Consider the following 144,179-nt stretch of genomic DNA (forward strand, 5'->3'; position numbering starts at 1 on the left):
CTTTCAAATGAGTTTATATGGCATCTCTGCCATGGCTGTCATGTGACACAGGGAGAGATCAGATTACAATTTCTGATTAGACACAAATGAGGCAGAATTAGACAGGCTAAACTCTCTAAATACATACAGGGTGCATTTATCTTTGTCTTCCTTTTGTCCTGTACAAGAGTTCAGGTCCACTTTAAGAGTATGACATAATCAGAACTGAAAATAAATCATAAGAGCACCTCCATGGAACAAACTGTAAGTAACAGGGCCACCGCCCAAGGCCCACTACCATCAGCTGCCCCTAGACCGACAGTATCCAAACCTCCCCTGCCCTCCCCCCCCCCCAAAAAAAAATGGCAAGGATTCGATTGTAGGCTCCTCTGAGGACAGTTAGTGACATGATGGCAGGGATTAGATTGTAAGCATTTTAGTGAGTGGCACATTCAGTGAGTGACAGGCAGCTTATTGATCACTGTAAGTGCCATTGGCTGCCTCTTCATCCAGATCCGTCTGTCGGTAGCCACCCACCGCTATGTGCAAAACTGTGTAGCTGGACAAATTTGGCAGGCTAACTGCTACTGCCACCCTTCTGCCCACAGCCCGCCCCTCACTTTCCTGGAGTCCTAGGCCATGGCCTTTGGGGTCTTGCCTGATTCTGTTTTTATCTAGGTATATATGTAGTGGCAGGTCATCCCACTGCTTCATATCACAACTAAATGTAATACATCTGCCTGGAATATAGTCAAGTCACAGAAGTGAAAACATTCCAAGTCTCTCAATTAAAGATTATACAAAATTGTAAACTATGTCTCTAGAACTAGTAAAGGACCACTGTCGCGAAAATCATAAAATTTAAAATATATGTAAACGCATATAAATAAGAAGTACAATTCTTCCAGAGTAAAATGAGGCATGAACTACTTTTCTCCTCTGTTGCTGTCACTTACAGTAAGTAGTAGAAATCTGACAGAAATTTTACTCTGGAAGAAACAGACTTCTTATTTGTATATGTTTACATATATTTTAAATGTTAAGATTTTTGTGGTCCTTTAAGGCATAGGCATTCTTGATAATGCATTTTCAATAATAATGTTTTAAAGGGAACCTAAACTGAGAGGGATATGGATATTTCCTTTTAAATAATACCAGTTGCCTGGCAGCCCTGCTTATTTCTTTGGCTGCTGTAGTGGCTGAATCACAGACCTGATATAAGCAATGCAACTAATCCAGTCTGACTTCAGTCAGAGCACCTGATCTGCATGCTTGTTCAGGGGCTGTGGATGAAAGTAGTCTAAGGAAATTTTGGGGAAGCTGTGTTGGGGACACAGGTAGTCCATACAGACTCCATGCAGATAGTATTCTGGCCCAAATTTGAACCAGAGACTCAGTGCTGGAATGCAAAGAGTACTAGGCAATTATTCATTTCACAAAGGAACATGTGCCTCCTATAGCGTAATATGTTTATTGAAGAAGCAATCACACATAAAATATGTACTCAGTTCCAGCAGAAGTATTTGAGCAGTGTGTGCTTGGCGGAAGCAGTCTGGACAAACAGCTGTGGCCAGTGGCTTAGTTGCATCAGAACTCTAGAGGGGTCTGTACCCTCCCCTTTCACAGAATGCCACAACTACTACGCGTTTCGTATTTGGTTTCCTGCAAGCGTGGTGGACTTTGCAAGAGTTTGCATGGGACTGTCATCTGTAAAAAACACGATTTGGACTCACTAATCTATAGCACTTTTTGCACTACAGAGTTTGTATCCTTTTACCAGCGCTGGGATTATTTGGACTATTGGTTTATTTGTCTAATTATTTAATTTACCCTTTCTCCTCATTCAATTCAAGTTTTCTCCTAGAAGATCATTTTTCAGCTTCTATTTATAATAACTTTTCAGCACGTTGCAATAAAAAACAAGGCCAGTATTGTCTTGCTTGTTGGTGACTTAAAAGGCATAGGCCCATTTGTAATGAACCTTTTCTCCTGAGTTTTCTCCTAGGTGTTATACCTTTTCAATATAATGCCTAAATGTCTTTAAAGGACAACTGAAGTGAGAGGGATATGGAGGATGCCATATTTTTTTCCCTTTTAAGCAATACCAGTTGCCTGGCTGTTTCTGACATTATTGTTAGTTCTAGCATGATTAGCTGCATACTTTTTTTCTAGTGTTATTTAAACACTATTGCAGCCAAATAGATCAGTGGGGCTGCCAGGGAACTGGTATTGTTTAAAAGGAAATAAATATGGCGGCCTCCATGTAACTCTCACTTCACTTGTCCAAGCAAGAAAATACTCAAAATAATTTTGATAATACTTTTCCACTTACTTTTTGATATGTTTTCAATTACAAAGTGCTAAAAAGGTAAAGAGAATATGAACAATTATCTCCTAGGAGAAAACTCAGGAGAAAAAGTTAATTGCATCTGGGCCATTATATTTATAGGGTGTAAAAATATCAACTAGAAGAAAATGTAGTAGAAAAAGTGGGCCTAGGGCCGTTATTCATTTTCTAGGAATTATATCCTAGGAGAGATCATTTTAATTTTCTCTTTAAAAAAACTTTTTACAATTAAAAAAAGTACACAAAAGTTGGTTAAAAAGTACCGTCAAAATTATAAAATTATTTTGAGTACTTTCATGCTTGCTGGTGGTTTAAAAAGCATTTTATGACAAGATGTGGAAATATTACTTAGGAGAAAACTTGAATACTTAGGAGAAAAAGTGAATTGCACACGGATATATATATATATATATATATATATATATAGTGTGTATATCTATCTATCTATCTATCTATCTATCTATAATTTTTTTACTTTTTTCTACTTTTTGAAACTCTGCCCCTTGTCATCAAACAACTCCAATTCATCCACCAATTTATAATGTTAGATTAGAACTTATTCTAACTTTTAATTAGCAGTCATGTAAAAATTATGAGACAAATCTTAGAACGTGAAAAAGGCTAACTTATCAAATACCCCATTTTTACATTTATATGGTTGTTTTTTTGAGAAGTATTTCCATATTTCTTACATAGCACTTAATTTAATCTGAGCCCCATTTCTTTCAATAAAGCATTGTTGGGTCTCTTAAGCAGCACAGCTTCCTCTTCTAAGTCATCTCCCGTGAAATTGGTTTAATGAAGCAGAAAGGTATGAAGCATTAGCAACCCTGGAATTTATGCAGTAGCACTTCATTTTTCAGGCTCATTCGCATTTTAAATTCAATTGAAAAAAATCAGCACACAATGATTTTATCATAGTCATTACATCAGTATATATTACCCGCTATTCTATATCAGGCCGTTTAGTCAAGCTGTTGAAACGATATCTATTAGCAAGGAAAGAAAAATGGCAAAGAGTTAGTGAAAAATGAGCACAGAGGAGAATGACTGCTCTGATATCAGAATAGATGTCGTACCAGAGCACAAACATGATAGAGGATGTGTCACCTGCGTAGTGATTAGTCCTGACAAGAAAAAAAAACAATGCAATTAATGTTCTAAAACGAGATTATAGAAAGTTTAAATGAGAATTAAAGTTAAAAAAAATATGTCTTGGAAAAATCCCAGCGTGAAAAGTTTACAATAAATGCATGTCAAAAAGTTTGAGCCTACTTTCACACTGGTGCGTTGCGGTGCATTGTGTTAGATAATGTGCCTTATATTTCGGCATATAAAATGCACCTAGGTTAACGCTAGTGGGACTAGTTTTAAAAAAAAAAGAAACCAGATACTTACCTAAGGAGAGGGAAGGCTCTGGGTCCTAAAGAGTCTTCCCTCTCCTCTCCCGGTGTCCGCGGTGCAGCGCTGGCTCCACCGTTTAAATCCCCCGCTGCGGGGGACTTGGGATGTCTTTGGGAGCCGAGTCCTCCCGAAGACAGACGGCTCCATACTGTGCACGCGCAAGAGAGGGCACTTGCGCATGCGCAGTATGGAGTGGCCCGTCTTTGGGAGCACTCGGGCTCCCAAAAGACTTTCCGAAGTCACCTTCGCCAGCGGAGTGAGTAATATTTGACCAAATTAATTAAATACTGCTCCTGGGGACAGCGCTGCACTGAGGGCACTGGAAATAGAGAGGGAAGGCTCATTAGGACTCAGAGCCTTCCCTCTCCTTAGGTAAGTATCTGGTTTATTTTTCAAAGAAGCGGTTCCCATTTACTTTAAGAGGGACAGAATCAGGGAATAAATACTCCGGCATGTCGGAGGGGGATCCATGAAAAAAGTCCCACCAAACATTAAGGAGTTGACGCAAAGTCTGGTTTTAATCCCTAGAGGGCAGAAATCACAGAACATTCCTGTCTGGCAGTGCCACTAGCTCCTTTTTACGAGCTCCCCCTACTACGGTAGTTACAACAACTCATCTCCTCCTCCTCTCTGTCTCCCCATCTGAACTGTCCCCCTGTTCTTCATCTCTTCTTGCGGGCACCCACGTGACATCCATGGACACATCATCATCATCAACTGCTTCACTTGTATCAGACACCTCCAAAAAGGCACCAACAATGGGTACTACATCATCATCCTCCTCACACCTTACGTCCATGTGTGTACTGACGCCTGACTGAGACATATCAGGTGGTGTAACATCCTTTTCACCTTCATCTTCTGCCAATAATGGTTGTGCATCACTAAATTCATCACAGGAATGCGTGAATAACTCCTCTGACAAATCAAGTGGAGCAGCTGTGGTGCTAGTGATGGTTTTGGCTGCTGGGCGATTGGTAAGTTGTTGTGGGGTGCCTGAATCAGAGCAGGAGAAGGATGGTGCGTCAAGGTTCTGTGCGGAAGCTGTAGAAGATGGGGTCCTCTGAATTTTGGGTGTTGATGGTGCCCTTCCAGGGCCGCTGGAAATCACTGCAGCTCGACCCCAAGGACGTCTGTTTGTCATTTTTTTATTTGGGGTACAATGGCTGTGACAAGTGAAAAATAATGCACTGGAGTGGTACTGTGTTTGACCTTAGTCATGACTTTAGTCATGTTTATTTTACTGTTTGGATCCTACTTAAAAAGGCTATACAGCCTGAAATAACACATTCATTTTATGTTGCTATCCTCTTGTTACATAAGGCTCCGTATCTCTCAAAAACCACCCAAAACCACATAGCCATTGTGTTCCATTGTGTAGCCCTGCCCCCTGCTGGAAAGATGACATTTTGTTCCCTATCTCGAGTAGAGAAAACAGAATGGTGTTTCTTCAGCAGGGGTGGGGCTCTGCAGCGGAAACCATCAGCCACACGGCTTTGTGAGTTTTTTGGAAGGAATGGGACCGGCAGGCAACTATAACTTTTATGTGCCGAGAGGATAGCAACATATAATGAAAGTGTAATTTCTATTTCCATTAAGGTATTACATTTCGCATACATTTTCCCCGTATTTTCGTATGCATCTAACAATCATTACATGAGAAACGGAAGCGGGGTACAGATATCTGCAGCATGCCATCCATATTTTTTCTTCATCGTACCGCATGCAAAAATTTGCGTCCAATGGAAAAGACTCCATTGACATTCATTGGTTATATTTTCAATGAAAAAAATTAATGTTGTAAATTTACACTTAGTGCAAACAGGCCCAAAGGAATCTTGGAAAAAAATGTATTGGTCCATTCTCACCAACCCCCTGATTATTCTGGCATGAAAGGTGGAAGGTTATAAGATAAAGATAAAACAAAATAACATGAAAAAATCTGTAAGACATATATACAGTACATATACATCTATAGAATGTTATAGATCTGCATATAAGGTGAACTAAGGCTATAAGATTAAAAAAACAAAAAAAATCTACAAGACATCTATAGAATGTTATAGATTTGTATGTCTTTCCACAATCAGGTGCTCCATGTGCAGAAGAAATCCAAGCAGTAGAGTGTATTGTATTGTATCCAGGATAATGAGCAAAGCACTAAAGCACAATGACTGCAGCCAGCAGTACAAGATGTAGGCCTGAGACAAGGGTAATTGCCCCACCACCACAATACTTTCTCTGTAGTAAAAGCTCCTACTGTCCTCAGGAGTGCTGTAATCTGTGCAGAGACACTGGGCATGTCTGCATTCTGCCCGAGCTAATGTACAGAAAAGGTACTGTGAGTAAAAATAATATTTCCATATTAACTACAGGCCGACCGTTCCACGCCGATTGGCATGAACACGGCGGCAGACCCAGGACCACTGCACGCCAATTGGAGTGAATGGCTTTCAATAGGGCTAGCAGGAGATAGCGTGTGCTAATGCGCGTACATCTCCACTTGGAAAGCGGAGCGAAGCTCCTCCTTTAGTCTCCCAGCGGTGATCGCCGCTCGGAGACTGTTAGACGGCAAAACCACCGTCTAATAAGTTAGCACAGTACTGCGATCTAAGGCAGCGCTGTACTGGGGACAGCTGTGTGGCACGGCTGTCCCCCTGGGGGAGACAGGAGCCGATCGCTGTCATATGCTGCTGCTGGGAGGGACCTGGGCAAAATTAACATCCTGGGAGCGATCAGATCCCACCAACAGAAAGCTCTTTTGGTGGAGAGAAAAGGGGGGGGGGATCACTTGTGTGCTGAGTTGTACGGCCCTGCAGTGAGGCCTTAAAGCTGCAGTGGCCCAATAAGGGAAAAATGATCTGGCCACTAGGGGGGTTTAATACTGTGGTGGTTAAATAGGGGGGATGTCTATTTGCAGTGCTATTTATATACAATAGCATTTTATTAAATTCTACTTGGTGGGCACACAATGGCAACAGAATGCACTCTTCTACCAGGACTGTCTGGTAGCTTGGCATGCTGGGCCATGCCCAGGGCTGGATTCATAGGAAGGCCACAAAAGCCCGTGTCTTCAGCAGCTGCAGCCTAAGGGGGCACCTGGACATGAAATATCAGTTGCTACATAATGAAAGGGGGGAGCAACAAATGAAAATGGAAGTAGCTACCCAAGGGAGTTGTAAATGAAAGAAAGAGGCCGCAGTATATGGATGTTACAAATGGGAGAGGGGTTTGTACATGGGATGAGAGAGGCACTGCTGCACTTGGAAGGGGAGCCCCAAAATACTTGGCCTAGGAGCAAAAAAATTATAAATCTGACCATAACCATGGACTCTGTTTAGGGCTTCTTATTCTAACTTCAAATTAGCAAATTATCTGCCTCCATAATCTACAACTAAAAATCATCTCACAAGTCCATTCCTTTGTAAGGCTGATTGCAACTAAAATGTTACTGTCCACTATTTTCATTTCCACACTATTGTAATGCCCAACTCTGTTTCTTTCAATAAATCGCCTGGAACCTCTGCAGTTCCTCCTGAAGTTTGCTACTTGATCCATCAATCTTCTTGTTCCTCAGATGCTGCTTCTCTGTTGGTCCCTTCCACTGTTGCTTGTGAATTTTCGGCAAAGTCATTTGTGCATCGAAAATGCTATTTTCGATTTTGAGAAAATTTTCACTATGGTGAAAATTCGAAAACATTGGTATTCTTACTGCAAAAATCTGCAAAAAGCACAAAAATTTAGCGAAAAACGGAAAAAAAAATCACAAAACTATTACAAGATGATTTTCGATGGCATTTTTGGTCGAAAGTCAAATTTTAACATTATTTTCCCGAAAGTTAATGAGAAAAGAATATGGGCATTTTCATACATAGCGGGTCCCTTCACTAATTTTTACATCAAGGAAGGAATTCGATTCAATGTTTTAACTCTTACCTACAAAGTTTTGTCTTCACCCCATAGAAGTACACACATTTGCATATACCATCCTAAATGCAGCCTGAGGTGCGCCAGCAATCTTTTCCTTTCAACCACCTTAATCTTAAACCTCTTAACCGTCACCTTAATCTTAAACCTCTTCTTACTCCAATCCAGCATACAGAATGTCTCACGTGCTTCTTTAGTCCTCTGGAACTCCTTTCCTAAATCTGTGTAACACTCATCAACCCTTGAAATTTTTAAATGCAGTTTAAAAAACCTTTCTTCAGGCAAGCTATTTTAGCCTGTTAATGGACCTAGGCTTTTCTGTGTATGTAGGTCCCAGATATGTAAATCAGTTCCAGCAGCTAGCTTTTTTTCCCCCTGATAATTACTACTTTTAATAATCATCTTATGCAAAGCACCATATACGTTACAGCTTATGGGCCCTTTTGAACATATGGCTGGCATGCAGGCTGACACTATTACACATATGTCAAGCGGGCATCTTATTACAGCCCATTACTATAATATATACATTCTTTGTTTTTGCAGTGTCTGTAGTATTGCAGTGTCTGTAGAATTCTGCATGCTACATTCAAACTCCATACAGGCAGCAAGGATGCTTGGAAAGGAGGATGCTGGTCACTGAGAAAAGAGAAAATACTGAAACTGTGGCATGAAGATACCAAAGGACTTAGGATAAACTACAGATCATTGAGTATAAGAAAGCTGTCCACAGACATTCAGTTGTGTTTTCAGTCAGATTAGTTGACAACTTATTGTCTATAGGCAGGGCCAGATCACTAGAGACAAGCCTAGAGATGCCAGTTTGCTGAGAAAAGACAAGACAAGACAAGTCTGCGCTTTACTCCTGGAAGACTCAAAGCACCAGAGCTGCAGCCACTAGGGCGCACTCTAAGCAGTAGCAGTGTTAAGGAGTCTTGCCCAAGATCTCCTTACTAAATAGGTGCAGGCTTACTTAACAGGAAGAGCCAAGATTTGAACCCTGGTCTCATGTATCAGAGGCAGAGCCCTTAACCACTGTCTTGGGTTTGCGAACCCGCGCTCACCATCCTAGAGCCTTGCTGTAGTCACCATCCGCGGAACACAGAGAGCTGGATGGGGCTGCTCATCCAGCCTTCCCATCTAATTCTCTATCTATATGCACAGATCTGGGTTGGGTTACAAATTGTGACCTAGAGGTGACCAAAATAAGTGTAACAGCCTAACACATAGTCTGTAAGGAATGATTATATTCCATGATGGTTTAGGGCGCTGACAGGAGATTAAGCTGGCCTGAGGGGCACAAAGCTGCTTCTGGGATTTCCTGTATACAGGGCCGAATTTACCATAAGGCACTATAGGCGCGTGCCTACAAGCGCCTGATGATAGAAAGGTGGCTCACTCCCCTCCCCGAGCGCCTGCCTCCCTCCTTCCCTATGCAGAGTCCTGAAAGTATAAATGAGTGGTTACTTACCCGGGTCTCTACATTCCACTGACCAGATCTTTCTTTAGTCGGGGGCACCTCTAGCTACCCAATACTTGGGGACAGACACGTCTAGCTTATAGCTTAATACTAATACCAAGGATAGCTCTGGTTACCTAATACTAAGGGGCACCTGTAGCTACCTGTGACGGGCAAAGGAAGTAAGAGAGGAGTGATAGCGGGGCCAGCCAGAACACTTGCGGCGCGGTTCGGTGGGTGTTTGTAGGTTTATGGAGGGCAACGTCTAGTGTGCAAGGACATCTGTGCCTATAGGCTCCTGTGATCCTGCCTGTATATACACAAATGTCATGAAGCACCTTATAAACTGGTCTGACGCCACACATCTATTCTAAACTGCTTTATTCACCAATCTGCTCTTACCACTGGGAAACTGATTTGTATTGTCAAGTCTGGTTTGCACTGCATTGCACCGCATAAATCAGCCTACATATGACCCTGCCCCTCGGTGTGGCGACAGCAGACAAGGTCCTCCAGAACCCAAGAGACACCAAAGTGCGCCCCTCCATCCCTCCCACCCTAGCCGTCACACACTGATTGCTATTAGAGCTCCCCCAGGGCCCCCAACAGCTTAATCTCTAGTTATCTGGCTTGCAGTCACTGCCATGTATCCCCTTTTCTTATTTCTCTCTGCTTTAAACAAACACAATAGGGGAATGATAGCTGAGTGAGTTGTGCGCCCCTTCCTACACTGCGCCCTGAGGCTGGAGCCTCTCTCACCTCTGCCTCTGCCAGACCCTGGGCAACAGGGTCATATTCATAGTGCCACACCTCGGCTAGTGACATACTCCCTGCTGAACAGGAAGTACGTCACTGGGATTCTCGTAGGTCCGTGCATGTGCTCGGTGTCGCACCATGCTCCCATTGTGCAGGGCCGGTGCTACTATAGAGGAAAAGGGGGCAATTGCTCCAGGGCCCCAGAGTCTGTAGGGACCTTAAGCTGTCTCCCCCATCTTAACTGTTGCTCCCCGAGGCTCCTGCAAAGTCTTTGGCAGAGCAGCGTCTCCCCTGTGCTGGTAGGCAAATGAGACGCTACACTGTCAAAGACTCTGCAGAGGCCCCAGGGAGCACAGTTTAGTTGGGATGGAGTGCAAGCAGCCAGCTCAGGGGCCCAGGACTGGAGGGAAATTTGGTTGCAACAAAGGGCCCCTAATGCTATTTTTTGGTTGTGGGGGTGTCTGTTGGGGGGTCCCCGGGGTAATTTTGCCCTGAAACCCCCTTGTTAATAGAACCAGCCCTGCCGTTGTGCATACTTACTGCGTCGCCCATTGACATTACTGCATAATCCATGCTGTAGGCACAGATCCTGTGGTAATGTGCTGCAGACTTTGCATCGGGAATGTGGCGACTTTGATACTTCTGGCGCACTACGTTGCATCACTTAAAGTATGCAAATCTCCATAGATTTACTTGGCCCTTGCAGCGGGGAAGCGTAATGCGGGGCGACGCACGCAGGTGTGAAAGGGGCCAGCCACAGACGGCATCGCAGCTCACTAACTTTCCACGTTCAGAAATACCCAATACTATGTAAGACTGCAGCAGCAGGTTCCCTTGACAAAAATGTCTGAATATCCCGATGCAGAGTAAAAGCACAGCGCAATGCACTCCTCACCCCCCAGATGTCACTGATGGAGTTTGTCCCTGTGCAAAGCATCACAATAAGCACAGTCCAGACAGAGAGTGAGATGTGTGAACAAGAAACCAACACACTAATTGTGGAACATGAAACAAATCCTGTTACTGTAAATCAATCAGGTATCACCTGATCAGGAACTTGACAGTTAAGTGATTATTATGCCATAAAATAATATGTTAGGGTCAGGGATTATCAAGATGCAGTAAAGGTCACTTAACCCCATCTGTTGATAACGGACACCAAAGTCTGCTGCCATCAGATTAGTTTTAATGACTTACTAGCAGAACAAGTGGTCCTATGAGATTCATGAAATCATTAGCAAAGCTGGGGATAATGTGCCATAACCTCCAATTACAAAAAGGAAAAAGCTCAAGCAAGTGTGGTCCTTCCCATCTGCTTTGGAAATAAAATGTTACATGTATACATGATGCTTGGTGACATTTGCCTTCTTAAAACAGAAGGAAATTTGCAATAATGCAGCTATAAGTTAACATTTGTGGTTACCCACCATGCACCACTACTGACTATGCAAATTATCTCTTTTCGCCCCTGTAAGCCAGGCAAGCATCCAGAAACGCTGGTGTATAGCAAGCCTATAGCTTTATATCTTACACAGCCACACCAACCCCACATGTAGACAACCTGTTTCGGGCTTTTGACCCTATACATTATTATTATTTAGTATTTATATAGCGCCAACATCTTCCGCAGCACTGTACAGAGTATATTGTCTTGTCACTTAACTGTCCCTCTGAGGGGCTCACAATCTAATCCCTCCCATAGTCATATGTCTATATTGTGTAGTGTATATATCGTAGTCTAGGGCCAATTTAGGGGGAAGCCAATTAACTTATCTGTGTGTTTTTGGAATGTGGGAGGAAACCAGAGTATCCGGAGGAAACCCACACAGACACGGGGAGAACATACAAACTCCTTGCAGATATTGACCTGGCTGGGATTCGAAACGGGAACCCAGCATTGCAAGGCAAGAGCGCTAACCACTAGGCCACCGTGCTACCCACATGATACACGATATTATACATGATAAACTATTAACTGTAATCAATTATTATTATTATTATTACTATTGGTTTATAAAGCACCAACATATTCCAGGGCGCTGTACAAAGTAAGAAACAAACATGGAGCACATAATAATACAGACAATGGTGTGTATCTTTAAACGCTCTCTAAAACTCATTTGTTCCAACAAGCATATGCGCCACTTTAGGCCACTTCCCTTTGTCCTAAGACCAAATTGCACTCCTACTCCTACTACGTATCCTAAAACACACTGCCTCTATATATTTGTTGCATACTACCCCTCCTCTTGTTCCCCCCCTCTCCCTTTAGATTGTAAGCTCGCAAGGGCAGGGCTCTCTCCCCCTTTTGTGTCTAGGAAATCATTATACATTTTATTTATCATGTTACTGTATTTTGCATAATTTTTGTATTTTGTCACTAATTATGTATTTTGTATATTGGTGTACACCATTGTCTGTATTATGTACCCCATGTTTGTTTCTTACTTTGTATAGCGCCACGGAATATGTTGGCGCTCTATAAATCAATAATAATAAAATAGACATTGGTACAGAATACAGAATAGGTAGACATAGTAATTTCAGTGACAAATGTAACACGATGACCAAAATGTATAGCAAATTGCAAGACACAGAAAGGTGAGAGTGCCCTGCCCTTGCGAGCTAATGCCGGCTGCCGGGTACGCACAATGCAATATTTACTTCTCAGAATTGTTTATTGGTCGAAAATTGACCGTAAGGAAATACACACAGAATGATAGCCAGTATTTCAATTAATATCTTGCAGCATGTCCGGTCAGCTTCTCTTTGAAAACAAGATTGATTTCTACCTGGAATTGGTCGATAGCAATCGGAAGGCTGTACAATTTTTTTTGCCCGATCCAATCTGTTTCTCAACCAGAAATGTTGTGAAAAGGAGGTGGGGTAGTATACAGTATGTATTATACAATATGTACCTTATATACACGTGTATAAGCCTAATTTTCAACACAAAACATGTACTGAAAAGTCACCCCCTTGGCTTATACACGAGTCACTAACTTGCTGTGTCTGTGTTCAGTCCCACCTGTTCCTTTGCCCCGGAGTGACGAGAAGATCAGAGAGGAGTGTAGCAGTGATCCTCAGCCTGTGACTGCATGTAGGATCGGGACTGATGCAGTTGGCTGAAGGATCGGCTTCTTGCCCGGTTACAATATGCCTCTCTGCATGGCTGGAGTGCATGGAAGATCAGGCTGGAGGAGAGAGAGCACAGCAGGAGCTCTTGTCCATCTACATCACTACATGCTTCCCGCTGTATGGCTTCGCTGCATGTGGGTGGCTGGAGGGCATAGAGGATCAGGCCAGGGCAGAGAGAGAACAGCAGGAGCATGCCTCCATTCCATCAATGTGTGCTTCGTGCTGTATAGAAAGACCTACCTAGTAGTCGGCTGTGTGAACACCCACTGCCTGGGTGAAGCAAGTAGGCAGGACAGCTGTCCTGCTTGCATGTCACATAGGGGTAGTTGTTGCATTTCTTATAAGGGTGGTTGTTGCATTTCGTAAGGGGTTTATCGCTGTTGGGAGGGGGAACTCTGATTATTGAAACTCAGGAGCTGCTGCATTTCCTACCCTCGGTTTATACACAAGTCAATCACTTTTTCCTGATTTTTGATGTAAAAGTTGGGGTGGTTGGCTTATACGTGGGTCGGCTTATACACGCGTATATAAGGTATACCTAGAGGCAGTGTTTCAATTCAGTTTCAATTAGATCGGTAAGCTACTGAGAACATTTGGCTCAACTGCTCGTCTCAATCAATATGTTCTAGACTTGTGTTTTGTGTTCTAGATCATAGCTTAGCTGCATAACTTAATTGTGCTTCAGCTTCAGCTCAGATAGTGTGTTGTTTGGGTATTCATTGCAAACTTTGCAGTGCAGGCAAACGGGATAACAAGTGGTGGACTTTGAAAACCATCTTCCTAGACACCTGTAACTAGCTGGTCTATGTCTACAAACAAGTCCTAATACATTTCATATCCAGCAGCCCCTGCAAAGGGTACAGTATGTGCACAAAATGCATGCTGCTGCTCGTTGCATTGCTGCATGTAAACACACAACATATGTACAACTGTATGGGCATGTTAATATATCTGCATTCTAATGGACCATGTTATCTAAACACACTTTCTACAGTGCATTTCTGGATTAAGTGTGCATTAATGAGCACATTACCATGGCTATCCTCCTGCTATGGAAAGTAATGTGAATGCTATACTGTGCAGAGCTGCATTATGCCCTTGTCATAGCATAGGTGTTATGCAACAGTCACATACTGTGAACTTAACCTTATGCCGATGGTCTAGGTAGATTGATCAGTGCTGCTGAGAAGATAGAACGGACATGTTTTGGGAGAGGGGCAAGAGTGGTAGGGGTAGTAATTTCTACTGCTGTGTGTGTGGTTTACTGTACAACATTTAGAACCTAGTACAAACAGGGATTAGTACTATATCTCTGTCTTTTAAACCTGGTGCTTGGCTTACTTCTGTGCAGATTGATCTATGACATTTGCAACTGCAGCATATTAAACCAGACATTGAGTAGCAGTGCTGCTTGTCTGTCTGCATAGCCCCAAACTGCATTTTTTCATTCATCATAATTGTTATTACTGCTTTGTGCTTTGTACTGTGGGGATTATTGAATTACATTAGCAATTTCAGCAATTAGAAGACCAAGTGCTACTGCTTCTTGTCTATATCATACAGCTACAAGATATAATCTGCTCATCATACTCATTCGTTTGTGCTGTGTGGTTTATTATACTATTTGCATTTCAAATTTGTGTTAGCATTGTTAAATAAAAATATACAGCTTAATGTTTACTCACTGGTAGTCAAACAGCTGATCCACTTATAAAGGAATGTTTTAATTCTTGTGTGGCTAAACCTATTTAGCACTTCTCCCTTCTTTGATCCTGTTTAATAACCCTATGAAGGAGAGAAGCCTAGATCTCTACATCTATCCATACACACAGAGCAGGATATGTGCTGTTGAAGCAGCAAATTTGTGCACATGTGGCAAGTGGACTAATTGGGCGCCGGCGCCACCATAGTCACTAATGTGAAATTTCTGTAACTGGGCTGAGCGGAAATTTGGGCACCCAGTAAATAGCTTTTTTATTTCAGAAGTGTGTGGGTAGGATTGGGAGTTAGGTAAAGTGCTCCTTTCCAATAGTCACGGATACACTGCACTGCACCATCGCTAGTGGGAATGGACCTTTAGGTAGCTAGTGTGCGGGGGGTTTAGACATAAGGCAGGTAGTGTGTGTTTGTGTGTGTGTCCCCACACGTTAGGCGTTAGGTAGTATCGATATTTTACTATTGGCATTACCAGGTGCCCACATTTCCAGGTGCTTTTATTGGATGTACGCATGTGCTGTGTAAAGATTGAGGTAATCAGTGGATGCTCACAAAGACAGATCCTAGAGGAAAGCTGTATTACAGAATTTCTCTTGTATACTCCAATTGAGGCATGGAGCTTAAAGCCTACAGGAAGTGACATCACTGGTTAAATGACCCTGCTTGAGAGCTACTTTATTTCTGATTTCTGATAGTTTTGCATCTGTGTGGGACAACCACCTTTGCTGCGCGCAACATGATTTATGCACATGATGTATGCACTGTGTGTTGTATGTGTCCATTCATATCTACTGAAAAGAGTGCTATTGCTCAAGTGTGCACAGGGCTGGGGTCCTATCAGAATGATATCTTACGGGCTCTACAATCTGTAGGTAACCTCTGTACACAACTAATGGTGGACAGAACAGATCACAATATTTTTTTCCCTGTTGTCGTCATTGGTGTTCGGATTCGGGATCAAACGCTGAATATTTTGCTTTGTTTGAACAGCCTTTGAACCAATCAGAAGCATATTTGAGCAACATTACTTGAAACAAACAGAGAAAGAGGACAAAGACTAGCTATGCAGTGATGTCCAACCATTACTTTCCTAAGAATGGAACAGCAGGATGTCTGGCCAATAGAGAAAGAGCAGAGGGAGTCTGAGGTCAGCCTTCCACAGGCCTTGTCTGAAAAGGGGGAACACAGGCCTGCATAAAGAAAGGTGACAACTTCTTCTTAGCACTTGCCTTACATTGCTAATGTCTCGTGTGGGCCAGGGCACTATCTGCATGGAGTTTGTATTTTTAGACCACAATAGGAACATAAGACAATGACTATGGTAGGGATTAGATTTTGGGCTACTCTATGGGACATTTAGTAACATGACTATATATACTGTATATATGTAAAATCAACAACAACAACAATGAAAAAAAATTAAAAATTGTAAAGCACTTTTCCCAGACTCAAACTGCATAAGCATGGCTCGGACCAGTATTTGGTTGATTGGTAAATTTTAGTACAGAGGAAGAACTCTACAAGTCTGCAAATGCCAGGCTAAACAGGTGGCTTTTCAGACTGGATTTGAATAACTCCAAGGATGGGGCTGTCTTTACTAGGTGTGGTAGGGAATTCCAAAGGGTAGGGGCAGCATGACAGAAAGCTCTGTGGAATATGTTAGTGCTATATAACTACTTAATAATAATAGTATCATATGACACATGTGAGCCTGTGAGATTTAGACAATACAGAGTGTATATTACGGTGGAGGAGGTCAGTCCAAAAATCAGAGAAATTAACAGCTCCTAAGTCAGAATCACAGGTCATGTGAGTAACTTGACCACATCCAAATAGGGAATCGAGCACAAATGCTATGGGGAAGATCATTGTGAATTAGTCAGACGCTACAAGTAGGACAGCAGCGATGGGTAGGGCAATCGCAGACTGGGCCCTGGTACGATCTGTAACACAAAGGCAGGATAGTACCAGTAGCCAGCACTGCCAGGGCACTAACAATAGCACTAAATTGTGCTAGGCTAGGACCCTATGTAAGTAGCTAATACCAGGAGATACCAGCTCTAGACCAACAAAACCAACATCCATCCAGAACAGCAAATTAGGCAGCCAGAAAAAAAAAGTCTGCTAGCAAGTCCACACTACTAATCCATTCCACCATAGCCAGACAGCTTTATTACAATGGAAACATGCTGCTTAATATTATTATATAATAGATAAAATCACAGACTTTAGAAATATCTTTGGAACCATTTACTGTACATATCAATATATTCCAGCATTTTAAAATTTTCTTTTGAAACTTCAACTGATTGTGACATTGTGGTCCTCCTGATTTACTAAGGCATCTTCAAGCTTCTCTTCTCAAGATCTATTTTTACTCACATTTTTGTTCATGATGTCACTCATGATACTGCAAACCTGGACTGAATATAAAAACTCTGCTGCTAGGTGTTAAAATATTGCAGCCACCACCTGGTGTCTTGAGGTTCTGCCCCTGTATGTTTTGAATGGCATGCTGTGTCTACTTCCTTGTTTATATCATATTACTCCCGATGAAACCCAACTCCTAGAAAATATAACAGACCCAGTCTGTCTGCTGGACATGGAAACTCCACCTGACACCTTGCTGGAGCACTCCCTCTGCTGGCTGACTGTGACTGGTATCTACCTACTCTACATATGAAAGCAAAAGGAAGTTGCCCAAACACCAGGTGTATTCCTGTCTAAACTTAATTGATTCCCATGATTTATTTGAATTATTGACCTAGGCCTGATAATGTATCTCACTGATTTCTGTCTACTTTAGTCTGTTTACAAGATTCTACTGTGTGCTGTTTCGGGATCACTCACCTTGTCCTGCCTTTTTCAGAAATTGCCAGGCTAGGGAAGGGATATTCAGGGAGAGCAAAATGGCGCATAGTGCCGATTTTTAAAAATGGCGCCACATTGAAAACATAGTCTTAACGTTATTTAGCAATATGCGTCTTTAATTATGGCGCACAGACGAAAAACTAATTGAAAGGCTAAATTGTTAAGCGGCATATCGCTAATTATCATTTTAACATTTTTAATGTCTTTAACGTTAATTAATCCACGGTGAGGAGGGTTTCTTTGGCTGATGGCTCATTCACTGGCACAATTTCCTCGTATGGGGTGGCTTCTCAAGTTTCAAAATAAGCAGCAGGAGGGAAGAGAGAGGAGTGGACGGGTGGAGAGCGGACATGTTAGCCCTGCCACATCTGCCGTCTAGGAAAAGCAGATCATGGGATGAGGATGGTTGGCACAGTGCGGGGATGATGCTGGCAGGAGGAGAGTGCAGCAGCAGGAGGGAAGAGAGAGGAGTGGACGGGTGGAGAGCGGACATGTTAGCCCTGCCACATCTGCCGTCTAGGAAAAGCAGATCCTGGGATGAGGATGGTTGGCACAGTGCGGGGATGATGCTGGCAAGAGGAGAGTGCAGCAGCAGGAGGGAAGAGAGAGGAGTGGACGGGTGGAGAGCGGACATGTTAGCCCTGCCACATCTGCCGTCTAGGAAAAGCAGATACTGGGATGAGGATGGTTGGCACGGAAACAGTAAATTCGGGCGCCTGAGGCTAGTGGACAAATCGGGCGCCGCCATTCACTCCTATAATAAATATCGTTTAATGGGCGCCCGATAGGAAAAAAGGGCGCCGGTGAAAAATAACGTTTTAAAAGCGGCGCCCGGAGACTTAATGTTTTATTACTGCTTCTCATGATTACACATTATTTAATTATTTATACATTTTTAAATATTATTTTTAAACGAAAAACAGTACAATATTTTTTTCCCAAACATTATTTTTAAACGAAAAACAGTACTTTTACTTTTTTTTTTTTTTTTTTTTACATTATTTTTAAACGAAAAAAAACAACAGGGGGGTCTTAGGTTTAGGCACCAACAGGGGGGTCTTAGGTTTAGGCACCAACAGGGGGGGTCTTAGGTTTAGGCACCAACAGGGGGGTCTTAGGTTTAGGCACCAACAGGGGGGTCTTAGGTTTAGGCACCAACAGGGGGGTCTTAGGTTTAGGCACCAACAGGGGGGTCTTAGGTTTAGGCACCAACAGGGGGGTCTTAGGTTTAGGCACCAACAGGGGGGTCTTAGGTTTAGGCACCAACAGGGGGGTCTTAGGTTTAGGCACCAACAGGGGGGTCTTAGGTTTAGGCACCAACAGGGGGGTCTTAGGTTTAGGCACTAACAGGGGGGTCTAGGGGTTAGGGGTAGGTACAGGGAGGGTTACTTAGGCACCAACAGGGGGGGTCTTAGGTTTAGGCATCAACAGGGGGGTCTAGGGGTTAGGGGTAGGTACAGGGAGGGTTACTTAGTAATTTTTTTTTTTAACGTTATTATACGTTTCAGTATTTTAACGAAAGATTAACGTTTTTACAATTGCCGATTTAATGCACATTATTTAATGATTTATAACTTTAAAAAACATTAATTTTAAACGAAATACCGTACAATACATTTTTAAACGTTATCCATGCTTATCGTTAAAAACCCGGCGCCCTTTTTTCCCAGCGCCCCTTTTTAACGTACGCGGTTGGCACAGTGCGGGGATGATGCTGGCAGTAGGAGAGTGCAGCAGCAGGATCCCGGAATGCCACGCAGGTAGCAGTGTGCTCGGTCATCCACACGAGATCGGCTTCCTGACCACTTCCAGCACCACTAGACAGCGGGCACTGCCAGCCAGCCACCAGCCTGGAGCATCATGCACAAGGTAAGAAAGTACTTTCAGTGGCAATGGCAGAGCCTTGGCATTTATATTTTTAGCTGTCATCTGGCTGATAACATTTATAGCTAAATGTTAAATAATGTTTAATAACATTTATAGCTTATTGTTAAATAACTATAAGCGGCAAAAAAACAGCGGCATCACCATGCGCCATTTTTCATATGCGCCATTTTTGATTGACCCATTCAGGGAAACCTGGGTATCTCCTGCACTCAAAGTCCACTATCCCATGCAGCATGTACTGGTGAAGGTGGGGTTGGTGCTTCAGACTCTTTGCCTTGTGAATGCCCAAGCTAAGGAGGCTACTGATAAGGAAGGTTCGCTTTTCCACTTGCAATGGGTTATTTGGTTCTGTAATTGGCCCTAGACTGCAGCACTAGCAATACATTGTGAGACACATCTGAGGTACAATAAGCAATGTAATTGGTGCATTGTTCTGTAAAGTGCACTGAAGAAAATGCATCAGCACTTTATAAATGCATAATAATCATCATCATCATCAAAATAATAATAATAACAACAACAAACAGCGGGGGCCTAGATGCTTTCCTTGCATTGAAAGATATCCCTGGCTATAATTACTAGGTAATTCCCAGTTGTGTTGATCAAGTGATTTTATCTGATTGCCATTTGGAGTTGGGAATGAGTTTTTTCCCCCTTTTGGGGCTTATTGGACCAGGGTTTTCGCCTTCCCCTGGATCAACAGGGATATGTGAGGGTGCAGGCTGGTGTTGTATAGTGTTGGGCGAACAGTGTTCGCCACTGTTCGGGTTCTGCAGAACATCACCCTGTTCGGGTGATGTTCGAGTTTGGCCGAACACCTGATGGTGTTCGGCCTTTTAAGTTCGGGTTCGCCCCGAACTACTAATTGGCCGCCGAACAGGGCCGAACAGGCCCCTGTTCGGCCGAACAGGGCCCTGTTCGGCCGAATACCGCCCCCCTATGGGGTCGCAGGCATAAGGGGGGAGCATGCCCCGATTTCGGGGGGGGGTCGGAAATTCCCCCCACCCCCTCCGCTAGCGCTCCCCCCTCTGCCCGCTTCCCCATACAAAAGTTTCAGGAAGTACCGGTCCGGTGGTAGTGGGTGGCTGGCAGTGGGCGGCACTGTGAAGTGAGTGACTGAGGAGGAGGAGTCCGGAGAGTGACGCGTTGAGGGAGGCCGGGCAGCGGGCGGTTCAGCAGTAGTACGGTACTACTGCTGAACCGCCCGCTGCCCGGCCTCCCTCAACGCGTCACTCTCCGGACTCCTCCTCCTCAGTCACTCACTTCACAGTGCCGTCCACTGCCAGCCACCCACTACCACCGGACCGGTACTTCCTGAAACTTTTGTATGGGGAAGCGGGCAGAGGGGGGAGCGCTAGCGGAGGGGGTGGGGGGAATTTCCGACCCCCCCCCCCCCCGCGATCAGGGCATGCTCCCCCCTTATGCCTGCGACCCCATAGGGCCCCCAAAAGTGGGATGTTCGGGGAGTTCGGGGTTCGGCCCGAACATGCCGAACATTGCGGCCATGTTCGGCGAACTTTCCCGAACCCGAACATCCAGGTGTTTGCCCAACACTAGTGTTGTACTTTATTTTCTGGTTGAACTCCATGGACGTATCTTTTTTCAAGTAACTAAATAATAACAACAATAATAATAGTAGTAGTAGCAGCAGTTAGTGTTGTTGCTATTATTATAGTTAACTTTATCAGATACATCAACAATTTAAAATGCAGTTTACATGTTAATTTAGGTTTGTCATTGCTTGTCTAATATTACATTTTGCTCCAGGATCCTAAATTATGATGTATGATATATGTCATTGATGGGGAATCTGGAAGGGAGAAAATACATCTTTTCCTCAATGTGAATGTACTGTAAAGAGCAAAGCACTATCCATGTCTGCATTCCTCTTCACGTCAGCCTTAAGTCACCCTTGTAGGTGCCAGCCAAGATTTCTTGGGGGTAACAACTGGTCAGACTGGTTAGAGATCTTTCTGATTACTGTTGCTTCCTCCACCCCCTGTGTTAAGTGGCACCAGCAACGTCTTTTATCTCTTACGGGAATACAGTGTAAAAGATTTGGCATGGATTCAAAGTATCTTTTCACACACAGATATCAGATCCATTAAAAACCTTGAAAGCACCTGCGGAAATGGCGTGCATGAAAACTTCAACATTTCCTGCCTCATGTAGCCACCACTGACCACCTGCAGACTCTGCAGAGCATCTTCAGGAGGGCTTCCAGCACACTGTGGAGGACTCACTCTTTGTAAATTGACCAATTTTGAGCTAGTTATAGCCATAGTTGTCCAGGTCTATGGTCTGCATACAATAATTAATAGTGCTGAAGACTACCTACATCCACTTTTTACTATATACAAATAAACACCTATTAATGTACAGCCCAACCTACTTTATTTATTTTTTAACGGCGGTTGAATTAACTTTTATTCACTTGCAAAATTAGAAAAACAGTACCTCATGGATGCCACAGCTCATGACTGGGAACCCCCTAGTAGTCCTTTATTGCTGACCACTAGCAGTATGCAAATCACACTTTAAGGACCTCTGAGTTATGCTGGGAATACACAATGAGTTTTTTCGGCAGATTTACTGGTCAATCGATTTTCCAAAGGTTTTTCCAATTATTTTTCCGATCACTTCTATGAGAAAATCAATCATAAAAATTATCAAAATCAGATCGGACCTATCGGAAATTATCTATCAAGCCATCTATCTGCCAAAAAAACTAATTGTGCATTAGAAGTTCTTACTTTAAAGTGAACCAGAAACCTGGGCCCTGCAGCTCAGAGAGCAGGGCAGTGGGTTGTTTATAGATATAATCTAAATAGTAATCCGAATATTTATATAGTGCTTTTGTCCTGTTGGACTCAAAGCACTCAAGAGCTGCAGCCACTGGGACACCCTCAAGAGGTCCCCCTGCAGTGTTAGGGAGTCTTACCTTGAACTCCCTACTGAATAGGTACTGACCCTAGCCATCATTCGAACCCTGGTCTCCCCTATCAAAGGCGGTGCCCTTAACCAGTACACCATCATTGAGACATTCTTTTCTATTTTTGCAGATTATTTATGCTGGTTCCTGGGTCACCTATCTAACTGTACTCCTGTGCCTAGAACCTGATCAGAAAGTCAGTAATGTTATCAGGCATTGTACTGACCAGTTTATAGCCATATATATTGACATATCCCATGCCAGTACATTTTTGCAAAAATTACAAGTATATCACCTGTAAGCTAAACCAGAAAAATGTGAAATCAAGAGGAATGTTGGTCAACTCTTGGGTCTAATAATTTAAAGAGACACTGAAGCGAAAAAAAAATTATGATATTATGATTTGTATGTGTAGTACAGCTAAGAAATAAAACATTAAGATCAGATACATCAGTCTAATTGTTTCCAGTACAGGAAGAGTTGAGAAACTCCAGTTGTTATCTCTATGCAAACAAGCCATTAAGCTCTCCAACTAAGTTAGTCGTGGAGAGGGCTGTTATCTGACTTTTATTATCTCAACTGTAAGTGAACTGTTTACTTTTTCTCTGCTAGAGGAGAGGTCATTACTTCACAGACTGCTCTGAAAGAATTAATTTGAATGCTGAGTGTTGTGCAATCTGCACATATTATAGAATAATGCAATGTTAGAAAAAACACTATATACCTGAAAATAAAAGTATGAGAATATTTTCTTTGCTGCTAATCTTCTAGAAATTATTCATAGTACACAACCAATTCATTATATCATATATTTTTTTTCGCTTAAGTGTCTCTTTAAGTCAGTGGCATCTGCTCTGGACTTCTGCCACTGACCCTAAAGAGGTCCAGCTACTTACTGGGTTTGCCAATTCATGCCTCAGGTGTATCAAACCCTTAATCATGGTATTACCCTGATTACTTAGTTAACTAAATATGTCTACCTTTTCACTGGCCTGACAAAGTGCAAGCTGTTTTTGAAAAACTTAAGACTGTTTCCACAATTGCCCCAGTCCTAAAGCAGAATTTTTTTTCTTGCATTTTAGCTATTGCAATTTACTGACCCCTTTTTTTCGTTCATATTCCTTTTTGTAAAATTAAAACTCTTTTCTTTTGCAGTATAAGTAATTCGTTTTTCCAGGAGATCCACGGCACCTCTGGGCAGCAGTGGTGGAGCAGTTGTGCCATGGCAAAAAGTTGATGTGCAGAGTGGGTAACACAATGCAATGAAACCAGCGTAGTGTTAAAGGGGCCTGATTACTGGTTTGAAATAAAGTTAGTCAGATCCTACCTACTACCTCTGTGTGCTGCCTCTCCTTTGTAATCCCCTCTGAGGCCATATTACAGTTATCTTTATCCTTATATTCCTTTTAAGACATGTACCATTACTTCTTATTATCAAAATGCTCCAACAACAATGCCATCTTTTATGAAAAAAACAAACAGATATTTGTATTGTTTGTTCTCTTTTCCACACTCAGATGGGAACAGGACATGTATATTTCCCTGTGATTGAGGCCTTGTAATGAGCTCCGTCCATCTCTCCATCCTGCTCACTTCCACTTCACAGGGTCTTCTTTATCTCTGAACCTTGGGAGAAAGGGCAGCGTTGCTGGAGACATTCAGTTATTTCAGGGATTAAAGGTGAAATCAGTTTCAGTGCTGAAGGCCGCCGCTGTGCCACCAGTGTGACGGCTCTAATCTCCCCCCAAGACACCGAGATCATAACTGATTTTCTGCTCTTCCCTGGGGAACAATTTGTTGTTGCCTGGAGCAATCAGGAAACAAGGCTGAATTAGCTTTAATATGCACCTGCCCCAAGGGAAGAGCTGCTGTGCAAACCAAAGGGAGGACTTCAGCGCCTTCATTTGTGTAATTAAACAACCTGTGAAAAATGTGACAATGTGATTTTCCCAAGAGCTTGTAAACCTGTTTGCCGTCTGCAGTGTGCGGCGATGGGGCAGTGTTTTGTAGGAATCAGACTCCGCATTGTATTACAAGGCAAACATTAGTTCAGCATTGGGGAGTTAAATACACGGTAGCAATGAAGAGCGCACGTTAATTTGGAGATGCCAGCTTTTCTCCTGATTTATTCATTTGTCTAAATACAATCATTACTTTTTTGGGCTGCATAAACACTGCTGATTCAAAACGTTTATTGTTTCTAGATTAATAAGCATTTCATTTCTGGTGTTATAAGGACAAGATCTCAGTCACTGGCTCCTCTGATTGCAGTCATTTGAATTTCCTGTTTTGACGCCCCAGTCATTCAACATCTTTTTTAACCCCAGGCCTCCCATGCTGAGAGAGAAACCAATGGAATGGCCCATTAGCTTAAAGCAGGTATCCTGTGGACTTCAATCGCCCTTATATGCCTGTTCTGAAGCTTCATCTCTGTATGGCCCAGCTTGATGGTAGCTCTGCCTGTAAGTGATTAGCCATCTTTAGAGTCCACTCCATGGAGGCTGAGCAGATTACTCTAATAAGTTGTCATTTCCCACTTGAGGAGCCTATTAAAAAGTTGACTGTGCAAGCGGAGTACACAGCCATTCTGTGCCTTTAAAAAGAACATATGCACCACTAAAGCATGGCTAATATTTGCCCTGAATGTACAGTTCACAGCTCCTGACTTTGATTTACTATTTACTTATTTTTTCACCTAAATACACACAGATGTTTAAACATATAATGTGGGAGAATACACGTAGCTTGACGCCTTTTAAACAGATCTAAACTGTTGATAAAAGGTTGCACAGAATCAGAGTCAATTTTATTCACCAAGGTCCGCACCCACTATGCAATTTTTCCGATGACCATCGATTTTTTTGAGCAATGAGCGATTGATTCTAATGCTTGGGTACAAGCGCACCATAGCACAAAAGACATTTGGCGATGCACGGCAACAACGACTATTACAGCGGATTGGATCTTTAAGATCACTGATGACTACCGTGAAAAGTACAGCGATTGCTTGAACTCTTGCTCGTGCCCATTGTGTGTCTACATGTGATGTCACGTATAACCAGCGGCAGAAAGATGGATCAGGAAACTCTTGCCATCGTGGGACGACGCTGGGATCCATCTTCCTGCCTCATGAGGTGAGTATTCAGCATAATAGATGTCGCACCTGGAATAGTTTATGGTACACAGTAAGCATAGTGCAAAACAACAACATAGCAAAAAAAAAAAAAAGGCAAATGCGTTAAATTGCTAAGAGTTGATAAGAGTTTATTAAAGGTAGCTTCTTTCTGGCTGATGTTTTTTTAAAGTCTGCTTGTTCCTTGCAACCATGGTAATGGTACACCACTGATAGGCTATTCACACTCAAGGCATTACAAATATTAGATAAACAACAACAAAAAAGTCTGTGTTGTGAAGAATTTGAAGCATTTCACAACACTGGGAAGGTCCATGGGAGTAAATGTAAGCAAGAAAAAAATCTTCAACCACTGGACAGTTCAGAGGCTTTCCTGATCTTCGTACACCCCTCTGCTCCGCTCTGATGCTAAACATATTTGACAAAATGTTTTTTTTCCTTTTTACTGTATCCCTTTACTCCTCTGGATCTTGACATAGTTTTGAATGGTCCATAATGCTTTTCAGGTCAGAGTTTTGGGTCCATGCTCTCCGCTCAGCACCTCCTTTTTCCTGCCACTACCTGGGCTCTGTATTCAAAGACACGGAAACATCCACACTTCGGAGTATGATGTGGTTCCATGCATTTAAGCAGAGGAGAAAGACAGTCTTATTCAGTTGCAGTATTCTTCTGTAGCAAATAGATGATTCTTTTTATGAAGTAATGTTGGATAATGTTGGATCTAAAGTGACGATGTAGAGAAACAGTTGGTTTTTGACCTTTCATTTCAAGTCAGTTCAATGGAAAATGCTATGTTTTCCAGTTGTATCTGCACTGCAGAAATGGGACAACAAGCATCAGGGTCAGGGGAGTAACTAGAAATCACTGGACCCCCCTGCAAAACTTTGGATGCCCTCCCCTCCCCTCGCTTTCTGCACAGGTAAACTGAGAACCAATGTTATTCAATTGGCTATTGCACAGCACACTCGAATGTGTTTTCCCCATGCAGATAAAAGCAGACAGCAGTGAAGCACTGCAGGCAGTTTCTCTATCAATTACATTAGCTTCTTTAACCAGTTCACCCCCAAGGGTTTTTACTCTAACGGACCAGAGCAATTTTCACTTGTCAGTGCTTCTCCCTTTTATTCCCTAATAACTTTATTACTACTTATCACAAGAAAATGATCTATACCTCGTTTTTTTCACCACCAATTAGGCTTTCTGTGGGTAGTACATTTTGCTAAGATTTTTTTTATTCTAAATGCATTTTAATGAGAAAAAAACAAAAAAACAGAAAAAAAATCATTATTTCTCAGTTTTCAGCCATTATAGTTTTAAAATTAAACATTCTCCTGTGGATAAAACAAACACATTGTATTTGCCCAGTTGTCCCGATTATTAAACCATTTAAATTATGTCCCTATCACAAAGTATGGCGACAGTATATTATTTTGAAATATAGGTGTTATTTTTCGGTTCTGTTTTTTTTGTTCTGGCCATAATTACAAGCCCCAATGTAATAAATTAAAATTAATTTTCCCCCATAAAATATAGATTAAAAAAAGCTGAGTCCCTAAGGCAAGTATTTATTTATTTATTTTAAGCTGATTTTTTTTTTTACAAGTGTTTTCTTTTGGAGGGGGAGTGTTGGAAGTGGAATTTTATTAATTTTATTACTCATGTGTATGTACTTGTAAATGTATGTATTTTGTACGTGTCATATACTTTTTGGTCACAAGATGGCGCTAGTGAACACTTGTTATAGTAAGTGTTCACTTTTTTTTTTTTTTTTTACACTTTATTTAATTGTTACATTTCCTGTTTTTGTGAATGGACGTAGCCGCTGTTCGCGGTCACGTCCATTCCCTCTAGGCACTGCGATTGGGTAGAGGACCGTTTGGTCCTCTTCCCCAATCCCTCAGCACGGGATCCTGACGGAAACGGCGGCCGTAGCGGCGCGCACACGGCGGTAGCAGCGGCGGGAACGCGTGACTTATTAATACGTCATGTTGCCGTTAATAGGGTAAAGCATGACGTATTAATGCGTTAGGATGCCACTAAATGGTTAATAAAATGTGCATGTTTTCTCACATACAGACACACATGGTGTGCAAAAAACACATACAGAAAAACGCACACAGAAAACCGACGACAAACGAGCATGCTCCCAGCCTCACCCTTTTACACTCACTCTGTCCATCTCTGATGGAGCAGAACTGGCTCTGCAGACTTCTCCAGCATTACTACAGTACACAGCACATGGGGAGGGGGGGGGGGGGGGAGAGGCTGTGGCAGGGCGCTGTACACAAGAGCCCGCTGCACACTGAATAGGGACTGTCTACAAATCTTTGTCTACAAACCTTTGTTTAGTTCGTTATCAGTGGCTGAGCAGATGCAGTCATTAGAACAATTATGCAAAGAGCAGAATGTTTTTTTCTCTCTGTGCTCTTAGTTGCCAGAGCATCGAGACAGGGAAAAGAAACTTCTCCCCCCACGGGGCCCCCTGCAGCTTCTGGGCCCCCCTGCAGCTGCATCCCTTTGAAGGGTCTATTATTATGCCCCTGATTAGGGTTGGTTTTAGGTAAGAGGTTGTCCTGAGCAAAAATGAACGTGCGGCCCCCTACATTATGCATAATACTGAACTGACAGTAAACTTGCAACATCTACAGTCCCTGACTTGTGGGGCCCTTAACCAATTAACCTTCCTGGACCTAAAACTTACGTCCAGGAGGCCATGTGCGCTCCCGCGGCCGATCGCGCGCGTGCACGCGCGCTCGCGGCCCGCGGTTCATTAGCCAGGCAATCAGTGAATCGGGCTATGGTGCCCGATCACTGATTCCTCTCCCCCGCAGAAAAAACAACAGCTTCTCTCGGAAGCTTCGCTTTTTCTGGCTTTAGCTTCCCCATGCGTCTCTCTAAGCGTACATGTTACGCTTAGAATGACGTCACGTAAACAAACTCATGGCTGCCATCTTGTGGCCAAAATGTAAAACTACACCTAAATGTAAAAAAATAATAAATTACACATATATTTACATTTAAAAATTACAATTTACATCCCACCCTCCCAAAAATACCCACATAAAATGTTTAATAAAAAAAAACAAAAAATATTACAATAAAAAAAAAACCTACATTTTTACCTAAGGGTCTAAACTTTTTAAATATCAATGTAAAGATGAATTTTTTTTTTTTTTTAAATTATAAGCTTGTAAGTAGTGATGGATGCAAAACGGAAAAAATGCACATTTATTTCCAAATAAAATATTGTCGCCATACATTGTGATAGGGACATAATTTAAACAGTGAAATAACCGTGACAAATGGGTAAATACAATACATCGGTTTTAATTATGGAGGCATGTATTATTTTAAAACTATAATGGCCGAAAACTGAGAAATAATGAATTTTTTCTGTTTTTTTCTTATTCTTCCTGTTAAAATGCATTTACAGTAAAGTGGCTCTTAGCAAAATGTACCCCCCAAAGAAAGGCTAATTGGTGGCGGAAAAAACAAGATATAGATCAGTTCATTGTGATAAGTAGTGATAAAGTTATAGGCTAATCAATGGGAGGTGAACATTGCTCGGATGCATAAAGTGAAAACGACTGAATGCGAAGTGGTTAAGGGACTTTGGGTCCTGGGTAAATGCCTAGATTGACCCCATGGAAGCACCGGCCCTAGCAAGCATCTAGCATGTTAAACCACAGATAGAGAATTCCTCTGTATTTGGAGTGCACCGATTGTAGAGGAGGAAGCAGAATATGAGGAGAGTTGCCTCTGTTACAGCTGCTGAAGTTGTGAAGTGAATGAATAATAGTAAACAGAGGAACAAGTGTTTTCTACTGGTGGAAACAGATAAGAAACCAGGTAATGTGTCAGGAAACTTAGCAGCTCATTGGGGTAATTAGCTTCCCTAGTGAGAATCTTTCATCACTGCAAGTGTATGTTTTCTTATAGGTACCCTGAGAAAAACCAACATGTTTTACACCATTCCCATTTCTCACTCCCAGGAGCAGAGTTGTTCAGTCAATTGTGGTTTCACAACTACTAAACAAGAACACCCACTCTAATAACTGAAAACATTCTCCATGAGTCTACATGAGTCTACAGGCATGAGTCTGACTTAAAGACTTCCAACATAAAAGTCCCAATTTTGAAGAAGTTTAGAAATGTGTAATGTTTGAATGAGAAAAAAAAAATGATTTCAGCTTTATTTTGCCATAAGTGACTAATCTCCATTTATTTTTCATCAGCCACAGATTGCATGATTCATGCTAAGCCATCAAAGAAAGACTTGAATATTAGAATATGGAAACAATTAGCAAATTGCATCATTAAAGCAAGTAAAAAGGGGGCATAAGGTAAGCGGTTACATAGGGTGCTGCATAGAGCACAATGCTATAAGCAGATTCTGCGGCACCCACATTATAATCAGGGTGCACAATACTTTTAAACGGCAATAGGAATTCTTATTACGAAAATCACATAGTGAAAGAAAGCCTCCGAATGCCCACATTTCCCTGTAATGCTGCTTATCACGGCTTTGTGCTTAGGGGAAGAGGGTTTAAGGGTTAGGCAGCACCGGGAGCAGGTTAAGGGTTAGGCAGCAGTAGAGGGAGGGTTAAAGGACACCCGAAGTAAAAATAAACTAATTAAATAAATAATTGTATTTATCTTTCTTCTCCTAAAAATGACTTTTTAAGATATTCCACAGTTTTATTTTATGTTCAAATCTACTTTTTAAGTTTTAACTGTTTTATTGTTTTTGCTCAATGACACATTCATTGAAGTATGCGAGAGCTAAAATCTATGAACTATTGAACCTTTTATCCCTTTCCTGCTCTTAAAAGCCATTTTCTGCTAGGAAAGTGTTTTATAGTTGGAATTTCTTATCAGTAAGGGTCACACTGTAGTCACTTCCGTTCTGAGTCAGGACTGAGTCAGCCACTTACAGACCTGATATTTAACTCTTTCAGGCAGAGAAAAAAAAAAGGAAAACACTATAGTTATTAGTGTGCTTGGCACTGTACATACCTATGTCTATCTCATCATGTCACACGTCACTTCGGGTATCCTTTAAGGGTTAGACATCAGTAGAGGGTGGGTTAAGGTTTAGGCAGTGGTAGAGGGAGTGTTAAGGGTTAGGCAACACGGGGGGAGGGTTAGGGTTTCGGCACCATCGGTAAAGGGAGTGTTAAGGGTTTGGAACTACAGGGGGAGGGTTAAGGTTTTGGCGCCATAGGTAGAGGGAGTGTTAAAGGACTACTGTAGGGGGGTCGGGGGAAAATGAGTTGAACTTACCCGGGGCTTCTAATGGTCCCCCGCAGACATCCTGTGCCCATGCAGCCACTCGCCGATGCTCCGGCCCATGCCTCTGGTTCACTTCTGGAATTTCAGACTTTAAAGTCTGAAAACCACTGTGCCTGCATTGCCGTGTCCTCGCTTCCGCTGATGTCACCAGGAGCATACTGTGCAGGCACAGACCATACTGGGCCTGCGCAGTACGTTCCTGGTGACATCAGCGGGAGCGAGGACACGGCAACGCAGGTGCACTGATTTTCAGACTTTAAAGTCTGAAATTCCAGAAGTGAACCGGAGGTGGGGCAAGAGCATCGGTGAGTGGCTGCACGGGCACAGGATGTCTGCGGGGGACTATTAGACTCATTTTTCCCCAACCCCCCTACAGTATTCCTTTAAGGGTTAGGCACCATCGGTAGAGGGAGTGTTAAAGCAGATCCGAGATGAAAAGCTAACTATAACAAGTAACTTGTCTATATATCGTATCTAAAGTTTAGACAGCAATTCTGGCTGCATGCATTTTCAATAGTTTATGATGATGCATGTCAAATGTGAAGCCATTGTCTTGCATTAGACTGAATTCCCACTGCACGCTTGTGTTTTATGTGTGAGAATTGGCATGCACATTTTCACACAAAACAAAGAAAAATGTGCTAATTTTAAGCAAATGTTTATTGAAATGTTCATAGCATATTACATAATTTCTCTTAGAATTGCTTTCTATGTAAAAATGTATACACATTTTTGCACTCCATGTGCAGACCAATGCACAATTTGGATGCATAATATGAAAAATTCAGCAGGCCAATTTTTCTCATGCAGCACATCGCAGGCGAAAATTTGAATTACACGGAAACTAGCCCATTGACTATATTTAACATGTTCTCTATCCAAATTTTCATTGCAAAAAAATTAGGGGATAAAAAGCAGAAATGGAAACTTAGATTTAGATTTGCGGCAAACACGAATTTGTAAAAATGCAAATCGCACTCAAAAACTGTTATGAGTGAAAGGAGCCTTATTTAGGACTGAGATGTGCATCAGGCATATTTAAATGGCTAACAGAGGTCCAACTCTCAACCAGGAGCAAAGCCGAGTAGCTCTAAACAGAGGCATAGCTATGGGGGGTGGGAGCACGAAATATGGTCCTGGGTGTAGCACTGTGAGGGTACTCAGCACGGCCTCTGCACCCCCACGTGCGTGAGAGGCGGCTCGCTGGTTGCCCCGAAGTGCCCCTGCTTCTCTCCCTCCCTTTGCAGAGGAGTGCAGAAGCATTAACAGCAGCAGAATAAGGGGGGTACATATGGTTATTTAACCACTTGAGGACCATGGTGTTAAACCCCCCTAGTGACCAGGCTATTTTTTCCTAATCAGGCCACTGTAGCTTTAAGGGTTTGCTGCAGGGCCGCACAACTCTGCATACGAGTGATTCTCCCCCCCCCCCCCTTTCTCCCCACCAACAGAGCTTTCTGAAAACCCAGCCCCAGGACTTAATGCCAATCGGCGTTAGGCGGCCCTGGGGCTGCCGCCGCAGTCACGCCAGTTGGCATGACACGGTCGTTATGTAGTTAAAGCGGGGGCACATCTGGCTATCTAAAGGGGGGCACATTTGGCTATTTAAGGGGAGGGGGCACATCTGGCTATCTGAACAGGGGAAGGGGGCACATTTGCTATCTAAACGGGGGCTCATCTGGCTATCTATTGGGGGAAAGGGGCACATCTGGCTAGCTAAACAGCATTTGTCGTCCACCCATGACCACGACAACATTCTGATGCAAGACCCTAGCTACACCTCTGGCTCTGAAAATAAGGATTTTATACAATTAGTACACTGTATTAGAAGACTTGGTCAGTCCCTTACACTTGCCTCAAAATGATGATGAATGAGACATCCAAAAAACTGGCAAATCCTCTTTCTTGACAACTTTGTGAGCTGACAAATTGCAGGAATCACCTCAACATCTGCTTCTTACATGCAGCACTAAGCTAAATGATTGTGACAAGAAGTCCTTCTGCAGCAAGCCATACAATGGCATGTTTCTCAAGGAAGTGTGACACTGGAGACTTCAAGGATGAGAAGAAATGATGTGGGTCAGCATTAAAACAAAGACCTGGAAAGCAGTATCCAAATAGCGATAAAAGCCTGCAAAGTATCAGCAGCCAACTGCACAGGAACAAAAGTAATTGAATCAAACGCTGCATGCACTTTTCTGCTATAGGCTACAGTTGGGGGTCGGATGCAAGCAAAGAATGAACTTAACAAGTCAGCTTCAGTGGCAGACCTAAACCTTACAAATGCCCAGAGTGATTTATTGGTCAGTATGGTAGAGGCTGCTCTGTCCATTGGTGCTCTCCGAAAATGGCTAAATCTTTTGCCAGCAGGTTCCAGTGATGAGATTCTCCTTTGGTGTTTTGAGATTATTTCTAATAATAATAAAATAATGTAGGAGATGCACTACAGACATGGGCGTAGCAATCACCCCTGCGACCCCTGCCATTGCAGGGGAACCCAGAGGTTTTAGGGGCCCCTCCACTCCCTTTCTCTGACCAAAAGTGCGGCCAAGTAGCAAATAAACCTCCCAATTCATTCACGAAAACCACGTGCAGGAGCGTGTGTAATTTTTTCCTGCTTCCAGAGGCTGCTTCACAGCAGAACACTCTCTGCTGCCATTCGCCGGCTCCCAATCCCATGGGGTTCAGGGACAAAGGGGGCCCCATGCTATCATTTTTGCAGGGGGGGCTCTATCAATTCTATTTACGCCCCTGAAGTGTACAGAGTACAAGTTATGGTGAACCAGAATTATTAGGATTTAGTATTTATATATATTTAGTGTTTTGTTATAGCAAAGTAGTGCAATGGTATTTCAAGGCTTCTTTCCAAACAGGCATTAGACTGGTCAGACACGCTAAAATTATGGCAACTGCCAAAAAGCAATCCCTCAAGAAGTCATCAAATGATCTAAAGTAACACTGAAGTGACTTAGAAAAAAGTCAGAGGGAAGGCTCCAGATCTCACAGAGCCCTCCCGGTCCTCTCTGTCTTCGTTCCAGTGCTGTCATCATGCCCGTTAAAGCTATTTGACCAAAAATAATAATTCTGCATTAGGGGTTACATGATTGTTTCCTATACCGGCTCTGACATTTAACCTTCATTGACAAACCCCTGTAATAATGTATGTATATCTCTAAAAATTGAAGAAATATGATTACTAATTTAATTGTTACAGTCTGTATTGTTCAACATGTTTCTTCTCAATAAAAATGTATTGAAATTAAAAAGTTTTGTGACCAAATAGTCAAATACGCTTTCCAGGATCTTCCAAGGGCTTTTGAAGATGGACGGCTCCGTACTGTACATGTACAAACACACACTTGCACATGCGCAGGGCTGGATTTACTATAAGGCACTGTAGGCACGCACCTACAGGCGCCTGATGATGGAGGGGCGGTTCACTCCCCTCCCCTAGCGCCTCCCTTCTTCTCTATGCAGAGTCCTGAGCAGAGCATAAATGAGAGTTTAGTCACCTGGCTCTTGGCATTCCACTGACAAGATCTCCCTTCAGTCGGGGGTACCACTAGCTGGCTAACTAATGCTAAGGGACACCTGTAGCTACCTATGACGAATAAGGTAGAAGTAACAGCTGGGCCAGCCAGCACACTTGCGGTGCGGTTCAGCGAGGGTTTGTAGGTTTCTGGAGGGTGAAGTTTAGCGTGCCAGGACATCTGTGCCTATAGGCTCCTGTGATGTAAAGCCGGGCCTGCACATGCGCATTATGGAGCTGCCTATCTTTGGAAGCACTCAATTGCTACCAAAGTCTTCGAAGTTCTCCCGGAGGTGGCAAAATTGAATGGGGGACAGCGCTGGAATGAGGACACCAATAGAAGACCGGTAAGACTCTATGAAATACAAAGCCCTTCCTCTCCATAGCTGAGTATCTGACTATTTTTTAAGGAATTGCCTTAACATAGGAATGCTGAGTAAGACTGAGTCCTATGCTGCAATGTAAACAAATAACTATCTTGTCGTTTTTCAGTTGCCTGAGGGTTATGATAAAGCTACTTCAGCCTTCATTTAAGACTGGTAGCAACAGAGGATGCAACCACACCAAGGCTTCTGGACCTGAGGGACACACATGGGACTTTCCTCCAGTCACTGCAAAGTTCTTTGTTGATGCTGTAGTGGTAATGATCACCTCTGAGTATATGTGCTTTGATTAGAAGTAATCATTAACACACCATTCCATTTCCTCTGATTAAATCTCTCACACACAGTGGCTGCTCTTGGAGAGACAGATTTGGACATTTGTATCATGTGATTGATGCACATATAGTGCTGGAGGTCCAGTGTTTAATTTGCATAGGAGCCATGGCTCTGTAGCTGCGCCACTGCCCTACAGGGTACAATATCATCACTACTACTACACAGGTGTGTCTGCATAAGGACTTTACAGCTAGATTATTGAATCATCTGACTGGAGACCTGTTGCTAGCTACCAGCAGAAATATAACACAACTGCACCTGTTGTTAGTGTTGTGTGTTATTACTGCCTTTTGAAGAGGGAGAAATGCTCAGTGTATTGCTGTTTGCCCTACTTCTTTTCATCCTATTGAAATTGCACCTTTCACAGCTGGAACATGCAGGGAAGGTCTATGTGGGACTCAAGGGCCCAATATGTCACCAGGCCTGTCCCATTGCCCTGCCTATAATGGAATTTAGCAACGCTGTAGTAAGCGGTGTTACCTTGTTCATCATACATTACTTGTGTACAGCAGTTCACTCTATGCTTAATTCAGAAAACTATGTTTTACAAGTGTAACTCATATGTAAGCACCAACAGTCAAGAAAATATCTTTAGTCGTCCTTCACACAGGAAGATGCAGGGGGTACACTCACTACCTGTCAGATGCTGTTGTGCACCGCGCAGGCACTTGCAAGCTCTCACCACAGGAATTGCAGAGGCATCCGCCGCATGGAGGCAAATCTGAGCATGGTCGCAGCTACACTCAAATGTTACGTAATTCGTTTTTTCAGTTGCCTGGTGATGGCACCACATGAGGGGTTACGAATGCTGGCATGCAGCTGGTTTATATTTTAGCCAGAAGGCACTCTGTGGCTGGCAGATCAGAGGCTGTACTGCCCAACAAGCCTGCAGTGTAAGAGGCCTTACAGGGTCCCACAACAAACTGCATGGAATACAAAACATTCAGAGATGTTATTGTATATGTGTTTACAGTAAATTGCCGATTAGATTTGCCTTTTGCTCGAGTCTATCTGTCCATGTGTGTTGAAGAGGCACATTGCTTCTAGCACACTAAATAAAAGGTTATTAGAATCACTCCAGTTTTTCACATTCCCTTTTTCTTTGACCATGGAAGAAGTTAGCTACTTTAAAAAGGAACTGTAGTAAACATAATGTAATAAATCAAATTGCTTATTTTTATTTTAAATGTATTTATTATTATTATTTTACAATATCCATTTATAAATAATTTAGTCAGTGTATGCCCACTGTAAAATCTTTCCTCACCCTGATTTACATTCTGAATTAATTTATAAAATTCAGTATGCTACAAAGTAAAAATAACAACAACAACAACTTTATGTATAACACTAACCTTAATTAATAAAGGAAATAAGAAATAAAATGCATGTCAAGAAATGATATACAATGATATATTCCTTTTATGTAGAACTTATTTTCAGCAAAGTGCTTCATGTTCACAAACATATATTTACAAGGAATGTAAAAGCAGCAATTTGCATGAACTATTTTACATTCCTAGTTAAAAAGACCGATGGCAATTCCCAATACTAATGTGTTGCCTATGCAGATTCCTCAATGGTTGAGCTCCATTCTTTGCAACTTGCTGCCTTTATCATGCAAAAATGGCCAGTAGCTTAGTGAGACTCAAGGTTAATTTATTCATGAAGACTTACTCTCTATTTACATTTATGCAGCATTGTTATGCAAGAGCCATGTACTGAAGAACTGGTCTGTTGCCCATACCTATGGCTTTGAAAGTTAACCCTGTAATTAGAGCATTGCAGGTGTAAAATGTAATGCTGAACATTGCTAGGCTGTGCAGATGTCTTTCTGTAAAGCTGCACTTAAACCTAAACGCAGCCAGATTTATGAGCAATGGTAATGTTTTGCAGTGTATGAGACTCATGGCATGTCACTAGAGACGTATGCCAAGCCATCGGGACTTCTAAAGAGATTGCTACCAGATTACTGCAGTGTGCTGCAGAGCTTGCTGCCAAGTTAGCGGAGATTGCTGACAAGTTATAGGAAAGTTTTGCCAATTTACAGCAGGAGGTTTCTGCCAAGTTACAGGAGAGTACAAAAGACTGCTGCCAATTTTCAGGAAACTGCTAGAGAGTGCTGTCAAGATACAAGGCACTGAGAGGCTGCCTCCATGTTATTCCCTATTTAGCATGGGCACAAGTCAAGCTTAGCTACATGATCTGCAAATTAAATAAATAAAAGCCAAACCCATATTATGCACCTTGTCCCATTTAATATCCCACTTCAGATTATGGTGACCTGCGGGTACCTGGCCTTCAACAGGATCTGACTGTGCAGCTATTAAAAGGAAATAACCAAGAGTCAGCTTTGGCTAAGCCACCTACATTAAGCTGCTGAAAAGTCAATATCCGATTTATTGCAATGGTTTAATTTGAGGATAATACTAGGCGACCATAGATAAGTGTGTCATGAAATATTAACTTCCTTTTCAACCCCCCCTCCCAGAGACGGGACAAGGTCCTACAGCACCCAAGGCTGAGACACCAAAGTGCGCCCCTCTATCCCTGCCACCCCAGCTGTCACACACTGATTGCTATTAGACTAAGAGGCGCCACAGGGCCCACAACCTCCCCAACACCTTAATATCTAGTTATTTGGCTTGCAGTCACTGCCATGTATCCTCTTTTCTTATTTCTCTCTGCTTCAAACACAATTAGGAATGACAGCTGAATGAATTCTGTGCCCCCTGCTACACTGCGCCCTGAGGCTGGAGCCTCTCCAGCCTATGCCTCGGCCCGGCCCCCTCCCCTTTTCCCCCAGGTAAAACAGAAAAGCAGAAAACCACTGAAACCAATTTTCGCATAAAAAGAATACAAAAAAAACTCAACCATTTTCCTCCTCTCCAACATGGATCAGGCCTCCCTGCTGGTAGACACATTGGGCCTGATTCACAAAGCGGTGCAAAGTGGTGTTTGCATGCCTGTGAAAAGCCCTTTATCACACCTAAACTCAGTTTAGGCGTGATAAAATGAAACTCGCACAAAATTTCCACGCGCAAAGTTTTGCGCGCGCAATCGCGCGGCGCGCGGTGCAGTGCATGCGATGCGCCCATTAAACCCTATGGGCGATGCGCGCGGAATTGCGCGATTGCACGATCAGAACTTTGTGCGCGGGACTTTGCGCGCGATAACCAGCACAAAGCAGTGCTAACTCAGCGGTGCAAAGGTTATCACGCCTAAAGTCTTTTAGGCGTGATAACTGAGTTATCACCGCTTTGTGAATCAGGCCCATTGGATTCAACTACCTTTTTCTCTTGACTTTTCTTCCAGATCTTACCTACAAAATAACTTTCCAATACCTAACAATTGACATAGAACCTAGGTTCTCAACATGTGGTATGCGCACCATAGGGGGTACTTCTGATGGTTCCAGAGGGTACTCGGGCTTGATATAATTATCCAAGAATAACAAATGTATAGTTTTAGAAAATAAAAATCTTATTTAAACAACACCAAATTAGTATTTTAGCTAATTAAAAGCCATAGTAAATGCTTGGAAATTGTTTAGAACCAATTATCATGTACTATGATTAAATGTATACACTGTCAAGGGGTACTTGCTAGGGGGTACTTAGTGAGTACAGGGGTTTAAAAGGGGTACATACCAATACAATTTTGAGAAACACTGATATAGAAGATACTAATAAGTATGTTAAAAAAGGTATCAAACTTATTGTATTTTGTTGCTTGTTGGGGGTTGAAATTTATTTTATTGATAAAGGTGACAATGTTCCTTGTGAGAAAATTCAGGAAAAAGGTTAATTGAATAAGGACCCATAAGTCCACAAAAAAGAAAGATTCAGAAAATGCTGTAGCCAGCCAGCCAGCCAACTGAGCTGCCAGATGATATAAAGAAGGTATATGTAATGAAAATGTTTACTCTGCAAAGAAGTTGGCAACATGTAAGGCATCCACAAGTTTATGTGTTAGTAGTAGAAGTGATAGAAGTAGTAGCAGCAGTGATATTAGTGGTAATAGGCGTAGTAGCAGCAGTAATATAATTAGTAGTAGTAGCAGCAGGGCCGGTTCTAGCAACAATGGGGCCCTGGGGCAAAAGTAACTTGGGGGCCCTGTCGACCCTCCATTCGAGTCACTGTCATGGGTTACCATAGCTGGAGGGGCACCTTGGGGGCCCCCACAGGGTCTGGGGCCCTGGGGAAATTGCCCCCTTTACCTCTATGGAAGCACCGGCCCTGAGTAGCAGCAACAGAAATAGTAGTAGTACCAGCAGCAGCAGTAATAGCTGTAATAATAGCAGCAGCAGCAGTAATAGCAATAGTAGTAGAAGCAGTAGTAGCAGCAGTAATAGTAGTAGCAGTAATAGTAGTAGTAGTCATAGTAGTAGTAGCAGCAGAAGTAGTAGCAGCAATAGCAGCAGCAGTAATAGTAGTAGTAGTAGCAATAGTCAGGGCCGGATTTATATTTTTCACCACCCAATGTCCACCTCTCTCTCTGGACCAACAGCATTCTGACCAAACCTTCCAACGACCCTAGTGGCCTCTTTTTTTGGTGTGTCCTGGCTAGCCCTGGAGTGCCTTTCCCCTTCACTTGCCATTAGGTTGGAACTGGAGAGGAGGGTTGCTGCCTTTAAATGACTTCCCTTGAGTTTGTGTCCGACCCACATACCGGTAGCTGCTCGCCATTGTGTCTGGATCCACCAGACAAGCTGCCACCCACCAGAGCCAATCAAGGTCACTGGGTCAGGAGAGGAGATCAGCCTGTCCGATCCATAACTGCTTGCAGGCTGCAGCAGCACACAAATGCAGGCTACAGCCAGGGGTGCAGCTAAGGTTTTGGTGGCCCCAAACAGTCCATAACTTGTGGCCCCCATCCACAAAAGAATCTGCCCGCGAAGCGTGCTGCTTCTAAAAATTGAATAGCGTGCGTCGAAAAGTGGGCATAGCCAAAACATGATGTGGGTGGAGCCAAATACTAGCAGTTTCTAGGCTAAATTGCACCCAGGGCGAGGGCGTAAAATGCGTTCCCAACGTGGAGACAGGTATAGGTGCCTGCAGTATAGGTAGCCAGCTATAGGTCCCCCCCCATATAGGTAGCCCATATAGTTGCCCCCAGTATAGGTTAGATAGGTATATGCCCCCAGTATAGGGTTGATAGGTATATGTTCCCCAGTATAGGTGAGATAGGTATATGCCCCCAGTATAGATTAGATAGGTATATACCCCCAGTATAGATTAGATAGGTATATGCCCCCAGTATAAGTTAGATAGGTATATGCCCCAGTATAGATTAGATAGGTATATGCCCCAGTATAGATTTAGATAGGTATATGCCCCAGTATAGATTAGATAGGTATATGTCCCCCAGTATAATTAGATAGGTATATGCCCCAGTATAGATTAGATAGGTATATGTCCCCCAGTATAATTAGATAGGTATATGCCCCAGTATAGATTAGATAGGTATATGTCCCCAGTATAAGTTAGATAGGTATATGCCCCCAGTATAGATTAGATAGGTATATGTCCCCCCAGTATAGGTTAGATAGGTATATGCCCCAGTATAGATTAGATAGGTAGAGATGTACCGAACGGTTCGCCGACAAACGGTTCCAGGCGAACTTTGGGGGTTCGCGTTCGCCTGCACCAGGCGAACTTTTGCGGAAGTTCGATTCGCCCCATAATGCACTATGAGGGTCAACTTTGACCCTCTGCATCACAGTCAGCAGGCACATTGTAGCCATTCAGGCTACACTAAGCCCTGGAGCCCCACCCTCCTTATATAAGGCAGGCTGCGGCGGCCATTAGCCTCACTCGTGTGCCTGCTAGAGACAGACTATCGACAGCTGCTGCAGACTTGTTCTTCTAGGGACAGATTAGTTAGGTTCTTGGCTGCTTAGCTTGCTCCTGGCTGATTGTTATTGCTTTTATAGCACCCCTCAATAGCTCTTTTCGGAGCTCATCCTGTACTTTTTTTTTTCTGTCTGTCAAACTGACACTTTTTTTGCATGCACAGCCTTGCTAATTCATAGTGTGTGTGCCACTGCCAGCAGCCCAGCACATTCAGTGACTACCTGTGTGTGTGACAGGGAGCTGCACATTGTACTGCCCAGTACTGCATATACCCAGTACCCAGTGGCGTAGCTAAGGAGCTGTGGGCCCCGATGCAAGTTTTACATGGGGCCCCCCAAGCACTCTATAAATAACAATTGATACGGCATGCCAAAACCTGCCAATAGCAACTACAGTGTCAGAGGTGCAAGAAGAGGCTGGGAAAAAGTTTGTTAGTGATTACTACTATTCACAGCATCTATAGAAATGATTATTATGAGCACAGGACCAATAGAGAGGTAATAAGGTAGATGAGGGAGAGCCCTTCGGGGCCCCTCTGGCCCAAGGGCCCCGATGCGGTCGCTACCTCTGCACCCCCTATTGCTACGCCCCTGCCAGTACCTGTTGTGTTTACTTAACCCACCTCATCACTGCATATACCTAGCTTTGTATTGAGTGAATCCAGCTCACTGCATCTAACTACCTGTTGTGTTCAGTGAACCCACCTCACTGCATCTAAGTACCTTTACTGTTCAGTGAACCCGGCTCACTGCATCTAACTACCTGTTGTGTTGAGTGAACCCACCTCACTGCATCTAAGTACCTTTACTGTTCAGTGAACCCAGCTCACTGCATCTTACTACCTGTTGTGTTCAGTGAACCCAGCTCACTGCATCTAAGTACCTTTATTGTTCAGTGAACCCAGCTCACTGCATCCAACTACCTGTTGTGTTCAGTGAACCCAGCTCACTGCATCTAAGTACCTTTATTGTTCAGTGAACCCACCTCACTGCATCTAAGTACCTTTATTGTTCAGTGAACCCACCTCACTGCATCTAAGTACCTTTACTGTTCAGTGAACCCAGCTCACTGCATCTAACTACCTGTTGTGTTGAGTGAACCCAGCTCACTGCATATACCTAGCATCCCCCCGAGATGGACAAAATGGACAAACCAGGTAGAGGAAGAGGTAGAGGCAGACCCAGAGGAAGGCCACCAGGCACCGGCAGGTCTGTGCAAGGTGGTGTTGCTGTGATTTCGTGCGGACCTGGCCCAAAATACAGTGCTCAGAAGAAGGCACGTGCCATCACTTCCCAAGATCAGGACGTGCTTGACTATTTAACACAGAACACCCCATCTCCCGCAGCAACCAGCGCTACAACAAGCACCACATCTGCTGCATTTGACACTTCGCAGGAGTTATTTGGTGGTGGTGGTGAAATCACTGATTCACACCCACTACTGCAACAACAAGAAGAAGGCGCAGGTACACCACCTCATACGTCTGAGTTAGGTGGCGATAGTATGGACGTAATGTGTGAGGAGGGGGATGATGAACCACCTGAAGTTGGTGCAGTTGAGGAGGTGTCTGAGAAAAGCAAAGCTGTCCAGGAGGATTATGATGACGATTATAGGGATACCACATATGTTCCCGGTAGAGGAGATGACCATGGGGACAGTTCAGAGGAGGAGTCAGAGAGGAGTAGGAGGAGACGACTCCATGATAGAAGCAGAGGGAGCTCGTCCTCAGAAACAGCTGGGGGCAGTGTCCGGCGCCATGTATCGCCAGCTATGGCCAGCCAGCACACATGCCCTTCAACGTCAGCTGCTGATGCCACCGTAGCGCCATCACCCCAGGGGGGCTCAGCGGTTTGGAAATTTTTTCACGTGTGTGTCTCAGATCGAAGCAAATCCATCTGTTGTCTCTGCCAGCAAAAATTGAGCCGTAGAAAGGCCAACTCTCACGTAGGGACAAGTGCCTTACGAAGGCACCTGGAGAGAAGGCACAAACAGCTATGGCAAGAACACCTGAGGAAAAGCAGCATCTCTCAAAAGACAAGCCACCCTCCTTCTCCTCTTCCTCCTTCAGGTGCATCGTCTTCATCCACTTTCTCCCTTGCACCTTCACAGCCACCCTCCTCCACACCGCCTCTTCCCTTCAGCGGTTCCTTCTCCTCTGCCCACAGCAGTACCCAGCTGTCCGTGAAGGAAGTATTTGAGCGTAAGAAGCAAATGTCTGCCAGTCACCCTCTTGCCCGGCGTCTGACAGCTGGCGTGGCGGAACTATTAGCTTGCCAGCTATTACCATACAAGCTGGTGGAGTCGGAGGCTTTCCGTAAGTTTGTGGCCATTGGTACACCGCAGTGGAAGATACCAGGCCGCAATTATTTTTCACAAAAGGCCATACCTAAACTGTACCATGCAGTTGAGAGGCAAGTGGTGTCATCTCTGGCACACAGCGTTGGGTCAAGGGTCTACCACACCACGGATGCCTGGTCTGCCAAGCACGGGCAGGGCCACTACATTACATACACAACCCATTGGGTCAACCTGGTGACCGATGGCAGCAAGCAGGGAGTGCGTGGCTACGCAGCAGACCGACTTGTCACACCTCCACGGCTTGCAGGCAGGCCTCCAGCCACCTCCTCTCCACCTGCTACCACCGCTTCGCTGTCGTCATCCTCCTCCTCCTCCTTGGCTGGTGCCGCGATCTCCTCTCCAGCTACACAGCCCCAGCACCCCAAGGCCTATGCTGCATGCCAGGTACGACGGTGTCACGCAGTGTTAGACATGTCTTGCCTGAAAGCGGAGAGTCACACTGGAGCAGCTCTCCTGGCTGCTCTTAGCAAACAGGTGGAGCAATGGTTGACCCCGCACAAGCTTGAGATCGGCAACGTGGTGTGTGACAACGGCAGCAATCTCATTGCTGCGTTGAATTTGGGAAAGCTGACACACATACCCTGCATGGCACATATGTTGAATCTGGTCGTGCAAAGATTTGTGTCCAAGTACCCAGGCTTAGAGGACGTCCTGAAGCAGGCCAGGAAGTTGTGTGGGCATTTCAGGTGCTCTTACAAGGCCATGGCACGCTTTGCGGACATTCAGCATAGAAACAACTTACTCGTGAGACGCCTGATTTGTGATAGCCCGACTCGCAGGCATTCCACCCTGCTGATGTTCTCTCGCCTGCTAGACCAGGAGGAAGCCATCACCCAGTACCTGTATCCTTACAGTACAAGGACACAATCTGGGAGGATGGGGATGTTGTGGCCCAACAACTGGACACTGATGCGAAATGCATGCAGGGTCATGGAGCCCTTTGAGGAGGTGACCAAACTGGTGAGTCGCGATGAGGGCACCATCAGCGACTTGATCCCCTATGCTTACTTCCTGGAGCGTGCCGTGCGTTGAGTGGTGGATACAGCTGTGGAGGAGCGTGAACGAGTAGAGTTACGGCAGCAGGAGTCGTGGGAGCCATTTACACCCGAACCCGATGTTCCCACAACACCTGCGGCAACACAGAGGGGGGAGGAGGAGGAGGAGGAGGAAGAAGAGGAGTCGTGTGGGGAAGGAGAGGAGTCAGACTCTGATGATGGTGATGATGAGGAAGGTGTTTCTGTGGAGAAGGAAGCGGCGGCGGAAGAAGAACAACCGCGGCAGTCGTCACAGGGGGCTTCTGCTGCTCCACCTTCCCGTGGTATTGTTCGTGGCTGGGGGGAGGAAGAGGAGTTGCATCCCATCACTGAGGAAGAGCAATAGGAGATGGAGAGTGCGTCTGCATCCAGCTTTGTGCAGATGTCCTCTTTCATGTTGTCCAGCCTGTTGAGGGACCCCCGTATCAAAAAACTCAAAGCGAATGACCTGTACTGGGTGGCCACGCTACTAGACCCTCGGTACAGGCACAAAGTGGCGGACCTGTTACCAACTCAACACAAGGCAGAAAGTATGCAGCACTTGCAGAACAAGCTGTTGATGATGCTTTACAATGCGTTTAAGGGTGATGTGGCTGCACAACGCAATCAAGGTACCACTGGCAGTAACCCTCCTCCTCCCAAGTCCACGCAGGCAAGGACAGGACGCTCCAGCGATCTCAGTGTGATGTCGGACATGCGGACATTCTTTAGTCCAACTCCTCGCCATAGTCCTTCCGGATCCACCCTCCACCAACGCCTGGACCGGCATGTAGCCGACTACCTGGCCTTGAGTGTGGATGTAGACACTGCGAAAAGCGACGATGAACCCTTGGACTACTGGTTGCGCAGGCTTGACCTGTGGCCAGAGCTGTCCCAATTTGCCATACAACTTCTCTCTTGCCCTGCCGCAAGCGTCCTGTCAGAAAGGACCTTCAGTGCAGCTCCAGGCATAGTTACTGAGAAGAGACGTCGCCTAAGTCACAACAGTGTTCAGTACCTGACCTTTATCAAAATGAATGAGAAATGGATCACGGAGGGCTACTGCACGACTGAAGACTAACTCAGTCCCCACACACAGCATCTCTGCCTGCAGGCCGCTTGCCTTCTCCACCACCACCAACAGGGTCCAGGACTCTAGGCGGATTCCTGAATTTTTAAGGCCGCTGCTAGCAGCGGCCGCTACACTAATTTTTCTGGTGCGCGTACATGCCTGGCTAATTTTTCTGGCTGCACTGCGGGCGGCTGCAACAAAAAAACAAAAAGCATGTACATGTGCCCATCCCTCTTCGTGATCATTACCTTGCCGCGGTGAAGGGGCTTGCGTATCACAATGAAGCAATGACCGCCGGCTATTTGAGTGTCTCGGGTGGGGGTGGCACACAAAAGATAATAAGGTCATTGCTTCATTGTGGTCAGACCAAATTTGATCAGCTGGACAGTCACTGTTGTTCTATCATTGAGCTACCACAGCCTGGCAACCATATGGGCTTGAAAAAAGCCACGGCCTACACTCTGGCCATGTTGCGCACCAGTCCAGCACGGCCGTCACTACGCAAACAGCTGTTTGCGGTGCGTTACACAGTGAGTTTGGTGTGTCAGTGTGAAGCAGAACTCTAATTACACTCCCTGATTGATGTATGGCCCTGCAAGATGTTTGAAAGCACTTTAGGCCTGCAATTTAGCATTCAATGTGATTTTTGCCCTTAAAACGCTGCTTTGCGTCAAATCCAGATTTTTCCCCGGGACTTTGGGCATGTATCCCACTCCGCCATGCCCCCCTCCAGGTGTTAGACCCCTTGAAACATCTTTTCCATCACTTTTGTGGCCAGCATAATTTTTTATATTTTTCAAAGTTCGCCTCCCCATTGAAGTCTATTGCGGTTCGCGAACTTTTACGCGAACCGTACCTTCCGCAAAGGTTCGCGAACCGAAAATCGGAGGTTCGCGACATCTCTATAGATAGGTATATGCCCCCAGTATAAGTTAGATAGGTATATACCCCAGTATAGATTAGATAGGTATATACCCCAGTATAGATTAGATAGGTATATACCCCCAGTATGGATTAGATAGGTATATGTCCCCCAGTATAGGTTAGATAGGTATATGCCCCAGTATAGATTAGATAGGTATATGCCCCCGGTATAAGTTAGATAGGTATATGTTCCCAGTATTGATTAGATAGGTATATGCCCCAGAATAGATTAAATAGGTATATGTCCCCCAGTATAATTAGATAGGTATATGCCCCAGTATTGATTAGATAGGTATATGCCCCAGTATATATTAGATAGGTATATGCCGCACTATAGATTAGATCGGTATATACCCCAGTATAGGTTAGATAGGTAGGCGGGGGAGCGGGGAAAGAGGAGTTTCCAATTGCCTGCCTTCATCCTGCATGCAGCTTGTATCTTCAGCCTCTCCCAGCGCACGTTGCATCGGTAAGAGCTCCCCCTGTGATGAAATGTGGTCACGTCATCACAGGGGGTGCTGTTACCATAGCGACAGACGCCGGACAGGAAGTACATAGAAGCTGCGCAGGATCCAGGCAGGTAAGTGGAAAGTAACTTCTCTCTCCCTGACGCTCTGCCCGGTGCCTGTACGCCGCCAGCAGCAAGCAAGGCCCCCCGCAGTGTGAGGTCCCTAGCGGGGGCTTGGCTTGCTTGTATGCTGGCGGCGCCTCTGACTACAGCCTGCAGACAGTTAGCCAGTGTGCAGAGTAAAGCGGGGGAGGCTGCAGAATGGGAGAGATTATTTCTTTTGAAAGCATTACTTTTTTCTTTCTGCTGCTTTTTACTTCTAGGCCGCTATGGCCCTTCCCATAATTTCGGCCCTGTAAGCAGTAATGGTAGTAATAGCAGTAATAGTAGTAGTAGTAGCAGTAATAGTAGTAGTAGTAGCAGTAGCAACAGCAGTAGTGGTAGCAATAGTAGTAGTAGTAGTAGTAGTAGTAGTAGTAGTAGTAGTAGTAGTAACAGCAGTAGTGGTAGCAGCAGTATTAGTAGTAGTAGCAGCAACAGCAGTAGTGGAAGCAGCAGGGATAGTAGTAGTAGTAGTAGTTGTAGTAGCAACAGCAGCAGCAGTAGTGGTAGCAGCAGGAATAGTAGCAGTAATAACAACAGCAGTAGTGGTAGCAGCAGTAATAGTAGTAGTAGCAGCAACAGCAGTAGTGGTAGCAGCAGGAATAGTAGTAGTAGCAGTCAGTGCTGGGCCAAAATTACGCATGAGAGTAATTACGCATCGTAATTCAATGCAAAATTACGTGTAAGCGCTACACAGAACTTACGGTCTTACGCGTAATTATTTACGCGTAAGCCATAAAGCGGTATCGTAATTACGCTGTCTACCGTAATTGCTAGGTATGCGTAATTTTGTGATGACTTACGCGTAATTTTACGCGTAATTACTAACGTACAACTCCCCTTTTCTAAGAGTAGCCAATCAGTCAACATCCTAAGCAACCAATAGTATCTTCTCCCGCCCTTCAGTATATAAGCGTACATTTTGACGCATACGAATGATGTGTACGCAATGACTGTCACATTGACGGCTATTGGATACACATCGTCGGTATGCGTCAAAAAGTACGCATTAATGGGTATTACGACACTACGCGTAACATTGTAGCGTAAGCGCCTACATTACGGTATCCTTCCGCGTAACTGCGTAAATTAACGCGTAATTACAGTGATGAACCGTAGATAATTTCCTACGCCATAACCGTAATTGCGTAATGCGTAATATCGTAAAATTACGCGTAATGATCCATAAGCGTAGATTTTTCCATTACGACCAGCACTGGTAGCAGTAGTAATAGTAGTAGTAGCAACAGCAGTAGTGGTAGCAGCAGTAATAGTTGTAGTAGCAGCAGCAGCAGTAGTGGTAGCAGTAGGAGTAGTAGCAGTAGGAGTAGTAGTAGCAACAGCAGTAGTGGTATCAGCAGTAATAGTAGTATTAGCAGGAACATCAGTAGTGGTAGCAACAGTAATAGTAGTAATAGTAGCAACAGCAGTAGTAGTAGTAACAGCAGTAGTGGTAGCAGCAGTAATAGTTGTAGTAGCAGCAGCATCAGTAGTGGTAGCAGTAGGAGTAGTAGTAGCAACAGCAGTAGTGGTATTAGCAGAAATAGTAGTATTAGCAGGAACATCAGTAGTGGTAGCAGCAGTAATAGTAGTAATAGTAGCAACAGCAGTAGTGGTAGCAGCTGTTATAGCAGTAGTAGTAGCAACAGCAGTAGTGGTAGCAGCAGTAATAGTAGCAGAAGTTAATTCAGTCTCTCAGTGAGATGTAAGCTTATTATTATAAAAGATACATGCATACAACTGTCAGGTACAGTATGAATATATGGTATACTAGAGAGGAAAATTTGCTTTGCCAGATCAACAGTCATTTCATTTGTAATTTTAGCTTTTTGTTGAGCATAATGAATAAAAGGAATTTAGGGTTATAATTGCCTTTATGTGTACCACTACCAAGTACCACTAGTAACAAAGAATAGCATGAAATTTTTCTAATAATCATAAATTTGGCAGTGGAATAAAAAACATGAAACATACAGAGCCCAATCAAAAGTTTCTGAAAACAGCACACAAAAAAAAAACACAAACTGATAAATGTTTCAAATAAAGTATCAAATTTTATTAGAAAAGATTAAACTATCATATAAAGTTTACCATTAAAAAAAGCACATGGGATGGCCACCCCGTCACGACTCATCCATCCCAACACACACACCACAATCGGCAAACATCCGCCGGCATCTAGCATTGAACTGTGATCACATGAAATTGTTCTATATGTCTGTGACTGTTCAGTTCAAAGTTGGTTTCAATGGTCTCCATGTAAAAAATCAGGGAAAAATAAATCATTTAGGAGTGATGCAATCAGAGGCTAGACTGGGAAGATAGCAGGAACTTCTACTGAGAGTCAATTAACTGTCCATCCTGTCAGGCAGCCCTAGTAAAAACCAGTTGGGTATGTTTTCCTTTCAGTTTGTGAATGTGGGAATGAGGGTGACTTTGCACTTCAATGATGGACAGTGGAGTGGAATAGTCATTTTTGACACATACTGCTAAAGCATTAGACTCCAATCTTCCTGGACAGCGAGTCACACAGTCCTGGTGCCACAACATCCTGCAGGCAAATACTTCCCAATGCAGATCACATCCTGATCAAGATGCAAGGAGAAGTGCCTACTGCCTACGTGTTATTTTCATGGACCCCAGCCAGCTTGCCAGTTTCTTTGTCATCCAAAACTATAGGCAGCCTCGTGAATTCATATTTATATACAGGCAGTCTCCCTACTTACAAATCGCTTAAGTTACAATTTTTCATACATACAAACAAAGCTGTTCCCAAGTACAAAATATACAGTACTGTTTTATTATTACTTATTTTTGTTTTTACATGTTACAGTTTTGTATAAACTGTTGTCAGTTGTTTAACCTCCCTGACAGTATGAATATTTCTGGATTTTAGGGTCAATGGTGAAAAATGTCCACATGCTTTTAGACCCTAAAACCAAGTAAAAATCATACCACAGAAAGATCTGCACCAGTCCCAGCACTTACCTCGATGGGATCCAGTGCTGCAATTCTCCCTCCGTCCTCCAGGTGGCGCTGTACCTCTATAGTGAGATCGCTGTCTGTCATCATGACGGCAAATGGCAATCTCACCTGAGGGATCCACAGGCTCTGATGACCGATAGAAGGATGGCTGCCGGCGTCTGGATCCCGGGCGAAGGTGAGTTGAGACACCTGCTGTGCTACACTTTCTCCCTATACCAGCTACTGTTCTCTAATATTACAATATTCAACACAGAAATATGTTAGAGAAGGGAAACTCTGTGGCTTTCATAAGGATTGCTTACATACTGTATATCACTTTGTATGAGGATCGCAGACAGTAGCATAACTACAAACTATGGGTTCATCCAGCAAAATGTTGATGGGGCCCCCTCCAATTGTTCACATGCATTTCCCTGTCTCCACTTTGTGACATCTACAGTCTGGGGGTCCATTTGCCAGAGGTCATATAACAAGTGTGGCCATCATGATCTTCCCACTCATAATAAATATGGTCACCATAACACTTGATCTGGAGGCTGGACCTCTGTATTTGGGAATATGACAGTGGGTAGTTGGGCCACCCACAACTCATGGTCCCCTTAGTTACACCCTTGATCACAGAAGCCCATTTTCTAAAGCAAGGCATTTGGCAATTAGTTTTTACAGCAAATAGGAGGAGGATGAAAAATATAGCATTGCTGCATTAACTACTTACTGCAGTATATCTACGATCTGGGAAATTTCATCTGAAGTCCCAGGGATGTAGATATTTGTGCCAGGGACGTACATATTTGTCTATTGCCGCCACTCACTCCCGCTTGCTCCCGAGCATGTTCTTGCCGCTAATCGTTAGTCGTTAATGAGTCCCCATTCATTGATCTAAGCCCAAGTGTCAATGATTGCCAGCATCAATGAGATTCCTACGGTCAGTGTAATAACGGAAGTAACATGTCCGCGCATTACTTCCTGTTAGCGTACTAATATTACGTACAGGAAAGTACTGTGTGATAGTAAAATTACACCTACATACATTTTTTTTTATAAAAAGATATATATTTAACATTTAAAACTAACACCTTACCTCCCACACTCCTATAGTTCCCGAAAAAACCAAAAAACTTTTGCATAAAAAAAGACAATTCAAAAAAATACATAAATAGCTTAGGGACTGAATTTTTTTTAATATGTATGTCAAGAGGGCATACTCCTGTTAACTTTGAAAATATGGGCTTTTAATTAGTGATGGATGCAAAACTGAAAAAATGCACCTTAAATTCCAAATAAAATATAGGCACCATATATTTTACTAGGGAAACATTTTAAACATTGCAATAACCGGGCCAAATGGGCAAATAAAATGTGTGAGTTTTATCCACAGCAGAACATTTTTTTTTCAAACTATAATGGCCAAAAACTGGGAAATAATGATTTTTTTCCATTTGTTTTTTATTGTTCCCATTAAAATGCATTTAGAATAAAATAAGTCTAAGCATGATGTACCACCCAAAGAAAGCATAATTGGAGGTGAAAAATACAAGGTATAGATCATTTTGTTGTGATAAGTAGTGATAAAATTATTGGCAAATAAATGGAAGCAGCACTGAAAGGTGAAAATTGCTCTGGTCCTTAAGGGGAAAACCCCTCAGTGGTCAACTAGTTAAAGGACCACTATCATAAAAAATTGTAAAAAGTAAAATACATACACTTAAAGGATACCAAGGTGACATGTGACATGATGAGCTAGACATGTGTATGTACAGTGCCTAGCAGACAAATGTACAGTGCCTAGCACACAACTATGCTGTGTTCCTTTTTTTCCTTCTCTGCCTGAAAGAGTTAAACATCAGGTATGTAAGTGGCAGTTCCTGTCAGGACTGGGTCAGACTACAGTGTGACCCTCACTGATAAGATATAAGGCTTCTGAGAGCAGGAAAGAGATAAAAAGGGTCAATAGTTCATAGATTCTAGCTCTGGCATACTTCAATAAATGTATAGTTGAACAAAAACAATAAAACAGTAAAAGCTTAAAAAGTAGAATTAAATAAAAAATAAAACTGTGGAATACCTTAAAAAGTCATTTTAGGAGAAGGAGGATAGATACAATTGTTTATTTCATTAGTTTATTTTCACCTTGGGTGTCCATTAAGGTGCACATTTGTCCCAGAGTAAAATGCACTATAAATGACTTTCCTATATTGCTGTCACTTACAGTAGGTAGTAAAATGTGACAGATCAGACAGGTTTTGAACCAGTTCATTTCCACATGGGGGTTTCTCAGTATCTCCTTTTTACTGTACAAAACAGAGGAAAGGATCTATACAAAGATGTCAGCCATCCTGCCTATTCATTTACACACTATTTTTAAAGGGATACTGTAGGGGGGTCGGGGGAAAATGAGCTGAACTTACCCGGGGCTTCTAATGGTCCCCCGCAGACATCCTGTGTTGGCGCAGCCACTCACCGATGCGCCGGCCCCGCCTCCAGTTCACTTCTGTAATTTCTGACTTTAAAGTCAGAAAACCACTGCGCCTGCACGCCCGTGTCCTCGCTCCCGCAGATGTCACCAGGAGTGTACTGCGCAGACACAGACCATACTGGGCCTGCGCTGTGCGCTCTTGATGACATCAGCGGGATCGAGGACACGGCAACGCAGGCGCAGTGGTTTTCAGACTTTAAAGTCTGAAATTCCAGAAGTGAACCGGAGGCGGGGCCGGAGCATTGGTGAGTGGCTGCGCCAACACAGGATGTCTGCGGGGGACCGTTAGAAGCCCCGGGTAAGTTCAACTCATTTTCCCCTGACCCCCCTACAGTATCCCTTTAAGCTGGGCTGAGCAACTGGCCTTTGGTAAGAGTTTTTGGAAATAAAGAAAACCCTGAGAATCCCCCATTAAGGGGGTTGAACTAGTTCAAAACCTGTCAGATCTGTCAGATGTTTACTACTTTACAAATGTTATTGTATTATTGTATTATTGTATTATTGTATTATTGTATTACTGTAAGCAATATAAACATAGGAGAAAAGTATTTTATACTACATTATAATCTTGGAGAAAAGTACTTCTTGTACACATGTATTTTACGTTTTACAATTTTTAACAATACTGGTCCATTAAATATTTTCTACGCTCAAAGAATTTTATAACCTCACAGTTTGGAACGCTGTTGACTATCTATGGAATTATCCACAACTTTCTACGTGCTTAACTGAAAACTTAAGGTAATGTTATGTAAAACTCTGGTGACCGATCCCCTTTAAGATTAACAAATGACTTGGTAAATTTTGCTTTGTGACTCGCAGAATGACTCATAGAGATTGATGACTTCTTGATAGTGCCCAATTATCAGATTATCAGCATCACGCCTCTAGGTTAGGAAGAGAACACAGCGTTTGAGAAGAGGGAGTGAGTAATTGCAGTACAATGTGTTACCATAGATGCAAAAAGAGCAGCTTTCTTTAATCTCCTCTAGGTTGTTTTGGAAACGATAATACATATTTTTTTCTAGCTAGGATTAAAGGGTATTTCAATTGAATTCTGAAGTCACTTATGCTTAGAAATACCTGAAATATTTCTTAATAGCAAAAAGAATTTTTGTCTTTGGAAAAAACAGGTCAGTTGCTTGAGTAGAGACTTTATAGGCAGTGTAGTTTTAAAGTACTCCCGACCCGAGGCAAAGCTACCTAAGGTAGTCACAGCGGTACAGTATGGTCGTGCTGGAATTCCACACATCTGTGCATTGTCCATTTCTCATTTCATTCCGCTGGTCTTTGTACTCCGTTCTTGAAAATCTGACTTTTGGCTAAAGTCAAATTTTCCAGATAGGAAGGGCAGGCTAGCTGCAATGTTCCCTCCCATCACCCTTGCATTCCATTCTCTTAAAGGAAACCAGAGCTGAAAAATCCTAAAGATTTTATACTTCCCCAGAGCTTTCACCAGCTCCATAAGCATGTCTGAGTTCCTTGCCGTAATTGGCTCAGTCGCTTTAGTATGGGCTACTGATCCCAACTGAGCCTATTACCGGGGCTGATAGCAGCTGAACGGCAGACCACGGGAGGACAGTGAGGGACTCACACATGCTTATGGAGCTGGCAAAATCTCTGGGGAGTATAAAATCTTCAGGGTCCCTCAGCTCTGGTACACTTTAAGGGGAGTGAATGGGGCAGGGAAGACTAAGAAATGGGATGAAAAATATTCTGAGTATTTTCTTGCTGCTGGGGGCCTAAAAGGCATTTTATTTATAAGATGTGAAAATATCACTTAGAAGAAAATGTAGGAGAAAAAGTGAATTGGATTGAGCCCACTGTGGTGATATTTTCAAACTTGTCAATATATTATACTTTTATACGACCAACAAGTAAGAAAATACTCAAAATAATTTTGATAGCACCTTTTCACCTACTTTTAGTAATTTTATAGTTGACGCTGCTACCATCATTAGCTTCTGACCCCGTGATCACTGTGAGCCAATCATATGGGCTCACAGTAATCTAAAGGTCAGGGACCAATGAAATCAGCTCCTGATCGGCTCACGGAGCTCTGCTGTCATAGTAACAGTAGAGCAAGTGGACTTTAGCAATAAGAGATCGTCACAATCGGTGGTAGCTGCGGGTCTGTGCAGCGTAATGTCAGTGAGCCCCGTTTTCGGGCCAAAAAGTCTCTGGTCCTTAAGGGGCCAGAGACTTTTGGTCCAGAATCGGTACATATGTATGATGGGTATCATACAAGAAATGCATACATTGTGTTTAATGCAAGTTACGTAAGCTACATAACAAGAGTTGCATAGTTTACGTAACTCCTGGTAAAATTTATGTCCACTGCCTGCCTGGGTACCATTGAGTACACCTCTATATGTGGAAGGTAAAATAAATGCAAACTAATCTTTACATGTTGTGTGAAATCTTTTCTGTTCTTTATCTGAAGCATAAAATGTTACAAAGAAAATATCAAATGCTTTGCAGGCACTTATTAAAAGGAGTCTTAAAAGTAGGCATGTTGGTCAAATGTCATCACCTCGAAGACCCTACAACATCACAGAGGTGGAGCCAGCAGCAATGAAAAGGAGAAGAAGGAAGTGGAGATGACCAGGTCTGTCACTGTGAAAAGAGAATTCCACAAAAGAGAGGTAACCTTTGAGATGCAGTCCACAGGGGCAGCAATAGAGGAGCAGGCTGAGGATAACCTGCAGAACTGCTGAAAAAGAAGTCGGCAGGAAATGGGGTGTGATGGACATGTTCTGTGAAAGCCATATGCTCCACAAGGGAGTGGAAGGCAATAAGCCAAGTCAAGTGCATGCTTTATTCAAGTAGCCTACAGCAACCAATTATCTTACATTGTTCTGACTGCTGTGCTGCACTGTGCAGATCATCGCTGCACTTCAGACTGTCTTTTAGGAAACTTCTTAGACTAAAATCGCTATTCATGCGAACCAGGAGGAGTCAATATGCCACAGAATTATCAAATAACATTATAATATTGAGTAAAAGCATACATCTAACATACAACTAACTAAAATGAACAAATCTGAATGGACATGGAGGAACTCTGGTAAGTGTTTGACAGCTGTAGAGACTGCAGGCAGGACAAAACACTTTATTGCTTTCCATCAGAAAGATGATGTTTGTTGCAATAATAATGGAATAAGAAAAATGGGCAATAAGGCTCATAAATTGAATGTAATACGAATGATCTGAAATGCTAATCAATGGGTTGTATCGCTCTTCCTCCAGTTTTATACATTTACCAGTTCCTTACCTGTTATACTGTAAATCAACATTCTGCTTTGAGATATATATATATATATATATATATATATGTATACATGTATGTATGTATGTATATATATATATATATATATATATATATATATATATATATAGTATTTATCAATAATTATTTTTAACAGTACTGAATGACACATTTTTTTGGAGCACCAATATGTTTGTAGCTAATTTCAGTGTAAGCAGAGTTTCCTTTTTAAATCTGCTTGCAGACCAAGTTAAGCTATAACATCAACAACATTAATATTAAAAACACCATTTAGTGGTCCATATCCATTAGCTTTTTCTGAGCCAAGACTGTTTAAGAACATGATAACAATGACTGCAAACATATTATTGTATTGTGTTTTGTTTTTTGTTTAGTTTTTTCTCTTTTTATTTGTGTTTTGCCTTGACACAAGATAAATACAGGGAGTGCAGAATTATTAGGCAAGTTGTATTTTTGAGGAGTAATTTTATTATTGAACAACAACCATGTTCTCAATGAACCCAAAAAACTCATTAATATCAAAGCTGAATATTTTTGAAAGTAGTTTTTAGTTTTAGCTATTTTAGGGGGATATCTGTGTGCAGGTGACTATTACTGTGCATAATTATTAGGCAACTTAACAAAAAACAAATATATACCCATTTCAATTATTTATTTTTACCAGTGAAACCAATATAACATCTCAACATTCACAAATATACATTTCTGACATTCAAAAACAAAACAAAAATAAATCAGTGACCAATATAGCCACCTTTCTTTGCAAGGACACTCAAAAGCCTGCCATCCATGGATTCTGTCAGTGTTTTGATCTGTTCACCATCAACATTGCGTGCAGCAGCAACCACAGCCTCCCAGACACTGTTCAGAGAGGTGTACTGTTTTCCCTCCTTGTAAATCTAACATTTTATGATGGACCAATGACCAATTTTATGATTCTCAATGGGGTTCAGATCTGGTGAACAAGGAGGCCATGTCATTAGTTTTTCTTCTTTTATACCCTTTCTTGCCAGCCACGCTGTGGAGTACTTGGACGCGTGTGATGTAGCATTGTCCTGCATGAAAATCATGTTTTTCTTGAAGGATGCAGACTTCTTCCTGTACCACTGCTTGAAGAAGGTGTCTTCCAGAAACTGGCAGTAGGACTGGGAGTTGAGCTTGACTCCATCCTCAACCCGAAAAGGCCCCACAAGCTCATCTTTGATGATAGCAGCCCAAACCAGTACTCCACCTCCACCTTGTTGGCGTCTGAGTCGGACTGGAGCTCTCTGCCCTTTACCAATCCAGCCACGGGCCTATCCATCTGGCCCATCAAGACTCACTCTCATTTCATCAGTCCATAAAACCTTAGAAAAATCAGTCTTGAGATATTTCTTGGTCCAGTCTTGACGTTTTAGCTTGTGTGTCTTGTTCAGTGGTGGTCGTCTTTCAGCCTTTCTTACCTTGGCCATGTCTCTGAGTATTGCACACCTTGTGCTTTTGGGCACTCCAGTGATGTTGCAGCTCTGAAATATGGCCAAACTGGTGGCATCTTGGCAGCTGCACGCTTGACTTTTCTCAGTTCATGGGCAGTTATTTTGCGCCTTGGTTTTTCCACACGCTTCTTGCGACCCTGTTGACTATTTTGAATGAAACACTTGATTGTTCGATGATCACGCTTCAGAAGCTTTGCAATTTTAAGAGTGCTGCATCCCTCTGCAAGATATCTCACTATTTTTGACTTTTCTGAGCCTGTCAAGTCCTTCTTTTGACCCATTTTTGCCAAAGGAAAGGAAGTTGCCTAATAATTATGCACACCTGATATAGGGTGTTGATGTGATTAGACCACACCCCTTCTCATTACAGAGATGCACATCACCTAATATGCTTAATTGGTAGTAGGCTTTCGAGCCTATACAGCTTGGAGTAAGACAACATGCATAAAGAGGATGATGTGGTCAAAATACTCATTTGCCTAATAATTCTGCACTCCCTGTATAGTGCAATCTCCATACATTAATGTAGATAAGATGTGCTGTGAAGGACAGTGAAATAAACTTGTTATTTCTTTAAACATCCAATTATGAGAGAATGGAAGGAATGCAGTTGCACATATGCCTGAAGTGCACATAGGAGTGCTGTGAACCTAAATAGTTAGATAGTCTTGTGCTGTTTTTTGATGGTTCCTGTGTTATAAATGAGTTTGAAGATACTTCTCATCTTCCAGAAGATGCTGTTGTCAGTAGATACTGCACGAGGAGTGTAAGGATCAGTGTCAGCAAACAGAGAGAATCTGATTATTGGTGATCTGCAGTATCGCCAATAATACAGATGTCATCCGATTATTGATGATTTGCAGAATCACCAATAATACAAGTGTAACTAACCTCCGGACACCTAACACAGTAAATAACAATAACGACAGCAATAATTCACAAGATCGTGGAAATATCCACCACACGGCAATTCCTCAGAGGTGTGGTTACCTCTGAATGGGAATCCCGGGTGTGAGATCCTCAAACCAGGCAAAGAGAGAAATCTCGGCCCCTGGCAGTAATCGTCTGCTAGGGCAGGCGTCTCGGAGAGGCAAGCCTCAGAGATAACCCTTCAGTGGGAGACATTCCACTGAAGGGAGAAAGGTTAGACAAACAGAGGTTCGGCAACAGAGAGGGCGGCAGCAGTACGGAAACAGAAGGCAGATTCAGAGTCGGTAAACAGGCAGGGTCGGCAACTTGAATCAGATAGGCAGAAGTACAAGAGCGATTTGAGTAAAGAGTAGTCAGGGATAGCCAGAGTCAAAACACAGGTAAATATACAAATACAATCCTAATCTAAGGTGTGACGTCCTTGGTATCAACACCTAGGAAACTGGACTAAGGTTTGAGCGCTAACACAAAATGTGTTCACGACAGCAGACAAGGAGCAACTGACATCCAGCTCCTTATATGCTGAGAGTCACTCAGCCAGCCCGCCCAGAAGCCCAGCCAATCTGGAGACCTCCTGAGGTCAGCTGACTGGAGAGTCAGCTGACCTTCCTACGTAGAAGGTAAAAGTCCTGCCACCTCGCGTGTGCGTGCGTGACCCTCTGCCTCTGAGAACCAGAGAGGCCAGGCCCCAGGTCAGCGCACGAACGCGCACTGAAGTCCGCCGTCTGGGCTGTGGGACCCGCCGCCATGTCGCCAGCTGCGGCGGCAGTGTCCCCCCTGATCTGTGCCACCGGTTCCGCATGTGTGGCGGAAACCGCCGGCTGGGAAGCGGAGACCACCGCCATTCTGCCCAGCGCGGCGGCGGTGCCTCCACTAAGCCTCACAGTACCCCCCACTTGAGGAGTGGACTCCGGACACTTCCTACATGGCTTCTCAGGATGTAACTGATGAAACCTCTTCTTTAATTTCTCAGCATGCATGCGATCCTCTGGTACCCAAGATCTGTCTTCCACACCATACCCCTTCCAGTGGACAAGATACTGCACAGACTTCTGTACCAGACGAGAATACAAAATTTTTTCAACCTCATATTCCGTCTGGCCCTCCACTACCACCGGGGGGGGGGGGGGGAGAGGAATCCACATACGCTGCCGGCTTTACCAGAGAGACATGGAATGACCTCCCACTTCTCATGCTGGCTGGGAGATCAATCACGTAAGAGACATCATTGATCTTCCTGGCCACCGGATAAGGCCTTATGAACCTGGGACCCAACTTGGTGGATGGTTGTCTGAGAGCCAGATGTCTAGTTGACACCCAAACCATGTCTCCTGGGGCGAAGTGCCACTCAACAGACCGTCTCTTGTCGGCCTGTTTCTTCTGATTCCGAAAAGCTACTCCCAAATTTCTCTTCACTTGACCCCAAAGCTCCTTCAAAGCCTTCTGCCAATCCTCCAGGGCAGGGAAGGGAGAAGAACACACCGGTAATGGGGAAAATTTAGGAGACCTTCCCGATACAACCTGAAAAGGGGACAACCCTGTAGAAGAGCTTTTCAGGTTGTTGTGCGCAAATTCTGCAAAGGGCAAAAATCTAACCCATTCAGTTTGCGCATCTGCCACATAGCATCTAAGGAATTGTTCCAGTGCCTGATTAACCCTTTCGATCTGCCCGTTGGTCTGTGGGTGATACCCAGAAGAAAAGGACAGGTTCATCTCCAACGTATGGCAAAAGGCCCTCCAAAACTTCGATACAAATTGGACTCCTCTATCAGAAACCACATCATCTGGGATTCCGTGTAACCGGAAGATGTGTTGTACAAAGAGATCAACTAACTCTTGAGCTGAGGGAAATCTTTTAAGAGGAACAAAATGGGCCATTTTGCTGAACCTGTCCACGATCACCCATATGACAGTCATGCCTTCGGACCTGGGGAGTTCGCAGATGAAGTCCATGGACAGATAGGTCCACGGTTTATTTGGCACTGGCAAGGATTGTAAGGTACCCACCGGAGCCAGGCGAGAGGGTTTGCTCCTGGTGCACACAACACACTCTCTGACAAATTCCTTACAATCCAAGGCCAATGAAGGCCACCAAACACACCTCGTGAGCAGATCCAGAGTGCGAGTGACCGCAGGGTGACCTGCGTTCTTATGGGCATGGAACAACTGCATGATCTGTAATCGGAAGGGAAGTGGTACAAACAGAACCCCTTCCGGTTTCCCTTCCGGGGTGTCTAACTGGTAGGTAGCTAATGTGGTTGCCCAATCCTCCCAGGTCTCGGTGGCAGCTAGCACCACCTTGCGGGATAGAATGCCCTCGGGAAGTGTAGACTGTGCTGTCTCAGGCTCGAAACATCTGGAGAGAGCATCTGCTTTGATGTTTTTAGAACCTGGAGTGTACGTGATGACAAATCTGAAGCGTGAAAAAATAAAGACCAGTGGGCCTGTCTGGGATTAAGACCTTTTGGCCCCCTCAATGTACTCCAAGTTCTTATGGTCAGTATAAACAACTATAGTGTGTTCTGCCCCCTCAAGCCAATGACGCCATTCTTGGAAAGCTAGCTTGATGGCAAGGAGTTCCCAGTTGCTCACATCGTAGTTTATTTCAGCAGGGGAGAACCTACGTGAGAAATAGGCACAAGGATGAGTCTTGCCCTGCAGACCCGAGCATTGAGACAGGACCGCCCCCACTCTCCGAGGCATCCACCTCCACCATGAAGGGAAGAGTGACATCCACATGTCTCAGTATGGGTGCAGAGCAAAACTATTTCTTCAGGGTTTAGAAGGCTGACTGAGCCTCCGATGACCAATGGTATGGGTCAGCCCCCTTCTTGGTAAGACTAGTCAGAGTGTACTACCGAAGAAAATCCCTTGATGAATCTCCGGTAGTAGTTAGCAAAACCAAGGAATCTCTGAAGTGCCTTCAAGCCCACTGGTTGTGGCCACTCTAAGACAGCAGAGACCTTTTCTGGAACCATGGAGAGACCTGAAGTCTAAATAATATAACCCAGAAAAGGAATTTGAGTGACCTCAAAGAGACACTTCTCTAATTTTGCGTACAGAGAATTCTGTCTCAATTTCTTCAATACGAATTTGACATGTTTACGATGTTCAACAAGGTTTGGAGAAAAAATCAATATGTCATCAAGGTAAACCAACACAAACTTCCCCAAAACCTCCCTGAAGACCTCGTTTATTAACTCTTGGAAGACGGCCGGGGCGTTACACAACCCGAAGGGCATAACTAGGTACTCGTAATGTCCGTCGGGTGTATTGAAGGCCGTCTTCCACTCGTCACCATCCCTGATGCGCACCAGGTTGTATGCCCCACGTAAGTCCAGTTTTGAGAAAATACTGGCATTGGTTATCTGAGCAAAAAGATTATCTATCAGAGGCAAAGGGTAACGATTCTTTACGGTGATCTTGTTTAGACCTCGGTAATCAATACAAGGTCTAAGACCACTGTCTTTTTTTTTAACTAAAAAGAACCCTGCCCCGGCCGGTGACCGGGAAGGGCGGATGAAACCCTTTGCCAGATTTTCCTTAATGTACTCCCACATTGCCAGCTTCTCCGGCCCTGACAAATTATAGAGATGTCCTCTAGGGGGCATACAACCAGATCTTAAGTCTATGGGACAGTCAAAACTCCGATGAGGTGGAAGTTTATCTGCGGACCTAGGACAGAACACATCAGTAAACTCAGCGTATTGTATCGGGACTCCCTTTACCTCTAACTTGGTGGTACAAATAGCAATTTTCTCCAGACAATAGCTATGACAATGAGGTGACCAACTGAGCAACTGACCTGAGGCCCAGTCTATCTGCGGGGAATGGAGTTGTAACCATGGCATACCAAGGACAATATTAGAGGTTGCCATGCGCAGTACAAGAAAATGTAAATTTTCCTTGTGTAGAACGCCTATAGTGCATGACAACAATGGAGTTTGAGAGAGAGGCCGTCTGTACTGTAATGGGGAGTCATCAATTGCCGTAACTACTACCTGTCACAAAGTCGTAGTCTATAAAATTGGCCGCGGACCCTGAGTCTATGAAGGCCTCGGTGCCAGTAGTCAAATTCCCCCAAGAAATGGAACAAGGGAGGAGTAAACGATTATTCTTATTTAGAGGTAGACTCTGCTCGCCTAGGGTATTACCTCTGACTACACCTAGACGGCAGCGTTTCCCGACTTCAATTTTGATCAATGTGACCCTCCTCAGCACAATACAAACAAATCCTCTCAGCCCTTCTGCGTTCTTTCTCTGCCCATGTCAATCGGGAATGTCTGATTTGCATCGGTTCATCAGTAGGCGGGGTAGGTGAGGAGGACGCATAGGAGAGTGCCCTTACTGCATTCCTTCCTCTGGATTGACGCTGATAACGTAACCAGGGGTCCGCTCGCACCACCAATGAAATAGCGTCATCAATTGACTTAGGTTCAGGATGACCTAACATTAATTCAGAAACTGCGTCTGATAGGCCTGAAAGAAAGCAGTCTAACAAGGCGTAGGACCCCCACCTAGATGACACAGCCCACCTTCTAAATTCTGCCGCATAAACCTCAACCATATCTCGACCCTGCTTGAGAGTTTTGAGCTTCCTCTCAGCAGTGATCGAAGCATCCAGATCATCATAAATAATGGCCATTGATTTAAAAAATTCCTGGACTGAAGTTAATGCCACATCTTCAGGCGGGAGACCGTATGCCCAGGTTTGTGAGTCCCCGTTCAATAAGGTCTTTATAAACGTCACCCTCTGAGACTCGGTACCCGACAAGTTGGGTCTCAACTCAAAATAAGACAACACTCGTGTGAGAAAACACGGACAAGCTGCCGCGTGTGCTCGGAACAAGGCGGCTGATTCCGCGTCCTACGCGGCGGTCTGCACGCATAGGCCTACATCCAGTAGTATGGCCGAACGCGGAGAAACCGCCGCATGCCTTGATAGCGGTGCGGTGGATTCCGCATCCAGTGCGGCGAGTGCTTTGCAACACATGTCTGGTGTGGCTGGGACTGATAGTCCACACAGGTTCAGAAGGACGCGCGCATGCGCTGAGAGGCAGAGCTTTTATGACAGCCAGAAGGGAGTCAGCTGACCAAGCCGGTCAGCTGGCAATTCCACCATTTCCCATTGGTCCAGCACTTAGGGGAGGCGCTGGAGAGCGCCTTGCTATATATACTGGGTGCTGGTCATTCTCTGGTTGTCTGCCGTTGCAATCACTACGTGGTAGCACTCAGACCTGTTTGTCAGAATCTGTGTTATTCTCTAGACTAGTTCCAGGGTGTTGATGATTACGGAGCTCACACCCAAGACTAGGAATACTGTGTATTATCTGTGTTATTCTCTAGACTAGTTCCAGGGTGTTGATGACTACGGAGCTCACACCCAAGAATAGGAATACTGTGTATTATCTGTGTTATTATTCAGGCTAGTTCCAGGGTGTTGATGACTACGGAGCTCACACCCAAGACTAGGAATACTGTGTATTATCTGTGTTATTATTCAGGCTAGTTCCAGGGTGTTGATGACTACGGAGCTCACACCCAAGACTAGGAAATAGCTTTTACCATCCAGCTACATTCAGACTAGTTCCAGGGTGTTGATGTACGGAGCTCACACCTAAGACTAGGCATTGTTGACTATTTGTTATGACCTTCTGCTTCCCTGACCTTTCTCCTGATCTCTGATTTTGTACTTCGCTATATCTGACACTCTGTTGCCAAACCCTGCTTGCCTTAGGATTCCATGTCTGTCTCCTGTCTCTGTATCTGATCTGTCCGTGTGTTGCCGACCTGGCCTGTCCGACCTCGAGAGCTATCTCTCCCGTTAAGAGATAGTTCACAGTCTGTTAGTGTCATCCCTCTATTGGTGTCACTCACACTTTAGTCCTTCCTACTCTCAGCCTGACTCCTCCCCTTGGGGAGCCTCAGGCCAGTGGTAGGAACCTGTTCTTTGGGCAGTACCCTTACTGCCTTGCACCCTCAATTCGGGTGCTCTCCTCAAAGTATTACTGTTGCACCAAACACTCTTGTTACTCAGGTGTCCAGAAGTTAGAGATATATCTGATTATCGGTGATACTGCAGATCATCAATAATCGGGTATATATCTGTATTCTCGGTGATACTGCAGATCACCGATAATCAGATCCTCTCTGTTTTACACCGATCGTTACAACTCGGTTGCGAAGGTTCTGGAAGTCAGACCTGTGTCCTGAAAATTTCTCAGGTACTGACAAACGCAGATCTGTGACAGGAGGGGATTGCATAGTAGCAACAGCCGTCTGGAGGACCTGCACAGATCCAGACAGTTGAGTGATCTGGGTCTGTTGCGTATTAACCACCTCAATGAGGTTATTTAGTGAGGTGGTTAAAGCCTCAAGCTGGCTGCGTAATGCATCCATTATATCTGGTCTGCTGTTCTGTAAGGATCGGTGTCAGCAAACAGAGAGAATCTGATTATTGGTGATCTGTAGTATCGCCAATAATACAGATGTCACCCGATTATTAATGATCTGCAGAATCACCAATAATACAAGCTTAACTAACCTCCGGACACCTAACACAGTAAATAACAATAACGACAGCAATAATTCACAAGATCGTGGAAATATCTACCACACGGCAATTCCTCAGAGGTGTGGTTACCTCTGAATGGGAATCCCAGGAGAAGCTATTGTAGTAGCTGAGAAGTAGAAGTTACCTATGATTGGGTAATCCAATTTTCCCACCATAAATGCTCTTCCAATCACACTTATGGTGGCCATACATGGTACAATAAAAACGTTCAATTATCCCGTTTATTCGATCTAAATGATCAAATCGAATGAAAGTTGAAAATATTTTTTTCAATCAAGAAATTCAAACGATTATCCTGTTTTTTCGAGAAACATCTGATCGGACATGCTGGAAAAATCTTTATATTCGGTCTAACAGAATAATGGAACTAAATTATCTAATCAAATTTTTTTTTTAAATTGTACCATGTATGGCCACCTTTAGTTTAAGCTACCTGAGGCGTAGCTAGGGATTTCAACGCCCGGGGGCAAAGAGTTTTTGCGCCCCCTCTGGACAAAATGGGCGTTATCATGTATCAGAATATGGTTGTGGTCATGGGTGGAGTCACATGTAAAAATGCTGTTTAAATAGCCAGATGTATCCCCCTTACTCCCTATAGATAGCCATATGTTCCCCTCTACTCCTCGTTTAGATAGGCAAAAATGTGCAGTTTCCCCCACTCAGATAGCCTGATGTGACCCCCTTTAAATAGCCAAATGCAGATAGCCAGATGTGCCCCCTATAGATAGCCAGATGTCTCCCCCTTTAGAGAACCAGATGTGCCCCGCTTTTTTGCTGCTATTAATGCTTCTGCACTCCTCTGCAGAGGGAGGGAGGGAGAGAAGCAGGGGCACTTTGGGGAGCCAGGGAGCCACCTCTCATGAATGTGGGGGTGCAGCAACTGTGCTGAGCATCCTAACAGTGCTGCCCCCTGGGACATATGTACTCCCTTGCCCCCCTCCCCCCCCCCCCCCCCCCATAGCTGCACATCTGTAAGCTACCTCATATTACTCTCACATTCTGAAAAATCCAACCAGATAATTGGAATTTGGATGTAAGGGATCTACCAGTATTTCCACGAATTTACAATAAAGAATTTTTTGGAAACATTTTAGGAAATCAATTAGATTGATAGCAAACCAAAGTGTATTTTCTTAATTCATATACGTATGGAGAAAACAAAAACTCCAGGGTGTTTGCTGAAACTGACTGAACACAACCCTCTCGGGTGTTATTTGGTGGACAATAGTGTTTGGTGCTCAAAAAATATGCCTAAATATTCCCCTGCAAGTCACCATATTCGCTGTAGTAGATCTCAGATTTGAACAACTTTTAAACTTTTGACCTTTTTGAATGGAAGCATTTTCCAGAAATGTCCAGAGATTACAATCACTTCCAGCCAACTCCCTGGAAGAGATTTAAATTGCTACCTTGAAGGTCCCAGTCCTGTTCATCAGGTACTGTAGGTCTTATAATGTATGCTTGATAATACTGATAAAGATTGATTGCCTAGCTACTCTAAAGCTACATACACACACTAGATTTTGAACCTCGTAAATGATGGTTCTTGACTGTCTCAGCTGAAAACCCAGTACAGGTATCAATCAATGTCCTCCCCCCACAATCTACCAAGGGACAATAGTGTGGCTCATGATTGAACTGTTTCCGGTGGGTGGGGTAAGCAGGAGAACATTGTGCTCAGGGTTACTCTCATATAAACATCTCGTGCACCAGACCTTTAAACAAGCCTGGTGACCACTGACCACTGGCCACCTGTATACACATGCTGGATTCTCAGCCAAGCTTAGTACAGGTATTCCCCGACTTACGAACGCCCGACTTATGAATGACCCGCTGATACAAACGGCTTGGATTCTGTGTTTTCATGGGAACAAGTCAAAACATTTTTTTTTCAAATTGGACTTGTAGTTTTTGAGAAAATTGATTTTACAAAATTCAAAGAACAAATGGCTTTTAAACTTGTATAAGTAGGTACAGAGAGCAGAGGTGATGCAGAGGGGGACACAGGAGGCACAGGAGGGCACAGAGGAGGTACAGGGCACAGAGATGGCACAATGTTCCTACTTGAGAACAGATTCAGGTTAAGAACTAACCTACAGTCCCTATCTCGTTCATTAACCGGTGACTACATGTATAGCATGAGTGTCAGGATCTCTCCTGTAGCATGTTCCGTCGGTTGTAGGCAGTTCTGACTTATCTGGTTGCACTCGGTTGCGCATTCGCAATAAGTCTTATTGTCATTTGCAAACACTCTGCAGTTCAGAGCAGCTCAGGATGCTGGCATGATTCCTCCTATTGCTTGCTGCAGTCGAACTGCAGCCAGATAGCCCTGGTTTCCTACATGCATGTTGTTGCATAATATTGCATGTATTTGTTAGTCCGTTTTCACAGTCAGCTAGCAGCTTGTAATCAAGCTTGTTCAGGATTGAGTAATTACCATTCAGCTGTGTGGGAATTTGCATGCCTGCATCCATTGGCTGATGTCGACATAAAAGTCTGTCTCCCATTTCAGACTCCACCCGACATAACGTACAGCTCTCTGAGTTGTTGCTGGGTCCATGCTGTGAAAATATTGTGTATTGCCTTGCTTTGTATTTCCATGCCTGCTGGATGTTTGCTGAATGCACGGGGGTCAGTAAAGTCCACTATTCTGTTAATTGGAGACTGCCACCACCACGCTGGTGACTTGTAGTTATCCTTCTTGCCTTGTTCCTGAGGACGTAACTGAGGTAGCGGTTGCTTGATTCACAAACCCGTGCTAACTGTTAGCATGGGCGTGCTAAACAACACGCGAAGTGCCGCACATGGACTTTTTCACATGCAAAGTCCCGTGATCGCGCGATCGCAGACACATCGGGCGCGATCGCGCGCAAAAGCGCTATCGTGTGCAAATGGACTATGCACGTGAAAAAGTCTGTGTGCGGCACTTTGTGTGCTAACTGTTTAGCACACCTGTGCTAACAGTTAGCATGGGTTTGGGAATCAAGCCCTAGATTGGTAAAGCATTCCGCCTGTCTGTCTGTTGTTTGTCCTGTTACTCAGCCTGAGGATTAGTGCGGCGTCGTACTAAGCAGCCATTGTATCTTAATGTGACTTTCATTACTCAATTAATGTATTTCAATGCGACTGCCAGACTTACTTAGATACGACCTTAGCTGTACTGACCGCTCTCTCGCCTAGTCCTTTGTACCGCAGCCATCTGATCTAACGTGTATGATCCAAGCCTATTACCGACTAAGTCTGTTGTGTAGTATCACATAGCATCTAGCATGATAGGCGGTATTGGAAGCCCAGAGCTGCAGTTGCTCTGGGCAATCTTGCTCCCTTGTTCATTACTCCTGTGGCCACCTGTGTAGCCTCTTCCATTACCCAGCTTGAATAGTCTTGAGCATACGCGCTGACTCAGAAGGTATACCCCCCAAGCATTACAATTAGTACTTAGCTTAAAGTGACACTGAAGCGAAAATAGACTTATGATATTATGAATTGTATGTGTAGTATGGATAATTAATAGAACTATAGTAGTTTACAATCCACACTCTGCATTTTAAACTATTAAATAGAGCAGAGCTAATGAGTCTTTGAACTTTCCTGCAGTAACACCTTATGCAACCAAGAAACAGTTGGATCCAAGAGGTATTTTGCATAGATAACAACTGAAGTTTCTTAACTCTTCCTGTACTGGAAAACAATTTGAGACTTTTTTCTTTGCTACCAAGGTTCTATTTCTTAAGGTCCGTACACACGCCGGACTGCAGGCAACGACGGGTCCGTCTTCACCTCCCGCTGGGTGGGCTTTCCAGCGACAGTCCGGTGTGTGTACAGTCTGTTGGCGGACTGATACGGCTGTTTCTGAGAGATCTGATGGGCGGATCGCTCAGAAACAGCCGTATCAGTCTTAAAACAGCAGAAGCCATTATTGGCACTGAACTACCATCACTGGAACTTTTGTACAATACTCGCAGCATGAGAAGGGCCAAAAACATTATCAAGAACAACACCCACCCTGGAAATGCCTTGTTTGAGCTCCTTCCATCAGGTAAACATTTTAGTTCAATCCGCACACACACAAACAGACTGAAAAACAGCTTTTTCCCATCTGCCATAAACTTGATGAACTCTGAATCCTCTCTGAAATAATTAACACTGTGTACAAATTGTTTAAACATCTGTAATACCTGGCATACTTGTATAATTTCTTCTTTTCCTTGTTACTATCACTATGTTCCCTATATGCACCCTGGGGTTGTCATGAAAAGTAATTTCGTTGTGTTACACAATGACAATAAAGTTAATTGAATTGAATTGAATTACTACACATACAATGCATTATATCATAAGTTTATTTTCACTTTAGTGTCACTTTAAATGTAAGTGTTTGCTCTAATTTGTGTATACTCTGATGTTTCTTATTTGACTAATGTTTCTGTGTCTCCATTTCTTTTTTCTTTCTTTGTCTTTTCTCTATATAATTTGTCACTGTTCATAACGTTAATATAACCTTATAGGCAAAGGCTATATTTTTTAAAACTGTATGTAGTGGTGCTCCATGTCCAGTTCCGGAGGTGGATCGGATTGTTCAGCCGGATTGTTGTGGTGACAGACCAGCCATGACCTAACATACCGTATTTTTCTGTCACTTAAACCATATGAGATAGCCACTCGGGATGTGTTTTTAAATGTAAAATGATCGCCCGGCTCCAATTTGGTAATTCTTGTTCATCTATGTCTCTGTGCATCATCCTGTGAAAAGAACAAAATGAGAGTTAAAACAAGCACAAGATTGTGATGCATGTGCCTATGGACTTAACTCCACCATTGTGCCGTTTTTCTGCTTTGACTGTTTAATGTCAGAGGCACAGTCCTTTGGGCTTGACTGTAGATGGTCTTTTTTTGCCAGTGTGTACACCATTGTGTGTGGAAATGCTTTTTCTACCAGAAAAAAAATAAGTTGCAACCTCCAGCAACTTAACCTCCTGCACTAAAAAAAAACTTGACCAGCTAGGTAAAAAATTTAAATGACCCTGAGAATATCAGAAAATATATTGGATGGACATGGGAATGTTCACCGACGAATGACCAGTGAAACCAGAAGAGAAAAAGCTGAGAAAGAGCAAAATACTATATATACTTGCGTATAAGCCGACCTGCATAGAAGCCGGTACAAACTTTCCATTTAGAAACCAGGAAAAATGTATTGACTTGCATATAAGTCTGCTTTACAGTTTAGCCACCAACAGTATAAATAGCCAGATGTGCCCCTAGTATGAGGCATCCTCCTTCCCAGAATAAATAGCCAGATGTGCCCCCAGTATGAGACAACCCCTCTCCCCATAGCCAGATATGCCCCCCATATATGACAGACCTTCTCGTCATTGGCAGATGTTCCCCCAGTATTAGGCAGCCTACCTGCCCATAGCCAAATATGCCTCCACTATGAGACAGCCCCCTTCCCATTGCCAGATGTGACCCAAGTATGATGCAGCCCTCCTTTCGATAGCCAGATGTGCTGCCTATATTTAGCAGCCCCTCTCCCCATTGGCAGATGTGCCCTCAATATTGGGCATCCCCCCTTCCCACAGCCAGATGTGCCCACAGTATTAGGCAGCCACCACCCATAGCCATATTTGGCCACTAGTATTAGGTAGCCTCCCACCTCATGGTGAGCAGAGCGTACAGTAGGAGAGTAGTCAGTTGTGTGCAAGCACTCAACACGCATTCGAAAGCAGAAGACATACTCACAAACACCCATTTTATGTGCGCATGTGCATAGTGCTACAACAAAGTTACAGCGACAAGGCTTATACCACAATGCGAAAGGTGTGGGCACAGATTGCTAAGCCCCTACGCCCAATCAACCGGCAAACTGCACCAGGACGCCTGCAGACATCAATTTGCGCCAATCGTCTTGCCTGAACAGGTAACTGACTATGACAGGGGGTTGGCAAAGGTCACTCTTCTACAGTCTGCTTTGCTCACTGTGCGGTGAGGGGGGCACTCAATGGGAATGGACTTGCGTATAAGCCGGCGGGAAAACTTTTTAGCACAATTTGGGTGTCGAAAAATGTGGCTTTTACGCCTATATACGCGAGTCTACTTCAAACTGCATTCACAAATTGTACAATGTACTTCATCTAGGTTTTATTTAGCGTTTTTTTTTAAATGGCGCTGTCAGATTTATCAGATATTTGCACACATACGTGACCTCGCATATTTTGTACCAGACCACTTGCCTAGAAAATTGCGTTAAAAAAATCTGTGTGACATAACAGTGCCAAAGTACACTACAACAACAATCAGACTTACAACTAAGCGCTCTTTACGTCAATCTTCCTCCCTCTCAAATGTCTGCTCTCTGGGATTACTGACACAGCCCAGCTCTCAGTTTGCTTAGCTGTGTGAGATAATACCTGAGATATTGATAATAGCCACTAAGAATTCTGACGCTTTTCACTACGCTTTTGCTATTTTAATGTTGTTTTACATGGCCTGTTTTGTTTGCACAGGTGAGCTACAGGCAGTCGCCCTTTTCTTGGGAGACTGGAAATGCTGGTTTACCTGGAGGGGTTTTTGCAGACTGTTTTTCTGTTCGAAAGGAAGCAATTAAGACTGCGCTTGAACCTGTCTAGTCATTTAACAGAGGAAGCTACCACAGATGTAATGAAACTAAACAAATACAAACAGAGGCTTTAGTTTAATTTTAGCAGGATAATACAAGAAGAAATAGACAGCACTGCTCAAAATCACCACTGCTTATAGCTACTGATTTACAATCATCAACAGCCAGAAAATGATGTTACAGTGAGTACGGAAATTATTAAAGTAAGTAAAACTTTAAGCAGCATGGTGGCGTGGTGGTTAACACTCTCACTTTGCAGTGCTGGGTCCCCAGTTTGAATCCCAGCCAGGGCACTATCTGCATGGAGTTTATATGTTCTCCCCATGTCTTCATGGGTTTCCTCCAGGCACTCAGGTTTCCTCCCACATCCCAAAACAATACAGATAAGTTAATTGGCTTCCCCCTAAATTGACCTTAGACTATGATACCTGCACTACACAACATATGGCTATGGTAGGGATTAGACTGTAAGCCCCTCTGAGGGACAGTTAAAGAGACACTGAAGTGAAAAAAAAAATATGATATACTGATTTGTATGTGTACTACAGCTAAGAAATAAAACATTACAGGAAGAGTTAAGAGACTCCAGTTGTTATCTATGCAAAAGATCCATTGAGCTCCACGACTTTCAAAGTCACAGAGAGCTCTGTCTTCTGAAGTTTGTTATCTCAACTGTCACTGTATTTTCTTTCTCTCCAGAGGACAGTTCAAAAGTTCACTGGCCTGCTCTGTAAAATCATTTAGAATACTGAGCAGTGTGTAAACTGCAAATATTAGATAATGATGCAATGTTATAAAAAACACTATATAACTGAAAATAAAAATATGAGAATATTTTCTTTGCTACTAATGCTCTAGTAATTATCTGTACTACACAACCAGTTCATTATATTATTAAAAAAATTCACTTCAGTGTCTCTTTAAGTGACAAGACAATATTTTGTGATGTCAGTGCTATATAAATAATAATAATAATGAGACTATTCTGTGGCTTGATAACAGTAGATGGCTACACACAAAGCAACATTGCTGAACAAAAGTTAAAGCACTACTCCAACGAAACAAGTAAGCAGTTAAAAGCTGACATAACTGACAGGTTTTCTACTAGTCCATCTTTTCATGGGGGATTCTCAGGGTTTTCTTTGTTTTCAAAAGCATTTCCTGAACAGCAGTTTAACTGACAAAATAGTAAGATACCAGCCAGCCTCCCTACTCACTTGAATACTATTTTGTCAGTTACACCTAGCAACTGCTGTTCAGGAAATGGTTTTGAAAACAAAGAAATCCCAGAGAATCCCTCATCAGGAGATGAACTAGTCCAAAACCTGTCTGTTCTGTCAGGTTTTAACTGCTTACTTTTTTTTGCTGGAGTGGTCCTTTAACATGTATAGGGATCTATTCATAAATGTTGCCATCTGCTGATCACCATTTTTTCATACAGGCCTATTTATAAAACTGGCAAGCATCTTAAACCAAACCTGAAGTGAAAATAAACTGATGGGATAACAATGGTATCTACAGTCCTACTCCAAAATATGGCTTTCCTGGAAAGTCCATAGTCTTATTTTGTATTAAAAGGTTAAAATCAACCTTTAAACTTTTGACTGTCTCAGGTACAGGACACCGTAGAGCGCGTTCTAGTGGCTGCAGCTCTGGCGCTTTGAGTCCACCAGGAGAAAAGCTTGTCCTGTCTTACAGATTTATATAGGGATTTTTTTCAGAGCGGTAATATGATAGATTGTCAACAATAAATCCACTGGGAATAAATTTGCTCCACTGATTGGCCAATTTATGATTGCTAGTGTTCTCTAATAGGATGAGCAGGGGTGTTACACAGGTCACTCTTGAGGGTGGGGGAGAAAAGCTATACTGGCCACCTTTGCTGCCAGGCCTGGCCGGAGTAGGTTGAGCTATACTGAGTGACCAAAGATTTATTTTTTTTCGAGAGGGGGGAAAAGAGGGGGCGGGGGGGGGGGGGGGGGTGGAAAGAGAGACTGGAGATTTTCTTGTTTGCCACACTTGTTGTTGAGGATCTCCATACTTGTTATTATGGGTAATGATCACTGTGTATGCAGGGTACCTGGTAGTCCTATAGATTCCCATGCAGCATGTCTTTCTAGTGTCTGAGTGGTAATGCGATAGTTAGTCCACAGGTAAACCACTGGGAATACATTTGCTCAACTAAGTTGCTCTTAGGGCTCGTTCACACCTTGGGGGCGTTTTCGCTATTTTTTTAAGTGCCAGCGATTTGTAAAATCGCCATGAAAGCGCTTGTCTAATGATTCCCTATGAGAGAGTTCACATCTGAGCAGTTCAACTTCGATCCGCTCAGCAAAGCGCCATTTCTAGGGCAATTTTGCTACAGTGGAAGGTAGGAAAAGCGCAAAACGTCCACAAAATCGCTTTGTGTGGCGATTGCGTTTGTGGTTTTATGAATAAATACATTGTATTTATTCATTTCCGGGTCAAAGAGTTCACTTCCTGACTTGCGTCAGGAAGTGAAAAAACAAATCCCTCTGCAAAAGCACTTTGAAAAGCGCTGTACACAAAATCAGGTAAGCGCTGGGAGGGAGAAAAAGAAAAACGCTCAAAAATTGCTAATTGCTAGCATCAGCAATTTTGGTTTTAGTTGTGAACAAAGCCTTACAGAGCCACTTATGATTGCCTGTGTTTTCTAATGTCCAATATTGTAAAACAGGCCCACTTCCTCAACATAAATTGAAAAATTGCTGGATTATCACTGCCAGAAACTGGGGTCTGCACTGTACACAACTGATTACAAATTGCAAACAAGTAACTACCTACAATTAATACAATTTTGTGATTTACTGATCAAATATTCTGATGAAGAAGCTTTCATTTCAAATAACCAATAATTTTCAAAGCAGATCATCACTAGAGGTGATAAAAAGATTCTACATAATTTCTTCTAAAGACAAAATTATGGAGAATCATGCGATCAGTCTGTCCATGTGATTCATTTGTAAGTTTCTGATTGGCTGACTGGGATCATGTAATCATTTATGCTTTCTGTGTGGGCTAAAACATGATGCTCCAATACAGATTCCAAGAATAATGAATGTAACCCCATTTAAGGACAGTGCAATATATATATATCACCTTCATATATTACCTTTTAGCCAAAGTAGGTTAAGCAACCTTACATTTTAATTGAATGTCAATAGCAAATCTTTACATATGATTTCACTGCCCTCTAACCCCTCTAATTATTAAATAGGAATTACTATAGCATAGAATATAGATGTACTATATATATGAACTAGATTCCTGTGGGCCACATGGTGGGCCATTGACATTTTTGGAATTACCCCTTATCTATATGACAATCTGATGAAAGTAAATCACATGTAAACGTCCAATTGCTGTTTAATAACCCTGACAGGATTTATTGCCTGATACGTTCTTAACCGTATCCCAGTGAATGTAATCTGTGCTGCAAACAGGGATACCTCAGGAAAAAGGGCATGTCACATTTGAATTAAACTAGAAAATAAAGGGTGAAGGAAACAGCTCTGTCTAGATAATGGAATATATGGAGGAGACCTGTCTACTGAAGATATTCTAGTTGGAAATGGGAGGTAGAATGTTGTCTTTGCCATAAATCTTTAGTGTGGCATACAGGCTGCTGAGAAAGCCAGACAAACAATGGTGATAGGGGAACAATACAATGAAGAGGTCAGCAGTCGGCATTATCAATCACCATGACCACTGCAAGTGACCGCTTCACCATCTGAGGTTACACACATTCTCCATGCTGTAACTCCAGATAAAAGACCTGCATGAAGGGGAACGGTATCTCAATATTCCTCTCAGAGCACCTGTGTGGAATGTCTTTAAAAAGCTAATTCCTGGATTTTTTTTAAGTTCAGTTTTCAATAGTGTGGAAAGGGGATAACAACTTTGGAGTTTTGTTTTATTTCTGTCTGTGTTCCTAATACAGAAGTTTTACATCATTCGTATCTCCTAGGATCTCCATGGAGCTCTGCGGCTTTAATATAAAAATCTGGTAGTCTTGGGGTCAAGAAGTAATGGATAGCAGTAAAAAATAGCTGGGAGTTGTAACTCTTCTCCAAAAAAAGGTTTTATTAGTTGTGGTCTCTTTCACCCTTGGAGGTATTTTTCAACTTCCTGTATAGATTAGACTAGCTGGTTGCCCGGCGTTGCCCGGGTATGTATTTGGCTAGTGTTGGCTCTGCCCACTTTTTCTAATCCTAACACACAATTACACAATTACTCAATGACCTAGTTTGTGAGCTTTGTGGTTTTGGCATCAATGATTTGCATTGAAATGACATAAATCTTATTGGCTGTGGCTCCACCCCCTTTTCTAAATTTGAACCCCAGTCACCCAATGACCAACTGTACCAGATCTGAGGCTTGTGCCATTAAAAGTGCAAGAATGGCAGCAATTAAATATTCCCCTTGAAAATCAATAGGTGAATTTTGATTGGCTTTTGTAGGCTCAACCCACTTGTCTGAATATTAATCCCAGTCACCCAGTGACCAACTGTGCAATACTTGAGAACCCTACCATTAAAAGTGTAAGAATGGCTTGAAAATCAATAGGTGAATTTTGATTGGCTTTTGTAGGCTCAACCCACTTGTCTGAATATTAATCCCAGTCACCCAGTGACCAACTGTGCAATACTTGAGAACCCTACCATTAAAAGTGTAAGAATGGCTGCAGTTTACGTTTTTCCAGTGAAATGTGTATTTGTCTCCGTCCACTGATGACCTGGCATTTCCTGGGAATGTACTTGGCTGGTGTTGGCTGTGCCCACTTTTTCTAACCCTAACACACAATTACTCAATGACCAAGTTTGTGAGATTAGTGGTCTTTGGCATGAATAATTTGCATTGAAATGAAACAAATCTGATTGGCTGTTTGTGGCTACACCCCTTTTCTGAATTTTTAACCCCAGTCACCCAATGACCAACTGTACCAGGTCTGAGGCTTGTGCTATTAACAGTGCAAGAATGGCAGTAATGAAATATTTTCCTTGAAAATCAATAGGTAAATTTTAATTGTTTTGTGTAGGCTCCACTCACTTTTCTGAATAATAATCCCCGTCTCCCAGTGACCAACTGTGCAAAGTTTGAGAACCCTACAATTAATAATGTTAGAATGGCTGCAGTTTACATTCTCCCAGTGAAATTTGTATTTGTCTCCGCCCACTGATGACACAGCATTGCCCGGTTATGTATTTAGCTGGTGTTCACCACGGCCCCTTTTTCTAACCCTAACACACAATTACTTAGGGCTTGATTCACTACACCGTGACAACTCAGTTATCAGATGTTAAGGCTTTGCACGTGCAAACGTGCATGCTAAGTAGTTTGCACATGCAAAGTTTATGCCGTTTGTGTGCTAAGTTTTAACACGCGAACGGCGTTACGCGTCACTCGCTAAGGTGGTATGCCATTGAAATCAATGGCACTTCGCCCGCTCAGTAGATAGAGTTTGGTAATGAAATTACATTAAGATGTGCGGTACTGTGCAGTACTGTAACGCGGCACGCGCAAAAGGCTTACGCGCGTGCATAATGAAATATATACAGTAATAATTCAAGATATACATTCCGCTCGCATGATCTGCAGTGACTTTGCGTGCTAAGTATCATCATCATGTGAAGTCACTGCAGATCACGATACTTTGTGCGCGAAGCATTTGCACGGAAATCTTTACGTGCATGTTAGCACGTGCAAAGCGGCTTTTCACTGCCGTGATAAGTGTTAGCACGGCTTTGTGAATCTAGCCCTTAATGACCAAGTTTGTAAGCTTTGCAGTTTTTGTCATCAATAATTTTCATTGAAATGAAACAAATTTGATTGGCTATTTGTGGCTCTACCCCCCTTTCTCAAATTGAACCCCAGTCACCAAATGATCAACTGTACCAGGTTTGAGGCTAGTGCCATTAACAGTGCAAGAATGACAGCAATGCAATATTTCCCTTAAAAATCAATAGGTGAATTTTGATTGGGTTATGGAGGCTCCACCCACTTTCAGAATATTAATCCCAGTGGCCCAGTGACCAACTGTGCAAAGTTTGAGAACCCTACCATTAACAGTGTAAGAATGGCTGCTGTTTACATTTCCCAGTGAAATTTGTATTTGTCTCCGCCCACTTTTTGAATATGGGAATAAAAAGTATCCTATGTGTTATTCCAGGTAATGTACTATGTGTGTGCCAAATTTCATTCAAATCCGTTCAGCCATTTTTGCGTGATCGAGTAACAAACATCCAAACATCCGAACTTTCCCATTTATAATATTAGTAGGATGTGATGATAACTCTCACATATGGCGACCCAAGAAAGCTTCAACAATTCAAGAAATACTCTTACCCCTATCCAAAAAATTAAAAGCCAAAATTTCCTGGAAATGTTTTTTAAAATGAATTAATAAATGTTATTATTTTTTATCTATATTGTGCCAACATCTTTTGTAGGGTATCAAGCAAATCTGGGGCATGTGGCATGAACAATTCAGGCGTGGGCATAGAATTTAATTAAAAATATTGGCAAGTTGCTGCCAAAAGAGAAATTTGGGCTCCAGACAATGCCTGATAATCATTGTTTTTTGCTATGTTCTTTCTCTGTTTTTAAGCCAGTCTGGTAATTATTGCTTTTTTTCTGTTTATTTTCAATTTTTTTGTGTGGCGGCATGGGTAGGCATCAGGAAAGGTGTTTGTGCGAGGGGGAGGTATGGTTAGAGTAAGGTGTTAGAAAGGGGATTTGTGCAGTGGGGAATGGTTAGGGTTAGGAGTCAGGAAGGGGGTTTGTGCAGGGGGTTGGATGGTAGGGGTAAAGGTGGCCACACACAATACAATATGTGTTCAATTCAAGAATTGCATTACATTTTCTGGCTGATTGTAACATTTCAAAAATATGACCAATGTACCACACACCTATGTTCAATTTTTCCCCAATTATGATAAAAATGATTGGTAACTCTGAGAAAATTGCTTGGGTGTATATATTAATAAATTGACAATCTAACACAGACCATAAAATCTTTAGAAAAATTGAAGAAAAATTTCCAGCACTCTGGATCGATATAAATCAGAAGAAACAGGAAATCCGATTGGATTTTTCAGTCGAATGCAAAAAAAAGTTCAATTTTTTCATGAGATCCGATCATATTTTTTGAATTGCCATAAAATTGGATCATCTTATTGTATCGCACGTGGCCACCTTTAGGTGTCAGGAAGGAGGTTTGTGCAGGGGGATCTTAGGGTTAGGTACCTCTGGGTGAAGGTGTTAGGGTCAGGCACGACCAGGGGGGGGGGTCAGGGTCACTTAGGGTCAGGCACCACTAGGGGGTCTTAGAGTTAGGCACCATGGGGAAGGGGGGGTCTTAGGTTTAGGGGGTTGGGTGTTGGTAGTGGAGGGTTCTGTGTGAGAGGAGGGTTAGGTTTAACTATAGTAAAATATCAGCAACAATTACCAATATTTTACTAACAAAAAGTAACATTTTAAGTAGTAGAGTGTCTGTAAATTTACCGATATTCTACTATCGGCACTGATTTTCCATGGTAGTAAGGAGCACAGACACATTAGCAGTTCAACACATTGTACAATCAGGACATCCAGTGACACAAGTACAAACACATACTATTGATCAGTATCATTTGAAAAAAATCACCAATACCAGTACATGATCATTTGATAAAATACACAGAAAAAAAGAAAACCTAGGTGGAAGACCCTGCCCTTGCAAGCTTTACAATCTAAATTTTAAATTAATTACAATGCACAGTAAAAATATTTATTTTCTTTCTTTTCCTTTTTTTTTACTTATCATTAATTAAATACATGTGAAATTGCCTATGAATACTTCATTCTTACTGGCAGCTAGCATGTGCGAATGCAGGTTTCTAGCATATTGCAGTGTTCTACTGCTTGCTGTCATTGGATCAAATTATGTTGGTTGTAGATTGAATTGTTTCAGAGGGACACATGGCTTCCTCTGAGTTTAACTAGGAAAAACGCCTCTCACTTTAAGGTGTATACACACCTTTGACGGATGTCGCCCGTCGGAGGTTAGGACCTGATCCTCTTCGGTAACCATTGCTGGGCTGCACACAAGCATGTCAGCTGTGTAGCTGACGATGCACTGTGTCGCCATGCAGGGTGGGGGGAGACGACAATGAGCGGTACGTGCGTGATGTCATGTGAGCAGCGCAAACAATGGGATTGGTGGGGAATCTGCATCAATGGGGTTGAGTAGATCCACTGGGCAGATCGTCCGCAGGTTGGAAGCTGCCATACGCATGCTTGATTATTGGCTGAGGCGGCCATTATCGGCTGTCCCAGCGTGTGTACCCTCCACGCAATTTTCCAGACGATTGTTCCGGCAACCGGCATTTTTTGGAGCGAGGAGCGGTCGCTTTTGCGATCTCACGATGTGGGTACAGGTACACAATTACGGCAACAAAGTTTAGCGCTGATAACGACTGTCACAACGGATCTTTAAGATCCCCGACAACTCCGTGCAAAATACCACGATCGCTTGACTTTCCGTTCATGCCCATCATGTGCCGTGGTGCACTGTAGTGTGAGGTTGCGAGCAGGAAGAGGAATCACTGAACACTCATTGTCAAGGGGTTTTCGCAGGCCCCTTCGGGTGGTGAGTATCAGAACGGCCAAGTGTCACGGTTTTGCCATGACATTAAGTATTTTCAACCTCTATCACGTCATCACGGGGCACTAGTGAAATGTCCCGACCTCTTCACAGAGCAGAAAAGTTTGCAGTTCACTGTTTCACTGCCCAGAGCCTTTGCAGCGACCACTAAGATACATGCAACACATCACACTCTGCAGCTTTGCCTCATGCTGAACTTCATCAGCAGCACAACAACATAAAACTCCAGGCTCTGCAAGGAATGTCTTTGAAGTTGAGTGAGACAGGGATCTCTACCCTGGCTATCTGGCTGCAGAGCATCTGAATAGTGAGGTGGATATCTTATCTTTCTATATGCTTGTGAAGTGCTAGAAATCCTGTATGTATCAATCATATTGGTTGCATTCCTCTGTGCTATTGCTCTTATTAATAACCCATATCGTTTCACAAGAGTGATTTTATGCATTTACAGTCCTGGGACTAGAGTTATGCACTGGTAGGCAGTGTGTTAACATTTCTTATATGTGAAGTTTTTTTTGCCAGAAATAAAGAATTTAATATTTTGCACATTTCAGTCTTTATTTTCTTATTTAATATATTCATAATGCTTCATGTAGAGCTGTTTACTCTAATTTATATCCTTTATCACATATGTGTGCTGTAATTATTCTTTAAATAACTTGCCTACCATCGTTCCATGCGCCAATCTCTGCATAGGATGGAGGGGGAAACTATAGGGGAGGGGCGTGGTTTTGAAAAATTGGGGCGTGGTTAAAGGTGTGGCAGGGGCATTTCTTAGTCTCCCATTTTCCTGGCTCCAAAAGTTGGGATGTATGGAGTATTCAGCTTTAGAAAAGATGCCCGCGAGTGAGAAATGTTGGGGTTTCTTATTCGAAAACCTAGCCAACTTTGCAATTCGAGAGCTATGACAACGCTCTCTACTTTTTCAAATGCAGTTTAATAAAAAAATGTAATTTGTAAAACTTTCATTTTGTGAATTTATCTGACCGAAATTAGCTGATAACATCATGGGTGGATAAACACATCATTCAACCCCAGGCAAATGCCAACTAGCACATTTCTATGGCTGCCATTAACGTATGATGTTGAAATGATTTGGTGATTCATGTGGTTGAGGTTATGCTGATGATTAGGCTGCTTTTCAGCACAATAGCAGACAAGTTTAAAAATATCTGTGACATTTGGTTAATAATTTTTCACATTTTAGCGCAGGAAGTTTTTCAGACTAGAAAACGTAAAACTTACAAGGCATGACGACTTGTCAGTAACTGTATTTTTTGCAGTAATCCCTGAAAAAACAAACTGTCAAATTTAATGTTCCATCTTTGCAACCATGTAAGTCTGCATACTAAATGTTGTATTGTTTTAGTGCTTCCTACACAAGTGAACCAAATGAATTATGAAATGACTGTAAAAAAGTAGTGTAAAGGTATGCACTGACAGTGAATGGTTGCACCTTTATTTGTGGTTGCATAATCCAATATTCCATTGCTAGTATCAGTCTCATTTTCCTTGTAGGACCAAGCTTTGGGAATTCATCAACTGGATTTCCTTGGTTAAGATGGAATTGTAGCCAACATGGGTGTACGTTACTAAGGGCCATATGTAGAGATGAGCCGAAATTTTCGAAATTTAGAACTGCTTTTATTACGAATGCGAAATTTAACATTACGACCCAAATTCGTAATTTCTTAATTAATTTTCAAATCGTAATTTACAATTTCGTAATCGAAAATTCACTTCCGTAATGACGAATTTCGTGTCTTCAACCGAAATTTTACTTTTTCAGGTTTGTAAGGGTTTCTATCCCTCTAGATGCCTAAAATGAATAGCACAGCCAGCCTCCTCCTCCTCCTCCTCCTCCTCCTCCTCCTCCTCCTCCTCCTCCTCCTCCTCTCTCTCTCTCTCTCTCCAGAGATCTGTAGTATTTCAAAACCATACTCACATTCATGACATGTCCAGGGATCAAACCCAGGCCAACCACATGGAAGACAGCTATGCTCACCACCATACCACCAAACACACACTAAATAGACTGCTAACCTAAATCTTACTTGTAGACAGTCATATGAGACACATGCTGGGTGCAGGGCTTTGTGATTGGACCATGCGATAGAGTGAGGTGCAAAAATGAAATCATGCCTAGCAGAGGATGGTTTCACAGTGCTAAATGCTAGGCTGGCTGTGGTGCAATTGGTTAGTGTGTCTGGCTGGTAACAGCAAGGTTACAGGTTCAATTCCATCCAGGCATGTCTTTTCCTTTTGCGTTCAACAGTTGTCCAAACAGAGCCAACAGAGCCCCAGATAGCCATGTAGAGTTAGGTCACAGCTAGCCTGGCTGTGGTGCAATTGGTTAGTGTGTCTGGCTGGTAACAGCAAGGTTACAGGTTCGATTCCATCCAGGCATGTCTTTTCCTTTTGAGTTCAACAGTTGTCCAAACACCGAGCACAAAGTTTTGCATGCGTAAAGTTTTACGCACGCAAAATACCCCATGGGGTTCAATGGCGCAGCGCGCGCACGCAAAAGGAAAAGACATGCCTGGATGGAATCAAACCTGTAACCTTGCTGTTACCAGCCAGACACACTAACCAATTGCACCACAGCCAAGCTAGCTGTGACCTAACTCTACATGGCTATCTGGGGCTCTGTTGGCTCTGTTTGGACAACTGTTGAACGCAAAAGGAAAAGACATGCCTGGATGGAATCGAACCTGTAACCTTGCTGTTACCAGCCAGACACACTAACCAATTGCACCACAGCCAGGCTAGCTGTGACCTAACTCTACATGGCTATCTGGGGCTCTGTTGGGACAACTGTTGAACGCAAAAGGAAAAGACATGCCTGGATGGAATCGAACCTGTAACCTTGCTGTTACCAGCCAGACACACTAACCAATTGCACCACAGCCAGGCTAGCTGTGACCTAACTCTACATGGCTATCTGGGGCTCTGTTGGGACAACTGTTGACCGCAAAAGGAAAAGACATGCCTGGATGGAATCGAACCTGTAACCTTGCTGTTACCAGCCAGACACACTAACCAATTGCACCACAGCCAGGCTAGCTGTGACCTAACTCTACATGGCTATCTGGGGCTCTGTTGGGACAACTGTTGAACGCAAAAGGAAAAGACATGCCTGGATGGAATCGAACCTGTAACCTTGCTGTTACCAGCCAGACACACTAACCAATTGCACCACAGCCAGGCTAGCTGTGACCTAACTCTACATGGCTATCTGGGGCTCTGTTGGCTCTGTTTGGACAACTGTTGAACGCAAAAGGAAAAGACATGCCTGGATGGAATCGAACCTGTAACCTTGCTGTTACCAGCCAGACACACTAACCAATTGCACCACAGCCAGCCTAGCATTTAGCACTGTGAAACCATCCTCTGCTAGGCATGATTTCATTTTTGCACCTCACTCTATCGCATGGTCCAATCACAAAGCCCTGCACCCAGCATGTGTCTCATATGACTGTCTACAAGTAAGATTTAGGTTAGCAGTCTATTTAGTGTGTGTTTGGTGGTATGGTGGTGAGCATAGCTGTCTTCCATGTGGTTGGCCTGGGTTTGATCCCTGGACATGTCATGAATGTGAGTATGGTTTTGAAATACTACAGATCTCTGGAGAGAGAGAGAGAGAGAGAGAGAGAGGGAGGAGGAGGAGGAGGAGGAGGAGGAGGAGGAGGAGGTTGGTTGGCTATTCATTTTAGGCATCTAGAGGGATAGAAACTTTTGCAAACTTTAAAATACTAAATTTCGTAATCGTAATTACGAAAATTTGCGTAATTTGCGAAAATTACGAAATTTCGATTACTACTAAAATCGTAATTGTAGTAATTTCGCGAAATTTCGGAAATTCGTAATTAGGTCATTACGCTCATCTCATTAAACATTGGCTAAGTTGCCAGGAGCAGAATGCGAGCCACAATTTTACCATTACTCATGCTAACTATGTAGCATGTGTTGTGCAATTAGCACAACCCATTGTTACAGTAATGTGCATTGCGCTAATTGCATAGTGACCCTTACCCTAAGAATGCAAGTGTAGCAGGTTGCATTAATTGCTCAACAAGGGCTTTGTAGTTGGCCTTATGCTGCGAACTCACCACCTGACGGCTCCTGCGACGTTCCCTTGACGAAGATCGTCAGCTACGCCTCTTCCTGTCGGCGGGTTAAGTGCGAGGTTACGCGACGTACACAGCGGCACGAGCGAGAACTCCAGTGATCATGATACTTTGTACGGTGTCAGTACGGATTTTCATCCAATTCGGTAATAATTATGGAATTGGAAGGTCAATCAGCTGAAAAAATCACCAAATGTATGGCCACCTTAAAAGCCACATAAAATCCACATTCTACTCAACAGGTCCAGAGTAGTGATGGGCGAACAGTGTTCGCCACTGTTCGGGTTCGCCCGGATTTTGGCCTGTTCGGGTTCGGTTCGGGCAGCGTGCCCGAACACCCTCCCGAACACCATGAGGTGTTCGGGGGTGCCGAACCCGAACAGGCCAAAATCCGGGCGAACCCGGCACCCCCCGAACACCTCATGGTACAGGCCTTCTTTGTTCGGCCGAACACAGCCGTGTCCGGCCGAACATAGCCCCCAATAGGGTCCCAGCAGAAAGGGAGAGCATGCCCCGAGCGCGGGGGGGGGTCGGAAATGCCCCCCACCCCTCCCCGCTAAGCTCTCCCTTTTGCCGTTCCCTATAATGTTAAATTTAAGCCCCCCAAAAGTACCTGAGGAGGAGGGCAGGAAGCGGGCAGCCGGAGATGCTAGGCGCTAGTACCATCTGGTACTTCCGCCCTCTCTTGACGCACTTCCTGTTTACATTTGAAGTCGCGTCAAGAGAGTGCAGAAGTACCGCGATGACGCGTACGAGGGTACGTGTCATCATGTAGATGACGCGTACCCTCATAGATAGGTAGGTGATAGCAGTATAGTTTAGATAGGTAGGTTCCCCCGAATATAGGTTAGATAGGTAAGTGCCCCCATATAGGTTAGATAGGTAGGTTCCTCCAGTATAGGTTAGATAGGTAGGTGCATCCAGTAAAGGTCCATGCCCAAGTGCCCTAATGGTCAGTCCACCCCTGGATCCAAGAACTGAACCCTGCGGTAATATAACAAAAAGTGTACTGCGTGCATCTGATCTAATGTGGGTCAAATGACACAACGGGAACTGTAGGGAGATGCAGCAGAGCAGCTGGCAACTGCAGAGAGTGAAGAGGACCAATGCCTAGAACTGTAAGTGGCTTCCTCTGTGAACTGCTCTACATAATAAGACAGGCACACCCTCATGGCTCTTCCATTAAAGTGGACTCAAACCTTTGCACAGGACAGAAGGAAAACATAGCAAAATGCACCTTGTATGTATTTAGAGAGTTTAGGTTGGCTAATTCCGCCTCATTTGTGTCTAATCACAAGTTGTAATTTGATCTCCCCCTGTGTCACATGACTGCCTATGGCGGATAAGCAGATAAGCCCATTTGAAAGCACAGGTTGTAAACAATATGTCTGCTTCAATGATTCAGTGCAGATGCAGATTTATTTTATGGTTTGGAATTTATCAGCTGTAACAAATACATATTTTTTTGTTTAAAGGTTATTATGCTGTTGTGTATTTTTTAGAGCAGAGAGGAGGTCTGAGTTCAGGTCCACTTTAACAGCTTGTTGGTAGAGTCCCAGATAAGCAGGACTCAACTTTTTCAATTGCTAAGTGGTGAACAGTTATTTTTAGATTAGAAGAAAAATGATCTCCTTGGAGAAAGCACACAAAGTTAATTGGATAGGTATCATTTTTTTTGTCATGGAGATAAAGCAAAATAAGGGCCGGTTTCCAATAGCCGGATACTTTCTGCATCCTGCTTTCCTATAGTAGACAGCCGTTGTTGCCTTCTCGTTGTCGTCCTAAGGTCTGGATTTGGCCATCACTCACTGGGCAGATCGAATGCGTTTTGCAGAAATCTGCAGCATGCAATCCATATTTTCCCCCGCAGTGCACCATATCGGACCGCATTCAATGGAAAATACCCCACTGACATTGGTTGAAGAGCTAGTGTGGAAAATCACCAGTGGCGTTACTAGCCCCAAAGATCAGTGGCATGTGCCCCGGATATATTCTGGGGTGCCCCAGATGTCCCCCAGGCAGAGTCAGCTGTGGTGCCTCAATGGCGGGCATGCTGGGAGCTGTGGTGCATCAATCGGGGGTATGCTGGGTGCTGTGGTGCCATGCTGGGCACTGTAATTCCTTTATGGGGGCATGCCGAGAGCTATGCATCTTCTATGGGGGCAAGCTGGGAATTGTGGTGCCTCAATGGGAGGCCCGTGGGAGCATGAGAGGGGGTTCACTAGAAGGTCAGGGAATGCTATGGGGGGAATGCCAGACAACCTGGTAGCAGGCCAGCCCGCCCAGAAGAAAGCCAAACTAACCAGCACAGAAGCCAGTTTACTCTACCTAGTTATCTTTAAGTGGCACTGCCTATTTATGTGATATTCTGCATATATTTTCCTTTCGTATTAAAGCAAGGTGGCTTCATCCAACATTTTGCTGGGCAGGCCTACTTAAACCGCTGTTAACTTCATGTAAATTTGGCTCCGCCCTTGACCACACCTACATTCCGGTGCATGGCCACACCCATTTTCCTGCTGGAGTCGACAAAAGTGCCCCAGATTTTTTAGGATTCTATCAACGCCCTTGAAAATCACAATACGAAATTCGCTATTGGTGGAAATGGGCCCTAACTGTTGGCACAGAAAAACAGCCAAGGGACCACTATAACATATGTCTTATAAATGCAAAGCAACCCTCCAACAACTTTCCCAGTCAAAGTAGTTTCACTGGACCATCCAGTAAGTCAGGAGTTAAAACTCGTGTTTACAGTTTGTCTGATCCCATCAAAGGAACATAGTTATCCCCATCAGAAAACTTTGCAAAAATGGAAATCCCTTTTAAAATAAGATTGTCTAGCCCATCGTGGTCTGACTAAAAGCAAATATTGATTTTGAAAAGGCATCTAAAGTTATCATACAACAAGCAACAACAGTCGTCTTTAATACTTTGAAAGCGCACTCAGGATACAACATGCTACTGTTTGTTCTCTCTAATACTTTTCAGATGAGTTCAAAGACAGAATCCTTACAGTTCCACCTGCAAGTCTTCTGCAAAACAAGACAGATTCCCCTGTTCGCAAATACTGAATAGTCTGGTAGGCAAATAGCCTTTAAAAAAAAAGCCTGATGTACAAAGAGAATTGCCGGCTCCATAAGTGTCTGATTTATGAGACAAACAGGATCAAAATCCATTTAATACAGTGGCTCTGGGGACATGTTTTTTCAAAGTTAAAGAAAAGCCTTGGTGCTAATTTATGAAAGGGAAAGCAATATAGTCAAGGATATAGCTTGCAGAAATGTTATGACGTTAAAAAAAAGAAAAAAAAAAGGGAAAGTTGAAGTGGGCAGGTGTTCACTGGCAATTTGTCAGGGTGCTAAGACTCCATTATGTTGATGTGAACCAGTGAAAATTAGTAGGGATCAGAGTGCACAGATATGAGCTGTCATGCACATAATCCAGGGAAGATAATGGGGACATTTAAATCTGCCATCATGAAGTGGAGAACTGGATTTTCTTTTCACTTAAAAGTCTGTTTTTGTCTTCCAGCTTTAATCTCATACGAACTGCAACACATTCTCTTTTGAAAACCTTTTTTCTTCTTCGTTAAATAGGCATACTTGAAAAGTATCTACACTTTCCAATGTCATCTTTTTTTACATCTGGTTTTCCACTATACTACTATAAATCTATTATCATAATACTTTTTTAGCCGGGCACTGTGTGTGTATGTTCTTCTGTCTAGCACACGCCCCTCTCCTGTCTCACCCTGCTCTGATTGGCCACGTTTCTGTGTCCGTCAACCCTGCAGACGGTCTCTCCTGCCCTGCCTGGCTGTGATTGGCCACAGCGCTGATTGTATGGTGTGCGTGTGTGGCGGGATGGCGCATTTGCAGCAAGATAACAAGTGTGTTGAGTTGGCGAGCGCAACATCCAGAAAAATGGCATGTGCACTTCTGCCCCCCGCAGTGTAGTATTCACCACCACCTAGTGGGCGGAGGATCAGCATGCACAAAGAAGTTAACCATTTCTCAGCCAAATTGATCCCCTGGGCAGATCGTTTACGAGGTTGGGGGCCTCTGTACTCACAGCTGATTATTGGCCGAGGCAGTCATTATTGGCACCTCATCTGACTTTAGTCTTGCATGTGTACAAGGCTTATGATCCCCAGAACTTATCTAACACACAATTTAGCCTAGCCATAAGCTTTAACTATGTACATATGCTAGATGACACTTGTCCAAGGCCACCATTCAGAACTGTCTTGGAAAAGTGGCCATACACTCAGCTGATTTTCGGGCGATCGATCGAAATCGATTGCCCGATCTATCGATTTGCGTCCGATTTCGATCGATTTCAATTGATCTGACATGATGGAAAATCTAGATCGATCTGAAGAGATTGCTTATCAATTTGCATGGGACCTAATGGAAATCTGATGGCAAAAAAATGCCATCAGATCGATTTTCAATGGATTTCATACTGAAATCTATTGGAAATCTGTTCCTAGTAAAAAATGTTCCTAAACACAACAGATAGATCAGAAAATCTATCTGATGATCCAGGGGCATAGCAATAGCCATAGCCGCCATAGCAACCGCAATGGGGCCCTGGTGCAGAGGGGGCCCAGGTTGTAGTTGATGTGTTCACTTTTAACTATCCTTAGTTTCTCCACCCACTGACCTTGTCTCTTAGCCCAAGGACTATACACAGTGTATATTGCATGGGAGTGTAAATTGGCCAATCAACTCATATCCATAGGGTAAGGGTAGGTGGTATTGCTCAAGAGTACCTAGTTCTGAGGGCCCCATTAACATTTTGCTATAGGGACCCAGAATTTCTGGCTACGCCACTGTGATGATCTACAGTATCTGCTGCTAATCTAACGAGTGTATGGCCACCTGAAGAGAATCTTCTGTGTACAGGCAGGATCTATAGAGGCAGCACCACCCCTCCCTATTGTTCCCCTCCTCACCCCACCCACAGTGAGCTGCTCTGTTATTTGCCATGCTATTTCTCCTCCTCCCCTTCATAGAAACAGATGCGTTGCTGGCCTGTAGATAATGAAAAACTGTTGTTACTCCTCCAATGCAAGCCTGTATTCCTAAATGCTCCTACTGCAGGTCAAGAGTTTATCAGCAGACTGAGTATTGTAGCCATGGTGGGAAAGTATTTGAATTCAAACTTATCATTACATTTGGAAATTCTTACTTGGCTGCAAGCTGTAATACATTTCATATCAAAAGAGGAATTTCCTTTAATCAGAATATGTCCATTTAAACAGGAGTATAGCAATAAGGGTTGCAGAGGGTGTGACTGTTACCAGGCTCATTCTCCAGAGTGCCTAGCCGGGTCCCATGGTAACCAATGCATTGGCTCTTGATTAGTAGATAAGTGCTGCAGTTATTATGTGTACTTAACATAGTGATAAGCGTTAGTGAAACCATTCCTCGCCTTGTCCTCAGGCGTAGCTCACCACTGGGAAGCTGGTTCAGGAAAGTGTTGAGGAATCTGTGTGTGTGTCTGGGGGGAGGGGGGATTAATGCAGGGACAGTAAAGGTGCGTACACACGCACTACATCCGGCAATGATGGGTTCGTCAGACCCTCCCGCTGGGCGGACGTTCAGCCGACAGTAGTGCGTGTGTACGCGCTGTCGGCGGACTGATAAGGCTGTTTCTGAACGATCCTCTCAGCGGGAGGGTCTGACGAACCCGTGGTTGCCGGATGTAGTGCGTGTGTACGCACCTTAACCTCTTGAGGACTGCAGGGCTAAACCCCCCTAGTGACCAGGCCATTTTTAGTAAAATTGGCCACTGCAGCTTTAAGGCCAAGCTACAGGGCCATACAACATAGCACACAAGTGATTCCCTGACCCCCTTTTCTCCACACCAACAAAGCTCTCTGTTGGTGGGGTCTGATCGCTCTCCCCATGTTTATTTTTTTTATAAATATTAGTGTTTTTATAGAAAAAAACCTGTTTCTTTAAATACTCTCCCTCCCTCCCTCCCTGAAGCCAGCCAGCCAGCCAGCCAGCCAGCCAATCATAGAGATCAGCTCTCATAGGCTTCACCCTATGAGAGCCGATCGCTCGCTTGTCCCCCAGGGGGACAGCCGTGTCACACGGCTGTCCCCAGTGCAGCGCTGCACCATGTAGATAGACGTCGATCACGCCGTCTAACAGTCTCCTGCGCAGCAATAGCTGCTTGGAGACTGAAGGCGGGACGGAGCTCTGCCCCCCAAGCAGGAGATGCACGCGCAGCCTGCGCGCGATCTCCTGCAAAACAGAGCCAATCGGCGTTAGGCGGTCCGGGGGCTGCCATCGCGGCCACGCCCATAGGCGTGACGCGGTCGGCAAGAGGTTAAAGTTTAAAAAGTTCCCAATGTAAATTCTGCAGGGTGCCCCCAGTGGAAAATGTGTCCTGTTACTTGCATGCCTGAAGGTTAACTCTTTCAGAACGAAAAATGGAAAAAAAAAAGGAGCACAGTCCCTAGTTGTCACAAAAAAAGTAGGCAGTTAAAATCTGACAGAACCGACAGATTTTGGGCCAGTCCATCGCCTCATGGGGGCTTCTCAGGGTTTTCATTAGTTTCAATAGCATTTCCTGAACAGCAGTTGCAAGATCTAACTGACAAAAAAGTGTGCAAGAGAGTAGGGAGGCTGGCTGGTATCTTACTATTTTGGCAGTTAAGCTGCTGTTCAGGAAATGCTGTTGAAAACAAAGAAAACCCTGAGAATCCCCCATGAGAAGATGGACTAGTCTAAAACCCATCGGTTATGTCAGATTCTAACTGCCTACTTTTTTTTTTTTGCAATAGTGGTCCTTTAATTATGTTAATATGTTTTAACTCATCAGGCCATATATCACCTTGGGTACCCTTTAATAAAAGTAATTTCATAAGAACTCTACTTGCTGTTTACTTCACAATGTGGCTGTTCATAGATAACAGGCACTAGTGAGACATATAACTTAATGCCACTGCCTTAGTTGAACACATCCATTCCTGCGGTGTGTCCACAACATGCACTTTGGAAGAATAACAGGACTTTTATAAACATCCTATTTGCACTAAAGGTGCACTAACAGGATGTTTATAAATGTCCATGTTGCAGGAATGATGGAGAAGAGTGGTCTGTACACACAGATAGGCACCCAGTTTTAACTCTTTACTAAAGAAAACTTCCAGAAATTTAATCATATACAGCAGGGACGGATCTAGGGGGGGGGGGGGGGGGGGGGGGGCAGACCGGTCTCTTGCCCCAGGCGCAGTTTGTTGAATTCTTAAAAAGGTGGCAAAATTTGGATGGGGAATGGCAGTTTAGACGCCAAAACCTGACCATTAGGTGCCAAAACTGGATGGGGAATGGCAGTTTAGGTGCCAAAACCTGACCTTTAGGCGCCAAAACTGGATGGGGAATGGCAGTTTAGGCGCCAAAACCTGACCTTGCCCCAGGCGCAACTTGGTCTAGATCCGTCCCTGATATACAGCCATCAAGATATGCAGCTTTCTCAGAACGGAGAGGAACACACAGAAAGAATACCGGAAACCACAATACCATAGAGATCACCACTTCATTTTACAGACTGATATTTTGTGGTTGATTTACTATACTGCAGTTTAAAGGACACCTGAGGCGAAAATAAACTAATGAAATAAACAATTGTGTCTATCTTCCTTCTCCTAAAAATGACTTTTTCTAAGATATTCCACAGTTTTATTTTATGTTTAAATCTACTTTTTAAGTTTTAATTGTTTTATTGTTTTTGCTCAATGACACATTCATTGAAGTATGCCAGAGCTAAAATCTATGAACTATTGACCCTTTTTATCTTTCCTGCTCTCAGAAGCCATTTTTTCATAGAAAGTGTTTTATAGTTGGAATTTCTTATCAGTGAGGGTCACACTGTAGTCACTTCCAGTCTAAGTCAGGACTGAGTCAGCCCCTTACATACCTGATATTTAACTCTTTCAGGCAGAGAAATAAAAAAAGGAACACAGCATAGTTATTTGTGTGCTAGGCACTGTACATACCCATGTCTATCTCATCATGTCACATGTCACCTCGGGTATCCTTTCAAGTAAAAATATTGTTACCAACAAACTGTCGCAGTGGCCAAAGCTTTTTACACCCACGAAAAGCAGATAATTTGACCTAACTTTATAAGGTTACAGATTTATTTGGGTTGGGACAGTGTGTGTGTGCTTGTAATAGAGGGTGGTGTAATGCGTTATCTCGAATCTTCAGCTGTCTATCTCCTGAGGTAGGTAATTTAGGCACTGGAGAGGTGCCAGACTGCAGAGAAGGGTGTTACAGTAGTCAAGACAGGATATGAATAAAACATGTACAAGCATTTATAGTAGCCTCCTCTGAAAGGAATGAAGGGACAAATTCTGTAGATATTTGTGAGATGGAAGTAGGAGAAGGTAGTTAATGTGTTAATGGTTTAAAATGTAGCACCTGGTAATCTGGGCACCATTCATAGCCGAGCCGAAGCCGAAGGTAATGTACAGGAGGGGATGGTTAATATTAGGCATAAGGTGAGGGGGGCTAGTGTGAGAGGTAGGTTAGGCAAAGCATTAGCAGCATATCAGCAGCATTGCCAATATTATACTAGTGCCTTCAGCTGGCGCCCAAAGTTGCAGGATCCCTTTTTAAAAGAGTGCTGTTAAAATTAGCAACATTCTACTGCTGAATTCAGATAGTAAAATATTGGTAATGTTTACTATGGCTAAATATTTTAGCTAGATATTTTACTATGGCTAAACCTAACCCTACTTTCACACAGGACCCTGTAGGTGGTGCCTACTGCCTAACTCTAAGACCCCCTTGGTGGTGCCTAACCCTAAGACTCCCCAGTGATGCCTAATGCTGAGCATACATGGATCGACTCCCGCCGCGACCCCGCTCGTCCCCACTCGTCTGTGCGTGCGTATCGATTCCTGCTCGTCCTCGCCGGCGATTCTTATATTCCGCTTGATTCGTCGCTATTGTCCGCCCGTGGGTATCGAGCGCGGAATCGATCCCTGCGGTGATCGGACACATCGGATATTATCAATTGAGCCATCAGGCTCCATTAATAAGCCTCCCTCGGCGCCGTGTATGCCCAGCATAACACTAACCCCCCTGGTGGCACCTAACCCTACCCCCTCCTAAAGCTTAACCCCCCTCTTCTACAATACTGCAATATGCGGCAAAGAATGTAAAATTTCACACCTGGAGACTTACTTGCCACTAATCTGGTGCATCCAGGCGCAGAAATGTATCTTCTTTGCCATATTATAAAAGCCGCGATTTGTGGCAAAGAAGGTAAATTATGGTGCCCGGAAGCACCCGATTAGCAGCAAGCAAGGCAAATTTCGGCATCCAGAGGCTCGCTTGCTGCTATTCGGACTCCAACTGGCACCGAAATGTACCTTCTTTGCCGCATTATAAAGCCACAATTTGCGGCAAAGAAGGGAATTTTTGGTGCCCAGTGTACATCCAAATTTCTGTTCTTTGCCGCTAATCGCAGCTTTTATAATAAGCGTCTATAATAGGCATCCATTTTTTTCCACAAGGGCTCCTGCACCCATTTTTCTTGATTCAATAACAATAACTTTGCCCATTCTTTATAATCAACAATACTTAGGTGCTGCATTAGAGAGTCCTGATCATTGTTTTGGTGCACCTCTGTGCCAAAATCCAAATCCTAAAAAGGGAAAAAAAAGTGGCGCACCTATAGCAATCAGTCAGATTCTGCCTGCCTGTTTTTTATAGCGTAGGTTACAGAATGAAAGCAAGAATCAGAAAGGCTGGTATACGAAGACCATTCAGCTGTTTTAAATCAATCCTAGATTGGGCTGGATGCCCATTTGCCTAATATTGTAAAGCCTTTCATTTTCTGGTTGTTATTATTGCACTGAAGCATGCTTAATATACAAATCTGCCACTGTATTAGTTTATCTGCTTTACAGGTGAGCGGCTTAGATTTAGTTACAGTAGCCCAGGCAGAGCTCTGTCTGGCACCCACGGTGGATATCCCTGGCACCGGGCCCTGTAGCCGCAGCCACATGGTTTCCTAGAGCCACGCCCACACGGACATTCACACATTTCGCTTTTCATGTGGCTTAAAATCAGATTCGAATCCTGTTCGTATTTTATTGCAGCTTTAATCCTGGTTATTCTTCCACTTTATTGAACACTGAAAATAAGCTCATCTACCGCCACTATTAAAAACTCTGACATAGCTAGACGGAAAGTTTTTTTTTTTTTAGCTACCAGGAATTTCCCGTTACCGTCATATAATATACCTCACCCGGCAGCTGAGGCATTTTCTTCATGCTGTGGTATCTGTTGCAAACACAATGGGACCGCATCGATTTAAATCCAATATTTAACAATGAAAGGTGAGATCTTAATTGCCGGGCTCCTGTACTGTAAAGTGGCAATTGGTTAAGTCGGCTATTGTCACTTGATAGTCCAATGAAATGTAAGACGCTTAGTGAATTTATCCCAGCATTCACAACTGCCACACACTAACTGCTAATCATATTTTAGAAATCCAATACAGAGATAATCCTGCTTGTTGTGGTTGTCATACGTTTCTTTTAAAATACACGTTCTCATTTCAGGAAACCCAGTTTCTGAAAGTCTATGAATGCATGTTGTAGCTCTATAGGACCTCCTCTGTGCAAATGGGACCTTCTCTGCCAAGTAAGCTAGCTGTAGAAAATACAGCAAAGTCCCTTTTATCCTGAACTGAGGCAACTGGAAGTCTCAACTAATTATCATGCCCAAGGGGATAATGGGAATTTTGTTTGGGGGGTGTTTGCAGGCACTGAAATACTCACTGAGCCTCCAAGTGTGTCTTATAGCCTTTCTGTTGCTCCTAGCGGCTTCTGGCATCCGTGCATGGCTCCCGGCGTGTCATGTGACCCGATGCGGGTCCAGTGACACGCTGGCTTCTGTACATGGAGGATGCCGGAAAGCTGCTAGCAGCAACAGGAAGGCTACAAGACATCACTGGAGGCTGGGTGAGTATTTGGTGGTGGTGGAGGAGTTTGTGCTTCTTTGGCTGGTTTCTCAAGCAGCCAGCAAACACGTGTATCCAGCATCAGGTGATCCCCACTGATGCTGCAATTAGGGACTATTAGTGAATTTTCTTCACTTGTGCTGGACATTTATATAAAAAAAAATACATTAAGGGAATACACAGTGCTGCGGTGGATTTTGGGCACAGAGCTAAGAGCACATGAGTAAGACTTTGGTTTTTGAACTAAATCTGATGCATGACAAGTGATGGTCAAAGATATGTAACTTGTTTTGAGTTGATGCAAAATGTATGGTTAGGTTATGCTTGGAATAGACCAGTAAAATGCAGCAACTCATGATGAATTCCAAACAGCATAGATTTATATAAAATCCACATTATCGAAATAGAATAGGCATATAAAATGTAATATCCTACTTCTTAACTAACGCTACATATTAGAGGTTTTACCCTCTGAACCAGGGATGTTAACCACTTCCCGACCACCCACTGTATATTGGCGGCGGCAAGGTGGCATGCCCAGGACCACGTAACGCACATTGGAGTCGGGTCCTGGGTCTCTTCTGGGCCGGGGATTGCGCGCAGTGATGCGCGTGCAATCCGCCGGCAATAGGCTCCACCCAGCCGCGACGACAACCCACCAGCCGTTCGGAAGCACCGGCGGGTTGTTAACCCCACGATCGCCGCATACAAAGTGTATAATACACTTTGTAATGTATACAAAGTGTATTATACAGGCTGCCTCCTGCCCTGGTGGTCCCAGTGTCCAAGGGACCACCAGGGCAGGCTGCAGCCACCCTAGTCTACACCAAACACACTGATCCTGCCCCCCGATTCCCTCTGATCACCCACAGCACCCCTCAGACCCCCCCCCCCCCCCCGCCCACCCCTCAGACCCCTGTTTACACGCAATCACTCCCCTAATCACCCATCAATCACTCCCTGTCACTATCTGTAAACGGTAATTTTTTAGTTTAGTTCTCCCCAGACCCCCCCCCCCCCCCCTGTGTACTGTATGCATCTATCCCCCCTGTAATAACCCACTGATCACCTGTCAATCACCCGTCAATCACCCCCTGTCACTGCCACCCATCAATCAACCCCTAACCTGCCCCTTGCGGGCAATCTGATCACCCACCCACACCATCAGATCGCCCGCAAACCCGCCACCAGATCACCTCCCAAGTGCATTGTTTACATGTGTTCTCTCCTCTAAACACCCACTAATTACCCATTAATCACCCATTAATCACCCCCTATCACCACCTGTCACTGTTACCCATCAGATCAGACCCTAATCTGCCCCTTGCAGGCACCCTATCACCCGCCCACATGCTCAGATTGCCCTCAGACCCCCCCTTATCAATTTGCCAGTGCATTATTTACATCTGTTCTTCCTGTAATAACCCACTGATCACCTGTCAATCACTCGTCGATCACCCATCAATTACCCCCTGTCACCTCCTGTCACTGCCACCCATCAATCAGCCCCTAACCTGCCCCTTGCGGGCAATCTGATCACCCACCCACACCATCACAAGTTAGCGGAAATTGTTTTTTTTTTTTTTCACAAAGTGTCATTTTCCACTAACTTGTGACAAAAAAAATAAAAACTTCTATGAACTCACCATACTACTAACGGAATACCTTGGGGTGTCTTTTTTCTAAAATGGGGTCACTTGTGGGGTTCCTACACTGCCTTGGCATTTTAGGGGCCCTAAACCGTGAGGAGTAGTCTGGAAAGCAAATGCCTCAAAATGACCTGTGAATAGGACGTTGGGCCCCTTAGCGCACCTAGGCTGCAAAAAAGTGTCACACATGTGGTATCGCCGTACTCAGGAGAAGTAGTATAATGTGTTTTGGGGTGTATTTTTACACATACCCATGCTGGGTGGGAGAAATATCTCTGTAAATGACAATTTTTTGATTTTTTTTTACACACAATTGTCCATTTACAGAGATATTTCTCCCACCTAGCATGGGTATGTGTAAAAATACACCCCAAAACACATTATACTACTTCTCTTGAGTACGGCTATACCACATGTGTGACACTTTTTTGCAGTCTGGCGGGATTGACCTGATTCTCAGCGAAGGATTCTCAGCAGAGTTCTATTATTTTGAATGGAACAATCTGCCTACTTACTAGTGACCAGTTGCTCATCCAGGAGGAAGCAGAGACCAGGAAAACACAGAGGCGAAAAGAGCCCGGAAAGCCGACTCCTCCATGGGCGCCACGCACTGACAGCCTGCAGTACTGCTACAGCACATTAGGTGTCAGCACGCGGTGGTGACGTGATGATGACTTGACGTTGGATGCAGACAGCCTAGGAGGAGTGAAGTAAGGTGATCACGCTGGTAATCTTCTTCCATTTGGCTGCACCGTGCGTCACCAGCTCTCTAGCGTTTATGTCCTTCTGCCTGCACCCCCCTTCTTCTACTTGCCAGTCTGCTCCCGCACTGCCTAAGAAACGGCTCGGCTAAACACTGGCATGAATATGGCCCTTGAGGACTGGGTTTTGACACCTGTGCTCTAAACCTTTTTGAACCGCCCCCCCCCACCACCACCACCACCTGGGTTCTACTTCTTCATTCCCCTCATACCATAAAGTACCACCCACCTGGCCCCTAAAACAAGTTATCAACCTTCCCCCATAACATAACTCCCACCTACTTCCCAAACAAAGGTGGGCTGCATACCCCTCACCCCCCTTTCCTTAGCAATCTCCTGGTGTATGTCATGTGACATTATTTTTTTTTTTCACTAACAGTATTCCAGTTAATGGATGAAGTTGTTTAGAGTTTTGCTAGTACTTAAAAGTTCCATTGAAGAGTTACCACTAGGATGAAACCTCACCACATCCAAATGGGGATAAGTTCATAGTAGTAGAGTACTTACTTATGACAAATACTACACTACTACAAATTAGTCTTTTGATAATTATTTCAGGTGATAGTTGCCAGGCATCTCTGTGTGAACATGTTTGCTTGGCACTCGTCTGATGTTCTGTACTATTGAAGCAAGGGGGGGGGGGGGGGGTCAAACATGAGTACCTAAAATTATTACATTATCCCTATTTAAATTGTTTAGATTGTTAGCTCCCAAAGGCAGGTCTATCTCTCTTTTCTGGCTTGGTATCTGCTGTACACTTTTTTTTTTTACAGTTTTTTTTTTTCAATTGATTACATGCTAAAATTAAAATGTACCTATTTGCAAAACATAACACTCAAGGAGCAAAATACCATCTCAGATTTGCACAATTATAGGACATTGTCAGATTTATACTTTATTTGCAAAACACTACACACAGTGGTAGAGGGTGATCGACAACCTAAAAAAGAAGACCATAGAAACAACGGAAGCCCAAATGGGGCAGTACTCATAAGTTAAATAGCAAATGTTAAAAAAAGGTTGTGGCACTCACAAAGAAAGGCAGCAGAAGGGGCAACCAACCACTGAAGGCAGGTGGAGATTTACAAACCCGACTCCACTCGGGTGACCAGCTGGTACTGGATCTAGTCGCACTCTTGGCAAATCAACAAAGGACCTATCAGTGGCAGAGCTACTGGGTACCAGAGTACACACCTCCAATGAAGGGTGAAAAGCACAAAGGAGGAAAGAGGTGACCAATGGTGAATGATAAAACTTTGTCAAAGACAGCTAAAATAATAAAGGGAGAGGTGGCTTACCTCAATAACAACATCTTCATACACATATGAAGTTCAATTATGCACAGGCAACGCATTTCTTGGATCTAACGCCTACTTCCTCATGCCAAATACAGTGCCAGAGATGTATCTAGAGCCAAGAACAGAGTGCCTCAGAGGTGACATCATGCGGGGGACAGGGGAGCGGTGTGAGCAATGGTATCGGTGGGTTATCTGTGTCACTGGGGCTGAGTAAATCCACCCAGTGGATTTCTCGTGGACTGGGGGTCAGGGGTCGCCATCTGCCATACACATGCCTGAATATCAGCTGAGGTGGTCATTATCAGCTGTCTCAGCTGACTTAAAGGGAAACCGTGACCAATAATTGAACTTCATCCCAATCAGTAGCTGATACCCCCTTTTACATGAGAAATCTATTCCTTTTCACAAACAGACCATCAGGGGGCGCTGTATGGCTGATATTGTGGTGAAACCCCTCCCACAAGTAACTCTGAGGACCATGGTCCTGGCAGTTTCCTGTCTGTGAACCTTGTTGCATTGTGGGAAATAGCTGTTTACAGCTGTTTCAAAACTGTCAAAAAAGCAAGTAGCAGCTACATCACCTGCCGGCAGTAAAAATGTCACCATGTGATAAATGTCAGAATGCAAATCAGGGATTTAAAATATTTTACAATGTGCAAACTCTTACTAAATCATTTATACATAATTATTGTAAAAATTAAGCACTTTTTTTATTACATTATTTTCACTGGAGTTCCTCTTTAAGCATAGAGTCCCTCACTGATAACAAATTACAGCTATAAAACACTTTTCTAAGCAGATAACTGGGCTTCTGACTGCAAAGGATAAAGAAAAAGGTCAATAGTTCATGTATTTTCGCTCTGGGATTCTTGAGACACTGCAATTGAGCAGAGACAATAAAACACTAAATCTACTTTGTAAATGTTTATACGTAACATAAAGCAAATTTTTTTTAATCATTCATGTTGCATTTTTCGCTGTAATTACTATGGTGCCTACCAATTCTGTATTATGTACCAATGTAGATATTCTTTGTATATCGTTAACTGTATTTATATGTACCCATGTTTGTCTCTTATGGAATATGTTGCCACTTTATAAAGCAACAATAATAATTAAGGTACACACGCCAAAGCTGAGGCATGACATTAAACAATGGAAATCCACCATCCAGAAAAATGAGAATGGGTCAGGTTTTTCTGCGGCAGATCTCAAAGGACTCATATAAGATCAGCCTATACCAACCTCCGACTGCCTATTTTGAGTCCACAGCCCAGTTTGTGAAACTGCAGGGCAGCATATTGTACATAGTGTGAGCCGAAACTTATTGCCCCTTCCTTTCTAAATCTGCATGGGGTAGAAAAAAAGCAAACTTTTTTCCGAATTCATTTTTTTTTAAAAAGACTTTAAGGTAATTTGTAATAAATAAATAAAATAGGAAATGATGTTACCACTACTGACCCTGCCATATGTGGCACATTTGGTGATTACAGCATGCCTGGGGGCTTCTCAATGAGCCAAAACTCGAATGAATAGCTCACTGCTCCCGCCTGAAAATGCTTCTTCCCGCCTGAATTTTAAAATCAATTTTCATTGCATACTACAAGGACGTTTTGAAAACATTTTTGTCATATTTCTACAATTTGGAAGCAAAAATTGACTTGGTTGATCTACAACCAAATTATGTGATATGTAAAATTAATTCTGGGCACTATGCTCAACTTGGGATTGGCAGAAGATTGCTTACAGGTCCTTCCCTAGAATAAGAGCACCACCCTGTCTGTGTGGCCTTTAATGCAAATTACCAATGACAATTTGATGGTAATCTGCATAATCTGCTGGTAATGGGCATATGAATCCTATGTGTTGTCTACAAAATTCTGTACATGTGTGTGTATACAACTTTTAACATGTATGTGCTATTTTAGTAATTAATTTTGATTTTAACTGAATAGATGACCTGACTGACAAATCAATATTTCTTCCAAACACTTAATTGTGTATCCTTTCCTGTTAAGAATCCTAATGGCCTGTAACGATCCGCTCAGCTGCCTGCGCAGTCAGGCAGCCTTTTGATCATTATTCAGGTCTGCATGCTGCAGGACTCTGGAAAGAAGACCTTCTGTCAGTTTTGCAGCTTGTGCTTGCTGAGGAATTTGCATACGTTGTCATGCAAATTGCCTGGCCACATTCATTGGAGGCGTGTACTATAAGTACTATGTGTGTCCCACAATGCTTGGCTGCTCATAGAGGTTTGTTCCTGCTGGACTCACCTGGAGTGTCAGCCACTGCTATCTTAGTATAGTTAATTCTTGGGGAGTGCTCCTTGCATTCCTAGTTAGTGCAGTCAGTTTGTGTATAATTTGTACTGCCTATTCTGTCCTGTCTTGTCTGTCGCGATTGCGCTGTCACCAGCGGCGGTTGATAGCGAATCGCTCTGTCTTGTTTGGATCGCACTAGCCTCTAGCGGTAGCGGCTGTGGATCCTTCTGATCTAGTTCCTGGAGTGTAAGCTGGAGCAGCGGTTGCTACCAGCTACCTCATCTGATCTGTCTGGTTTAGATCGCACTAGCCGCTAGTGTTAGCGGCTGTGGATCTTTCTGATCTGTGTTCCTGCTTGGATCACACTTGCTCTGGCGGAAGAGCGGTGGATCCTTTCTGCCTAGTTCCTGTTTCTCGTTTGTCTGTCTAGTCTGATACGGGCGCTTGCTGTAGGCTCGATGAGGTAACCGTTAAGCAAGCGTTCACGTTCTTTGTTTCGTGTTTGTCTGTTGATGGTTAGTTAGGCGTGCTTGTCTCTATTGTGCTTATCACGTGGAGACCGCGCATAACCGCGTGCACTGTTGCGAATGAGTGCGGTGTTCGCGGTTAGCTAGCGTTTATTATTTTCCGTATCTTCTCATTGTATGATTTGCTGTGCCTTTGCTATCCTCGTATTCTGTTCCGATCTGCCTTGTGTCACTTCTGGCAATCGCCGTTCTTGGCGGTTGCGTTTCTGTTTCGCACCTGCTGTTGTGTGTGCGCGGTCGTGGGGTGGTGACTAGATTGGCGCACACACATACAACCTGTCCCTTTGCTCGTTCTCATTCGCAATCGCTTCTCTTGCGATTGCGTTCTGCGCTTCGTGCAATTCCTGTCTGGCATTTGTGGAGGTGCAGGGGATTGGTTCCTCTGCGCTCCCCAGCGCCCTCTGCCGACAGGAATTTCCCTCTACTGGTGCTTGCACCAAAAGCTGGGTTCTAGTATCTTGACACGCTTGTGGAGGACCTCCGCAGTGTCAGCGCACATCTTTATGCGCTGAACACGGAGATATCCCAAAATCGTTACATTATGAGCAGCCCAACCCAAAACCCCAGTGTAGAAGGAATTTCTGATTTGTACGATTTTGCTGAGTATGGTTCCTGTGTCTTTAAGAGTTTCAAAATATTAAATTCAGAGACGAAAGAGGATTTTCTCTCTGAATGCGTAAAATTTTGTCTGAATCCTACTTTTCAAATTACTGATCCGTCCACGTCTGCTCTCCAATTAGCTTATGTGCTTTTGAAAGACGATCTGTTTGTATGGGCTCATGAAATCTTGCAAGACAATTCTTGGAATGATAATCTATATCAGTTTCTTACATTTACATTCTCCTACTGGTTTGAGTTGCCTTGCTTGCCACCTGCCCTGTATGAGTGTGTAGTTGCTAATGAGTCAGCTGCTCTACCTACTTCATGCAAAACCATACAGTTTGAAAATGAATGCAGTAACTATTCCCTTGTGTCTAAACAGCAGCCACCTAAAGCAGCAAGGACTAAAAGCAGGAAAAAAAGGAAGACTTCTCAGCTGAAAAATCCGTTGCCCATAGCAACTACAAATAAAAAAATTGTTTCTGTAAAGTCTGAAATTTCTCAATCTCAGGTTTCCTTACCCCAAGAAAGGGCATTTGTGGATCCTTTGATAGGCAGAATTATTTTCTATATTAAAGGGGTAAGAAAGTCTTTGCATGTTCCTGACCCCAACCCTTATGAGAGTTTCTTGGAAACCGAGTTGTTTGAACCCCCATTTGATCCATGGGATATTGGAGCATTAATTGAGGAGTTCGAGATTGATTGGAAAGCGTTTTGCGATTTTTACATCGCAAAAAGCGCAGAGATTCTTTATGCTTGTCTTGATTCGGTGTACGCTTTGATTGACTCTGATGAGTGTGACGAATGTTTTGTGAATCCGGTGACTTATGTGTGGCAGACGATTTTGGATGAATTGCACACAATAAAGAGACATCGTTATCGGATGATTGTTCCTGCCTTTCTGGGGTAAAGCATGTGAGTCTAGATATTGTGCGACCTGACATGAATGGGTGCACTACTGTGGTTGATTCTTGTGCGAATCTTGAAAGATTCTCTCGTGATTGCGTGAAGTTTGAATCTATGCAATGTAATGCCTGTTTCTCAGATGTTCCTGCAGATTGTGATCAACATGAATGTGCCAGTTTTCTCAAAGATATGTGGGATCCCTTGTCATCTAAGAACAGATCTTTAAGATCTTCCATCTATGATCCTGCTATGGGAAAAATTCCTAAACTATGCAGCATCAAAAGTGAAATTAATATGCCTAATAAAGTTTATTCTGTTGATGTCGCTATTTCTTCTGCAGATGAGTCTCTGTCTCACCCTGTTCACACCTGTAAGGGCCCGTTGCCTGGGGACAATTGCTCCAGTGTTTCGACCCTAGATGCCTTGCAGTCTGCTCCGCAGATCGCGGAGATTTGCGCTATGGAAGCGTCAGTTTCACAACCTAAAGCGATCTTGGATTCGCAGGTTTTGCGTTCTGGCTCCTCGGATTTGACATTGTTAGCCGAATCTAAGAGTGAGACAGCGCTTCGGTTTTGCGAATCTGACTCTGAAACATCTTTGCTGGGTCCAGAGAAAGTTTCTCTGAGCCTGCCCTGTACCATGAATAACAATATGATGTCCAATCACACTGACATTTGTGAGTGCCTTTCTTGTTCTGAGGAAAGTGCTGATTCTGCACCCTGTACTCTGGATGAGTTAAGATGGCCTTGTTTAGAGTCTCCTGCAGTGTCCCTAGAGGCTCGTCTAGGTATTGCCACTATACTCACCTGTTTTTCTGCAGTTTTGGAGTTACAAGCTAGTTTGACTGCCACACAGAATTCTGGGTACAGTGAGAATGAAGTTAGGGAGTCAGTGTGTGTTCCAGTAAATATACCTGTACATTCCCCTCATGATGATGAGATCCAGTCTCAGGTTATGGTGGAACCATTCCTGGGACATCTGCCCTGTCCACAAAATAAAGTTCCAGTTTTGCCCTGTAACATGGATAGTTCAGAATCCTTCCGAGAAAACTTGAAAAATGATGTTCCTGAGGTCTTGTTTGATGTTCTGGAGGTCTCCGAGTTCCTCCCAAAGGGTGCAGAACTTGTAGGAGATGTCTCCTGCCCCCCAAGTCCTTCTGAGGTGTTACCCTCTTCCGTAGGCATTGCTGCCTTACTGGCTACCTTTTCAGCTCTGATGGAGCTTCACTCATATGTAGTCAATGATGATATTATTGTCACAGAAATTTCTGAATTTGTATCCGAGTCTTCTTGTGAAAGTCCAGTGCCTGTGACCTCCACTCATGATGATTCTCTGTCCGGTACTGGTTTTGGTCTTGTCGTGCCGGACTCTGAGGTTGGCAGTTCCCCGACATGTACTGAGGTTTCTCCTGTGCTGGTGTACCCCAGTGTGCTCTGTGACCCAGAAAGCCCAAGTGTGCCTCGGTTCCCAGCGTACTATGCTTCCTCGGTGGAGACATGCTCTGATTTAGCCTGCCTGCTTGCATGCCCAGAAGTGGTCCCTGAAAGTCTTGATCTTGATGGGTGTCCTCGTAATTCTGAATCCGGAATTGTCATTGGTTCCATGGGGGTTCTTGGTAATTCTCCATGTGAGCCTGGTGATTGTTCTGCCCTCTTGGGATCTCTGTGGAGCTTCAAAAGGTTCTGGGAGATTCTGGGAGAGATTTTGCTTGGTCCCCTGGATAAGATCAACGGTGGCTTTTGTGTTGTAAGGGACACTTCGAACAGGTATTGTGGCAGGTTTGGTATTTTCGGACGCTCCTTGGAAGGTGGTGGGTATTGTCTGGAGGGTGTCGATGGCTTTTTCTCTGGTATCCACAGTCCTGATGGGTGTTACGCTAAGACTGGTAGTACTGATGGGCATTTTTCGGTGGCTTCTGTTTCCGATGAGGTCGGTTTCGGGTGGACTGACTCTGGAATTGGACCTTGTCGGGCTGCCCCGACCTTCATGAGTCTTCAGTTAGAGTTTTTTGGTAACGCCAGTTTTGAAAGACGTCTGGAATTCGTCCCTAGAGGGGGGGGTACTGTAACGATCCGCTCAGCTGCCTGCGCAGTCAGGCAGCCTTTTGATCATTATTCAGGTCTGCATGCTGCAGGACTCTGGAAAGAAGACCTTCTGTCAGTTTTGCAGCTTGTGCTTGCTGAGGAATTTGCATACGTTGTCATGCAAATTGCCTGCCCACATTCATTGGAGGCGTGTACTATAAGTACTATGTGTGTCCCACAATGCTTGGCTGCTCATAGAGGTTTGTTCCTGCTGGACTCACCTGGAGTGTCAGCCACTGCTATCTTAGTATAGTTAATTCTTGGGGAGTGCTCCTTGCATTCCTAGTTAGTGCAGTCAGTTTGTGTATAATTTGTACTGCCTATTCTGTCCTGTCTTGTCTGTCGCGATTGCGCTGTCACCAGCGGCGGTTGATAGCGAATCGCTCTGTCTTGTTTGGATCGCACTAGCCTCTAGCGGTAGCGGCTGTGGATCCTTCTGATCTAGTTCCTGGAGTGTAAGCTGGAGCAGCGGTTGCTACCAGCTACCTCATCTGATCTGTCTTGTTTAGATCGCACTAGCCGCTAGTGTTAGCGGCTGTGGATCTTTCTGATCTGTGTTCCTGCTTGGATCACACTTGCTCTGGCGGAAGAGCGGTGGATCCTTTCTGCCTAGTTCCTGTTTCTCGTTTGTCTGTCTTGTCTGATACGGGCGCTTGCTGTAGGCTCGATGAGGTAACCGTTAAGCAAGCGTTCACGTTCTTTGTTTCGTGTTTGTCTGTTGATGGTTAGTTAGGCGTGCTTGTCTCTATTGTGCTTATCACGTGGAGACCGCGCATAACCGCGTGCACTGTTGCGAATGAGTGCGGTGTTCGCGGTTAGCTAGCGTTTATTATTTTCCGTATCTTCTCATTGTATGATTTGCTGTGCCTTTGCTATCCTCGTATTCTGTTCCGATCTGCCTTGTGTCACTTCTGGCAATCGCCGTTCTTGGCGGTTGCGTTTCTGTTTCGCACCTGCTGTTGTGTGTGCGCGGTCGCGGGGTGGCGACTAGATTGGCGCACACACATACAACCTGTCCCTTTGCTCGTTCTCATTCGCAATCGCTTCTCTTGCGATTGCGTTCTGCGCTTCGTGCAATTCCTGTCTGGCATTTGTGGAGGTGCAGGGGATTGGTTCCTCTGCGCTCCCCAGCGCCCTCTGCCGACAGGAATTTCCCTCTACTGGTGCTTGCACCAAAAGCTGGGTTCTAGTATCTTGACACACTTGTGGAGGACCTCCGCAGTGTCAGCGCACATCTTTGTGCGCTGAACACGGAGATATCCCACAATCGTTACATGGCCCTAGACAAAAGATTAGCATTTTTTATCGAATGTGGAGAATTAATCTACCGGTACTTACCTCTACTGAACTAATACCAAACTTTGGTCTTTCACTTAAATAATTAAAAAAAAAAGGACTTTATCATTGGGCTATTTCTAGAATTTGCCCTGACATACATAGCAGATTTGTGATGATATGTTGCATGTATTATAAAGTGTAGAGAAACCGAGAGCCCAATATAGTGTAGTATGTTAAGCATAAATGAAGTAAAGGTTATCGTGAAAAAATTATACTTACAAACGTGGGTTACCATAAAGGCAACCACTGTATAGGCAGGTGAGGAGATTAGACCTGTCCTCACTTAGGCATAAGAAGTCGCTCTCTGTAGATGCGAAAGGGGGTAGATCACCCCTCCACCAGGGGTGGACACGGTATAGAAGTAGGAGAACAGAGGCACCAGCAGGATAAAAGTGGATAAAAACTTTAAAATTTGCTGGGAGGAAGTGGTGGACTTACCTCCATAAAGCAGACACGAAAGACTGTCTGAATAGCAGCAATCACATTTATTAAATAGTAATCACATTTATTAAATAGTACCCCAAAAAAGTGCAGAGAGGCGCTACACCTGCTATTGCCGAAATTCTGTTTTGTCTCCATGTTTATTGCCTGATGAAGCGGTCTGGGCCTGCGAAACGCGTTGCACTTTTTTGGGGTACTATTTAATAAATGTGATTGCTGCTATTCAGACAGTCTTTCGTGTCTTCTTTATGGAGGTAAGTCCACCACTTCCTCCTAGCAAATTTCAAAGTTTTTATCTGCTTTTATCCTGCTGGCGCCTCTGTTCTCCTACTGCATGTATTATGGTGCTTTGATACAAAGTTTGTAAATATTTTCGAGAAAGGATTAGTTGCAAGAAAAGCTTTGCAAATCTGATTTGAATAAATAGACGTATGCCTATTTCTGACATGACTGACAATATTCAGCCTCCTACGATGATCTGTGACTCCCCGAGATTAACAGAGTGATTCCTGAGGTCTGTGGACAACCCTTGTTGTGTTTGTTGACAATATTCAGCCACACTCCACGTGAAAGACGCATTACTAATTGCAGGATACTTAAGAGGAACTGTAGTGAAAATAACATAATTAATAAAATTGCTTATTTTTACGATATTCATTTATAGATTACTAGACCTAAGGCCCATTAAAATAATGGGCAGTAGGCCTCTACCTCACAACCCCCCTCCCGCCCCTGTCATCCCTGTTGCTGCATGTCAGTGCACATGATTGCAATGCATTCCTGTGCGCACACACGTCTGCACACACCTGCCTCCTGGCCCCATCCTCCTGCTGTCCCAACAGCTTCCCGCGTGCCGCACATGCGCGGTAGGCCAAAAGCACGGACGCACGGACACAGGGACACAGGAGGAGGATGCAGGGACACAGGGGTTTTATATAATGTAGTTTAGTCAGTGTTTGCCCATTGTAAAATCTTTCCGTTACCTGATTTACATTCTGAAATGTATCACCGGTGGTGACATCTCTAGGTCTGCCAGGTGATCTGTACGGAATGTTCGTTACTGAGAGTTGTTTTTCAGAGGCAGAGGTTGCTTGCTTGACAGTTGGAAAAAGCCGTTATTTCCCACAATGCAACAAGGTTTACAGACAGCAAACTGTCAGGACCATGGTCATGACATCAAACTGTGGGAGGGATTTAACCACAGTATCAGCCATACAGACCTCTCAGATGATCTATTGAGAAAAGGTAAAGATTTTTATGGGGAAAGGGGGTATCAGCTACTGATTAGAATTAAGTTTAAACCTCAGTTAAACTCAGTTAATCCTCAGTACATCATGCGCAATACTGTCACACCGGCCGCCATGATGACGCGCATCGGCTGGTGTGATGACGCGCAGCGTCAGAGATGAGGAATCGGCAGCACGGCACCCAGCCCGGGTGTCACTGGTGCTGTATGCGGCAGCGGAACAGGAGCCAATAGGACGCCGGGGGACCTCCCGACCTACGGTGGGCTGGAGAAAGCTCCAAGTAAGTATCGATTTCATTTAATTTTACTCCTCGGAGTCACTTTAAGAGATTTGACTGAGGATTGGAAAACATTTCATCTTGCACTTAATAATCCATTGCATAAACAAGAAGATATAACTTGTGGGAATTGGGGGTTGTTCTGTACACCAAACAGTGTACTGTCATTTTTGTGCCTGTTATATTGGCAACTCATCTATCCAGAGTTTCCTCTCCTGCCCCAAATGAACAGAAACACATAAACAGCACTGCCATCTGCTGCAGGCTTTGGCTGGCAAGGTAAATGTTTAACTTCTGCAGCATTCAGATGGGCACAACTGAGCTACTGACAAATTTATATTTAAAAAAAGTGAATTTATTTAATCTGCAGATTTCTACATGCTAAAGCATCATGTACATAGCCCATTTCTTATTGCTTTACATCTTATATATCTATAATTTTTGGGGAAAATGTATAGATATTTGTAGATTGACAAATCTGTAATATTAAATGCATTCACAAACCAGGTTAATGCTTACCGGTAATTTGATTTGGAAACATTGAGGAAGATGTTATGTGAGCTAGGATTTACAATTACACCAAGACAAACAGGTATTCACAAACCTGGCTGAAACAAGGAACCAACCTGTACACTAAAAGTAAAAGACTATGGAAAATATTGGATAAAATCCCAACTGGCCATGAATATGTTTTAGCAAACCCATTTTTAATGGAAAAGGTGGATTTCTACTTATGGTTACGCGTAAGGGGATGATGATTTTTTTTTATAACTGTTTCATTTCCCTATTTCTACTAAACAATCTTAATAACTTCTGTACATTCTTTATTTTCCTTATAGTGATTAGCTATGCTTCATTATTTATTTGAAATGTATTTATGCCTCTGAAGGTTTGTGTTTGTGTGATGTGTGTGTATAGTGTGTGTATAGTGGGGTACAGTTAAAAATGGCACAGAGTGAATAATGGCGCACCCGCACCGTTCAGCCGATCATAAAACTCTATTTACCGTTTTAATGTAATTACATTAAAACGGTAAATAACGTTTTATAAAACATTTATTGGCAGAACCATGCGCCATTTGCAGGGGGGCTAGTGAGGCCGCAGGGGTCAGGGGGAGATGCAGCGGCCAGGACAGGCAGCGGGGTGGAGGGAGTAGGATTAGGCGGAGAATGTGTGCAGAGGGATACATTACCTAGTCCCAGCCGGCGATCGCTCCTTCACTTCTTCTGTTAGTTTGCAGGAGTCCTCATCCAGCCAATCACCATGCGGAAACCGAAGCCACCCCGCTGCCTGTCCTGCCCACTGCATCTCCCCCCGACCCCACTGCCTAAATTAGTTTAAGATATAAAACGATAAATATCGTTTTATATTCATTACTGCTGCACCTTTTTTATCCCCTTGGCGCTGTGTGCCATTTTTGCCTGTTCCGTGTATAGGGTGTGAAAGTATTGTGTGCGCGTTTGGATGGTGTGTGCAGAGTGTGTGTCTGCATATAGTGTGTGTGTGTGTGTGTGTGTATTGTGTGTGTTGTGTTTGTGTGTGTGATGTTTGTCAGGTGTGCGTCTGTATGGTGTGTTTGCGTATGGCGCATGTGTGTGGTTGAAGTGTGTCTGTATGTGTGTTAGTAGGTTTTATGTTTGTGTATGTATGTGGGTGGGTGGGTGTGCATTTGTAAGTGTGTGTGTTTTTGTGCTGTGTGTGTTTTTCTTGTGTTTTATTTTTGGTGGGAAAAAAAATGTCATCATGACCTAAGACAAAGTAACAGGATCCTGGCATATACATAAACCAAATACATTTGTATAGCAGATCGCTGCAACCTGTTCATAAGTACGGATTAAACCAGAGCTTTCACTTTACAAGATTTCCTGGAAGACATTCAAAGTGCTCAGATTAAACCATCTCCGATTTGCTTTGTGATTCATCCACAGTTATCAGTGTCAGTGAAAGTGACAGCAGAAGAAAAAAACTGAGAAAAAGTATGTATATTTAATGGCATTTTATGTTTTTGGTATATCTTTTTGCAAAAATGTTGTAAATAAAAATAGATGAATTTCTGATGTTTAGATTTAGATTTAGCTTGGCAAAACAGATTTAAAAAAAGAGTTAAAACCAGAGAGGTACTCCCAGGTATACACATAACTCAACAACACTTTAAACTGCTTTATGCAAAGTTTAGAATCGACCCAGCAACAAACAAAGCTTGTTTTGTGTTTGTTAAATAAAGCATGAAAGAAGAGTGACAAAAGTAGGAGGGCCTGAGTTTGTCCGGACAAAAGCGGGAGGAGGGGCCCTCCTGCAATGGAAATGCAGTTCAGTGGTCCCGAATTGATATGCTCATCCTTTAAACCCCTAGGGCTGGGAGATCACAGGGCCAGAAAGTCCATCAAAGGGCATTTTTTCTGCATTGATCCAACCCAAAGCGGAAGGTTGGTGGGGGCAGCTGTATTTTATAGAGCCTCATAGAGGATTCCTTTCTTTTACCTCGCTAATGTGAAGGTCAATGTAAAAAGTATACCGCAAACACATAAACAGTGCATGCCTACATACTGGAAACACGACAACCCTACATAACCAAAAACAATTAATTATTTTCACTTTAACATTAGCACTTGATATAAGGCCTTAATTTCTAAATGGAGTGTAGAAAGATGCAAAACCTTAAACTTTAAAGATGATGAATCTAGATCAAACTATAGTATAACACTTGAAAACACAGAAATTCTTAATAGTTTTTAAATGCATGTATGTTGCTACTGAGTAGACCTCGCTGAAAATTCAGAAGTTTAGAAACTTTTGTTAGGCTGTCAGTTGGAAAGCTTCACAGAGTCTCTCCGGACAGAGAGTGAATCAAAATAACAAAAGTAATATACATAATGACACTCACATGGAAATAGGTGGCATAAATAAAGATAGCCAAAGCACTATTTAATAGATTACTTTTACAAGCATATTTTTCAAGTTATTTTTAGTGGTATGTAGCTTTTTAATTTAGTTAAGTATGCTGGACCCACACAAATTGAGGCTGATTTTTATAATTTTATTTTATTTTTGCTTTGTGTGACTGATTGCCCTGTCCTATGAGCGCCTTACGCACAGATCATTAGCTTGATTGAGTGAACCAACAGTTTTCTATTCAATTCTTGGGATGTATGCAGTTACTCATGGTAACCCCCCCCCCCCCACACACACACACACACACACTGTTATATGCATCCCACAGTGTTTAGGAACTCTGTCCTAATAGGGCAACCTCAAGCAGGCCCATTCTCAAGCTTCTAGTATATGTGGATAGGTGTCTCCTTGTGGGTGTGCTCAAAATCTGTGTGGGATGCTTTGAAACCCACCAGAGCGAGATTCGCCATTAGGAATGCTCATTCGGAATTGAAATTTCCGCATATCCAATCCAAAATCTGCATTTCCAAATGGAAAACGGAAAAATGGAAAACGGAAATCCGTGGAAATCTGATTTACGGCAACTCGTTAATTTTAGCCCAATCACAGAAGTCAGAAGCATTGGACCAGATTGGATCAGAGAATGCAGAATTTTTTAGCAAAAATTAGATCACTGCGGTAATTTTAGACCAATCACAAGAGATTTCCATTTTTCAAATTTCCATTTTTCTGATTTTTTTTTCATTTTGTGCATTCTCTACAGCAAAAAAAAAAAAAAAAAGAAGATTAGCAAAATACAAAAAAATTGGAAATCGGAAAACAGAAAATCGGAAATTTGGAAAATCGGAAATCAGAAAAACGGAAAATCTAAAAAATAAAAGTTGGCATTGGTGGAAATCGGAATTTCCACAAAATGGGAAATGGGTCTTTCCGACCATGCCTATAGCCAAGGATCCAAGGATCACCTCTATGGATATGTGCAATTGACAATTTATGTTTTATTTGAGTGTCTACTGACCTCATGTGAGCTAAGCCAAGGTTTTTTATGTTTTTCTGATTATTAACTACTACTTAGGAATATTTTGTATGTTCCACATGAATCCGGCAAATGGATACCTTACAATTCAGACCAAAAAAAGAAAAAAAAGCAGTTTGCAGTGATAACTAACTGTACATCCCACCTTGTTAAAAAAATGGAATGTATCAATGTTGCACAAATCATTTTGTCATTAAATGTTATTAAAAAATGCCTTTCCATTTCAGCCTGCAGCCAGCTATGGCTTGTAAGATCCTATAGCAGTTTTCACCATCATAAAATCAGTACCTTGTTCTGCCATACGTAATCCTGGCAATGATTTACATACTTCTGAATAAGTATGTAGCTGCACAACGGCTCTGGAGGAATAATCACTTGCATCGGTCAGCAAGCTACAACACCCAGCAGCCATTGTGCTGCCACTAATCCTGTGGCAAGGCTGTGGCTCTCTCTGCAGATACAATCGGAGTATCACATCAGAATTTCCTTAGAATTTTTAGATCTGAGCTGAGAGAATTGCTTTTTTTGGACTTTTAGGGACTGGTTCACGCTAGGTTTCAGCAGGGTGGACTTGGACCAATGATTCAGTGGGGTGGGCGTGGATTTGTAATTGGATCTCATGTTAAGAATAGGATCCATTTATATTTGCTGCTTCAAATGGAGCAGAACGGAATCGGAACAGGAGTGGAGTGCACTTTCTGACCTGCACGATTTTTCCGGACATTACAGATGCTGCAGATGCCCATGGAATTAGTGCAAGCCTATGGGAACGCACAGTGTTCATTCTCACTAGGCTGTCTTTCCCCATCCATTCCACCCTCTGCCCAGCAGTGCCGGACAGAGATGCCACTCACTTTTAGAGCAGAAAAGCTGACTACAAATCTGTGCACTAGACCTGCCCAACCTACATCTCCGAGCTCGTCCACATATATATACCTGCCTGCCCCCTCCGGTCATCCAATGATCTTCACCTTGTGACTCCACGCATTTCTCACTCCCATGCACACCTCAAAACACACTTCTATAAAATGGCCTACACTCAATCTACTACACTATAACTCACAGCCAAGCACCTTTTCCACAGCCCCGCCTTATGTATCCCCCTCCCCTTTAGATTGTAAGACTTTGGCAGGGTCTTTTTACCCCTTAGTGTATCTTTCTTGATCTTGCAACCCCACCAATGACACATGGACTAACTCAGACTTGAATTAGTGAGACTCTGTTAACTGTTAAATTGCATGATCATGCATCTTATACCCTGTTTTCATGTATAATTTTGTGCTATGGTGTATAACCGTGTGCTACCTCTATGTCTGACACCCCTTATTTGTATTGTATGTATCCCTATTTATTGTCGAGTGCTGAGTAATATGTTGGCGCTTTATAAATTCAATAAATAATAATAATAATAATATAAATAAGAAATGTGATAAAGCTGCATTATCCTTTATTATAAATTCAGTACAAAGGCTTGATTCACAAAAGAGTGCTAACTGTTAGCACGGCCGTTTTACGCGCAAATTTTCGCGTTGGCGCGCAATTAAACGTTTTTACGCAAAATCGTTATTGTTTTCGCGTGCAACCGCGAATTTTCGCATGAAAACGGTACAGTACCGTAAAACGTTTAATTGCGCGCGAACGCGAAAATTCACGCGAAAAACGTACATGCTAACAGTTAGCACTCTTTTGTGAATCAAGCCCCAAGTAAGGAAACGTCCCACTAAAACCCAATGCGTTTCAGACCTGAAGGAGGGTACTTAATCAGGGCTATTAACAATCAAAATAAATCACATACAGTACATATAAACAAAAAGCATAATTAAAGAAAACCCACCCCCTCTGGGTTGCACAAAGGAATTAACCCCAGAGATAAAGACGTAGAGGAGAGGAGTAAAGACATATTACAAACCCTAAAATGTTTTAAAAACAATGAATGAAAGTCACGGATATCAGTGTCATGGCCAGTGAATATACATGGAGGTGATGGAAGGCTAAATAAACATGGAACAGGGGCGTAGGATGGAAAGAAGGATACTAATCTATAACATATAATTAAAGTCAGATGGTTTGCAGGTACCCCACAAGAATATCCAAAATACCTCTCGTTCTCATAAACATCTCTGTATATCCCCACCCAGCACTAACAAAAATACTTTAACCCCATGAAAAGTAAGGAAGAAATGTCATCACCCATTTAATTCTTATGGACCATGTTTGAAGGTCACTTGTTGTCAGCCAAAGGTTCTAGAGTGAGATTCGGATGAGTTTGGATCCTACTGTGCCATTCACAGACCAGCACCAGGATGAGAAGTACAGGTCAACATATAGTAGTGTGGTGTAAAAACAATACAAGTGAGAATGAAAAAAACAACTTTCATTTCCACATACTACAAATAATGACACAGGTTCATTCTCTATGCAAAAACCAAAAACTTGAATCTTTTACAACCAGAACAGTACCAAAACCATGCCTTCCTCCTTACTGGTCTAGGCAAGGGCCTCAGATCACTGCTCTAATAAAGTACAAAGCCCTATCAGCCTTATCTGGCAAAAGTTGGACTCTCCATTCCGTGCTAAAACCATTTGTGAAAGGTGATGCAAATTAAACCACCTAGGAAGGCACTTTTTTTCTCTACCACTTGCACTAGATGCACTACATAAACCTCCATTCATCCCCACAGAGGACTGCAACATCTGGAATCTAACCCTAAAGTCAGCCTTCCTGGTGGCAATATTATCAGGACCTTATTTATTCATATATTCTGATAGGGTGGTCCTTTGGCCTATTCAACAATTCTTAGCCAAAGTAGGATCTTCATATAATTTCAACTAGGACAGGACTTGGACAACTTTTATAAAAGCACATGCGTGCATGAAATAAATGTTGCAAGGAAAGGTGGAAAACAAAATCGTATTAAATGATGAAGATTATTTTCAACTGGGTGCCAAGTGAAGCCGAAAACATGTAAACGATAAGTATTGCTTCAAAACAGAGACGGGAAATGAAAACAAAAATATATTTACTTTAAAAAACGTTTTATTATTCACAAATACAGCTTACCCTAACCCTACTCTCACACAGAACCTCCCCTGGTGGTGCCTAACCCTAAGACCCTCCCTGGTGGTACCTAACCCTAAGACCCCCTGGTTGTGCCTAACCCTAAGAGCTCCCCTGGTGCTGCTGCCTAAACCTAGGACCCCCCTGGTTGTGCCTAAACCTAAGACCCCCTGGTTGTGCCTAACCCTAAGAGCCCCCCTGGTGCTGCTGCCTAAACCTAGGACCCCCTGGTTGTGCCTAAACCTAAGACCCCCCTGGTGGTGCCTAAACCTAAGACCCCCTGGTGGTGCCTAACCCTAAGGCCCCCTGGTGGTGCCTAACCCTAACAATTACCCCCGCACAAAAAACCCTTACAAACATAGACACGATAACATATTTGATAACGTAAGGTTTGTACATACAAACAAAATAAAATGACAAAAACTGTAAAGTTGCAAGTTTCAAAACCATAACATATTTAAAAAACTTAAATGTTCTAATGCCCAAATCGCCCACTAGCCACCGGCGACCAAATTTCCTGCTTCCGGCAATACATGGCACACCTTAAAATCTTGTGGCACTCTCCTTAAAAAGTCACAGGAAGTCTCCATACGTCTGGCAGACTTTGGGTGGCCCAGTTCGGATCCACGAAATAGTAAATGACTTTCTTAGGAATAATCTCAAACTGGAACATCAGAACAATCCAGATTTTATACATGGCTCTTAACATGACTCCCCCTGAACAACTCTTGCTGCAACACAGAGCGTGGCAAGCATCTGCAGATAAGATTTGTCAAGCAGCCAGCTGGTAATCATTTAATACATTTATGCAGCATTACAGATGGGAATCTCATGGCCAAATCCACTGTTGTATTTGAAAGAAGTCTGCACATTCATTTTAAATTACAATAAACCATGCGTGATGATGTCACTGAAATATTTCTGTTCCCATCTCTTCTTTATTTTAGTTACTAGTTAAATTACTACTTACACTCACCTGAAGGATTATTAGGAACACCTGTTCAAATTCTCATTAATGCAATTATCTAATCAACCGATCACATGGCAGTTTCTTCAATGCATTTAGGGGTGTGGTCCTGGTCAAGACAATCTCCTGAACTCAAAACTGAATGTCAGAATGGGAAAGAAAGGTGATTAAGCAATTTTGAGCTTGGCATATTTGTTGGTGCCAGATGGGCATTTTTGGGTATTTCACAATCTGCTCAGTTACTGGGATTTTCACGCACAACCATTTCTAGGGTTTACAAAGAATGGTGTTAAAATGGAAAAACATCCAGTATGCGGCAGTCCTGTGGGCGAAAATGCCTTGCCTTGTTGATGCTGGAGGTCAGAGGAGAATGGGCTGACTGATTCAAGCTAATAGAAGAGCAACATTGACTGAAATAACCACTCGTTACAACCGAGTTATGGAGCAAAGCATTTGTGAAGCCACAACATGCACAACCTTCCTTGACTCGGATGGGCTACAACAGCAGAAGACCCCACCGGGTACCACTCATCTCCACTACAAATAGGAAAAAGAGGCTACAATTTGCACAAAATTGGACAATTGAAGACTGGAAAAATGTTGCCTGGTCTGATGAGTCTTGATAGAGTCACAATTTGGCGTAAACAGAATGAGAACATGGATCTATCATGCCTTGTTACCACTGTGCAGGCTGGTGGTGGTGATGTAATGGTGTGGGGATGTTTTCTTGGCACACTTTAGGCCCCTTAGTGCCAATTGGGCATCGTTTATGCCACAGGCTACCTGAGCATTGTTTCTGACCATGTCCATCCCTTCATGACCACCATGTACCCATCCTCTGATGGCTACTTCCAGCAGGATAATGCGCCATGTCACAAAGCTCGAATCATTTCAAATTGGTTTCTTGAACATGACAATAAGTTCACTGTACTAAAATGCCCCCCACAGTCACCAGATCCCAACCCAATAGAGCATCTTTGGGATGTGATGGAACGGGAGCGTCATGCCCTGGATGTGCATCCCACAAATCTCCATCAACTGCAAGATGCTATCCTATCAATATGGGCCAACATTTCTAAAGAATGCTTTCAGCACCTTGTTGAATCAATGCCATGTAGAATTAAGGCAGTTCTGAAGGCTAAAGGGGGTCAAACACCGTATTAGTATGGTGTTCCTAATAATCCTTTAGGTGAGTGTATACTGCTACTTGAGGTTACTTTTACTCCATGGAGCTGATGCACAAAACTGCAATAATATCGCTCTGCCACGCCAATATTACTGTTGCTAATGGCAGCAGCATACATCGAGTTATGCTATTAGTGTAACCAGCAATATCCGAGTACTGCAAGCTTTGCTACAGTAGTAAAGCCATTACAGTAGCAACACTCAGATTTCTTGAGTTTTGTGGATCATGCTCATAGCATAACTCACGGTAACCTGCTTCGCACAGTAATATTACCGCAGCTGTGTGCATCAACCCCTGTATTTGTTGAATTGCGGATCCAAAAAAATAGGACACAACAATGATGGAACATTAATTCACACATTTTCAATACAATGCAACACATACAGTGCAGTATACAACCTATATAGACTTATGCTAGCACCTCACCCGGAACCGCAGTGTGGTACCCTGGCGGAATGCATTATACTGCACTGTAAGTATGGCAGTGTGAAAGTGCCATTGAGATATAATTGCATCGCAATGCAACAGACATAGGGCCTGATGCACAAAAGTGTGGTTATATTGCCGTGCATAGACAGGGCTCAGCAATATTACCATTACTTCCAGCAGCGTGTACCGTGAGTTACACTATAAGCATGATCCGCTGTACTTGAATAGTGCAACTGTTGCTACAGTAACATGCGTTACTAATGGTAATTCTAGTTAGTAATGTGCAGTACCGTAGCAATGGTTGCATTACTTGAGCTCCACAGGTCATGCTTATAGCGTAACTCATGGTACACAGAGGGCCAGTGGGCCGGTTCTAGACTTTTTGCTGCCTGAGGCAAACTTGTGAGGATGCGCGCCCCCCCGTCCCCACTGCACAGCACCCGACAATTTACTCTGATTCAATTAATGTTCTCACATGACATGCTGCAGCTCAACACAATAGCACACTGGCTGGCTGTGAGTCTTGTTCTCATCCTACTCTGACTACATGCTGTTAGTGTAAACGAAGTACAAAAATGCTGCCCCTGTAATCTCTGGCGCCTGCTGCAAATGTTTCACCTTACTTCATGAGAGAACCGGCCCCGGGTACACGCTGCCGGAAGTAACAGTAATAGTACCATGCATCAACCCCATAGTGTGAAAGCAACCTTGGAAAAATTAGGAGAGACTAATAGTAAAAACTAAGATTAAAAAAATAAAATCAATGTGTTTGCTGGGAACACACGATGCAATTTCCTGTCCGATCGACGGGTGATCAGACAGGAAGTTGAAGCGTGTGTACATGTCCAAACTGCTCCCGATCGATAAAGGAATCGATTTCTCTGATGATAACTTCGCAAAATCAATTCCTTTATCGATCGGAAATGCATGGTGTGTTGCCGGCATAACACACATAGGGGAAATTCAGACTATGGTCTGTCAGATAGCGAGACAGAGAGAGAGAGAGAGAGAGAGAGAGAGAGAGAGAGAGGGATGGATGGATAGATGGATGGAGAGATGGAGAGATAGATAGATAGATAGATAGATAGAGAGATAGATAGATAGATAGATAGAATAGAATGTAGAAATGAAATATTAGCTCCTCATATACATAATAAGAAAGATTATTTGGCCATTCACGTTGTTTCATTTGCGTTTAAGAAGAGTATCTGGACACCGAGCATATTGGTGGTGAATCACCTCTGCTTATGGTTGACCAGAGATTAGAATATGAAGTGATTAGAGCCACTTATTTTGTAGCCGTTATATGGAGATTTAATGATAAGTCCTTGGGAAAGCTCAGCATGCATAGCAAAATCCGCCAGGATTAGGCTGTAGTGTACAGTACTCTGCCGGCCTGGAACTCTGTGCAGCCACCCTGAATAATCAGATGCAAGCACAAAAGTTGTGAATCCCCCCCTATAGCCCACTTCTTCATTAGATCTTCACACCAAAAGAAAATGGGGCTCATCTGATCAGTCAGAATTTCTGGCATCTGATTAGGCCACTATTTTCTCAGCAGGATGCTTCACTTTTAACTGTTAACTACGGAAGGGACTGTGGAAAAAAATGAACTTTGGACTACTAAATTGCACCATTATGGTTATTTAGTGTAATTTATGAAAATAGGTAAGTCATGATCACCTACTTCTCCCCGCTAATGACAGTTCCATTTTCTAGACAGGTAAACCACAAGATCATTTTTTTTATCCTCCCCGTGTCATATAACATTGTCCAATTAATGATCAAGAAAAAGCGCTTCTGCGTAATGCTGTACAAATGATACATTAAAAATTAATAGCTTGTCACCAGGGACCCCATTTTGGTTATTGCTATTGATTTGTGTTTTCAAATTTCCTTGATTTAATAATCCATAAGTAATTTTTAAATATGAGGAACACACTTTCGGCTGAATTATCATCCATTTTCCATTATATTAGAAAAAAAGGAAGTTCGGAAAATGTGAGCTCTTAAAGAAGCAGTCCAGCCACAGGGATCTTGTGACTGTATAATGTAGCAAGAGAATAGCATTTTTTTTCCATTAGGTTATTGCAGTGTTATAGATATTTGTGCCTTTTACAGTATAAACCTAGTATATATTCGCTGAGCTGCTGTAAGCAGAAGAATGTGCGCTAAGTCATATCGCACAATGGGCTTGATTCACTAAACCGTGATAACGCAAATATCATACCTTATCAACGATATCACACCTTATCAAAGATATGACACCTTATCAAACTTAACACACCTTATCAGAGTAGCATAATGAGCGCTACAAACGTATGCCTGCTAATTGGCAATGTCACTTGTCCTGCCCTGAGCCCCTGCCGGTTCGTAGCACTCGCTATGCTACTCTGATAAGGTGTGTTAACTTTGATAAGGTGTGATATCTTTGATAAGGTGAGATATTTGAGTTATCATGGTGTAGTGAATCAAGCCCAATGAGTAAAGCATGATGCGTTGCGTGTAAAGCTAAGTAACCACAGCCAGATGGATCAGCAATCTCCGCCGAGGAATGATTGTTCCCCGATCCATGTGAATGAATCTGCAAGAGTTATTGGCAGCGTCATGAATGAACGATGATGTAAAAGATCCTTTACACGATCGCAGCAAAACCTATGAAAGTTAATGAGGATTGGAACGATCCTCCGTGATTTAATCCAGCATGGCAGTCATTCAAAGATGAACCGATCACCGTAGGTAGTGTGCGCCGTGAAACATTGTTTAACAAATTTTCCTGAAGCGATGTATGTTACACGATATTGTGGAAAAAAACATTTGTCATAAAAATCATTACAAAAAAAATTGCTTAGTGGTTATGTGCCTTAGGCTCAGTTCACATTTGTTTTAAAAACGTATCCGTGGCTCCGTTTTTGGGCCCGGACCAAAACCGGAGCCACGGAAAAAAATGTTAAAAATAGCATCTGTCTTCACCCACTTCAAAAACGGATCAGTGATCAGTTTTTCAAGCCACGGAAAAAAATGTTAAAAATAGCATCCGTCTTCACCCACTTTAAAAACGGATCGGTGGATGATCCGGGGGATCACCCACTGATCCGTTTTTGAAGTGGGTGAAGACAGATGCTATTTTTAACATTTTTTTCCGTGGCTTGAAAAACTGAATGGACAGTCCGGATTTGCAGGGTTTTCACGGACCCCGGATAAACGCAAGGGTAGTAAAAACCATTGCAAAAACGAACCTCCCTCTACACAGACAGCTTTGGACACAGAAACGGATCTGACCGTTTCCAGTGTCCCAGCCCTGTCTGTGGTTGGGGAGGGGGCCGTCATGTTGGAGGGGGTAGCAGGCAGGAAAGGGGCAGCAGGCACAGTGGTAGGGAGAGGAGTCGGAACCCCCCTCACCTCTTGAGCGGCATTGCAGAAAGTGACGCAACGAGCGGTGGAACAAGGAGGTGATTGAGTTCCCCGCTCTCTGCTGGATTGATTTTGGAAATTAGCTGGAGGGGGAGCGCGGAAGGGGGCACCCGCTGCCCCCCTTCCTGCCTGCTACCCCCTCCAGCATGGCGGCCCCCTCCCTACCCACGGCTATGGGTAGGGAGGGGGCCACCATGCTGGAGGGGGTAGCAGACAGGAAGGGGGGCAGCGGGTGCCCCCTTACGCGCTCCCCCTCCAGCTAGTTTCCAAAATCAATCCAGCAGAGAGCGGGGAACTCAATCCCTACCCCCACCCACGGCTAAGAGTCAAATAAACATATTTTTAAGCAGAAAAATACATATATTTACATAGATCTGTACATGAGTCTTGGAAGAGGGACAAATGAGGGCGAAAGAGAGACAGAGGGACAGGGTTCCTAAAGAAGGACTGTCTCTCCAAAAGAGGGACAGTTGAGAGCTATGAGGTCTCATGGGGGTGGACATCTTTCCTCTTTCACACCAACCTGCTTGCATTTAAGAAACTTGTTGGGTGAAATAATCAATTTAATGTCTACACTATGATACAATACTTGCATACATATGAAATTGGCGCCGGTAGACTTGGGTGCAGGATACAGCAGGTATATGGCTGATCCTGCTTGTGCACAAGTCCGGGCCGTGTTAATTACTATTCCCCCTCTAGGCCGCCATGGATAGTAGGGGAATGATATATTTCGGCTTCCAGCGATTGCTGGGGGCCGAATTATTGTGTTTTTTAAGCAACTTCGGCTCCGTCTTCTGATGGCGCCGACGTCACTCACTGAGCACGCTATAGAAGTAATCCCCTTTATAGTCTATGGTGGCGCCGGCTGCGCCCAAATCTTCCTGCTCTGAAAAGGACTGCTCCGCAATACCAAGTGTTTTGGGAAAGTGAAAACTGCTTTTACAGTGAGGACATAAGAAGCTGACCCTTCACTGGAGCCATGAGTGCTGATGCGGGAAAAAAGTATGACAGTTTAGTGAATTGGGACCTGAACTGCAACAATTCTAGAGCAGTGGCCTTTTAAAACGGTTCAGTTATTAGACAGAAAAGGTGTGCAACCCTTCCCTACATCAAATCAGATCATTGTGAGGACTGAAAAAGTGTAGTAAAATAGTAGTCATGCAGTAGTAGCCGCATGCATCAACCATAATGATTATTTTTTATAGTATACAGTATCTGGGCAGTCCTGGAGCTATTGCAAAAAATTCTTTTCACATTCTTTTCTTTCACAGAATAGTCCATGTTTATGAATATTAAATAATAATAATAATCTGATGGATGTAGCAGATGACAGCATTCACACACCCTCTAATCTGCTAGCTTTTTCATAAACCCAGCTATTCTGATATGGGAGAGGAGGCAGTGGCATAGCCAGAGATTATGGGGACTCATAGCAAAACTTTTTATGGAGCCATCAGATGCAGGCACTTTTGAGCAATGCTACCTATGGATATAAGCTAATTTGGCAATTGACATTCTCATGCAATCTACAATGCATATAGTCCACAGGTACTGAGACAAAGTCAGAGGGTGGAGGAACACAAGAACGATAATAGTGAATACATCAAGCACCACTTGGGCCCGTTCTGCTCCACGGACCCATAGCAGCTGCTATGGTTGCTATGGCTATTGCTATGCCCCTGATTACAAACTTTTGCCATCTATAAGACAATTTAAAAAATATTAAAGTTTGCTGGATCCTGTATGTCCTCCCCTGTTCTTCAGCCTCAGTAAATCAACTCTACAGTGTAGACATTATATACTAGTTTCATACCAATCTTCCATCCTCGCAGTCCCATTTCTCTCCTCTTCCAGTTTTGTTTTTGTTTTTTTTTTAACAGGCAAGAGTAGCAAATCAAGATGTTTTGCTTTCTCTTTCCCACCTAAAAAGACCTCTGTGATTGTATATTGTTTTTAACTTGGTAAAGTAATTCCCCAAACTGTTTTCTTCATCACAGTAAAAATCCTATAAACTTTTAAGCAACAAACCTAAAAGACTTAAAATAAGCTCTAATTAAACTTTTAATCCTACCCATTTTTAAATGATTAACCCTCAACACTGATCCCTTTTCATGTTTAAGTAAGCTCCTTACCAGAGGTCATTGGTCATTTTCTTATCAAGAACTAAGATAGATATAGAAAGTAAACCTAGCTGGAGATTTTATTAATGCATGAGTATTAATACATTGCCGACTACACTCATTTACATTAAGTTTAAATTACATTTTTTACGCAAGGGCTAACACTCTCATATTTAATATAGAAGTATTTGTGGAAGTGCTGTGTTTTATTAATAAAAAACAAACAAAAAAACTTAAAGGACGTGAGGTGAAAATAAACTGATGATAAAAACAATTGTAGCTATCCTCCTTGTCCTAAAATTTACTTTTAAGACATCCCATAATTGTATTTTAAATTTAAATCTACTTTTTAAGTAATTACTTTTCATTGTCTCTGCTCAATTACACATTTATTGAAGTATGCCAGTTTCATTGAAGTATGCCAGTGCTAACATCTATAACCTGTTAACCCTTTTTATCTCAGAAGCCATTAATGCCAGAATGTTTTTTTATGGCTATAATTCCTCACCAGTGAGGATTACGCTATAGTCCGATCCAATCCTGACCCAAACAGAAACTTTCACTTGCATACCTGATGTTTAACTCTTTGAGGCAAAAAAAAACCGAGAAAAAAAACAACGAACGCAACATAGTTATTTGTGTGCTTGGGTGACACAGAGAAATGAGCATATACAGACACATAGTGTTAGTTACAGCTGAGCAATGCATATTGTTGCTATGGGGAGAGGAGAAGGAGAACAGCGTGGGGAATTCCACGTGAAATACCAATACAAAATGGTGTACACATGAGAAGTGGAATGAAAATCATACATGATTCCAAACATTAAAAAAAAAAAATAACTGCAAAGTGGGGTGTGCATAATTATTCAGCCCCCTTTGGTCTGAGTGCAGCCAGTTGCCCATAGACATTGCCTGATGAGTGCTAATGACTAAATGGAGTGCACCTGTGTGTAATCTAATGTCAGTACAACTACAGATGCGCTGTGACGGCCTCAGAGATTGTCTAAGAGAATCTTGGGAGCAACAACACCATGAAGTCCAAAGAACACACCAGACAGGTCAGGGATAAAGTTATTGAGAAAATTAAAGCAGGCTTATGCTACAAAAAGATTTCCAAAGCCTTGAACATCCCACGGAGCACTGTTCAAGCGATCATTCAGGAATGGAAGGAGTATGGCACAACTGTAAACCTACCAAGACAAGGCCGTCCACCTAAACTCACAGGCCGAACAAGGAGAGCGCTGAACAGAAATTCAGTCAAGAGGCCCATGCTGACTCTGGACGAGCTGCAGAGATCTACAGCTCAGGTTGGGGAATCTGTCCATAGGACAACTATTAGTCGTGCACTGCACAAAGTTGGCCTTTATGGAAGAGTGGCAAGAAGAAAGCCATTGTTAACAGAAAAGCATAATAAGTCTCGTTTGCACTTTGCCACAAGCCATGTGGGGGACACAGCAAACATGTGGAAGAAGGTGCCCTGGTCAGATGAGACCAAAATGGAACTTTTTGGTCAAAATGCAAAATGCTATGTGTGGCGGAAAACTAACACTGCACATCACTCTGAACCAGTGGCGTAGCTAAGGAGTTGTGGGCCCCGATGCAAGTTTTACAACGGGGCCCCCCAAGTACTCTATATATAGCAACTGATACGGCGCACCAAAACCTGCCAATGGCAACTACAGTGTCTGAGGTGCAAGAAAGGGATGGGGAACAGTTTGTTAAAGGGACTACGAGCTCATAAAAAAAATGAAAGTTGTACTCACCTGGGGCTTTCTCCAGCCCAGTGCTGGTCGGGAGGTCCCACAATGGCGTCCTGGCTCTTCTCCTTCTCCCTGCTCCGGAATGGCTGACAGGCCGCAGCCCGGGCGACACTCAGCCGAGTGTCGGGTTGCTCCTTCCGCGTATGACGCGGATTACGTCACACGCCGGCCGCCTCGCGTCATCACGGCGGCCGGCGTGGCAGTACGGCGCATGCGCAGTACTTTCACGCCGGCCGCCATGATGACGCGAGGCGGCCGGCGTGTGACGTAATCCGCATCATACGCGGAAGGAGCAGCCCGACACTCGGGCGAGTGTCGCCCGGGCTGCGGCCTGTCAGCCATTCCGGAGCGGGGAGAAGGAGAAGAGCCAGGACGCCGTCGTGGGACCTCCCGACCAGCACTGGGCTGGAGAAAGCCCCAGGTGAGTACAACTTTCATTTTTTTTATGAGCTCGGAGTCACTTTAATGATTACCACTATTCAAAGTACCTATAAAAGTGATTATTATGAGCACAGGACCAATAGAGAGCTAATACTGTAGGTGAGGAAGGGCCCTTCGGGGCCCCTCTGGCCCAAGGGCCCAGATGCGGTGGCTACCTCTGCAACCCCTATTGCTACGCCCCTGCTCTGAACACACCATCCCTACTGTCAAATATGGTGGGGCAGCATCATACTCTGGGGGTGCTTCTCTTCAGCAGGGACAGGAAAGCTGGTCAAAATTGATGGGAAGATAGATGGAGCCAAATACAGGGCAATCTTGGAAGAAAACCTCTTGGCGTCTGCAAAAGACTTGAGACTGGGGCAGAGGTTCACCTTCCAGCAGGACAACAACCCTAAACATAAAGCCAGAGCAACAATGGAATGGTTTAAACTTAAAACAAAACATATCCATGTGTTAGAATGGCCCAGTCAAAGTCCAGATCTAAATGCAATCGAGAATCGGTGGAAAGATCAGAAAACTGCTGTTCACAAATGCTGTCCATCTAATCTGACTGAGGTGGAGCTGTTTTGCAGAGAAGAATGGGCAAGGATTTCAGTCTCTAGATGTGCAAAGCTGATAAAGACATACCCTAAAAGACTGGCAGCTGTAATTGCAGCAAAAGGTGGTTCTACAAAGAATTGACTCAGGGGGCTGAATAATTACGCACACCCCACTTTGCAGTTATTGATTTGTAAAAATTGTTTGGAATCATGTATGATTTTCGTTCCACTTCTCACGTGTAAACCACTTTGTATTGGTCTTTCACGTGGAATTCCAATACAATTGATTCATGTTTGTGGCAGTAATATGACAAAATGTGGAAAACTTCAAGGGGGCCGAATACTTTTGCAAGCCACTGTATGTTGGACATCTGCTTATGTCAACATTTTTGTGCAGACCACTTTGTGGGGGGGGATGATTTAATAAATGTATATGAAGTCATGGTGATTCCAGATTTAGAAGAAATTAAGACAAAGACAAGACAAATAACATTTATATCGTGCTTTTCTCCTGGCGGACTCAAAGTGCCGGAGCTGCAGCCACTAGGGCACTTTCTATAAGCAGTAGCAGTGTTAGGGAGACTTGCCTAAGGTCTCCTACTGAATAGGTGCTGGCTTACTGAACAGGCAGAGCCGAGATTCGAACCCTGGTCTCCTGCATCAGAGGCAGAGCCCTTAACCATTACACCTTCCAGCAATAAGTCTTTTTGAGTTATGAAACGAGCATCAGATCTATGTTACTGTTTCAAAAAGAAATGTGACTTTGAATCCTACAGTACTTTCGATTTTCAATGTATTTGTGTTCCTTTTATTGTTGGCCTTCGAATATTTGTTTAAGTTAGGCCTTAGACTATTTGAGCTCTGTGGAACCCCTAACTCTTTGTTTTGATTTCTATTCAGTATATGTACCTTTAATATACTGTATGTCACCCATCAGGAATGAGCTTGATCGTTTCCCACTGCAGGAGAACACACACACACACACACACACACACACACACACACACACACACACACACACACACACACACACACACACACACACACACACACACACACACACACACGGGATAGTTTTGGATGAGTTGATTAGTTAATAGTTTAAGACATTAATATATCAAACAGAACATTAACAGAGGCACAGAAATAGTCTTGAATAGTCTTCAAGGGAAGAAAAAAGTAGTGGTGCACATCCAGCTAAAACAACGATTTATTTATCCATTTAAAATTTAGTACATCCAAAAATAGACACAAACCACAGCTTTAGAGGCGTGAAATGGCTGTAGACTATTCACTGCCTGTACCTTTTTCCATCTTGTTGGTTTGTGTCTATTTTTATGTCTACTTTTTTCTTCCCTTGAAGTCATTACCCTGTGGACTGGTGAGCTGCACTCTTGAGCTGTGTTTGTTCCTGTGAATGGACCTCCTTCTCTACTGTAGTCTTGAATAGTCTTGTACACATTTTAGTGGGAATTCAGGTAAAGGGCACTCAACACTGGCTCCAAGGCTGACCCTACCATGAAGCAACCTGAATCATGTGATTCAGGGCAGCCGGCTATAGGGGGCAGTACCAGAAGCAGAAAGTGTCTTATGGCCTAGGAGAGTGAGCACGTCAGAGAGATAGGCAGAGAAGTCAGGCCATTATGCAGCGGCGTAGCAATAGGGGTTGTAGAGGTAGCGACCGCATCAGGGACCTTGGGCCAGAGGGGCCCCATGGGGCTCTTCCTCAGCCAAGGTATTAGCTGTTTATTGGTCCTGTTCTGGTAATAATCACTTCTAAAGATGTTTGAATGGTAGTGATCATCAACAAACTGTTCCCATCCTCTTTTTGCACCTCTAATAGTGTGGATCACCTTGGCAGGTTCTGTTGCGCCGTATCAAGTGTTACCTATAGAGTGCTTACGGGGGCCCCATAGCTCCATGGCTACGCCACTGCCATTATGGTAGAGCAGCATCAGCATGGTGGAAGAAGAGGAGGCAGTGTTGGCGTGGTTCTACTCGCCCTCTGTCTGGACAAGTAGCACAGAAAGCAGAAGGAGGTGTGGAGGAGGAAGAATCCGGGGGACACGTCCAATGGATGAGCTGTGTGCCCACCGGCACTGACAGGAGGAGACACAGGCATTTATAGCAGGACTCAGAAGGGTGAGTAGTTAGTTGTGTCTGTCTTTCCTTCCCTAGCCCCTGATGGGCCACTCTCTAAGGTCTAACTGAGCATGTGTGTTAAATGTGTGCAAGACAATTCTGAACATGCACCATTTGGTCTTTGTCCACCACCATGGCTTGAGGCATTGGAGAGGCATGGAGCCAGTAGCAGCCACGCACAGTGAGTGGACAGGGACATGTGGCTAAGAGGGCCTGAGCCAATTCAAGTTTTCTCCTGGGAGATAATTTTTCATCTTTTGTTTACAATAAATTCAGCACTCTGCATTTGAAAAAGTACCACAAAGTAGATGAAAAAGTACTGTCAAAATTCTGTCAGAGTACTTTCTTGCTTGCTGGTGGCTTAAAAGGCATTTTATTGATAAGATGTGAAAATATCACTTAGGAGAAAAAGTGAATTTAATGAGGCTCAGAGAGAGAGGCTTAGCCAGGGGCAGGCAGGGTGACTGAGGCTAACAAACATAATGGTGGTGGCATTCATCGTGTCTTGTGGACCTTGTGGTGGTAAAGCTGCCTGACATGTGGGCTGCATGATCTGACTGAGGTCTGAGTGAGTGTGTCAGCTCCCCATACACTAAGCAGTGAGCTGAGCACCACTATTGAACAAGGAACGGTCCAGGAGCACTGTGAGTTCTGAAGCTCACCACTAAACACCAAAGATGGTCAGGCTGTGGGAGGACTGTCTGCACTTTGAGGGAGTTGGGGGTAACGATATGCTGTATGCAGGGGTTATTTTTTGGGGGCAGTAAGGGCAGTGGTGTGAGTGAAAAAGCTACACAATGCAATGCAAAATGCATTTTAACAGGAATAATAAGAAAAAAAAGGGAAAAAAATATTATTTCTCAATGTTTGGCCACTATAGTTTTAAAATAAAATGTTCTACTGTGGATATAACCCACACATTTTATTTGCCCATTTGTCCCAGTTATTGCAACATTTAAAATATTTCCCTAGTATTTTATTTGAAAATAAAGGTGTATTGATTTTGTTTTACGTACATTACTAATTACAACAAGCCCATAATTGTAAAAAGAACAGTAATATACCCCTATGACATACAAATTAAGAAAGTTCAATCCTTATTTACATATTTACATATTCCTTTTAACACCTGCACTTAGATGGGTGAGTGGGATCTATGATCCCATTCACTGATCTCCGTGCAAGCAGGCAGCGGCAAGAACAAGCGCAGGCCATATAGCTATGCCACTCTGCAGGAGCTGAAGTCCTTTGGGTCGTAGATATACTGCGGCAAACGGCATATGTGATTAAAGGAACCTGCCAGCAGTAAAAAGCCAACAGAAGGTCCTCTTCCACAACATCTACAATTAAAATAAAAGTTGTTTTTGGAGTTGAATTTTAACCTGAAACTTTTAAAATATAATTCACATGCAAACAATAACACATCATTAAACTTTGGCACACTGATAACTAATAATTTAGGTTAAAGAAGTGATAGAAAATCAGTCTGTATTACTACAGCCTGCTAATTAATTTAATTACTATGGAGGTTAATGAGGCTTAAAATCATCTCATTTTGGTATTAATCATAGCTAAGGCCTCTGTATTTGAGTCATCCAACAATTATTTTTAATACCAATAAAGGCATAATTACAATGCTATCAAATGTTTGATATGTGGAATGACTTTAATGTGAAACTAAAGTTAAAGCAATCATTTTCAAACATCCTTCTGATATTTGTTGTATAAGATTAAATAGTTTGGATCCACATAATAAATTAAGGTGATATGGGTTCCCGTTGGCTTAGGGGAGGAAATTGGACAAGGTTCAGTAATTTACAAATGCAAATTATGTGAAGTTAACCCAGGAAAACCAAATTAACTACTGTATTATTATTAATATTATTAATATTTTTGGGGCACTATAACTTGTGTCTAAACTCAAGTTCAACCAACAAGTGTTTTTAGCTATTTTGCCTTTTTGAGGTTTGTAAATTTTGATAACAGAAGAACATCCCACACTTTATAGAATTGGCCTAAAAATGCAAATGCCTACCAACATATAACAAAAGAAAGACAAGGAGTGGGAACCATTTGCTGTCTTTAAGCCATCTTGTCTTCTTCTTGGAATGCTGTTATACAAGTCCTAAGATAGGTGTAGCAGGATGCTGCATCATTCTACTAGAAGGGAATCTCAAAGGCCAGTGAGAAATAAGGGAAGTGGAAATCCACGTCTAGCTTTGATCTTCAGAACTTCTCAAGGTTTAAAAATGTGAAATCTGCTAATACCATACCTGGCATGTGAGTGCACCCTGGGGCTCAAAAAAAACAGTCCATTTGATACCCTGAGATATCGATACCCTGAGATACAGAAACATAACGAAGGAGCAGTGTTTGTGCACTTGTAAAATCGTATTAAAAAATTGAGAAATTTGGTGCAAACTATAATATTGTAGAATCTACTACTTTAATAGATAGCAGCTACTGCTATCTATTAAAATACAAGGTTGGCTCCGAAACCTTATAGAATCATAGGGTTGTATGATGTCAACATTTTTGACAATATCCAACAGTACATTTTTTCACAGTTTGGACAAACTGTGGTCTATTTGGGCATCGGAATATGGTAGTTGCCTTGTGTTGCTCTGAAAATTCACTTGTCAAAGTGCTAACCAATACACCTGCTTCTTTATAGTTACATACTGAGAATTGGTTCTCAAGCTACCTGATTTAGAGCTGTGTTTATTATAATAATTAGCGGTCCTTGAATTATTATTGTCACAAAAATCTTAAACTTTAAAATATATATAAACATATACAGATAAGAAGTATGTTTCTTCCAGAGTAAAATGAGCCATAAATTACTTTTCTCCTATATTGCTGTCACTTACAGTAAGTAGTCTAAATCTGACAGAACCGACATGAGGACTAACCCATCTCCTCATGGGAATTTTTAGAGTTTTCTATATTTTCAAAAGCACTTAGTGATTGGCAGTTGCTCCATCCAACTGCCAAAAAAGTGAGCAGCGAGCAGGGAGGCTGGCCAGCATCTTTTTATAAATCTTTTTCAAGGAGTGTCTTTATAAAGAATAAAGGCCATGCTGAGAATTCCCTATGGAGAGATGGACTAGCCCAAGTTGGACTAGACCTGTTGGTAATGTTAGATTTCTACTACTTACTGTAAGTGACAGCAACATAGGAGAAAAGTAATTTATATCTCATTTTACTCTGGAAGAAACATGCTTCTTATTTGTATGTGTATACACATATGTAAAATTTTAAGAATTTCACAACAGTGTTTTTTTAAAGATATTTCAAGTTAAAGTTACCCCAAACTTTGTCACTTGTACATTATCCACAGTATATTTTTTATTGCGATAATTGTATTATACAGGGTGGGCCATTTATATAGAAACACCTTAATAAAATGGGAATGGTTGGTGATATTAACTTCCTGTTTTTGACACATTAGTATATGTGAGGAGGAAAACTTTTCAAGATGGGTGGTGACCATGGCGGCCATTTTGAATCCAACTTTTGTTTTTTCAATAGGAAGATGGTCATGTGACACATCAAACTTATTGGGAATTTCACAAGAAACCACCCATCTCCCATGGTACAGTTAGCAAACTGCTTGCTAAGTTTCGTGAAACTGGTTCAGTGTTGGATTTGCCAAAATGTGGACGCATGAAATCTGTCACTAATGAAGAAACATCAGTGGATGTCCTAGCTTCATTCAGCAACAGCCCACAGCATTGCACTCGTCGCATGTCATTGGAGAGTGGCATTAGTCGAACATCCCTTCAGCGGTGTAATGATCTGGGGACGATTTCCTCAGTCAGCGCACACCAAGTGCGCTGAAGCAGATGGAAATCCCCATAATCACAGAAGCAGAGTACCCTGTATATATTTGTAGAGGGGAATTCCAACCAGCAGGTGGAGCTGTGGAGTACATAGGAAGAAGTCCTTTGTACATCCACAGATGCTAGATTGAAATTGCACGATGAAGCAACACCAGGCAATATAAACAAGTATCAACTCAAAAGAAAGCAAGAACAGAGACAGACTATATGAATGTCTACCAATCTAGTCGCCACCCAGCGACGGTAGACATATCACAACAGAACCAACCAGAGTGAGAAAGCCAATCGCAAGAAAAGCGATTGCTATCAGCAACACAAGACTGAGCAAAGACAGAGCATGAATTGAGTAAAGGAAGACACAGCAAATAACTACAATCTGAACGCCAAGGAATATAACAAATGAACTAACTAAACGCGGTCACCGCACGTTATGCGCAACAGTGACAATCGCCTTAATACTACGGTCACCGCACGTTAAGCACAACAGTGACAAAACGTACCAACCCTGACTAACAAGTGAACACGGAAAACAAAGACAAACAGATAGCGGGAACGCTTGCTAGTCGGTTGCCTAACACCAGACAACAGCAAGTGTCCGTTCCAGACAAAACAGACTAAAGGAGTAACCAGTAGCAACCGCTGCCAAGGTTATACTCCAAGATACAGACAAGGGGGGAACGCTTGCTAATCGGTTGCCTAACACCAGACAACAGCAAGCGTTTGTTTCAGACAAAACAAACTGAGGGAGTAACCAGTAGCAACCGCTGCCAAGGTTATACTCCAAGACACAGACAAGGGAGATCCACCACCTCTAGAGCTAGGGACGAATGCAATCTAGGAACAAGGGTGAACGATTCACTATCAGCCACCGCAGGATATAGTACAATCGCAAGGACAGGACAAGACAAGACTAGGCAGTACAAATAATATACAACCTTATTGCACTAGTAGGAGTGCAAAATGCACTCCCCAAGAATTACCTACACTAGAATATTACCAACAAGATACAAAGAGGCTGAGGCTCTAAGGTTAGTCTCACTAAACAGAAACTATGATGAGCAAGGAATTCTTGGAGGAAGTGACATTTATACTGAAAACCCTCAAAGGAAGCAGACAAGCAGATTGCAAGATAAGTAGATGCAAATCAGACACTACAGCAGTAAGCCTCCCGAATCCTGCAAACTGACAAAAAGGCCTCTTTTCCCTGGACTGAACTATGCAACCTGCATAGGAAACTAAACCGTCCAGGGAATCAAGGCCAGCAGAGCGGATTCTGACAGGCGGATATTAGCTACTCACAAATGGCACCCTTACAAACTCCAGCTACTGCAGCATCTCAATGAGGATGACCCAGATCGGCGCACTGAATTTGCAGAATGGGCAAAACAAAAATTGAAACTGGATGCTCATTTTACGCAGAATATTTTGTTCAGTGATGAGGCAAACTTTTCTGTGAATGGTGAAGTTAACAAACAAAACCCCCACTATTGGTCTGACACTAACCCACATTGGATAGATCCCTCCAAGACTGAAAGAAAAAAAATATGGTATGGTGCGGTATATAGGGTACATAGATAGTGGGGCCATTCTTCATCAATGGAAACCTCAAGGCCACTGGATATGCAAAATTGCTACATGATGATGTTTTTCCCTCTTTATGCACTGAAGCTGGCACATTCCATGAGTTTTTCCAGCAAGATGGTGCACCACCACATTATGGGTGTCAGGTCCGAGCATTCCTAGATGAACAGTTTCCTAGAAAGTGGATTGGTTGTCATGGGCCAGTTGAATGGCCCACAAGCTCTCCCGATCTAACTCCCTTAGACTTTTATCTTTGGGGTCATCTGAAGGCAATTGTCTATGCTGTGAAGATACGAGATGTGCAGCACCTGAAACTATGGATACCGGAACCCTGTGATAGCATTTCTCCTGCGGTGTTGCTATCCATGTGTGAAGAGTTGGAGAAGAGGGTTGCATTGACAATCCAACACAATGGGCAGCGCATTGAACACATTTTATAAGTGGTCAGAAACTTGTAAATAATTCATGAAATATTAAAGTTACTTTAAAACCAAGCACACCATTGTTTTTCTTGTGAAATTCCCAATAAGTTTGATGTGTCACATGACCCTTTTCCTATTGAAAAAACAAAAGTTGGATGCAAAATGGCCGCCATGGTCACCACCCATCTTGAAAAGTTTTCCTCCTCACACTTACTAATGTGCTACAAACAGGAAATTAATTTCACCAACCATTCCCATTTTATTAAGGTGGAGCCATATATATATATATATATATATATATATATATATATATATATATATATATATATATATATATATATATATATATATATATATATATATATATATATATATATATGTATGTGTTTGTATATATATATATATATATATATATATATATATATATATACATATATATATAGTTTTTAGTTTTTTTTGCTTCTTCAATCTAAGTATAACCAGAGACTATGAAAAAAAAAATCTGTATAACGTATATTTTTATGTTGTCTTTGATGCTTCCTCTTTACTAGAGTTTTTAATTTCTCAATTTCAGCACATCTTGGGCTGATGTACATTCTAGTCCCCTCAAAATGGAGACCGGGAAGACAATGTAGTTTTTCTAATTTATAATTTTAAATCAGAACAAATTCTAACAGTCAGAATCATCCCAATAGGAACTTTTCAGGAAGAGAGAATTATTTGACTGACTATAGCAAATGTCAATGACCACTAATCAATAAACAGCTCAGCAGGGACCATATTAATCTGCTAATACAGCTTTCATAGTCATTATCCATTTATCCAAGCTTGATCCCCCTTCAGTAATGAGTTTCCAGTTTTGCTATGAAAGACAGTGCAGCTAGCAGACAGGCAGATGTGGGGAGCTGCTTAAAGAGTATCTGTAGGAAAACAAATGGCAAAAGTTAGATACTTAGCTCAGTAGAGGGTAGCATCTGGATAACCCAGAGCCTCCACCATCCTAGTCCTCACCCACGGATCCAGTACTGGGACTATCCGAACATATTTGCGTATGTTTTGGTGACCGCACTCTTGTCCATCTACAGGCGCAGCCTTACTGTGCAGACTCTTTTGTCTGTGCAGAAGCAGCTCTGTGCTACTGCGCATGTGCGGCCCATCAAAGTGCTTGCGCAGGGCAGCTGCACTCGTACACAGTTGGATGAGCAGCCATGAAGAAGAGGAGGGTCCCGACAAGCATCGGTGGGCTGCACTGAGGGAAGCGTCTAACTTTTGTTTTTCCTCACAGGTTTCTTTTAAAGTATACGTGTTTAAGTTACATTAGTATATTATGACAAGTTATATTATATTACATTTTCAGCACACTAGATATTTTATACAAAAGATTCATTAAAATGGGTAAATATAAAGTACAGTATTGAGTGTTTTTTTAAGGTATTCTAGGCTTGTGCTCCGAGAACAATATATGTTATTATTATTTTGCATTAGCCATAACACCTTCCACACCACTTTACAGATTATATACAGATTATAATCAAGACGGACACTATTTGTGCCTAGTGAAACTCAAAATCTAATCCCTAATCCCTACTATAGTTATACTCTAAGGAATTTCACTCTGTGGGGATCAGAAACCAATCCCTCAGGTGACAATGCAGGGCCAACACTGTAAAGAGGCATTGCTAACCTGCGGGCTACCAACGTGTAGCTGTTGCTGTGGGGAGGGGCTGATGTAAGGCTTGCGGAGCATCGCAGTTTTAATGTCATGTGGTAGGCAGGGGGAGAGCAAAGCTCACAGCCTGTGATCGTCTAAATCGATCTGCGCGGCGGATCGATGGCCAAGGCATCGGGGGCCACTGAACACATGCTAGATTATCGTCCATCTCAGCCGAGTTTAGCCTAGTGTGTGTGAAGCTTTAGGCTTTGTTCACACCTGAGTCGGATCTCCAATGGCCAGATGGAGCAGACAGTGTAGTATATGCTCTAGTAGACTGTTGTAGTCCATTTGTATTAGAAGCAGATACATTTCCACCATCAGCTTCTATGGGAAATGTATCTGCTTTTCTGGAATTATCGTGCAGGCCAGGACTTTGTTTTCCACCAACCACAACAGAATTAACTGACTTCTTCGACAGACACAGCTGGTGGCAGACAAATGTTGGGGTAAAATTACTGGGTAAATTGAAAAATGATTTTACCTCAGTGAGCAAATTAGATCTGCTCAGTGCTTCACTCTCCTCTTATTGTTTAAATGGCACAGGCTTCTTTTGATGGAGTAAAATAAACTGGGGCCCTAGACACGGCAGTAGCTTTGTCTTCCTCTGAAGCCTCTTTTGGTAAGCTAAGGTTGTAGAGTGGCCAGAAAGGTGGCAGCTGGGCCCTTAACCTCTTAAAGACCACTCCACGCCAATTGGCGTAAAAGCGGCGGCAGCCCCAGGACCGCCCAACACGTGCAGTCCTGGGGGCATGTTTTGCATCCAACAAACAGTTGGAATGACGTCTTATCAGTCTTATCAGTTGTTTGAACAATAGCAAGCAACTTTTTCTAGTTGTTTCAACTTGTTTCATAACACAACTTGTTTGATAATTGTGCTGCATAATAGACTGCTGTTGAGCGTGTGTAGTTCTGGATAACAGAGACTTTGCTGTATTTGTATTTACATATTGTGTCTATTTGTAATGCAAACTCAATGGAAATGTTGTCTTAAATGATACAGTAAAACCTTAAAGGGAACCTGAAGCAAGTAAAATTATTTAAAATAAACACATGTTGTAGCTGCAAATGAATATTACATACTAACGTCACCGTCTGTTCCTCTTAGAAGCTCACCATTTTCTTCTTACAGTGATCCCTTCCAATTCTGACAATAATATTTTGTCAGTACTGAAATATACCAGTTACTGTCAGTTATATATCAGCAGCTGTCAGTTACAACTGAATGTGCAAGGTAATGTCCATGTTTCCCTATGGCTGAAGTGGGCGATGTTACAGTTTAACTGTGTGCTGACCAGGAAGCTGTTATAGGGTAATGGCCATTTTTAAAATGGAGGACGGAGAAATCCATTGATCAAAGTGGACAAACAGAATGCAGGAGAGGAGAAAGAGATTGGGCAGTAGACTACACAGGAGGTAAGTATGACCTGTGTACGGTTATTTTGACTTTTTATTTTCAGTTCAGGTTCTCTTTAAATCTTCGATTAAGAGCGCTTTGCAATACAAGTAAACATTTTTGTGAAATTTTGACTTGATATACAAGTAAAAAAATATACATGTGTCACGTCATCACAACTAGTCAATAGCTCTTCTTCCTTTGGTGCTGCAGGATTGTACTTAATTGTGCTTAATTTGAGTATAAAGACTGTATAGTGTCACATTTCCATGAAAGCCTCAAAAGTAACTGTCACAGGATAAGTTCATTTCTAATAAAAAATGTATTAATACTAATAAAAACAATAATAATAATGGGGCGAGCCAACAGATGGCAATAATTCTGTTAGTTATAGTGAAAGCCTTGTTTACAGTTTTATTTTATACTGTTTTATATAACTGTTTTTGGAGTGTGGAACAAATCAACTGGGTTTCCATTAATACTTATGAGGAAATTTCCATTGATATAAGAGTGCTTTGGATTACAAGCATGTTTCCGGAACCAATGATGCTATTGCTCGCAAACCAAGGTTCCACTGTACATACATTTGTAACATGTGGCAAGTGTACCAAGTGCAGTGCAGATTTCTCATTCTTTCTTTTATTTTTTTGTTTTTGTGCCCAAATGGCGTTTGCTATAAATAATTACATAAAAAAGAAATATTTTTTGCTAAATGCTCTTGTTAAAGGTTGTTATGCGAAATAAATAAAAAGTTTTAGTTCTTTTAAAAAATAAATCAATAAAAAATTCTGATAAAATTAAGCTAGCCAATTGCTGACTTCACTATTGCCCTTTCATAGATCCAAACCTAACCCTGTCCTGGCCTTGCGAGGGGTGGTGTGTGCTTTTTGAAAAGCTACTCTATAGATGATTTTGATCAATCGTTGCTCTCACGTCAGTTTCGTAAGACTCGCCGGGCCTGTTGGTGTGTATTTTTAGTCGAGCGAATTCTATTAAGCAGTGTGTCCTTGGAAGTGGCGCACTGAATACAGCTGCCAGAGAAAAGATGACAATACCAGATTGTTCATCTCACCAGTGAAAATTCTGATCATCAACACCTTTTGCCACAGCTTTGATGCAGATGCACCTGAAGAGCACACAATTAGGAGCTGAAGGAGGGCTCCCATCTGGAAAGCGGGCCATACAATTTGCTCACACAATTAGAGGAGTCACGGTACACATGCTATGCCAGGTACTTCAACTAACAAACAGACGCCACTCTCTGCTTTTCTCATCGATTCAATAAAAAGTTGCCCTTTCCATGACAACACATGAATTACATGACACTTACGTAGTGAATGCATGTTTTCTTCCCCCACTTTATTTTTTCTTATTAACATAACTTGCTGACAATAGCCCATACATCGAACATTTCATTCCAGTTTGCCATTTTTAGCCCTCCAAGTTGCAGAAATGTGTTTGGGTGGGGGTGGGGGGTGTAAGGGTAATTTAATTTTCATATCTACGACCTTCTAGAAGTCTATGGATTATCTCGTTGTAGAATGTCATAAAAGATAATGCACACTTAGAAAAGACGACTTTATTTTAATAATCATTTTATTTTCTTTACAACACTTCTGTGCTGCCTAAAAAAAACTCAAAACAAAAAAAAAAAATGAACAAATATCTGGATAAAGGTAGATAAAGGTAGGGTAAAGTTCATTACTTCAGTGATCTAAAAATGTAAAGAGAGACAAGAAAGAGAACCACGTATTAGGCAAAGTCAGAATGGTATAAAGCATGATACACTTAAAGGGTGTAGAGGGCAATTGATCAATCCAGTTAATTTCCAAGAAGTTGATTGATTGGATGGGAATCAGTGGCATAAGGGTCACAGTGGTCACCGCCACGACCAGGTCCATTCTCCTGGGTGGCCCCTTGTCCTCCCCACGTGCTACGGGAGGTGGGGGCACAGAGGTAAGTGCATGCAGAGAAGCTGAGGGGGTAAATACAATACACACATTGAAGGGATCCAGCGCCACATGTACTTACTTCCTGGTCCCTTGCATTTTATCTCATAGCATCAGTGCCCCCTAGGTACTCTGGATGCACCCGCACTGTTTTCCCCCACCCGTCAGGCTACCTTACCTATACTGGGGGCATCTGTATCTGGCTACGTATACTCCAGGCACCTATGCCTGGCTACCTATATTGGGGGCACTTATGCCTGGCTATCTATACTGGGGGCACTATGCCTGGCTACTTATACTGGGGGAATCTATGCCTGGATACCTATACTGGGGGCACCTATGCCTGGTTAGCTATACTGTGGGCACCTATATCTGGCAACCTATACTGGGGGCACTTATGCCTGGCTATCTATACTGGGGGCACCTATGCCTGGCTACTTATACTGGGGGCATCTATGCCTGGCTATCTATACTGGGGGAACCTGGGGGGTGAAGGAGTTTGGCACATCTAGCTACCATACTCTGGAGGGAGGGGCAGCCAATCTGGCTACCATACTGGGGTAGAGGGGGGCACATGTATGTGGGCATCAATGGGAAGACCACACAGGATTTGTTAGACGTTTTACTAAATCAGTCTACAGTATATGGAGGTGATGACTTTACAAGTGTTCCTTTTTTTGATATTTGTACTTTCAAAAGTCAGAGGCATGTGGGACTATAAGGATGAAAATAATATGGTTCTCATAAAAAACTAGTGAGGCAGTGGGTCAAAAAAGGAGTAAAAACATTGGTTTCTGAAACAACCAACAAGCAGTGTTAGAATTCTGTGATACTAATGAAGTGTAGATATTTAGCACAATTCACATAGAAACTACCCTACATCTGACAAGCAAAGCAGGTAGTGCATTAAACAAATCAAAAACTACTAATATATGGGGCAGTCAACTATTCTGGTCAGATAGTCAAACCAAAGCATGGTTCAATAACGTAGCCATTTACTTGATATATGTACAGTACATACGGTGTATATACACACACACACATACATACATATATATATATATATATATATATATATATATATATATATATATATATATATATATATATATATATATATATATATATATACACTGTATATACTCATGTATAAGCCTAATTTTTCAGCCCAAAAAATGTGTTGAAAAGTTACCCCCTCAGCTTGTATGCAAGTCAGCTGAGCAGAATGCATGGTGGAGCAGGTTTTGTTACTGGCAGAAGAGCGTAAGGATCGTGCACTAGTGATCCTGCTCTTGCCAGCTGGCTCCCTGCTGTGTCCGTGCCTTCCATCTCCTGCAACATGGAGTGCAGAGTGCCCCATTCAAGACTACCTGTGTCCCACGGCTTGTGGAGTGGAGCATGCAAGCAATGTGTCAGCTGTGCAAGGATCAGGGATTCTTCCTGTGTGGCAATCACTGTCTCATATCTATAACCCCATTTAGTGGCAATTTGGGACACAACTATCATTCTTGTGGCATATCTGACTACTGTGAAGAGGGCTTTACTGGGGAGGGGGCTTATATGTGAGTCAATCACTTTTTCCTAGTTTCTGAGGGGAAAGTGGGTACCTGGGCTTATACGCGGGTTGGCTTATATGCAAGTATATATGGTATATACAGTATATATGTATGTATCGGGATGCAAAGTGCCGTGATCATTTGAATTCTCATGCACGCCAGTAGTGTGCCGCCGCATGACATTGTGTGTCGGCGTGTAGGAAAATGGATCGAGGAACGCTTGTTTGTCGGATCGCGTCGCTGAGGGTTCCCTGATTCATCTTCCAGTGGGTACGGGCCTTTAGGCAATTGCAGCAATGCGAGTACATATCTGAATCTCTGTAGCTGTGCCATGCACGTATATAGAGGTGCGTGCTGTGGTAAAATGCAGTATGCCGTCCGAATCGCGCCGGTGGATGGCAGAGTTTTTGGCAGAATAGGCAACGTTTTCTTACTCAAGCCACTTGTGGGGATACACTCCAGATTCTACAGAAGTGGAAAAAGGCCCTAAATGTTCTGAAGACTTTGAAACTAATGTTTCGAACCTCAAACCCTCTCCCCAACTCGCGACCCCTAGCATCCAGCTGGCCGAGGGGCTCAACGAGTTTTACTGCAGATTCGAGCGTCAGCCCAAGCAGCCTGTGGTCTCGGGGTCAATGGAATTGGCACTAGGCGACCACTGTGCCACTGCACCAGTTACAGTTCAGGAATCAGAAGTTCTTAACCACTTCCCGACCGCCTAACGCACAGAGGCGGCCGGGAAGTGGAGCCCTTAAGGACCGGCTCACCCACAGAGGCGGCGGTCCATTTAAGGGCATGGGCGGAGCGATCGCGTCATCCGTGATGCGATCCTCCGCCGGCGCCTGTCACCGCTCGCCCGCCGCAACATCCCGCCGGCTATACGGAAGCGCCGGCGGGATGTTAACCCCGCGATCGCCGCATACAAAGTGTATAATACACTTTGTAATGTTTACAAAGTGTATTATACAGGCTGCCTCCTGCCCTGATGGTCCCAGTGTCCGAGGGACCACCAGGGCAGGCTGCAGCCACCCTAGTCTGCACCCAAGCACACTGATTTCTCCCCCCCTGCCCCAGATCGCCCACAGCACCCCTAAGACCCCCCCTGCCCACCCCCCAGACCCCCGTTTGCACCCAATCACCCCCCTAATCACCCATCAATCACTCCCTGTCACTATCTGTCAACACTATTTTTTTTATCTCCCCCCCTGCCCACTGCCCCCTCCTGATCACCCCCCCACCCCTCAGATTCTCCCCAGACCCCCCCCCCCCTGTGTACTGTATGCATCTATCCCCCCTGATCACCTGTCAATCACCTGTCAATCACCTGTCAATCACCCATCAATCACCCCCTGTCACTGCCACCCATCAATCAGCCCCTAACCTGCCCCTTGCGGGCAATCTAATCACCCACCCACACCAATAGATCGCCCGCAGATCCGACATCAGATCACCACCCAAACGCAGTGTTTACATCTATTCTCTCCTCTAAACACCCACTAATTACCCATCAATCACCCATCAATCACCCCCTATCACCACCTGTCACTGTTACCCATCAGATCAAACCCTAATCTGCCCCTTGTGGGCACCCAATCACCCGCCTATACGCTCAGATTGCCCTCAGACCCCCCCTTATCAATTCGCCAGTGCAATATTTACATCTCTTCTTCCCTGTAATAACCCACTGATTACATGTCAATCACCTGTCAATCACCTGTCAATCACCCATCAATCACCCCCTGTCACTGCCACCCATCAATCACCCCCTGTCACTGCCACCCATCAATCAGCTCCTAACCTGCCCCTAGCGGGCAATCTGATCACCCACCCACACCAATAGATTGCCCGCAGATCCGACATCAGATCACCACCCAAGCGCAGTGTTTACATCAATTCTCTCCTCTAAACACCCACTAATTACCCATCAATCACCCATCAATCACCCCCTATCACCACCTGTCACTGTTACCCATCAGATCAGACCCTAATCTGCCCCTTGCGGGCACCCAATCACCCGCCTACACGCTCAGGTTGCCCTCAGACCCCCCCTTATCAATTCGCCAGTGCATTAGTTACATCTGTTCTTCCCTGTAATAACCCACTGATCACCTGTCAATCACCTGTCAATCACCCATCAATCACCCCCTGTCACTGCCACCCATCAATCACCCCCTGTCACTGCCACTCATCAATCAGCCCCTAACCTGCCCCTTGCGGGCAATCTGATCACCCACCCACACCAATAGTTCGCCCGCAAACCCGCCATCAGATCACCTCCCAAGTGCATTGTTTACATCTGTTCTCTACCCTAAACACCCACTAATTACCCATCAATCACCCCCTGTCACTGCTACCTATCAGATTAGCCCCCTATCTGCCCCTAGGGCACTCAATCACCCGCCCACACCCTCAGAATGCCCTCAGGCCCCAGCCCTGATTACCTCGCCAGTGCATTGCTTGCATCTATTCCCCCCTCTAATCACACCTTGAGACACCCATCAATCACCTCCTGTCACCCCCTAGCACACCTACCCATCAGATCAGGCCCTAATTTGCCCCGTGTGGGCTCCTGATCACTCGGCCAAACCCTCAGATCCCCCTCAGACCCCCTTCCGATCACCTCCCCAGTGCATTGATTGCATCTATTTTCCCCTCTAACCACCCCCTGAGACACCCATCAATCACCTCCTGTCACCCCCCTAGCACTCCTATCCATCAGATCAGGCCCAATACGACCTGTCATCTAAAAGGCCACCCTGCATATGACCGGTTCCACAAAATTCGCCCGCTCATAGACCACCTGTCATCAAAATTTGCAGATGCTTATACCCCTGAACAGTCATTTTGAGACATTTGGTTTCCAGACTACTCACGGTTTTGGGCCCGTAAAATGCCAGGGCGGTATAGGAACCCCAGAAACGGACCCCATTTTAGAAAAAAGACACCCCAATGTATTCTGTTAGGTGTATGACGAGTTCATAGAAGATTTTACGGCGATACCACATGATTGGCACTTTTTTGTCACAAGTTAGCGGAAATTGATTTTAATTGTGTTTTTTCACAAAGTGTCATTTTCCGCTAACTTGTGACAAAAAATAAAATCTTCTATGAACTCACCATACTCCTAACGGAATACCTTGGGGTGTCTTCTTTCTAAAATGGGGTCATTTGTGGGGTTCCTATACTGCCCTGGCATTTTAGGGGACCTAAACCGCGAGGAGTAGTCTTGAAACGAAATTTCTCAAAATGACCTGTGAAATCCTAAAGGTACTCATTGGACTTTGGGCCCT

This window comes from Hyperolius riggenbachi, chromosome 8 (assembly GCF_040937935.1).
Source record: "Hyperolius riggenbachi isolate aHypRig1 chromosome 8, aHypRig1.pri, whole genome shotgun sequence".
NCBI classification, from domain to species: Eukaryota; Metazoa; Chordata; class Amphibia; order Anura; family Hyperoliidae; genus Hyperolius; species Hyperolius riggenbachi.